Source organism: Mobula birostris, chromosome 2 (assembly GCF_030028105.1).
Source record: "Mobula birostris isolate sMobBir1 chromosome 2, sMobBir1.hap1, whole genome shotgun sequence".
NCBI lineage: Eukaryota > Metazoa > Chordata > Chondrichthyes > Myliobatiformes > Myliobatidae > Mobula > Mobula birostris.
In genome coordinates, this window is record NC_092371.1 from 120,640,642 (window position 1) to 120,784,820 (window position 144,179).

Consider the following 144,179-nt stretch of genomic DNA (forward strand, 5'->3'; position numbering starts at 1 on the left):
TACACTACACAATACAAAGACAATGCGCCCTCCTCCCTGACGTGTAGTTTGTCAAAAATGATGACCAAAGATTTGAATAAACGAGTCAGAGGAAGTCATTGTGCTATCTTTAGTTGAGTGCTTAAAGTCCTGAAAATCATGCATATGAGTTCCTGCAGAAAATACTTACAGATCTCCCAGCTTTTTATTCTTTACCAATTTTACTGCAAAATCTGATAAACCATACTTATCATAGAATCTTAGAAATCTACAGCACATTACAGGCCCTTTGGCCCAAAATGTTGTGCTGACCATGTAACCTACTCTAGAAAATGCCTAGATGTATCCTACTGCATAGCCCTCTATTTTTCTAAGCTCCTATTTTTCTATTGTATCCGCCTCTACCACTGTTGCTGGCAGTGCATTCCACGCACCCACCACTCTCTGTGTGTAAAAAAAAGCTTACCTCTGGCAACCCCCTCGTATCTACTTCCAAGCACCTTAAAACTGTGCCCCCTTGTGTTAGCCATTTCAGCCCTGGGAAAAAGCCTCTGACTATCCACATGTTCAATGCCTCTCATCATCTTACACTTCTCTGCTTTATGTTCTGTCTGCCACATGTCTACCTAGGGAATATATCTGGATCCCTTGCAGTCCCTTGCATCCTCCTCAAAGTTTGCTTTCCTGGACAACTTGCATATATTTCTTTTGGGTTGCTATCCACATCATCAATATTGATTACAAATAGCTAAGTCCTGACCTTTGTGGTTATCTTATTTACTTTATCCCATGATAAATTATATTGATAAGCAGAGTATTTGCTTTGGCACAATTGTTGTTTAAAAATACTTTTTGGTTAACACACAGACATTTCATTGCACAGCAAGCTTTTCAGGACTGAGTTTTCAAGTTAGCAAGGCATTTCTTAAATGTGGAGACATGCTATGAGAATTCAGTCTGTAGAACTGTAAGAGAGAGATATGGAGGGAATAAATCTGCTTTAATCGTCCCTGAATAACAGGAAAAACTTCAGAACTTCTGTAAGAACAAATTGCCATAACTCCCAGTGAATATGAGAATGACTATTTTAATTGTTTTTCTAATGTTTTAGCAAAGATTTTTATTGGCTATTTAATGTCTCCCCTAAATCTAATTGTTTCATGAATTAACTGTCTAGCCACTTTCACTGAAGTCACACGTTGCTCTTGGCACCTCTGAATAACTATGGTCATCGGGGAACTCCTGCTGCAGAGTCAGGATGAGTTTATGGATTTATAGTTATACCTGACGTTACATGGTCTCCATACGAGTGAACTTTATGCAACACTCACAAAACGCTGAAGGAACTCAGTAGGCCAGGTATCTATGGAAAAGAGTACTGATGAAGGGTCTCAGCCCGAAATGTTGACTGTTTACTCTTTTCCATAGATGCTTTCTGACCTGCTGAGTTCCTTCAGCATTTTGCGGGTGTTGCTTGGATTTTCAACATCTGCAGATTTTCTCTTGTTTGTAAGTGAACTTTATGATTCTTTACGCAGGATAAACGACAGGCAGCACAAAATAAATTCCTTAATGTAACATAACCAGCACACTGGGGACAGGGTAGATCTGAGCTAGGCAAAAATTAAATTAGAATTTAAATGCATTTGACGTCAATTGAGTTGACAGGTCGGATCAACTGTGCTTATTAGATTAGTTTGACTAAAATCTGAGTTTTGGTATAAAGAAGAAATGATGAAAAGTTTGGCAGGGTCAAATTGACAATGCTTATAGGATTAGACTGATAAAAATCTGAGCATTTGTATAAAATATTGAGAAATAAATCTAACTCATTGATTTATGTGCACATATGACTTTTTGGCTCCACCCCTAAACTGGCACAATGCTCCACGGTTTCTATGCAGACAAGTTGCATCGTGTATCACATGCTCTAACTTTTGGAGGAAGCTTGGGATCTAACTTGTAAAATGTGTAATTGAGATTTAATTTTGCCCCAAGTGTGACTATTGCAGGGCAAGGCAACTCTGAGGCTCATCATCTCACTATGATTGTGATTGGAAATTATACCATGACAAGATATGAACTACTCACTCAACACCTCATATGATAACGTTGTACGTGGGCACATCATAATTCACAATAATATCAATGGCAACCTTCAGGAGGTCCAATAGCATACAGTATGTGCTGAGAGAAATTTTTTTTTGAAGTTTTTAGAGATACAGCACAGTAACAGGCCCAATGAGCCCTCACCCCCCCCCCCATTACACCTGTGATGCTACTTAACTTACGAACCAGTACACCTTTGAAACGTGGGAGGAAACCACAGCACCTTAAGGAGACAACCAGATCATGGGGAAAACGTACAGACTTCTTACAGACAAGCGGTAGGAAATGAACCCGGGTCACTAATGCAGTAAAACGTTACATTAACTGCTACTCTACCATGCTGCCCAAACATTCATTAACATTTAAAAAGTTGCCCCCTCATTCAGACTAACTAAAGATTATAAATTGGGGGCACAAAAGGGAGAATGAAGAGAGCAGATGAGTTCATCTGTGATATGTTGGATAGCAAGAGATTAAATGATAACATGCGGAGATTATTCAAAGTGAGAATGCAATAATGTAGATTAAGAGAAAGGTCACTGATCTGGAATGTTACTTCCATTTCTCACCTCACAGTTGCTGCTTTACTTGAGCATTTCCAGCATTCCCTCTTCTGACTTTAGACATCAACCACTTTCATATGTTTCATGGTAATCAAAGGTTCAACGGACACTGTTTAGCATTACTTTCCCGGAGATTAAAATGTGGGTATCTTAACCAGTGCTGGATGAACTGAAATGTACTCTACATGCAGTTTGAGTTGCCCTTCAACAAAATAGTTCGCTATGAACATTAATTAGAACTGAATACTTTAAAATAGTTAAAGCCGACAACAGATTTTTTACTCTTTATGGCATTAGCAATATTTAGTCATAAGTGTAAAGCACTACTCCAGTGCCATTTTCACGTTTTCTGATGACACCTTTGTTGTAGGCCGATCAAAGTGGTGACGAATCAGCGTATAAGAGGGAGATTGAAAATCTGGCTGAGCGGTGCCACAACAACAACCACTCACTCAATGCCAGCAAGACCAAGGAGCTGATTATTGACTTCGGGAGGGGGAAACCAGAGGTCCATGAGGCAGTCCTTGTTGGAGGATTAGAGGTGAAGAGGGTCAGCAACTTTAAATTCTTCAGTGTTATCATTTTGGAGGACCTGGCCTAGTGCAATTATGAAGAAAGCACGGCAGTGGCTCTACTTCCTTAGGAGCTTGCAGCGAATTAGCATGACATCATAAACTTTGACAAACTTCTATAGATGTGTGGTGAAAAGAATATTGACTGGGTGCATCAAAATCTAGTATGGAAACACCAATGTCTTTGAATAGCAAATCTTACAAGTAGTAGTGGATACAGCCCAGTCTATCATGGGTAAAGCCCTCCCCACCATTGAAACGTTGTTGGAGAAAAGCAGCATATATCATCAGAGACCCCACCTCCACCTTGGCCACCCAGGCCATGCTCTCTTCTCACTGCTGCCGTCAGGACAAAGGTACAGAAGCATCAGGACTCACACCACTAGCTTCAAGAACAGTTACTACCCCTCAGCCATCAGACTCATGAACTAAGGGGAAAAACTTCACTCAGCTTAACTTGCTCCATCATTGAAATGTTCCCACAACCTATGGACTCCCTTTCAAAGACTCTTCATCTCATGTTCTCGATATTTATTGCCTATTTGTTATTATCATTTCTTTTTATTGTATTTGCACAATTTGTAGTCTTTTGCACATTGGTTGAGTACCCAATTTGGTGCGGACTTTCATTGATTCTGTTATGGTTATTATTCTATAGATTTATTGAGTATGCTGCAAGAAAGTAAAGATCCGGGTTGTATATGACAAATATGTACTTTGATAATAATTTTACTTTGAACTGAATATTAAGCAATAACTGGCTCCTTAGCAGTACATTGTTCATACTTCTAGAGAGAAGACATGTAAAAATATACTTTAGGCTTTTGTTTTGAGTTCCTAAGGATTCAAACAATGGAAGGAGAACACAATCCCAGCTTCGCCTGTTACCGCGAGCAAATCTGGTTTGAGCACAATGTGTTGTAGTGATAGCAATTACTTTAATCACTTGGCACACATGCAGGTCTGCATCACAAACCTATGTAACATAAGCAAAGGTTTTAGTTCTTGCTTAGCAACTCTACTGATATTTTGGCAACTAAAATTAATTTAAGGAGAAACCATGCTTGAAATGTTTGGATCAGTCAACCTCTGTGCAGAACGGAACTGTTAACTATTCATATCATTACTAGGAAGGGCGACAGGGAGAATCCAGGGAACTAAAAGCTGGTTAGCGGGGAAGTATCTGGAAGGGAATCTGAGGAACAATATTTACTTGTACTTAGAAGGGCAAGAACCTCTCCCTCAATGTCACAAAAATGCAGTAGCTGGTTGTGGATTATAGGAGGAATGACATCAGTGGATTTGGGTTTTGAGAGGGTAAACAGCTTTAAGTTCCTCGGCATCCACCTGGCCAAGGACCTCACGTGGTCTGTACACACCAGCTGTGTGGTGAGAAAGGCACAACAGCGCCTCTTTTACCTCAGACAGTTGAGGAATCTTGGTATGGGCCCCCAAATCCTAAGAAATTTCTACAGGGGCACAATTGAGAGCATCCTGACTGGCTGCATCGCTGCCTGGTACGGGAACTGTACCTCCCTTAATCGCAGGACTCTGCAGAGAGTGGTGCGGACAGCCCACTGAATCTGTAGATGTGAACTTCCCATGATTCAGGACATTTACAAGGACATGTGTGTAAAAAGGGCCTGTAGGATCATTGGGGACCCAAGCCATTCCAACCACAATCTATTTCAGCTGATACCATCCGGGAAACGGTACCGCAGCGTAAAAGCCAGGACCAACAGGCTCTGGGACAGCTCCTTCCACCAGGCCATCAGACTGATGAACTCACTCTGATTTGAGTGTACTCTATATTACATTGACTGTTCTATTTATTATAAATTACTATGATTGCACATTGCACATTTAGATGGAGATGCAACATAAAGATTTTTACTCCTCATGTATGTAAAGGATGTAAGAAATAAAGTCATTTCAAAAGAACAGATTTAGGATTGTCAGCGCGGCTTAACTTTTGGGAGATCATGGTTCACAAATATGAATTTTTTTCAAGATATGACCAAAGGGATTGATATGGGCCAGGTGGATGATGATGTCTGAGTCCTTGCTTTTGTAGACAAGATCCGCATGGTAGGCTGGTCTAGAAGGTTAAATATATATAGTGTCACAGTAACAGCAGTTAGCACAATGAAATTACAGTACCAGTGAGCAGCATTTGGAATGTGGTAAATGTCACGCCACTGTTGAAGAAAGTAGGGAATTATAGACAAGTTAACCAAGCATCAGTTGCGAGGAAAATATTGAAATCTGTTATCAAGGAAATAGTACAGGTCAAAATATATAAGGCTCTGATGAAATGGTATACGGAATATATTTTCCAGCATACTACAGAAAATAAGACTTGCAGCAGCTCGTAATTGAAGATGATCAGGAAGTATTTAGGAGGGACAGGGATCACTGCTGTTTAGCTCTGTATAGATTTTGTGCTATACCTGAGTTCATGATCTTCAGATGCTCTTTTTCAGAAAGCCATAGCTGTGCTTTAGCAACCTAGTAGCTATAGATTAGTAACTGAAAACCACTAATTACTAGGCTGAAGTATTGCTATCATTCTTGAAGTATTGGGTAACACTGTTGCTCTAAGGATATTGGAAATCAGAGGTTCCATCCTTTTTGATGCCATGGACCTCTGCCATTAACCGAGGGGTCAGTGGATCCAGGTTGGGAACTCCTGTTATAAATGGTTTGTTAGCCTTACATTGAAATTGGAATGGTAGTCCATGAATTGGAATTTAAAAGAAGGACTGATTTTGAGGCCCCAAACACACAAATGTTCTTAGATGCTTTGGACAAGGGAAAATCAGAGCATTAAATTTGTCTATTATTAAAATGCCTGATGAATGCAGGATAAAACTTCAAGCTAGTGAAGGGAAGAGGCTATAGGAATCGTAGAAAAAGACCAGGCATAAGTGGGAAATCAGGAGGGCATAAAGAGGGCACTGGATGTATTTGGCAGGCAGGGTTCTTCAGTTACATTAAGAGTAAAAGGGTACCTGGGTCCTTTTAAAGACCATCTGTGCTGCCTATGTGTGGAGCCACAGGAGATGGCTGAAATTTTAATGTCTACTTCTCCTCGGTGATTACTAAGGAAAGTATCATGGATGCCAAAGGAAATGATAGTAATAGGCAGTGAAGACTTGGATCATTTGTAAATTATGAGAAAGAAGGTATTTGCAGCCCTGAGATGCATTAAGATGCAAATCATCAGGGTCTGACTAAGTGCACCTCTGAATCTCTTGGGAGGCCAGAGAAGAAATTGCGGAGACCCTGGTAGAGATATTTGGGTATTACAGTAGTGTAGTGGTTAGCGCGTTGCTATTGCAGGTCAGAACATCGGAGTTCAGAGTTCAATTCTGATGTCATCTGTAATGAGTCTATACAGTATGTCCGCCCAGTGGATTCCTTGCGTTTCCTCCAAGGGCTCCAGTTTCCTCCCATAGTCCAAAGACGTACCAGTTAGTAGGTTAATTGGTCATTGTAAATTGTTCCAATATTAGGCCAGGGTTAAATCAGGTGGTTAACGGTCGATGTGGCTCTAAGAGCCGGAAGGGCCTATTTTGAGCTGTGTTTCAATAAATAAATATTTGCTTTGTCGTTAGCCCCTGGTAAAATTCCAGAAGACTGGAGAGTGGCTAATATTGCTCCATTGTTTAGGTGGGTAGCAAGTACAGGCCAGGGAACTACGGGCCAGTAAACCTGACTTCAGTTGCAGGTAAGTTATTGTAGGGAAACCTGAGGGACAAGATCTAACCATCATTTGGATAGTCAAGGCCTGATCAGGATTAGTCCACATGGTTTTGTGTATGGGAAGTCAAGTCTGGGGAACCTTTGTTGTTTTTTTTTAAAGAGGTCACTAAAGGAATAATGAAGATGGGGCAGTGGATGTTGTTTACATTGACTTTAATGAGGCCTTTGACAAGGTCCCACATGGCAAGCTGATCTGGAAGGTTAGGTCATATGGTATTCAGGGGAAGCTAATGAGATGGATTCAGAGCTATTACCTGATAGGAAGCAGAGGATGATAGTTAAAGTTTGATTCTTCGACTGGAGATCTGTTACGAATGGGGTACCCCATGAGTCAGTGCTGGGACCTCTGTTACTTATTATCTGTGTAAATGATTTGGATATGAACATACAGGGCATGATTAACAAGTTTGTTGATGATAGTAAATCATGACTTTTTGATTGTGAAGCAGGTTCCAATGAAATGTGAAGGGACCTTGAGCAGTTAGGGAGATGGGCCAAGGAAGGGCAAATGGTTTTTAACTTAGTTAAGTTTGAAGCCATGCATTTTGGACAATCAAATCAGGGTAGGACTTGTCTGCTGAATGGCAGGGCATTGATGAGAGTTGTGCAATGAGGGACCTTGGAATCCAGGTGACCGGCTCACTGAAAGCGGCTGCACAGGTAGACAACATGATGAAGAAGGCAGTTAGCATGCTTCCGTGGAATCGATGAGTTGACGTTTCGGGCGTCAGGACGAAGGGTTCCGGCCTGAAATATCGACTCATCGTTTCCACGGATGCTGCCCCACCTGCTGAGTTCCTCCAGTGTGTTGTGAGTGTTGCTTTGACCCCAGCATCTGCAGATTATTTTGTGTTTACACTGAGCTGAGGAGTAGAGGCATTATCTTGCAGTTTTGTAAATGAGGCCATGTTTGGAGTGCTGTGTACAGTTCTGGCTACACTGTTTTAGGAAGTACATTGTCAAGCTGCAGAAGAGATTCACAAGGATGCTGCCTGGACTACAAGGCCGCGTTAAAGGGAGAGGTTTATTCTTGGAGTGCAGGAGAATGAAGGATGACCTCATAGAAGTTTATAAAATTATGAGGGGTATATGGACAAGGTAGATGGTCATAGTCTGTTCCACTGAGTTGGGGAGTCCAAGACTAGAGGACACAGATAAGACGGGAAAGATTAAAAGAGATCTGAGAGGTAATTTGTTTACACCGAGTATCAAGGAAGGTATGATTGCAACATTTATGAAGGCATTTGTATAGGTACATGGAGGAGAGGGGCTTGCATGGTTATGAACTACACATTGACAACTGGGACTAGCAGTGAGGATGCTGTGGGTAGTATGGACCAGTTGGGCTGAAGGGTCTGTTTTCATGCTGTATGATGCCAATACCAGGCTGAAGGGAAACGAAAGAGGAAAACTGAACATATGAATGAATAATAAGGGAGGCAAGAACAGGAGCAAGTGTAGAGCAGCCGGAGTTTAAAAAGGTTTATCATACTGTCAGAAGATCTTACTAATTATTGGGTCAAAGTTAAACTGTCCATTCAGCTTGCACAATATACACTTAAAAGCTAGGATCATACTCAGTCATAAAAATCAGACAAAAGAGGGATTTGGTGAGATTTCAGAAAAAAACAGGGCAAAGAATAAAACATTTTACAGTATAATGTATCATAAAAAGTTACGAAGAGTAAACAAAGAGAGCTGTAGTAGTTATCAGTGATCATACTACAAAAAAGATGCAGTTTTAAGTAAGACCAAAAATAGAATCCAGATAGATAGAGGTAAAAAATAGTAACAAATCAAAGACACTAAAAGGTATAGTTTACAAGCTACTTGGTAAGTTTGAAGAATGAGGGATGACCTCATTGAAATTTTCCAAATTGTTATCAAGTTTGACAGGATGAAAGCAGTAAGGAATATTTGCTGTGAATATTAGGTCCCAGTGAGTGAGTAGTAGTAGTAAATGATATCCTGATAGTAATGTCTACAACTGGTATCATCTCAAAGGCACTACACAATAGCATTGAACAATTAGGGCTACACAGCAATATCTATGTAAATCTTCAGACTAAACACCACTAGAATAGCCCAAAAATTCTTAGCAATTGACAAATGAATGTTCTTGGCTATGCCCGCACCTCAGGTTTTACCAGCCTGAGCTGAGAAAAATTAAATTACAATAACAAGATTAATAGCAACAACTTATTTATAGAGGACTTTTCAAGGTACTTTACAATAAGATAAAGTGCAAACATGAAAATAAAAGATAAAAAGATGTTAGTTAAAAGCAAGGTTAAATAAATAGGTTTAGAGCTGGTGTTTAAAAGTGTCAGCCAAGTCTGCATCCCTTATAGTTTTAGGTATTGAGTTCCACAATTTAGGAGCACAGTTCAAAAACGCTGACCTGACAATTATCTTCTGAGGGAGATTGTTTTTAAATTTAAGAGACTGACTGAAGACAATCTAAGAGCTCGAACAGGATTATAAAACAAAAGTGATTCTGTGATGTACTCTGGTCTCAGACAATAAAGAGCTTTAAAAACAAGTATGAGAACTTTAAAATCAATTCTGAAAGATACAGAAGCCACTGCAGAGTAGTCTGGATGGGAGTGATATACTCTCTCATCCTGGTTTTAGTTAAGTCTGTCTGTCTGTCTAGGTACCATATCCGATGCGGACTTTGGTGACCATGGCTTTCCATATAGATCTATCCTTCGTTTTTTGGATGACTTCCATTTCTTCCATGTGTAGCCTCCTGGCTATGCTTTTGATGTACATAAGCCGAGGTCTTCCTCTAGGTTTGCTCCCCTCAATCTTTCCAGAGAGTATGAGTTGTTCTAGTTCATCTTCCCGCTTGATGTGTCCTAGGAATCTGAGTTGTCTTTCTCTTATTGTTGGTATGAGTGATCGAACTGCTTGGGCTCTTCTGAGAACTTCTTCATTTGATGTGTGTGTGGTCCATGATATTTTTAACATTCTCCTGTAGAACCATAATTCAGCTACTTCTAGTCTCTTTTCCATTGCTGGAGAAATGGTCCAGCATTCACTTCCATAAGTCAGAATAGAATAAATGTAGCACTGCAGTATTCTGTTTTTAGTGTATGTGCTCATCTTTCTGTCTGTTAATATGGTCTTCAATTTTTGGAAAGCTTCTTTCGCCATTGCTATTCTGTATTTGATATCTGTGTTGCACCTGCCATTACTTGTTATTAGGCTGCCAAGATATTTGAATTTGTTGACTTGTTTGATGTTTGTATTTCCGATCTTGATCTCACATTGTGGGATGTTTGTCTTTCTGGAGATGACCATGCTTTCTGTCTTCTTGGTGTTGATTGAAAGGCCTCTGCGATTACTTTCTGCTGCCACTATAGTGAGTAGTTCTTGAAGTTTTGTTTCTGAGTCAGCTATTAGTACGATATCACTAGCATATCTGATGTTATTTATATTATGGCCTCCAATTGTGAATCCTTTGATGTCTTTGATACTTCTCAAGATATTTTCACTATACAGGTTGAATAAGTCTGGCGAAAAGACACAACCTTGCCTGACTCCTCTCATGATATTCACATACTCACTCACTTCTCCTTCTATTCTAATAGATGCTGTCTGGTCCTAGTATAAGTTTCTTAAGAAACGTACATCTTTCCCATCTATGTCTAGCAGCAGTATTCTGAATGAGTTGAAGTTTGTCAGTAGATTGCTTTGGAAGGCCAGTAAAAAGTGTATTGCAGTAATCTAGGCTATTTGATATAAAGATGTGAATAGTTTCTCAGCATCAATACATGACGGAAATGAATACACCTTTGCAATATCTAGTCACCTTCTTTATTTGGGATTTGAAATCCAAATCTGATTCAAGGATAACAGCCAATCTTGTTCCTTCTGATTTTACAAGGGTAGCCAAGTTTTGAAGTTTATCTCTTTTGGCTTGGGGACAAGCTAAACTTATTTCAGTTTTATCTTCACTTAGTTTTAGGAAATTATTGCTCATCTATTTGTTTATTGCAGCCATTGAAGTTAGAGAAGATAGGGTGTTATCGTCATCAAGTTCAACCAAAATATACAATTGTGTTATCTACATAACTGTGGAAATCAAGTTTATATTCTCTAATGATGTCTCCTAAACAGAGATGAGTATAAGGAGAAGAGCAGGTGACCAAGACAGCTTCCCTGAGCAATACCAAAAGGTACACTGTACCTTTTAGAAATATTGATCTCCAAGACAGATAAAAAAATTCTCTCTAAGGTGCACTAAGGTGTGAAACAAAATAGGCACTACCAAAGAGGCCGCCCCAGTTCTCAAGGCGATCTAGAAGACCGTTGCAGTCAAATACATCAAAGGCGGCACTTAGATCTCAGAGAATTAGAACTGGGACCCTGTTGGCCTAAGATCGCTGACAATTTTGGTAAGGGCCAATTCCATTTTGTGGTTTGCTCTAACCTGACCGAAACTTTTCTAGAATATTGTCCTCATTCAGAAAGTTGGTTGGTTGAAAATGACTAACTCAAGAACCTTACCCAGGAAGGGAAAATGAGATAATAGATTAGATTAGATATTAAACCCCTGGTCTCTGAGTAAGTGGTAGGCTGTTTAAGTCTCGGATGAGGAGAAATTTCTTCAAAGGATGTGAATCTTTAGAATTATCTATCCTGAAGGGCTATGGAGACTTAAGTCAGGGACTTTATTTATAAACAGAGATCAATAGGTCTCTAGATATTCAAGGAATCAAGAAATGAGAGGATATTTCAGGAAAATGGCTTTCAGATGGATCATCTATAACATAAACAGTGAAAGCTGGAAAAAACAGCTAAATTGAGCAACATCTGCTGAAAGAGAAATAGTCATGGTTTTGGGAGTCTGACTTTTCAAAACTGAGCATCATTGTTTAAGAGTTGTGATCTTGATAAATGGGGGAGGAAGCTCTAAAAGGACAAATAGCATGCTCTGGCTCCTTATTTCATTTGTTCTTTTGTTAGAGAGTTGTAGGACAATTTGGTGAAATAGTAATAATAATACAAGATTTCAACTATCCTGATATTAATTGAACCAAAAAAGTTAAAAAGGAATAGAGGTATGAAGTACTAACATCAGATACAGAAACGCTTTCAGATAAGAGGTTAATAGGTAGGCAAATATAATACTTTTTATAATACAATACAGCTTTTCCAGACATTATGAAACATATCCCAGCAATTAATAAAAGTTAATGCCAGAAATCTTGCCAATAGCTGAAGTAATGTTTCTGTTTACAAAAGGGAATAGACTACGTCCAGAGAACTATGAACTGGTCAACTTAACCTGCTGATGGAAAATCTAAGGGAATTCTTAATAGAAAGTAACATCTAAAAATGAAAAGTATAATGGAAAATAATCAGCATGGATTTCAAAACAAAAATCTTACTTGGATAACCTTAATTTTTTGAGGAGGGTATAAATAAAACCACAATAATACTGAACCTTTAGCTGTTTGGTGTTGTCAGACAGGTCAACTTTCCAGACTATCGCATGTAACTCCTGCTAACACACAGACATACTTTTATCTCACTTAAAAAAAATTAACGGGTTAATTCTTTTTTTCAGTGAACTCAGTGGGTTTAAAGGGAACAGGGCATTGAATCTGATGAGTTTCAGCCTGTAAGCTTCAAATTGCCTTAAATTTTCCTCACTCTGGTTTTGGTTGCACAATTTCCTCTGTCGTGATCCTTCCTCACACTGTGGATCAATGCCTAACCACTGGAATTTCAGAACAATCACTTTTCCAAATTATCCATCAAAATGTAACTTGCTGAGATTTTCTAAAAGCATTTTTGTCTTGGGACCATTGCTAATCATAATCATTTGGGGAAAAAAGAACATAATTTCTAAAATTGAATTTGATATGAAATTGGGATGAAGTCACTGTGGGCGGAATAGTTAGCACTGCAACAACTTGTGTCCAACAACAGTGCCCAAGAAGAACGTGATAACCTACCCCAATGACTATCATCCAGTAGCACTTACAGCCACTGTGATGAAGTGCTTTGAGAGGTTGGTCATGAAGCACATTAACTCATGTATCAGGTGTGACTTGGATCTGCTCCAATTTGTCTACTGTCACAATAGCTCGAGCAGCAGATGCCAATTTATTGACCCTTCACGCCACTCGGGAACACCTGGACTCTGTGAAGATGTAAACATCAGGAAGTTCTTCATTTACTACAGCTCTGCATTCAACACCAACCTTCTCTCAAAACTAATCAATAAGCTCCAATAGCTAAGCCTCGGTAACTCCTTAGGCAACTGGATTCTCGATTTCCTCACTTACTGACTCAGTCAGTACAGACTGGCAACATCTAAGTTTGCAGATGATAAGGTGGTGACAAATCAGCATATAGGAGAGAGGTTGAAAATCTGGCTGAATGGTGCCACAGTAAGAAAACCACTCACTTAACGTCAGCAAAACCGAAGAGCTACAAGAGGAGGAAACCAGAGGTCCATGAGCCAGTTCTCATCAGGGGATTAGAGGTGGTGAGGTCAGTAACTTTAAATTCCTTGCTGTTATCATGGTAGAGGATTTATCCTAGGACCAGCTCGCAAGTGCCATTATAAAGAAGGCTTGGCAATGCCTCTACTTTTTTTTCCAGACACTGTGGAGTTTCGGCATGTCACCTAAAACTTTGACAAATTTTTATAGGTGCACAGTGGAGAGTATCCTGACTGGTTGCATCATAGCCTGGTATAGAAACACCAATGTCCAAGTATGGAAAAGCCTATAAAAAAAGTGGTGGATACAGCTCAGGAAAAACACCCCCCACCATTAAGCACATTGACGAGTATCGCTGCCACAAGAAAGCAGAATCAATCAAAAACTCCCCACTCCTCTTCTCACTGCCACCATTGGGAAGGAGTTACGGTAGCCTTGGGTGCCACACCACCAGGTTCAGGAACAGTTATTACTCTTCAACAATCAGGCTCCTGAACCAGTGTGGATAACTTCACTCACCTGAACACTGAACTGATCTCTGAACACAACCTATGAGTCTACAACTCATGTTCTTAGTTTTATTCATTTGTTTTTATTTGTTGTATTTGCAGTTTGACTTTGCACATTGTTCGTGTGTGATTTTTCATTGCTTCTATCGTATTTCTCTGTTCTACTGTGAATGCCTGCGAGAAAATGAATCTCAAGATAGGGTATGGTAACATACAACTACTTTGATAATACATTTACTTTGAACTTGTAAGGAGGACATAAATTTACAGAAAGGGCCAATGATAGCTAGATTTATCATAGATAATTGTGAAGTAATACATAAAGGTAGGAGGAACAGGAAGACCATATCACCCAAAAGATGAGAATCCAGGTGAGGTATAGGAACAAAGTGATTGTGTAGTCTAAATGTATCAGTCATAGGTATTAAACATAATCAAACCAAGCATTAGCTTTTAGTTCTAGATGGGTTGAATTAAGCAGATGTGACAATGCCAAAGATATATCAAGCTTTGGTTAGACCACATGGAGTAATACATATGGTTCTGAAAAGGGTGAATGTTAATGAAGAAGATGCAGGGAATATTTACAAGGATTGTATCATAAACATAGTTATACATATGTAAAAAATTATATACAGTCAAGGTGATATTCTCTTGGGAAAAGGCTGAAAGGTGAACAAATAGTAGAGCTTAAAACGTAAATGGTTTTGAGTGAGTGAATACGGAATGTTGTGTTGAGGAAAAGACATGACAAGAGGCCACACATCTACAATGATCATCAGAAGATCGTACTGAGTCTGGAATAAACTTGGCCCAGGGTGCTGAGTGTTGAGAATGTGGGTGAAACAAATGAGTATGATTGATCTTACAGAAAACTGCACAAGCAGAGAAGAGGGTTAAACATAAACATTTAGAGAAGGAGTGATGAGAAAAAGCTCTAACGAAGCAGAAATGTTGGCATAGTTTGAATGGGCAGAATGGATCATCTATGTGTTCTACACTTTACGTAATTCTGTGTAACTGCATTCTAATGTCATCGTGGTTAATATTTTCATTCAAATTCTAAAATATAAATGAAAGCCAAATACAAAAGATAAAGTTATCAACTTTCAAGGTGCTCAGCCTTAACAGGAAAATAATAAGGTAAGTTCTTTAGTGGGATATTGTATTACAAACCCCTCATAGCCAGAATCATAATTAATGTCACTGGCATACAGTATGTCTTGGAATTTGTTGTTTGCTGCAGTACAGTGCAAAAGATAAACAAAAACTATAAATCATAATAGGAAATATATGATTTTTATCCCGGGATTTCAACAAGACAGTTATTCTAAGAGCATGGTCACTTACAGCTTAGCTGCTAAAAAGTCAGCATTGTAAGTAAGAAATATTTTGATGTATTTTTTCTCTAAAAGGCTGGAGACAATAAAATTAGGATTATTTAGCTTTTATTTAACATGTATTCACTTTTGAAGCATGTATCAGAGAGGTACACAAAAAATTCAAAACCAAGTCAGTCACGGTGATGGGTGCACTCTCCTGAATTTGACTTCCCACAAACAATAAATTTTATCATTTCATAATTATTTTAAGCAGGAGATGTGAAAATTAACTTGTGATGATAAACTTGAATTTGAATTGTGTAGTAAAGAAACCTTCAAATTCTCTCTCTTGCACATAGTTTTATTGTTTATAACATGAAAAACAGAAACTTTGGAACCAGTGAAATCTTTATTAATTTTTGTAAAAATTGATTAAATATAATCAAAGTAATTCTTTTGAAATCAATTATATATGTTCATATTCGTGTTCCTTCAATTAAAATAAAAAAAGCAAGCTCACATTTAGACTTTTTCTTACTTTGGACCACTGGTAACATTTATAGTAAAAGGCAAGTAATGGCATCTGCAAATTATTAAAAAAATCTCACAGATGTTATAAAGATATTATAGATATATTAGAGTAATTATAGAAATTATACAGTAAATACAATTAAAATTGTTTTTAAATATAGTCCATAATTTTTTTGAATTTTTAACTGTTATACCATGGATACATTCACTTTTGTGCCTTAACAGATTAAGGTTAGGATCAACAAATTTAGCATAATTCAATAAATAAATCTATAAAGCAAAATTCAGTGCCAGTCAAAAGTAGTGATCCTCAGTGCTGGTTTTTGAATGTAACAATTATGTCCCTTCCCGCAAAGACAAATTATAGTGCAGTTATATCATTCAAACATTTAACCCATTTTCAGAACTGTATTCAAAGGAATAAAATTCATTGCTTGAGGACAGAGAGAAGGCTTTCGAATTCTTCTTGAAGTTCTTGTTCCTGTGGAGAAGGAAAGGAAAATACCCATAAGAATATTCTAGAAATGCCACTTCCTGTGAACTGGTACTTTTATACCTGCTTCTCCTAATATTAAATTCTGCCAATCACCCTATATATGTTAGGGATTTAAGGAGTGCAATTGAAGTAATATTGTGGGAAGTAAGAGAGGGAGCATGCTGAAAGGTCTTAAGGAATTATAATTAACAAGAAAATTGTCTGAAATAGAAGCTGAAAGTAGAGTTATTATCAAGAGTCTAGGGAACTGAGATTTTGTTGAGGTATGATATGGAAAGATAATAAAAAGCACTGAGCATCAAATTACATAAATCATTAACATAAAAAGTTCAAAAGCTTCCAAATTTCTGCAGAAGTTTTGGAAATATATATTGGAAGGAACACTGACTACCACACACTTGCTATGCATTGTGAAGGAGTAGGCAGGGGTTTTATTAAGGCCTTAGTAAACAATGTGAACTAAATACTTAGTTATACTGATTAATAAAAGTTATACTTTTAAATAATTAGAAGCTGCCACATTAAAACTGAACACTGCTTTCATCAACTATTTTTTGTTTTGATCACTAAGACAATGGGGAAATTTTCAAGGCATGAATCAGTCCTTGATTAGTAAGGATGTCAAGTTTACAGGGAGAAGGCAGGAGAATGGGGTTGAGAGGGATAATAAATCTTCCATAATGAAATGGCAGAGTAGTCATGATTGTCGATTGGCTTAATTCTGCTCCTATAATTAATGCTGATATGGCCTTAATTCTGGGATTTATCTAAAGAGCCAAATTATTTAATTAAAAGCAGAAATTTGACAAACTGAGGCTCTACATGCACCCTTAATCAGCATATAACTTGCTATTACTTCCTTCTTCCCTTTCTCCTGTGGTCCACTCTCTTCTCCTATCAGATTCTTTCTTCCCCAGCCCTTGACCTTTCCCACCCATCTGGCTTCACTTATCACCTTCTAGCTATCCTCTTTCCCCATCCCTCCTCTTTATTCTGACATCACCCCCCCCCATTCCTTCTCAGTCCTGAAGAAGAGTCTTGGCCTGAAAAGTCAACTATTTATTCACTTCCATAGACGATGTCCGATCTGCTGAGTTCCTCCAGTATTTTGCGTGTGTCGCTTTAGATTTCCAAGATCTGCAGACTTTCTCATGTTTTTGTGGTTAATATTAAAGGCATCTCAGCAGCACAATGCAGCTGCTGGCGTAGATCAGTTTCGGTCACAAACATATCTAGATTCCCTCTGAATCTGCCATCCACATTCACAGACATACATTGCCATTACGCACTGGGGATTTGGAAAAGCTTTCTCTCCCTAAAAGTTCTTTCAAAGGTCAATTACAATACCATTGTTGCCATGCAAGGGCACATGCGTGCGTACTTCCAGTCAAAGGAATTTGATTCTCATTAGGTCAATCTCCTACAGGTCATCAAAGTCAACAGTAATACTGATGCTTCGTCCTCAGGAGGTCAGACCCAGGTATTGATAAGATCATGTCACTGCATCACAAAGCACACCATAAGCAACCTCAGATCAAATTTGGCTTGCAAAATATAATTAGAGTCAGTTCATGTATTCTCACAATGCTTCATGTATATACAAGAAAAGGTTAAACTGCTTATTTTCATGGCATTAATTTCAATATCTAGTACCTCTACAGCATCAGGAAAGGAAGCAGCCATGTCGCACCATGTTTGTGCATTAGTGTTCTGTCCAAGTTCTTTGTAACACTGCAAGTAAAACACAGGGAGGATGTGCAATGTATCACAAACAGCATCAGGAATCAGTACGCACACATAGTTGGGAAATTTAAAATGGCTCTATAATTATACCTCGATGACATAAGGAAATTATAGTACCTACCTTTGTCAAATAAATACAGTTAGCTTTGGAATATCTTGGGTGTATTTCCTCTACCTAGAAAATTCAAGACCAAACACATTTGCATAAAATTTAAACTGAAAAGGGAATAGTTAATTTGAAGAATGAACAATGAGACTCCACTAGAGAGACTAGTAAGTTGACCAGCAGATCTCTCATACTGATGCCTACGGATCGGGAGATAGCTGGGTTGTATACAGTACAGACTTCTATTATCTCATTAATAGCAGCTATGCTTTCAGCTGCCTAGGCTTTATCTCTTTCAAAATCCCTGTCATTACCTCTCTTTCTTCTTTAAATCACCCCTTTTCCTTAATTACAGATGTCGTGGATTGTCTTAATGATACCTTATGTGGGTTAATTTTTTGATTGAAGACCCCTCTATGAACAGCTTTGTAATGTTGCTAGTGCTGAATGGTGGGGGGGAGAGCTGGGTAAGAGTTTAAACTAGAGTTGCAAGGGGATAGGAACCAGAGCACCAGACCAGACAGTAGAGTGGTTGTGGAGCAGGATGTTGTTAAGCCTACATACAAAGTCAGAAATCAAAAGATCCAACATGGTGGGACTAATATCCAGAGCTGCATATACTTCAATGCAAGCACTATTGTTGGAAAGGCGGTTGAGCTTAGGGCATGGATCTGCCAGTGGAATTATGACATTGTAGCACCACTGAGACTTGGTTGCAGGAGGGGCAGGACAGGCCTCTCAATGTTCTGGGGATCTGTGGTTTTAGACATGATAGGGGTTATTAAAAGGGGAGGGATGGCATTACTAGTCAGGAAAAATGTCATAGCAGTGCTCAGTCAGGACAGACTGAACAGCTCGTCTAGTGAGACTTTATGGGTAGAACTGAGGACGAAGAAAGGTATGGCCATGTTCATAGGATTATATTACAGACCACGCAATAGTCCACAGGATTTAGGGGAGCAAATTTGTAGCAAGATCGCAGACTATTGCAAGAAACATAAGGTTGTGATAGTAGGTGATTTTAACTTTCCACATATTAATTGGGACTCCTATATTGTAAAAGGACTGGATGGGAAAGATTTTGTCAAACGAGTTCAGGAAAGATCCTTAATCAGTACATAGAATCCCAACTAGAGGGAGTGTGATACCAGATCTCCTATTAGGGAATGAGGGCAGGTGACAGAAGTTTGCATGGGGGAACACTGCATCTCATGATCATAATGTCATTAGTTTCAAAATTCTAAGCTGGAGAAATTGGAGTTTGTATGTTCCTGTCACGATAAAAGGCAAGGATACAAGTTTTAGGGAACCTTGATTTTTGAGAGATATTGAGAACTTGGCTAAGGAAAAGGAGGTGATGCATAGCAGGTATAGGCAGGTAGTAATGAATGAGGTATTTGAGGAGTATAAGAAAGACATGGAAGGGAGTACTACAGAAGGAAATCAGGAGGGATAAAAGGAGAGATGTAAGGTTGCTCTAGCAGACAAGGTGAAGGAGAACCCCAAGGGTTTACGTGAAGAGCAAAATGAGAGCAATGGACCAAATTGGTCCTCTAGAAGATCAGAGTGGTAATCTATACGTGGAGCCTAAAGAGATGGGGGAGATCTTAAAAGGATTTTTGCATCTGTTTTTACTCCGGTGACGCACACAGAGTTTATAGACCTGAGGCAATGCAGCAGTGAGGTTATGGACCCCATTCAGCTTACTGTGGAGGACATGTTTACTGTCTTGAGGCAAATTAGGGTGGATAAATCCCCATGGCCTGACAATGTGTTCTCTTGGACCCTGTGGGAAGCTGGAGAAGAAATTGTAGGGGTCCTAGCAGAGATATTTAAAACATCCTTAGCAATAGTAAGGTGCCGGAGTATGGGAAGATAGCTAATGTTGTTCCGTTGTTTATGAAAAGCTCTAAGAATAAACTAGGAAATTAGAGACTATTGAGTCTGACATCAGCAGTGGGAAAGTTAATGGAAGGTACTGTAAGGGACTGGACTTAAATATTTGGAAAGACAAGGACTGATTAGGAATAGTCAACATGGCTTTGTGGAAAGTACATCACGTCTAAGCAATCTTATAGAGTTTTTCCTGAAATTACTTGGAATGTTGATGAAGGCAAGGCAGTGGATGTTGTTTACATGAATATTCACGAGGCCTTTGACAAGGTCCTGCGTGGGAAGTTGGTCAAGAAGGTTCAGTCGCTTGGCATTCAAGAAGAGTTTGTAAACTGGATTAGATATTGCCTTCTCAGAAAAGGCAGAGAGCGGTAGTAGATCACTGGCTCTCTGATTGGAGGCCTGTGACTAGTGCTGTGCTGCAGGGATTGGTGTTGGGTCCATTGTTGTTTGTCATCTATATTAACAATCTGGATGATAATGTGGTAAACTGCATCAGCAAAGATTGGGGGTGTAGTGGACAGCAAGGAAGACTATATCAAAACTTGCAGCAGGATCCCGACCAGCTGGAAAAATGGGCTGAAAAATAGCAAATGGAATTCAATGCAGGGAAGTGTGAGTTGTTGCACTTTGTAAGGACCAACCAGGGCGTATCTTATACTTTGAGTGGTAGGGCACTGAGGAGTGCAGTAGAACATAGGGATCTGGGAATACAGGTCCATAATTCATTGAAAGTGGCATCACAGGCAGATAGGGTCGTAAAGAAAGCATTTGGTACATTGTCCTTCATAAATCAATGTACTGAGAACAGGAGTTGGGATGTTATGTTGAAGTTGTATTAAGACATTGGTGAGGCCTAATTTGGAGTATTACGAGCAGCTTTGGTCACTTACCTACAAGAAAGATGTAAATAAGATTGAAAGAGTGCAGAGAAAATACAGAAGGATGTTGCCAGGACTTGAGGACCTGAGTTATAAGGAAAGGTTGGATAGGTTAGAACTTTAATCCCTAGAACGTAGAAAACTGAGATGGATTTTACAGAGGTTTGCTAAGTTATGAGGGGTATAGATAGGGTAATGCAAGCAGGTTTCTTATCCCCACTGAGGTTGAGTGGGACTATGCTACATCAATGACTGCATTGGTGCTGCTTTCTGCACACATGCCGAGTTCATCAACTTTGTCTCCAACGTCCACACTGCCCTCAAACTTACCTGGTCCATTTCCAATACCTCTCTCCCCTTTCTTGATTTTCCTGTCTCTATCTCTGGAGACAGTTTATTTACTGATATCTTTTATAAACTCACTGATTCTCACAGCTACCTGGACTAGACCTCTTCCACCCTGCCACTTGTAAAAGTGCTAACTATTTCTCTCAATTCCTCTGTCGTCGCCACATCTGCTCTCAGGATGAGGCTTTTCATTTCAGAATGAATGACATGTCCTCCTTCTTCAAAGACAGGGGCTTCCCTTCCTCCACCATCAATGCTGCCCTGACCCATGTTTCTTTCATTTCGTGCATGTCTGACCTTACACCATCCTTGAAATAAATGCATTTGCCTTCTTAACCTTTTGGGAGTCTTGCACTAGGACTCCTAAGTCCTTCTGCACCTCTGATGTTTGAACCTATTCCCCATTTAGATAATAGTCTGCTCTATTGTTCCTTTCACCAAGTTGCAATATCATACATTTCCCAACACTGTATTCTATCTGCCACTCTTTTGCCCATTCTTCCAATTTGTTAAAGTCCTGCTGTAGTCGCATTGCTTCTTCAGCACTACCTAACACTTCATCTATCTTCGTATCATCTACAAACTTTGCCACAAAGCCATCACTTCTATTATCTAAATCATTGATAAACAACGTGAAAAGTAGTGGTCCAAATACTGATACCTGAGGAACACCACTAGTCACTGGCAGCCAATCAGAACAGGTCCCCTTTATTCCCACTCGTTGCCTCCTGCCTGACAATCATTCCTCTATCCATGCCAGTGTCTTTCCTGTAATGCTATAGGATCTTATCTTGTTAAGTAGTCTCAAATGTGGTACCTTATCAAATGCCTTCTGAAAATCCAAGTAAATGACATCCACTGACTCTCCTTTGTCCACCCTGCTTGTTACCTCCTTGAAGAACTTTAACAGATTGGTCAGGCAAGATTTCCCTTCACAGAAACCATGCTGACTTTGACTTATTTTATCATTAGTCTGCAAGTACCCCAAAACCTCATCCTTAATAATAGACCCCAACACTTTCCCAACCACTGAGGTTAGGCTAACTGGCCGATAATTTCCTTTCTTTTGCCTTCCTCCCCTCTTAGAGTGAAATTTGCAATCTTTCAGTCCTCTGGAACCATGCCAGAATCAAGTGATTCTTGAAGGATCATGACCAACGCATCTGTTATCTCTTCAGCAACCTCTCTCAGGACTCTGGGATGTAGTCCATATGGTCCAGGTGACTTATCTGCCTTAAGACCTTCAAGTTTGCCTAGCACTTTTCCTTTGTAATAACAATGGCACTCAATCCTGCTCCCTGATACTTACAAACCTCTGCTATACTGCTAGTGTCTTCCACAGTGAAGAATGATGTAAAGTACCCGTTAAGTTCATCGGCTGTTTTGTTTGCCTGGCCTGCCGAGTTCCTCCAGCATTTTGTGTGTATTACTACAACTAGAGATCATGGATTTAGGGTAAAAGGCAAAATGTTTAAGGGAAATTTCTTCACTTAAGGGGGTGGTGAGAATGTAGAATGAGCTGCCGGTACAAATGGTGGATGTGAGGTCGATTTCAACATTTAAGAGAAATTTGGATAGGTACATGGATGAGAGGGGTATGGACGGCTGTGGTCTTGCTGCAGAAAGATCAGACTAGGCATTTTAATGGTTCAGTACATACTAGATAGACTGAAAGGTCTATTTCTGTACTGTAGTGTTCTATGACTTTATGTTCTATCTTCAGTATTTAAACACAGCATATTCTATTAGTTTTGAATATCTGCATATGATGTCAGCTTGAATTATATAGACCATTAACTGTAAAACTATGGTTTCAGAATAAGTGAAACCAATTTTCAAGTTCGTTTACTGTTGTCAAGGCATATATACAGAGGTATAGATGCCTAAAAATTAGCCTTTTGCAAAAGCAGCACGCAAGATGAGGACAGTCATAAATTAACATAAATTATATGTAATTTGCACAACAATGACACTACTGCCAGAAAGCATAGGTTTCAAGCGTATAATTAACTATATGAAGAACATAATTTCACTAATGACTGGAACCATCAGCCACACAGAATGTTAAAAATGAAACAATGAGCTAGCGACAAAAATCTTTTGTGAAATGCCCATTTTTTTGCCTTGTATTGTTACATTTGGAACAACTGAACAGAGTCCTGTAACTCTTGTTGGAATACGCATCTGGGGACTGGGTCATGGACTATAAAAGCTCAAAACTAAAATTGCAGATATCGATACACAAAGCATAGGCATTTCAATTTATCTTGCTGTCTCTATCAATTTATCCCAGTCTTCATAATTGACTAATACAAGTAATACACTCCCCAGTATAATTGAGCAACCTAAATTGCTCGTAGGATACTGAAAATTGAGTAACTGGTTGGTTTATTACCTTGAGAAAACATTGCAATGCATCTTGTATGGTTGAAGTTGGTGGCTCTCCAAACAAGGCTGTAGCTACTTTTCTTTCAATCCATGTCAACTGAGAAGCCTGCAAACCAAGCAACACAATTCTTATAAAGACAAGCACTGAAATCAAATATTAATATTAATTTTGGAATCAGCTTACAACAACTCTAACCCTTGACAGAGAAAACCTTTTAAATTCATTATACAGAAGTAAAACATGAAACCAAACCAATATCTAGGGAGATGTTACGGTGAGTGACAAAAAGCTTGGCCGAAGAGGCATTTTTCATGGTACGTCTTTGAGAAATGGAAGCCTATTGGCTAACAAAATTCGTGGGTAATTCTACAGCTTAATGTCTTGCCAACCAAACAAATGCTTGGCAAGAGTGTAGCAATAAATCAGATCTGTTGAGGGACAAGTGTGAGGTGTTGCACTTTGGGAGTTGCATGGTAGGTCTTGCACAGTGAACAGCAGGACACTGAGAACTGTGGTAGAACAAAGATCTGGGAATACAGATGCACACTTCCTTGAAACTGGCGTCACAGGTAGATAGCATTGTAAAGGAGCTTTTGGAACGTTGGCCTTCATGAATTGGAGTATTGAGTACAGGAGTTGGAATGTTCTGTTAAAGTTGCATAAGAGGTTGGTGAGGCTGAATTAGTTGGATTATCTTGCATGCAGTTCTGGTCACCTACCTACAGGAAAGATGTAAATAAGATTGAAAGAGTACTGAGAAAATTGACAAGAATGTTTTGGGACTTGAGGACCTGAGTTATAGGGAGAGATTAGGATTTATTCGTGGAAGCATAGGAGAATGAGGGGAGATTTGACAGAGGTATACAAAATTATGCGTATAGATATGATAAGGTGAATAGCCTTTTTCCCCTCAGGTTGGGTGAGACCAGAACTAGAGGTCCTTGGTTTAGGGTGAAAGGTAATTAAGAGGAACCTGAGGAAGAACTTCTTCACTCCAAGGGTGGCGTGAGTACGGAACGAACTGCCACGGAGTGGTGAATGCACGTTCAATTGCAACATTTAAGAAAAGTTTGGATAGATACATGGATGGAGGGGTATGGTGCGTGTCAATGGGACTAGGCATAATAGTTTAGCACTCTGTGATACTATTTGAATTGCAAGTCAAGGTATCTGACAGAGTTGTATTACTGAAGTTGTTAATGAATCTATTGAAAGATTTGAAAACAAAAAAAAACATTTATAAGTGAGCACAGGTAATGGTCCTGGTGCAAATAGTAACACAGGTAACAGTCTATTGGATGATCGCAGACTTATGGAGAGTAAAATGGGTGTGTGACCTACAGTGTGTTATAATTATGGGATATCTTTGCCACTTTCCAAACTGAAGGAACTGTTCCATAAACTACAGCACTTTGGAAGAATGTCAGCAAATTTATCCACTATTTCCAAGGCTATCTTTAGGGTGGAGATTATTAGGCCCCATGGATTTATTGGCTTTCTGCATCATTAGTTTTTCTAGGACTTTTTATGTTTGTACTAATTGCCTGTATTTCTTCATATAAAGACTCTTGGCTTTCTCACAACATCCATCATGAAGGACTCTCACACCCAGGCCATGCTCTCTTCTTGCTACAACCATCAGTCTGGAGGTACAGGAGCCTTGGGTCTCGCACAACCAGCAACAGTTAGTATCCTACCACTATCAGGTTCCTGAACTGTGGATAACTTCATTCACCTCAACTTTGAACTGATTCCACAACCTACAGAATCACTTTCAAGGACTCTACATCTCATGTTCTCATTATTATTTATTTGCGCAATTTGCCTTCATTTGTTTTGCCAGTCTTTATGTATGGGTTTCCACAAAATAACTTATATTTCTTCATTTTTCTGTAAATGTCTGTAAGAAAATTAATCTCAAAGCTGCCTCTGGTGACATATACACAGTTAGATAATAAATTTACTTTGACTTTTCCAACATTGTACACACTAATTTGCTACTTAGTACCAATAATAAAAAAAAGTTTAAATTGCTGATATGACATCCAGAGCATATCCATGATGTGGTCCGTTTAAGAGAATAATGAAAAGAAAACATTTCTGGGAAAAATAATTTATCTATAAAGGGCTTTGTGTGAGTCTGCCAAAGGAGGAGCTGATACAGCCAGTCTGATGAATGACTTCATTGTCAATTTCAAAGTTGTGCAAGGGACACAATTGTGTATAAGAATAAGTCAACAACTATAACTGATAGTTTACTATCATACCCTTAGAGCTGCTACTAGGATGGCCAGATACAGACTGCCTAATGTAGGGTCGTGCATTTCCATTACAATTTAGAGATACTCACTTTCAGTGCAACTTAAAATAAATTGTCACTAGACACCGCTTTGTGTTCCTCCATCAATATGAAACAGAACCAATAATTTTGTGTTTTTGGGCATTGGACAAGAACATACTGTCACATACCCCGTGATGGGTTAAAGAACCAGTAGAAATGGAAAACACCTTGGAGTCTGGTATTGCTGTTAACTAATGGTATTTATTAGTAACTATGCAATACAGCAATATAAATACAGATATATCAAACAGGTTAGCAATGGTTTTATATATATATATATATATATACATACACACACATATACATATATGTGGAAATATATAAAAACCAAGCTTCTTCTTCAAGCCTAGGGGATAAATGGATACAGTCTTACAATGATGAGTAAAGGGAATCAGTTCAGTTCGTAGTATTGAGTTGAGTAGTGATGGAGAGAGAGGTGTTGTGGTTGTCTGAGTAAGCCGATGCCGTCGATTCTTCCTGTTGTCCTCCGAAACTTCCAAGTTAGCCAAACTTGACCAACTTAAGAGCACCGTCTTCAAGTGATAGTCTACCAACCCAGGCAAAGGTTAGACACACTAGCAGACTCCACAGGGTCGCTCTTTCACGCATTAATAACCTCAGATCGATCCCTCACAATCGATCCTCAGTCCCACACTCGTGGGCACCTGAACAGGATAGTGGTAACTTCACCACACCTTAGTGCGTCTGCGTGTCCTGGGAAACAAGCAATTACGCTGGTTTAAATACTGCTGTGCTGAACACCAGCTGTCCAACGAGTAGCTCCTCCCTTCTCTCTCTGTAGGAACTCAGAAGCAGGCAGTGTCCTTGCAGAAATTCCAAACAAACTGTGAGCAGTCTTCGCCTCTCTCGCTCTCAATAACAAGTTGTTTGTGCTGTACAGCTCTCAGCAGTGCCTCCACCAGCTGCACACTCTCTCTCTCTTTTTAAAAGCACAGTTCATAAGGGATAATTCAGGATCCCATCACAATACGTAATTAGGAGTAGTATGTCACCAGGCACCTTAAGTCTGCCTCAATATTCTATAACATCATGGTTGATCTATGGTGGCCTCAACCCCTCTACCTTGTTGGTTCCCCAAAACCCTCAATTCCTTGACCACCTTAATTTCTATTTTAAATAATTCAAATGATGTGGTCTCCACTACCTTGGTGGGGGTGGGGGCAGAGAATTCCAGAGCATCTCAACACTCAGAGAAGAAATGTTTATGCACCTCAAACTGAGCAGCCACTTAGTTTGTAATTATGTCTCCTAGTTTATGACTTTCAACATCTACGTTACGTTGAAAACATTTCAACATCTACGCTATTGATCCCTTTTGGGATTTTATATATTTGAATAAGGTCATTGTTCATTCTTCTAAATTTACTTTGGACTGCCTCCAAATCCAAAGTCCTTCTTCAGGTAAGGGATCCAAAACTGTGTACAGTTTTCCATCCATGGCCAAAGTATCACTTTTACAACTGTAACAAGACCTCTCAGTTTTTAAATTCTAAAACCTTCCAGCAAAGGCCTTTTACCTTACAAAAGGAGATCGTGCCAACAATCAACACTACCAATGGTGGCGTCCTTTAGACAGTTCACAAAACTATTTCTTTTATATCTTCTTCTTCTTTCAAATATAATTCTGCTACTGTCTGAACCTGTGATTTACATTTTTGATGGTGCGTTTTTAGGCCAGTTGAGCAAATCTGGAGCTTTGCAGTCTCTGAGGGAGTTCAGTGAGGTTTGGAGCAGGGGTGTGATTACTGGAGACGGGGCGAGAGCTGCTGCTGGAGAAAGATGCCTGTGTTTGTCTGATCCTCCTCTCCCTCTTGCTTGCTGCTTCCACAGGAAGGTGCCTGTGTTTGATCAGTCTCTCCCTTCCTCTCACTCGATGCTGCCGGAATCTTGGGTCTTGGGGAAAGTTTAATCGATGTGGATTGGATTCTGTAGTTCATGTTTTGATGTGTTTCTGGTTATTCTTTTACTAAATTGCTATTTTGTGCAATTTTGATCAGGGTGGACTGCAGTCAATGAATGACACAATGCTAAATTGAACTGAACTGTTGTTTGATGTGTTTTCCATTCTGTGTTTATCACTCACTTTTTGCAATTTATGCAATATGTTTGCATGTAGGGTGCTTGACATTTTCTCTGAATGATTTCTATGGTGTTATTTGTTTTGTGGCTGTCTGTGGGAAGATAAATCTCAGGGTTGTATACTGCATACATACTTTAATAAATTTAGTTTCAATCTTTGGTCGTACAGTTCTCTTCCTGTTCACAGGGTAATTGAATATCTAAAAATATTTTTTAAATATTCTATGTTACTTTTTTCATGCTCTTTCTGCTTTCTTTTTAAAAAATTTCCCCTCGTCATTCCATAATGAAAGTGGTTCCCACTTCTGCTCCTGCTCAACAAGTTTCATCCCCACTGTTATCGGACGCCTGAACCTCTTTCAGATCTCCTTCCCAATGATGTGAAGCTGATGTGATCACAACGGCTAATGCTGACATTTCCTGCATATAAGAATGAATGAATTCAGCTTTGTGTTTGGGATTTAGCTGGCAGTACAATGCTAAAACAAACCTTTGTACTAGATCATTCACCCATGATTTCACCGTATCTAATTGACCATCACACCCTCTGCAGTTTGTCCTAGTGAGTTTTCTATGCAGTGCGTTTGGGCTAAGGGAATGGTATGGATTGTATACCTCTGTCCTGGATGGCCCACTCCTTTTGAAGTTAAGAATCTAGGTTCTGGGCACTCCATTTGGAGGAATTATCATCCTCATGGTTACTGCTATTCTGTGTGTTTCAATGGGATTGCCTCTCATTAAGCATCATAGACTTATACTTTTGCACCCCCTCCTCTTGTGTCCATGCTGACCATTGAGTATTCAATGCTAATCCCACTTACCTGCACTTAATTCCTATCCTTTCATGCCTTGGCAGTTCAAATGTTTGTCTAGATAGTTACCACTGACTCAAGTGCTAGATCCCCATAACCCTCAAAGGCTACAAGAGACAGCTAAGTGGGTGACTGTCAGGAGAGGGAAGGGAGAACTTCAGATAACGGAGAGCACCCCTGTGGCAGTCCCCCTAAACAGTAAGTACTCCATTTTGAGTACTGTTGTGGAGGGGATGACCTACCTGGGGGAAGCAACAGTGGCCGAGCCTCTGGCACTGAGTCTGGCCCCATGGCTCAGAAGGGTTGGGAACTGAAGAGGATGGCAGCAGTGATAGGGGATTCTATAGTCAGGGGGACAGACAGGTGATTCTATGGATGCGAAAAAGAAACACAAATGGTATTTTGCCTCCCAGGTGCCAGGGTCCGCGATGTTTCCGAATGCGTCCATAATATCCTGAAAAGGGAGGATGAGCAGCCAGAAGTCGTGGTAGATACTAGTACCAACGACTTGGTAGAAAAAGGGAGGAGGTCCTGCAAAAAGAATATAGGGGGTTAGGAAGGAAGCTGAGAAGCAGGACCTCAAAAGTAGTAATCTCTGGATTCCTGTCATGCCATGTGACAGTAAGGATAGGAATAGAATAAGGTGGCAGATAAATGTACGGCTGAAGAATTGGAGCAGGGGCAGGGATTTAGATTTCTGGCTAATTGGGACCTCTTCTGGGGCAGGTGGGATCTGTACAAAAGGGACAGGTTACACTGACCGATATTCTTGCAGGCAAATTTACTAGAGCTATTGGGAGTGGTTTAAACTAATATGGCAAGGGGATGGGAACCAGTATGATAGAGCCGAGGATAAGCCAGCAGGTTTATAAGTACATCATGATTGTAACATGAATGTAAGGAAGGACAAGCCAATGATTGCGTACAAATGCAAACAGAGCAAAGAGTTAAATTGTACCACAGAGGCAAAATTCAAAAGGGTGAAGAACGTAGGACTGAAGGTGCTGTATTTAAATGTATGTAGTATTCGGAACAGGGTGGACGAACTTGCGGTGCAATTAGAGACTGGTTGGTATGATGTTGTGGGCATCACTGAGTCATGGCTGAAAGGGGCCACAGTTGGGAGCATGATGTCACAGAATATACTTTGTATCAAGAGGACAGGCAGGGAGGCATAGGCTGTGGTGTGGCTCTGTTGCTAAGAGATGGAATTACATCTTTAGAAAGATGTGACGTAGGGTCAGAGCATATTGAATCTTTGTGGATGGAGTTAAGAAACTGAGAGGGTGAAAAAAACAAATGGGAATCGTATATAGGCCTCCAAATAGTAGTCAAGATATGGGGTTGAGATTGCAAAAAGCTGGAAAAGGCATGTAATAAGGGTAATGACACAATTGTAATGGGGACTTCAATATGCAAAGGGATTGGGAAAATCAAGTTGGTGTCGGATCACAAGAGAGGGAATTTGTTGAATGCCTGCGAGATGGGTTTTTAGAGCAGCTTGTGCTTGAGCCTACTCAGGGAAAGGCTATTTTAGATTGGGTGTTATGTAACATCCCAGTTCTCATTAGGCAGCTTAATGTAAAGGAGCCCTTAGAAGGCAGTGGTCATAACGATTGAATTCATACTACAATTTGAGAGGGAGAAGCATAAGTCACATGTATCAGTATCACAATGGAATAACTGGAACTACAGAGGCACGAGAGGGGAGCTTGCCCAGGTAGATCATAGGAGGATACTGGGAATAATGGGAATTACAGAGGCACAAGCGGGGAGCTTGACCAGGCGGTTTGGAGGAGGATACTGGGAATTACAGAGGCATGAGAGAGGAGCTTGCCCAGGTGGATTGGAGGAGGATACTGGGAATAACAGGAATTACAGACGCACAAGAGGGGAGCTTGCCCAGGCGGATTGGAGGAGGATACTGGGAATAATGGGAATTACAGAGGCACGAGAGGGGAGCTTGTCCGGGTGGATTGGAGGAGGATACTGGGAATAACGGGAATTACAGAGGCATGAGAGGGGAGCTTGCCCAGGTGGATCGGAGGAGGATACTAGGAATAACAGGAATTACAGAGGCACGAGAGAGGAGCTTGCCCAGGTGGATTGGAGAAGAATACTGGAGGACTTGACAGCAGAGCAGAGATGGTTGAAGTTTCTTGGAGTAGTTCACAAGGCGCAGGATAGATATGTCCCACAGAGGAGGTAGTTCTCAATGGCAATTGTGGCTGACAAGGGAAGTAAAGGACTGCATAAAAGCCAATGAAAGGGCATATAAGGTAATGGGAAGTTGGATAAATTGGGAAGATTTTAAAATCCAACAAAAGGCAACTAAGAAAACTATAAGAAGGGAAATGATGAAATATGAGGGCAGAGTAGCGAATAATATAAAGCAGGATACTAAAAGTTTTTTTCCAGTTATGTAATGAGTAAAAAGGAGGTGAGAGTTGATTTTGGACTACTGGAAAATGATTCTGGTGAGGTAGTAATGGGGGACAAAGAAATGGCAGATGAACTTAACAGACACTTTGCATCTGTCTTCACTGTGGAAGACCTAGCAGTATGCCAGAGGTCCGTGACTGTCAGGGAGCAGTAATGAGTGCCATTGCTATTACAAGAGAAAAAGTGCTAAGCAAACTCAAAAGTCTTAAGGTGGATAAGTCACCTGGACTAGATGGACTACATCCCAGAGTCCTGAGAGAGGTTGTTGAAGAGGTAACAGATGCATTGGTTGTGATCTTTCATGAACCACTTGACTCTGGCAATGGTCCCGGAGGATGGTAATATTGCAAATGTCACTCCAATCTTTAAGAAGGGAGGAAGGCAAAAGAAGGAGATTATAGGGCAGTTAGCCTAACCTCAGTGATTGGGGAAGTGTTGGAGCTTATTATTAAGGATGAGATTTTGGAATACTTGGAGTCTGATGATAAAAGTCAGCATGATTTCTGTGAAGGGAGATCTTGCCTGACAAATCTGTTAAACTTCGAGGAAGTAACAAGCGGGGTGGACAAAGGAGAGGCAATGCATGTCATTTACTTGGATTTTCAGAAGGCATTTGATAAAGTGCTACACATGAGGCTGCTTAAGAAAATAAAATTCTGTGGCGTTACAGGAAAGATACTGGCAAGGATAGAGGAATAGCTGACAGGCAGGAGGCAGCGCGTGGGAATAAAAGGGGCCTTTTCTGGTTGTCTGCCAATGACTAGTGGTGTTCCTCAGGGGTCAACATTGGGGCTGCTACTTTTCACATTGTTTATCAATGACTTGTCCTCACCTACCACCCCACCAGCCTCCGGGTCCAACATATCATTCTCCGTAACTTCTGTCATCTCCAACGGGACCCCACCACTAAGCACATCTTTCCTTCCCCCCCTCGCTTTGCCTTCCGCAGGGATCGCTCCCTATGCGACTCCCTTGTCCATTCGTTTCCCCCCATCACTCCCCACTGATCTCCCTCCCGGCACTTATCCTTGTAAGCGGAACAAGTGCTACACATGCCCTTACACTTCCTCCTTCACCACCATTCAGGGCCCCAGACAGTCCTTCCAGGTGAGGTGACACTTCACCTGTGAGTTGGCTGGGGTGATATACTGTGTCTGGTGCTCCTGATGAGGCCTTCTATACATTGGCGAGACCCGATGCGGGCTGGGAGACCGTTTCGCTGAACACCTATGCTCTGTCCACCAGAGAAAGCAGGATCTCCCAGTGGTCACACATTTTTGATATTCTGGTATTCTATCCACGGCCTCCTCTACTGTCAAGATGAAGCCACACTCAGGTTGGAGAACAACACCTTACATTCCGTCTGGGTAGCCTCCAACCTGATGGCATGAACATTGACTTCTCTAACTTCCGTTAATGCCCCACCTCCCCTTCGTACCCCATCAGTTATTTATTTATTATTAATTTTTTTTCTCTCTCTCTCTCTCTCTTTTTTCTCCCTCTGTCCCACTCACTATACTCCTTACCCATCCTCTGGGCTTCCCCGCTCCCCCCGTCTTTCTTCCCGGACCTCCTGTCCCATGATCCTCTCATATCCCTTTTGCCAATCACCTGTCCAGCTCTTGGCTCCATCCCTCCCCCTCCTGTCTTCTCCTATCATTTTGGATCTCCCTCTCTCCCTCCCACTTTCACATCTCTTACTATGTCTTCTTTCAGTTAGTCCTGATGAAGGGTCTTGGCCCGAAACGTCAACTGTACCCTCCCTATAGATTCTGCCTGGCCTGTTGCATTCACCAGCATTTTTTATGTGTGTTGCTGGATAATGAAAATGATGGCTTTGTGGCAAAGTTTGTGGATTATATGAAGATAGGTGGAGGGGTAGCTAGTGCTGAGGAAGCAAAGGGATTGCAGCAGGATTTAGACAAATTGTAAGAATGGGTAAAAAAAAGTGGCAGATGGAATACAGTGTTGGGAAATGTACGATGATACATTTTGTTAAAAGGAACAATAGAGCGCACTATTATCTAAATGAGGAAAAGGTTCAAACATCAGAGGTGCAGAGGGACTTTGGAATCCTTGTGCAAAACTCCGAGAAGGTTAATTTATGGGTTGAGTTTATGGTAAAGAAGACAAATGCAATGTTGACATTTATTTCAAGGGGAATAGGATATAAAAACAAGGAGATAATGCTGAGCCTTTAAAAGACACTAGTCAGGCTGCAACTGGAGTATTGTCAACAGTTTTGGGCCCCATATTTCAGAAAGGACGTGTTGTTATTGTAGTGAGTCCAGAGAAGGTTCACAAGGATGATTCCGAGAATGAAGGGGTTAACATATGAGTAGTGTTTGGTGGTTTTGGGTTTGTACTCACTGGAATTTAGAAGAATGTGTGGGGGATGTTGAAAGGACTAGATAGGGTGGATGTGGTGAAGATGTTTCCTATGGTGGGGGGTATCCAGATCTAGAGAGCACAGCCTCAAAATACAGGGGTAACCTTTTAGAACAGAGGTAAGGAGGACTTTTTTTTAGCCAGAAAGTAGTGAATCTGTGGAATGCTCTGCCACACACTGCGGTGGAGGCCAGATCTGTGGGTGTATTTAAGGCGGAAGTTGATTGGTTCCTGATTGGTCACGGCATCAGAGGATGTGTGAGAAGGCAGGGGAATGGGATTGAGCAGATCCGGGATCAGCCATGATGGAATGGCAGAGCAGACTCGATGGGCTGAATGGCCTAATTCTGCTCCTATGTCTTATGGTCTTATAGCATCTAAGCTAAATATATTCATCGTTAAATGAAGAGATCTAAACCGCTCACAGTACTTTACATGTAGTTTCTGAAGAGCCCTATATGTGAGTTCACAAGAAAAGTTCCTCCAAATAATAAAATATTATTGGTAAAGGAATGCAGAAAGTGAAAAGTACAAAGACAGAGTGAAAGACTATTGCACCTCTGCCTCACTGAGCTATATATTATCCCAAAGGTAGATTACAAAGTTTGCCAACTTACAGCATAGCACCATCTTCCTAGAAGATAGTGCAGATTGGGATCTTGTGGCCTCAGTTGAATTGCTTTATCGATATGTTCCTATTTTAAAACAAAAAGTGAGCAACTAGTTAGTGCAGAGTATCGATGTGCAAATATTGCCTTAAATATAAACCATTTCAAAATATTTAAAAAAAAACAAATCAAATAAAATAATTCCACATTCTCAATCAAAATTCTTTTCTGTAATTTTCTGGTCTACATTGCATAAAAAAGCTGGAGGATGCCATCTGGTTCTCTGAGTCTTTTCCACCATTTATTATTATGATTGATTTACCTTAGCACCATCTTCTAGACTTCCCATATTCTTTGATTAATGTCCTGAATGAGAGGGGATCTCATTGAAACATTTTGAATGTTGAAAGGCCTGGACAGAGTAGATGTGGAAAGGATGTTTCCCATGGTGGGAGAGTCTGGGACAAGAGGGCACAGCCTCAGGATAGAGGGGTGCCCTTTCAAAACAGAGATGTGGAGAAATTTCTTTAGCTAGAGGGTGTTGAATTTGTGGAATTTGTTGTCACATTCAGCTGTGGAGGCCAGGCCGTTGAGGCAGAGATTGATAGGTTCTTGATTGGACATGGCATCAAAGGTTACGGGGAGAAGGCTGGGAAGTGAGGTTGAGGAGGAGATTTGAAAAAAAGGATCAGCCATGATTGAATGGTGGAGCAGACCTGATGGGCCAGATGACCTAATTCTGCTCCTATGTCTTATGGTCTTATATTAGGCATCTATCAATCTGTTTTCAATGAACACAGCAGAGTCTTCACACTGCCACACAGTAAAAATTCCCAAGGTTCTCTACCCTTTGCATGAAGAAAGTTCTTGTCCTCCCAATCCCTAATGACTCACCCCTAATTCTGAAATTGAGCCCCTGATCCTAGACTTCTCATCAAGGGGAAAGATCTTTTCTGCATCCTGCCTGATAAGCTTGGAAGTATGACATGTAGTCTCTCAGTAAAACTATTCACATGGACCGTGAATAAGACCATAAAACACAGCAGCAGAATTAAGACATTTGGGCCCATTAAGTCTCCTCCCCATTTGATCATGGCTGATTTATTATCCCTCTCAACCCCCTTTTCCTGCCATCTCCCTGTAACTTTTGATACCCTTGCTAATCAAGAATTATCAGCCTTCACTTTAAATATACCCAGTGACTTGGCCTCCACAGCCATCTGTGACAATGAATTCCACAGATTCACCACCCTCTGCGTAAATCATCTCTGTCCTAAAGAGATGTCATTCTATTCTGATGGTGTGGCTGGTTGTTCCTGATTTTCTGCATGTGCCCGACTCTGACCTCACCCAGAACGAGTGCCGTCCCCAGGCACCTAGCAAAAGGCCTTGAAAGAGGCTGTTGCCCCCTTGATCATAGGCAGATTCTTCACCACAAGCCCCCACCTGGGAAAATGCTAAGGATGCTCAAGAGGCTTTCAAATCAGTTAAACTACAATAAAAAAAAATCAGACATTTCACTTTACATCCCATTCTGATTCATTTCCTGGCTGACGACAGGGTGAGCTTTACCATATCTAACCCATACTGTCCCTATATTAGGAGATTATATTTTATATATGTATCAATGTGAGCATGCGATGGAACAGTTTTGAGGGAGCTTCACTCTGTATCTAACCCTTACTGTCCCTGCCCTGGGAGTGTGTGATGGAACAGTGTAAAGGGCACTTCATTCTGTATCTATCCAATACTGTCCCTGCCCTGAGAGTGTGTAATGGGACAGTGTAGAGGGAGTTTCATTCTTTATCTAACCAGTGCTGTCCCTGCCCTGGGAGTGTGTAATGGGACAGTGTAAAGGGCACTTCACTCTGTATCTATCCAATACTGTCCCTGCCCTGGGAGTGTGTGATGAGACAGTGTAGAGTGAGTTTAACTCCGTATCTAACCCATGCTGTCACTGCCCTTGGAGTACGTGACAGTTCGATGTAGAAGGAGGTCCTCTCTGTATCTAGCCCACACTATACCTGACCTGGGACCGTTCAATGGGGCATGAGATGTTCTAGTTCAAATGGAGAACCAGTAATTCCTGTTACAGACTTTGAAAAGTACTGTAGGAAAATTCTTGAATGGAATGATGGAGAGTTGCTATCAGGGCTCAAGCACCAATGCCTATGATAACTAACTAGTCACTGACCACCAACTTGAGAATTAATTTATTCTTGATAGTGCATTCCATCATATTCCCTACCAATGAGAGATTAGTAGTCCCTTGTTTTCTCCCTCCCTTTTTGCATAAATAATTGCATCCCATCTGGTACCTTCTGATCAGGAGTGAAAATTCTGCAACCAATAGAATTCTAAAAGCTAATAACCAAAGAATCCATTACCTCTAAAACCATCTCATAATAGATCATTAGATTTTTGGGATTTCATGCAATATATATTAGTATATTTATCTCTCTTTCCATACTTATAACTAGAGCATAACTTTGAAATTGTGCCTTTATCCTACAGGATAGTAACGTTTCTAATTCTATAAAAAATGTGCAATATGACAAAAAAAAACTAGTCTAAAACGTATTGACGTAACATTTCAATTCTCAAACAAAACTTAAAAACTATCATTTCAAAAACTATTTCCAACTTTTCATTCTGAAGACATCCACTGCAATATTCATTTTTTAAAATAACCACAATTTAATTGTTGTAAAACCTCACACACAGTATCTTGGCAGAATGTCCACAGCTTAGTCAAACTCCTTGATCTGAAATTCAAACCATGCAGTATCTGAACTCTCATTGACAACTCCAGCAACAGCACCTAAATACCTCACTGTTAACAAAGCTCAAGAACTCATCTGCCCTGGCACTAATATCACCTCCCTGAAAGAAACACAGTAAGATGGACAGCTTATAGAAAAATATGGGGAGTACAACAATTTCTTCTGAAAGGACAAACAGGAAGAGGAACACCATCTTTAGGGAGTGAGTTTTACTGTCAAAAATAAAATTAATCTAGCCTCCCAATGATTCTATGATAGAAGAATTCACTCATGGTGCTTGGTTCAGTAAATGAAGAACCTTGGGAACAAAGCAGAGCAAGATTTTCATTGCAACCTTGAGAAAACTGATCCTCCAGGGCAATTCAATGCCAGGATTGGAAAGGAAGCAACGTCCCCTTCCAATCATGCCCTCTAGGTGTATGGAAAACTAACCAGTGAATTTCTCCTTCTGGAAAACTTCTTGGAACATGACGCTCTCTTAACTAATAACATTTTTGCTAGAGAGACAAGCTTAAGACCTCATGGCAATACCTTCCTTTAAGATAGCAGCACAGGGGCGCAGAGGCATCTCTGGGTCCAACCAAAGGCGTTACTGCCTTTTTAAAATTTGTGTATGTGATTCTTGAGTATAGTGTTCATCAAAGCTACAGTTCACTAGAAGGGAGTTAAAGCTACAGTTTTTATAAACTGTGTTGCAGCAGTACATGGTACTTTTTTATGTAAACTTAATATTATAGGAGCAGGTATTGACCACTGTTGGATGTTAAGAACTTCAAGTACTGCAGGTGTACTCCATCAAAGGAGGAGCTGGACTTGGTGTGGAACGTGTTGCTGCCTGCTACAGAAAGGCATCGGAGTCAGTGCATGAGGGCGGTGTGCAGTCTAACAGCGAGTGGTGGTCCTGGCTGTTTTTCTTGCGATCGCAAGACCCTGTTGGACATTGGTAATGTAGAATATTGCAAGACCGACGGTGGGGGAGCTGCACGGCCTTGGTGTAATGCAGACTAGGACTCACCGCAGGGTTGCCTGTTGCAGCCACCCAGGAGCGGAGATGCTGGAGGCAGAGTGGTGTGGTGTCCACACTGAATTGGGGACTGTCCCCTCCCACCAGTGTTCACTCAGTGGAAGACAAGCTAGACTGCATTTGTCTGTGGACTGCTGTGAGCTTGTTCTTGCCACCAACATCAATGCACCATCGGTCCATATTATACACTTGGGCTATATTATATTTTTATGTGATTGTATGTTTACTGATATGTGCTTTGTGCTGTGTATGACTATTGGTATTGTGTTTTGCAGAGGACCACCGTTTTGTTTTGCTGTATTCATGTATGGCTGAATAATATTCAACTCAAGCTTGAATCTTAATATAGGTACTAGCACATTTTAGACTACAGCATCATCCAAGCAAGAATCCACAAATATCTCATTATTTGATCTATGATTTACTGAGAACTGCTGTGCTGACCATTGCCTAATCTTTTGGATTATCTCCATCAATCTGGCCCCAAAATAATGTCAGAACAGAGAGCTCCACTGAGACAGCAGCCAAACGCCTCCCAACCAAAAGGAGCTGAGCCAGTCTTATAAAGCTGGCTGAGACTCACAGAGCACCACTATGTAAAACATTCTGAAAGTTTACTGAGAACTACAAATATTAGGACATGTTACAAAAACTACAAAAGAATGTTATAGGATGACATGATAGAAAATATTACAAACTCTATTTTCATAACCTTTGACTCCAATGATTTTACCCATCTTTGAATTCCTTATTGCAATGCAATCGTCTCTAATGCTGATTATGAACACAACTCATTCTGCAAATGAAACAAAGTAATTGTCCCCTTCGATACTGATTAATTTGACTGGTTCAAAGCTTTTTTTTAAAAAATCAATGTGGTCCAATAATTAAAACTATTCTCCTTACAACATGAAAGAACGATACCTGAATAACACAAATCCTTTCCTTGACAATTCTTGTTTGCTGCCCACTTTACTTCTTTCAAGTTCATCCATTTTAATCCAGTTAGTCCTTTGACATCAATTTTCACCAAAATGCTGTGATGGGGAAGAACTCTGAGCTTATCAATTCCTCGGAAAGTTGTTTTTACTGAAGGGGAAATTCTGCCGACAGACTGCAGTGTCAGTGAAAAGAGCTGATGATGTAAAGTGCCCTTGTGTTCGTATTCAGCTTCCACTCTGATTATTTTAAAGTGCTTTAAAATGTTCCATAATCTCTCATAATGGGTGGCAGGATGGAAATACAACTCTATCAAAGGAGGTGTCAGATGCTCCTTCCCTCTGCTAGCCTGCAGGACACCCTTGGGCAAAGTGTAGCACCTGCATCAGGGTCGTGTGAAGCCATGGGGGCAGGTAGTGGATGGCCGTATGAGCAGCTGGTGCATATCACAAGTTCTGGTTATGTGACCACTTCAGGAAGACAATCTCTGAAGAGTATTGATAATGGCTGGGGTCACCTGTCTTGCAAAGACTCTGCTTAGAAGAAGGTAATGGCAAAAGACTTTTGTGGAAAAATTTGCCAAGAACAATCATGGTCATAGACCATGATCACCCACATCATATGACACTGCACATAACGATAATGAATCTCTTTTGGCATAACTCATCAGGGGTGACTGATAAGTTCGTGGCCTAAGGTAGAAGGAGATGGGTTATTAACTTCAAACTTTCTGCATAATCACTCAGAGTTGACCTGCGTGTGCATGTAACCAGAGCTGTATAACTCATCCCTTTCTACCTTAGGCCACGAACTTATCAATCACCCCTCATCTATGACCTTTCATTATTCTGCAAAGGCATTTAACTTTGTTAAGCAAGTGTGGTTGAGAAATCACCTTAAATTTAGTTGAGGAATTCGTTATTATTCTATTATGCTACATTATGGTTTGCAATCCGTGATTCTAAGAAAATGGTCTGGCAAAGACCCAATATCAATGCAGACCGACACAGGTGTGTTTGACCTCAATCACTCCAACCTCTTACCCAATCTTTCTTGCCACAATATTGTACTCTCCTCCAACCAGTTCCTTGCTGGTGTGGAACTATTCCACAGAACATAACAGAGAAGAGAGCTTACAGTGAACATGCGTGGAGCAAAACTTCTCTACTGGCTGCCTCCATTGTTCCAACCATAAAGATTCAGACACGACCACAGGATATATGGATTATTTTCCATCTCTCAATATCCATGTCTCAGCAAAGGCAAATTTTGATGATGAAATTCACTCTACTTCCAGTGCACAAAGATAGCTTTTGGCTATTCAAAGAAGAGTGTTTGAAGTTCAAGACCTCAAACCCAATACAATGCTTATATAGTCTATCAAACAGCAGGGCACCATAGATTCTTCCCTGGGTCATGGGATAGAGATACGTCTCTACCAAAGGAGGTGTAAGGCGCTCCTTCCCTCCACTAGCCTGCAGGTCACTCTTGGGCAAGGAGTAGCACCTGCTTAGCCCCCCAGTCAGGGTCATGTGAAGCCATGAGAGCAGGTGGTGGATGGTCGTACGAGCAGCTGATGCATACCACAAGTCCTGGTTAGGCGAACACTGGCGCCAAGCAATGTCCGAAGAGTATTGATAATGACTGGGGTCACCTGTCTTGTAAAGGCACTGCCCAGAAGACAATGGCAAACCACTTCTATAGAAAAGTTTGCCAAGAATAATCATGGTCACGGGAAAAGGATCGCTTACGCTATACAACTCAGCACATAACGCTGATGATGGTGATTACCTTTTCCACATTCACCAGGAGAGTAAAAAAACCGAAGTAAATTTCTGCTCCCAAGATATTCCCAGTGTTAAGGCTCCAAGTACTCACAGCTAACTTTAATAAGCCATATTGTTCAATGCCCAACATTAGACTCCTATAACAGACACTCTATTCTGAGCCCATTACGCCAAAAGATGACATGAAGTTCAGAGGAAATACTTTAAAGGCGTCCTCAAAGTCTCTCTAACAAATAGTAACATTGACCCAATGGAATTCCTGCCGCATGATCAATCAAAATGAAGTAGCAGCGTTCAGAATGGCTCTGTAGTATCACCTGTTGCAGAAATAGCGGACAGATTGCACATCTCCTAAAACTATCCAATCACACTCTCCACTCGAGCACCTCATTTCCCAGCAGTGGCAGAGTCTGCCCATCTTACAATAGGTTTTGTTGTGGCTGCTGAGCCCAAAGAACAGCAGTAGACCCCAAAGGACTACCAAGGGTGATGCCTCAGAGATAGCGTAACTATCTTTACATATGATATATTGAAAACAGATCCTTTTTTTTTACACTACTTTAAAATTCAAATATTGTCTTCAGAATTCTGTTCCAAACAAACCGAGTATTCCATCAATACAGCTTACTAGCTATTTCAAGACATCACACTTTTGGCAAAATATTGGACCACTTTAAGGTTAACTACATGGCCAATCTTAAAAAACAATGCTAATTAACTGAATAGTTTTCCAATCTCTTTGACTCACTTACCTTGAATAAAAAACCATCCTTTATTTTTGTCTGCACACTTCCATACCCCGAAAGATGGCCACAAGTAATTGCAAGCCTGCAAATATTAAAAATCTCAATCATTCAACTGAAGCATAAAATGTATAAATATTTTGACAGTCTAACTGCAAGAAAAATAACAGGAAAAAAAACTATAAATACATAAATTAATACAAATTGCAAACAATAATATTTTAGTTATCAGAATGCAAGGAAAAAACTTCTCCAGCTGGTTCACTTAAGGCAACATAAATAATTTATAATTCTGTATAAAGGTAAAGCTATTTACAGCATGCACTTCTTCCCTTCCCTTTCAGTATTTCTAAGGAGCTGCTCTCACTCTGTTAGGACTTTCCCAAGCATCTGCAGAAGATTTACCCTTTCAGTTCTCCTTTCCTGCATTCTGGGGACCAAAAAAGTTCCTTCCAAGTGGAGCAGCAATTCCTCTGTACTTTTTTAAAAAAAAAATCTGATTCTGATTAAATGCTCACAAAGCCATCTCCTCTTAGAAAGACTGGAATGATTGACAAAAATATCTCCATTTCAGTTTGCAAAAATGACCCATTTGCCTGTTATTTTAATTCTTCATTCCATTTCCATTCTGACCTCAAGGTCTTTGGCCTCTCACACATTCTAACAAAGCTATATTTTGACTAGGCATTTTATAATTCAGGATTCATCATCTACTGTACTTCAATGATTTCAGATAGCCAGCTGGGATTGTAATGCCATGCCAAAGGTATGTACTGCCTTGTCCTAAATGGTGAAACCACTTTAAGTGTTGTTGGATCCCTTGTCCATTCGTCCCTCCCCACTAATCTCTCTCCTAGCACTTATCCCTGCAAGTTGCATGCCCATTCACCCCGTCCTTCACCTCCATTCAGGTCCCCAAACTGTCCTTCCAGGTGAGGCAACACTTCACCTGCGAATCTTCTGGGGTCAACGCTCATAATATGACCTCCTCTACATTGGTGAGACCCAGCATCAATTGGGGGACCATTTTGTCGAGCATCTCCGCTCCAACCACCTAAGGCAAAACTTCCCGATGGCCATTTTAAGTTCAAAGTTTATAGGACATTTATTATCAAAGTATGTATACATTATACAACCTTGAGATTCATCTCCTTACAGGCAGCTGTGAAACAAAGACACCCAAAGAAACAACTATATAGATAAAGATTATACATATATATTCTTAATGTCAAGAAGGTGCAGAGGATGAAAACCACATAATGCCCATAAAAAAGAACCCATAAAAATAAAAAGTAACCCATAAAAAAGACAGTTGAACACCCAATGTGCAATGAAAAACAAATCATGCAAACAGTAACCACAATCAAATAGTGTTTCTGAACTAAAGTTTGCAAAGAGGGTGCCATAATTCAGTACAGAGGTGAGTAAAGATCATAGAGCAGTGATCTGAGCCCACTCGGGCCCCAGTACCGTGACCTTTTCAGTCGGGCCCAGTGTTTAACTCTCCATCTCAACGTTAGGTTCTGCTGCTTTGAGCAGTGATCAGAACCTTAACTCTCTATCCAGACAATGGGTTCCGCCACTTGGATAAGCTAGACTTCAAAGCCTCGATTCGGTCTGTAGATCTCTGTCTGAACATAGTGATCAATCACATCGATATGATTCCCATGCTCATTCTGACATGTGGCCTCTTCTTGTCTCTTGAGGACACCCTCAGAGTGGAGGAGCAGCACCTTATTTAAAGTCTGTCTGGATAGCATCCAACCTGATGACATGAAATCAATTTCTCCTTCCCGCAATTTTTTTTCCTTCCCACTTTGGCCTCTTACTGCTTCTCACCTGCCTATCACCTCCCCCGGTGCCCCTCCTCCTTCCCTTTCTCTTACAGTCCACTCTCCTCTCCAATCAGATTCCTTCCTCTTCAGTCCTTTATCTTTCTCACCTGCCTGGCTTCACCCATCACCTTCTGGCCATCTTCCTTCCCCTTCCCCCACCTTTTTATTCTGATATTTTCCTCCTTCCTTTCCAGTCCTAAAGAAGAGTCCCATGCTGAAACATAGGCTTTTTGTTCATTTCCATGGATGCTACCTGACCCGCCTGCCTGGATGCTTCACTGGTGTCGTGGATTCTTGATTACCTGACTGGCAGACCACAGTACGTGTGCTTGCAACACTGTGTGTCCGACAGAGTGATCAGCAGCACTGGGGCTCCACAGGGGACTGTCTTGTCTCCCTTTCTCTTCACCATTTACACCTTGGACTTCAACTACTGCACAGAGTCTTGTCATCTTCAGAAGTTTTCTGATGTCTCTGCCATAGTTGGATGCCTCAGCAGGGGAGATAAGGCTGAGTACAGGGCTACGGTAGGAAACTTTGTCACATGGTGTGAGCAGAATTATCTGCAGCTTAATGTGAAAAAGACTAAGGAGCTGGTGGTAGACCTGAGGAGAGCTAAGGTACCGGTGACCCCTGTTTCCATCCAGGGGGTCAGTGTGGACATGGTGGAGGATTACAAATATCTGGGGATACGAATTGACAACAAACTGGACTGGTCAAAGAACACTGAGGCTGTCTACAAGAAGGATCAGAGCCGTCTCTATTTCCTGAGGAGACTGAGGTCCTTTAACATCTGCCGGACGATGCTGAGGATGTTCTACGAGTCTATGGTGGCCAGTGCTATCATGTTTGCTGTTGTGTGCTGGGGCAGCAGGCTGAGGGTAGTAGACACCAACAGAATCAACAAATTCATTCGTAAGGCCAGTGATGTTGTGGGGATGGAACTGGACTCTCTCATGGTGGTGTCTGAAAAGAGGATGCTGTCTAAGTTGCATGCCACCTTGGTCAATGTCTCCCATCCACTACATAATGTACTGGGTGGACACAGGAGTACATTCAGCCAGAGACTCATTCCACCGAGATGCAACACAGAGCGTCATAGGAAGTCATTCCTGCCTGTGGCCATCAAACTTTACAACTCCTCCCTTGGAGGGTCAGACACCCTGAGCCAATAGGCTGGTCCTGGACTTATTTCATAATTTACTGGCATAATTTACTTATTACTATTTAACTATTTATGGTTCTATTACTATTGATTATTTATGGTGCAACTGTAACGAAAACCAATTTCCCCCGGGACAAATAAAGTATGACTAACTAACTAACTAACTAACTAACTAACTAGAGTTCTTCCAGCATTTTGTGTGTTTTGCTTCAGATTTCCAACATCTGCAGAACTCGCTGTGTTAATATTACTCCTACCTTGGTCTATGGCTAGAACAGTGAGCACAAGCTTTTGATAGTATCCTTGGTAAAGTAACGGCATTACTTCTCAATGAGCAGAAGGGCTACATAATGGAGCTCTGTGAATATGCTCTCCTCCTTTTATGGTAGTTAATTCCCCACCCAAAAAAAGAGCAGCAGCAGTGAAAGAGCAGCAAAAACTTGTATGCAATCCAATTAGACTTAGTTAGACTGAGTGTGAAAAATATCCTCTTAGATGCCCTCAGTAACTACAAATTGTAAACCTGAAAGTAACCTGCAAATACAGAAAAATACTTTAAAATAACACAAGGAAGGAGACGTTTATTAACATCATATTTCAGTGAGGAAGTTCAGCACTTCACTGAATTGTAGGCGACGTCAAAAATGAAAATGGAACATAAACTACTTCTCAACATTCCCTGTACCGAACTCCTTAAAATTAATTTTCTTTCTCTTGAGAGAGCAGGCGTAGATGTCTCACATTTTCCGAAGTCAACATCTACTCCAATGACTCATGCATTATGTTGTGCAAGTGGAAGCTGTTCAGTTATAAGCTGGGCACTTTGTAATGGAGCCATATATGAAAAATCAAACATTAAGGGAGTAAAGTGGCCCATAATTCTTAGCTTTTATTGGGTCATTGTGTTACAGAGTTAGGGGTTCATCTGCGTACTCCTTTCCACTATGGTCAAAGGTGAGCAGATTACTTTTCAATTAAAGGACAGAATGACATACAGACATGGAACATGGGACAGTGCAGCACAGGAATAGACCCCATGGCCCACAATATTGTTCTCAACTAACTAAACTAGTGATGAAACACCCAACTAAAAGAGACATTTCTGCCTACATAAAGTCTACCCTCCATTATCTGCATAAGAACTAAGAGAAAAAGAGTTCAATTGTACCACACATTCCTTCTTCAATAATATTGGATATTCATGCCCTCTTACACCTTGCACATGACTACTTTAATGGGAAGAGCGCTCTTTTTCTGGATCTAAACAACAAACCATTAGATTAAATACTGTAATTGTTAGCTATTTGTCTGAGGCCAATGTGCAGCAGCCTTCAGGAGGGTGAACCCACGAAAAGCATCCAGCCAAGGACTAAAGACCTGTGCTGATCAACAGGCTGGAGTGTTCAATGAGATCTCTAACCTCTTACTTCGACTGTGTGTGGTACCCACATGCTTCAATTATACTGGTGCCCAGTAAGAGCGTGGTGACCTGCTTCAATGACTATCGCTCAGTAGCACTTACATCCACAGAGGTTGATGTTTATCATCTCCTGCCTGTGAAGTGACTTAGATCCACTCCAATTTGCCTACAAGAGCAATCGGTCCTCAGCAGATGCCATCTCACTGGCTCTTCACTCAACCCTGGAATAACTGGACATCAAAGATCATCAGGATGTTCTCTATTGACTACAGCTCAGCATTCAATACCATTAATCTCTCAAAACTAATCCATAAACTCCAAGACCTTGGCCTCAAAAATGCCTTGTGCAACTGGATCCTCGCCTCAGAGAGGCGGTGTCCATTATCAAGGATCCTTCTCCCCCCCCCCCACCCCCCACAATTACCCAGGACATGCCCTCTTCTCATGTATTGGAGGGGTCATGACCTATGTTCCCTCTAAGCTGTGCGCGTGTACGCACACACACACATTTTTCAACCAGCGCACAAAGGAAATTACTGTGCGCACAAAAGGTTAGTTACCTAAACTAATGTAGTAATTAATAATTATACTTATTGAAAATAATCTTTTAGCTAAATATTTCTGTTAACTAGTTAGTCGGTTTTTCAAATACCACAATGCACGTCACTAATTTACATCACCTCACCTATTCTGTTCCGGGATCTGGGAGACAATGTTTCGTGGAGTGACAAAGTTAAAGTTTTGCTAAGCCAACAACGTGAAGAATACGTCACAGTAGATACAAGTTCGCTGTTGACCTTTATAAATAGTCTGTGTTTATTTAGAAGAAAGGTTTCCTGAAGATGAGGTACAAAAATGGTCAGCTTTTGACTTCTCCGCAATTGCAGATTGTGACTTCACATTTGGCGATGAACAAGTTAATGCCTTATGTCTAAAATATCATGATTTTCTAGCTGAAAATACTGTAATAGTTAGAAAGTTTAATTATTTCAAATTTTCTGTGCAAGAAAAAATTAAATCCAAACTGATTTCAAACTTTGCTCAAATGGTGGCATTTGTACTTCAAAATGACCAGTTTTGCCACCTTGCACAGTTGATGGACATTGGGGGAACCTTTCTTGTGTCTAGTGTGGACTGTGAGCGAGGCTTTAGCCTCATGTATCAACTCAAAAACAAGCTGAGAAACCCTTTAGGTGAATGTCATTTGGATATGTTAATGAGAATCAAAAGCTATCATAGAACCATAGAACATTACAGCACAGAAACAGGCCTTTTGGTCCTTCTTGGCTGTGCCGAACCATTTTTCTGCCTAGTCCCACTGACCTGCACCTGGACCATATCCCTCCATACACCTCTCACCCATGTACCTGTTCAAGTTTTTCTTTTTCTTTTTTTTTTGTAATTTATTTTTTATTGAATTTCATCATCAAACATTTCCATAAGATGTATTTCAGATACTGTACATATATAATCATATGTCACAAATCTCCACATAATATTTATCTGATAGAAAGGAAAGGAAAGAAAGAACAATCGAAAGAAGAAAACTATGTACAGAGTAGGGAGTGATTTTTTTTAACAACATATTCATTGACTTATGAGAATAAAATCAGGCCTATGAGGTGTTATGTAGTTAAACTATTTTTTCCAGTATGAATAAAATTGTTCCAACTTATGATTGACAGATGCTGTTACCTTCATTTTGTAAATGTCCATTGTAATTTCAATCCATACATTTAGAGTTGGGCTTTCCTGTGATAACCATTTCTTGGTAAGGGTCTTTTTACCAGCCACCAGCAGTACATTCATTAAATATTTATCTCTTTTCAATCATTCTTGAGGTATATACCCAAAATATATAACCCTGCTGTTTGCTGGAGAAATAGTGGAAATCAAAATGCAAACCATTATTATATTTTCTGGGGATGCCCTGTTATCAAAGACTATTGGAATGGGATACATAATGCCCTAAAAGACATCTTTAAATGTGAAATACCCTTTGAGAGTAAGACCATATCAATTGGATGGAAGTTCTATTAGTCTAGATAGAGTTTACAAAGAATGGGTAAATGCCAAAGACAGGAGAGAGAAAAAATAATGAGTGACTTAAATATGTTATTTTGTTGTTATTCTGTGCAGTTTTATGTCAAATATTTTGTAAAGCTACATAAACTGTGCCAGGTGTGCATTCAGTGCACACATACTTTTGTCACAGGAAAAAAATTTGCACAACATAAGATTTTTGAGCACACTGTTTACTAAAAATTAGAGGGAACATTGGTCGTGACTGTCACGTGACAGCACTGCCTATTTACCTGGTCGAAAGACACACCACATGCCAGTCAAGGTTTGACCCCTCCTCGCCCATCAATGCACACCTAACCATTGGCCCCTTTAATTAGCCTTGCACTTGACCTCAGGCAATTGGCCCTTGTGATCAGCTTAACCTGCTGGCACCGAGCCATTGGCTTCCCTGTGAATCACCTGGGCTGGGCTCATCAGCCCTGCTGCACTGTGAAGGAAGCCATGTGTGCTTGACCCTTTCTCTTTTTTTGCTACCTCCAAGGGACCACCCTGCCGTTGGTGAGTCGTGCATTGAATAGGGTTAGGGGTGTGGGTATCGTCTCTACTATCATAAGAGCCGTGTCCGCACAGAGTCAAGGGTGTCGGGTATCTTATTGACTTTTCCCTTGGTTGTGTGTGTGTGTGTGTGTGCATGCACTTCGTTCCCACGCGATTTTATTAATTGTCTGCGTGTTTTATTGCTGATCTGACTACTGTAAATTGTGTGTGTGCGCATGTACTTTGTCCCCATGCGATTTTATTAATTATCCACGTGTTTTATTGCTGATCCGACTACTGTAAATTGTGTGTGTGCATTGCTTCTGTTGCCATTTTCCCACATTTGCCTTCTGTAAATAAAATCCTTTACTACCAAGACTGTGTCCAGAGTCCTTGCCTTTGAGACCTATCGAATCTGTTTCCTCACTTACATCTCACTGTTACCATCAGGAGGGAGGTACAGAAGCCCGAAGGCACACACTCAGAAACAGCTTCTTCCCCGCCGCCATGCGATTTCCAATAATTTTGTGTTCCTACTGTTTCAATGTAACTATTTAATATACATATATATACTTAATGTAATTGATTTAATTATTTTTTTCCATATTATCATGTATTACATTGTACTGCTGCCGCTAAGTTAACAAATTTCACAACATATGCCGGTGATATTAAACTGGATTCTGATTCTTATTTCATTTTCTCACTTGCAGACGCCAGTCAGTTTGGATTGGCAACATCTCCTCCATGATCTCCATCAGACAGGTGCTCCCATAAGGCTGCGTGCTTAGCACCTGCTCTACTTGCTTTACACTTACAACTGTGTGGTAATCTCCAATGCCATGGTCAGGTTTGCTGACGATACCACTGTCGTAGGCCAAATCAAAGGTGGTAATGAATCACCATGTAAGAAGGAGATTGGAAATCTGGCTGAGCAGTGCCATAACAACAATCTCTTTCTCAACGTCAGCAAGACCAAGGAGCTGATTATTGACTTCAGGAGGGGGAAACTAGAGACCCATGAGCCAGTCCTCATCAGAGAATCAGAGGTGGAAAGAATCAGCAACTTTAAATCTCTTGGTGTTATTAGTTCAGAGGATCTGTCCTCAACCCAGCATACAAGCGCATTATAAAGAAAGCACAGCAGCCCCTCTACTTCCTTATGAGTTAGCAGAGATTTGGAATGAAATCTAAAACTCTTGACAAATTTCTTTAAATGTGTAGTGGAGAGTATATTGACTGGCTGCTTCAGAGCCTGCTAGGGAAACACCAACGTCCTTGAATGGAAAATCCTACAGGAAGTAGTGTGTATCACAGGTAAAGCCCTCCCAACCAATGAGCACATCTACATGAAAAGCTTTCACAGGAAAGCAGTATCCATCATCAGGGATCCCCACCCTTCTCATTGCTGCTATCGGGGAGAAGGTACAGGAGCCTCAGGATTTACTGTACAAGAACAGTTACTACCCCTCAATCAACAGGCTCTTGAACCAACGGGGATAACTTGTCCAATCATTGAAATGTACCCGCCACCGATGGACTCACATTTAAGGACTCTTCATCTCACGTTCTCGATATTTATTGCTTATTTATTTATTATTATTTCTTTCATTTTGTATATGCACAGTTTGCTGTCTTCTGCACAGTGGATGAACACCCAAATTGGGTGGTCTTTCATTGATTCTGTTATGGCTATTATCCTATAGACTTATTCAGTATGCTCACAAGAAAATAAATCTCATGGTTGTATTTGGTGACATATATATATCTTGATAATAAATTTCCTTTGAATTTTGAAGCTCATTATCAGGAATTATTAATATTAATCAATATTAATTCTGCTGTGATTTTCTGCTAGGCTTTGATTTTGGTTAAAAATAGAAAATCCACCCACCTGCTTCCTGTAAATATATGCAATACTGCGTAAAAGATATTCATTGAGGTTACATTTCACTCTTGCTTTTCTGAGAATAGCAGACAAATAAAGCATTCAGCTTCATTAGCATTGAATATATCTGTCAACATGTCAGTGAGTGCATACAATATCATTCTGCAGGTGCTACGTGTCAACTCAGTCTTGTTCGTGAACTGAATTATTCTAGTCACTCAACATCCAGCTGATGTATGGTCATTGACAAGGAATCATGTTCAAGGTAAATTTATTATCAAAGTAAATTAACGTCACCACATACAACCCTGAGATTCACTTTCTCAGAGTTGATTATTGCCTGAATTTCAGATTGGCATCATGTTGCCTTATTTCTGTGAAAGTCACCATGCTTGCATTCAGTTTTCAGATCTCCCATCCCCAAAGATGTGGAGCTTAAGAAGCTAATTGGTTAACATAAAATATCTTCAGTGGGGGGCAGGAGAATCAGGGAAGGGGATGTGTTGATGGGCAGTGAGAGAGTATACATGTCTGGCTTTCTATCCATTAACAGTCTTTATCTGCAAAAGAAAGTATGTAAACAATTCCAATTCCATACTGGAGTTGGGTCAAGCATGACTGTGCCATCAGACCATTCCGTCCCTCAATATTCCTTGCTGCAAAAATATATCAGGACTCCAGTAAAGCTTCTACTTGAAAGGTGATTATCGAGAGAACGACATCCTAAACATCGAACAAGTCAGGATTCTTTCCAAGCTCAATGTCCCTGGCATCAACACTCCCACCACATTCAGCCAGCACGATGGAGCATGAGATATCAAGGAATTCACAGAAAATGCACCAAGGAATTCCTTGAATAGAATCTTCACCAATTCATGGGAAATCCTGGTTTGTGACTGGTCAAAATAAAGGACCATCCATAAAGTACAAGCATCTCAAGTCTCTACAACAGCAGCAATGGAAGCCACAAACACGCCACGGAGGAAAAATTAAATATTTTGCTTGTTCTATCTACATGAAGAACAGCATCCCAGCTGTGCTAGAGTTTGCAGATCTTGCACGGAACCCTCAGACAACAGAAGTTTGATCTGATGCCTGTGCCAATCTCTTGTTAAAAATTCGGACGAGACAATTCCTGTTGTGATTCAATCCATCTTTGGTTTTCATTTGCTAATCATGTTTCTCTTGCATGGCTTGTTTTAATGACAAATTAGTTTTAAAAATTTTTTACTGGGGGCCTTCAAGATTTAGTTACAATAAAATAAGGAATTTGTGATACTAAAGCACATTTATCCTGCTTGATTTAAAAATACAACTAGAATATCAGAGTCAAAGAAAAGAACAGCACAGAAGCAGGCCCTTTGGCCCATCTAGACCCTACTGAACCATTTAAGCAAACAGCCTACTCCCATCACTATTACATTTAAAAAAATATCTGAATGTGTCATCCCTCTTGACGCAGAGAAAGTGTTTGATCGTGTGGAGTGGAATCATCTTTTTACGGTTTTAGAAAAATTTGATTTTGGACAAAATTTTATTACATGGATTAAATTGCTATATTCATGTCCCATTGCTTCTGTTTTGACCAAATCAGCAATCCCAACCTTTAACCTTAAACGTGGCACCCGGCAAGGGTGCCCTTTAAGTCCCTTACTTTTTGATCCGGCCATACAGCCATTGGCGATTGCGTTTTGTAGCTGTGTTGAATAGACGGGGATTCGGATGCGGGGTGTTGAGCATAAAGTTTCTCTTTATGCTGATGATCTTTTACTTTTTATATCAAATCCGACTACCTCCTTACCCCCAATGTTTTCACTTCTTAATATATTTAGCCAGCTTTCCGGATACAAATTTAATTTACATAACAGCGAACTTTTCCCAATTAACAGAGAAGCACAAATATTAGAATTTCATAACCACCCTTTTAAAGTAGTAAATAATCAATTTACTTACCTCGGTATTACAGTAACAAGGAACTTCAAGCGCCTTTTTCGAGAAAATTTCACTAATCTTTTAAATCATACAAAACAGAGTTTGGCACACTGGTCACCTTTGTCTATGTCTCTGGTAGGTCGAATTAATGTTGTTAAAATGTATATCCTTCCTAAATTTTTATACTTATTTCAATCTTTACTAATTTTTATTTCTAAAGATTTTTTTGATTCGTTAGATTCTATTATTTCATCCTTTAGGGCAAACATTCCAGACTTACCTTCAAAAACCTAAAAGAGAAGGTGGTATGGCCTTGCCTAATTTTCACTTATATTACTGGGCAGCCAATATACGTTGTCTTACTTTTTGCTCTTTCTTTTACAATCAGTCTGACTGCCCAAAATGGGTGGCAAAGGAGTTGAACTCTTACAAGGATTTCTCCATTTCCGCACTTCTTGGATCTGCATTTCCTTGTCATTTGCCCAAACTAATTGTTAATCCTCTCATTAGACATACTTTGAGAATATGGGCTCAGTTCAGAAGATATTATTGGTCTTCACGGTTTCTCTCTCTCTAGTCCTATTTTATATAACCATCTTTTCTGACCTTCTATGCAAGACTTAACATTTCATGTCTGGTCAGGCGTTTTGAAGATCTTTTCATAGATAATCGTTTTACAATTTTTGAACAACTGTCTGCAAAGTTTAACCTACCTAATACTCATTTTTTTTTAGATATCTTCAAATTAGACATTTTATTAATCCTTTAATACCAAACTTTCCTGAGATGCCGAAAAAAAAACGTTGTGGACTTGTTTCTTTGTATAAATCCATTGGGTAAAGGTTTAATATCTACTATTCGCGATAACAGACAATAGACAATAGGTGCAGGAGTAGGCCATTCAGCCCTTCAAGCCAGCACCACCATTCACTGTGATCATAGCTGATCATTCACAATCAGTACCCTTTTCCTGCCTTCTCCCCATATCCCTTCACTCCGCTATCTTTAAGAGCTCTATCTAACTCTTTCTTGAAAGAATCCAGAGAATTGGCCTCCACTGCCTTCTGAGGCAGAGCATTCCACAGAACCACAACCCTCTGTGTGAAAAAGTTTTTCCTCAACTCTGTTCTAAATGGTCTATCCCTTATTCTTAAACTGTGGCCTCTGGTTCTGGATTCCCCCAACATCGGGAACATGTTTCCTGCCTCTCGCGTGTCCAATTCCTTAATAATCTTATATGTTTCAATCAGATCCCCTCTCATCCTTCTAAATTCCAGTGTACACAAGCCCAGTCGCTCCAATCTTCCAACATATGACAGTCCCACCATCCCGGGAATTAGCCTCCTGAACCTACGCTGCACTCCCTCAGTAGCTAGAATGTCCTTCATCAATGAGGTTTGGGATTCAATTCTTAAGTCAGTTAATTCAACCTCTTTATGTGCTCGCCATTGTCTTTTGCAGTTCAAGGTTGTACATAGGGCTCATATGTCTAAAATTAAATTATCGCGGTTCTATCCTGATATTAGTCCCTTTTGTGACAAGTGTAAAGGGGGTGAGGCTTCTCTTATTCAGATGTACTGGGCTTGTCCTAGTTTGGAGAAATTTTGGAGAGAAGTCTTTTTAACTTTACCCCATATTCTTAATTGTCACTTAGAACCTAACCCTTTGATTGCTCTTTTTGGCACCTCGGGTGAAGTTGACATGCATTTGAGTCCGGCTAAACGTCGAACATCATCTTTTGCCTCTCTTTTGGCTAGACGTTTAGTTCTTCTTAGGTGGAGAGATGTTGCCCCACCCACTCATGCTCAATGGCTTAGAGACATTATGTCCTGCTTAGACCTTGAAAAAGATTCATTATTCACTTCTTAATTCGGACATAAACTTCCATAAGGTGTGGAGACCTTTTCTTGAGTATTTTCATAATTCCTCTTTAGATTAAAAGTTTATCCTTCTTTTTTGTATTTTATTCCCTTGCTTTCAATTGTTTTTTTCTGGTTAAGTTTTACGGTTTTTTTCATGTGAAATATATTACAGTTTAGGTAGTAGGCAATATACTTTTTTTATATTTACAGATCTGTGGTGACAAAAGCTCTGTTTAACTTTTCTTTACATGGAAATGGTTGGCTTGGAGTTGCGTAGTGGGAGGGTGGGGAGGATACTAACTATATATAATTTTATTTTGGGTGCTTTTTCTTTCATCATCATCATCATCAGGTGCCATGCCCAGTTTGAGCTTTGACTGCCATGGCCCACACACTCCTGTTTCGGGTCAAGTGGATCAATTCATTGGTATTCATTTCCAATTCTCTGGCTGCTGTCTCCGTCATCATTTGTCTTTGTCTTCCTTTTGCTTTCTTCCCTTCAATCTTTCCCATAATTACCGTGCATTCTAACTCCTCTTTCCTAATCACATGTCCAATGAAGTTATGTTGCCTTTTCATGATCTCATACATTATTTCTCTTTTTGTGTTTGCTCTGTTCATGACATCCTCGTTAGATATTCATTTCATCCATGATATTCTTTGCATCCTCCTCAAAAACCACATTTCTGCTGCTACAATTCATTTCCTCATGTTACTTGATATTGTCCAACATTCTGAGCCATATAACATAACTGGATAAATGTAACATTTCAGTATTCTGGGGCGGGTTGTCATGCCTAGTTTAGTATTGGTCAGTATACTCTTCATTCTTGTAAAAGTGTCTTTTGCCATCCCTATTGATGTCCAAGTCGCACCTGCCATCTGATGTCACCGAGCTTCCTAAGTAGCAAAAATTCTGTACTTGTTTTATGTCTTCCCCATTTATTCTCAGCCTGCAGATAGGATTCTCCTTCTTTTTGGATATCACCGTACATTCTGTCTTTTTGCAATTGATAGATAGACCCATTTTTGCACTTTCTTCAACAATTATATCAATTAAGTTTTGTAGTTCTTCCTCCGTACTTGCAATTAACACAGTGTCATCTGCATATCTGAAATTACTGATGTTTTCACTGCCAACTTTGATTCCCATGATGTCTCTTATTTTTTGTAATATTGTTTCACTGTACACATTAAATAAATTAGGGGAGAAAACACACCCTTGTCTAACACCTCTCTTGATTTTCGTAAACTGACTCACTTCTCCATCTATTCTTAAAGCGGCAGTTTGTTCCCAGTACAGATTTCTGATTAGACGGAGGACTTCCGAATCTAGATCTAGAGTTTTCTGTAATATTTCAAATAACTTATTGTGTTTCACTTTATCAAATGCTTTTATGTAGTCGATAAAACAAACAAATCTTTTTGCACTTGAATAGCTCGTTCTAATAGTATCCTTAACATCAACATTGCGTTTCTTGTATCTTTGTCTTTCACAAAACCACATTGTTCTTTGCCTATTTCAGCTTGTATCTTACTTTCAGATCTTGTCATTAAAGTTCTTAGAAGTATCTTGGTGATATGACTCATTAAACTTGTGGTTCTATGTAATTCACATTCTATTGCTCCAGCTTTCTTAGGAAGAGTGATAAATACTGATTTTTTCATCTCTTCTGGTATTATTCCAGTCTCATAAATGTCATTGATTAAATCAGTTAGTTTTTCAATTCCATAATCTTCAAGGGCAATAATTTGTTCTATTACTAATTCATCAGGACCTGCTGCCTTTCCTTTCTTCATCTTATTTATTGCATTATGAACTTCAGATTTTAAAATACTTGGACCTTCAATGTTTTACTTAATTTCTGGTTTTTCACCTCAATCGTCTTCTTTTTCTTTACTGTTATGAACTGTGTATTAGACATGTTTGTTTTGCACTGTATAGATCTCTTTTTTGCTGGTGGTTTTTTTTGTTGTATTGTAAGCGGGGTATATGGGGTGTCAGGGAGGGGTAGTACCTCTGGTGGGCGAACATGTCGCGTCCTTTTCAAGGCGGTTAGTCCACCTTTGGTCCCCACCTGGCACTCAGCTCTCACCTGTGGCTCCCCGTAGCTGTTTGCATGCGACAGCGGCCACACCCCGGGCAACAGCTTCGACAAGCCGGCTAAACCAGGTGAGGGTAGGCGACGGGTCTCAAACCCTCGGTGAGATAGGGAGTTGTCTATCCCAGCATATGAAGACAGACTCCGGAGGATTGAGCAGATGAGACCAATGGAAGGTGCAACAGTCAAGAAGGCAGTCTCTGCAAACATCGTGGAACGTGTAGAGCAGGACAAGACACAGAAGACGTCCTGGTCATCCACTGCGCCTAGTCCCATCTCCAGCCATCTTGACTCTGTCTTGCCACTGGATCCAGATGGGAATTGGGAAGAGAGAGTGAGGGTGACGCTGCGCAACTCTCCCTCACTTAAATCCAAATCACGCGCTAGTCTCGACACCATAATGGTGTCGAGGTTCTCATCGATATTGACGATGGACGAACACACATATTGTAGGAACTCATAAAAAATTAATAAAAAAAAATAAAATGCTCACCGATTTTCTACATATTGTAAACAACAGGAATGCTGCAGATGCTGGAAATTCAAGCAACACACATAAAAATTGCTGGTGAACGCAGCAGGCCAAGCAGCATCTGTAGGAAGAGGTGCAGTCGACCTGGCCTGGCCTGCTGCGTTCACCAGCAACTTTTATGTGTGTTGCTTCTACATATTGTGTTATATTAAGAATTCTGTCATGAGTGAAAAACCCATTCAGAAGAACCATTATTGAAACATGTTCCATGCGTGCCAATGATGGTTACTTCTTGGGAAATGGTGTAATAACTTCCCCGGCAACATTCCAATGATTATCAACCTGACAGCAAATGAACTGGAAATCACATCATCTGCACTGGAATGAGTAACAATTGAAATTTCTCAATTAATTATCTGGACTGGTACAGTTTAACATAGATGTGGGAAAGAATGAATTTTCAGCTGCATGGCTCTTGGGGGAGGTGGGGAAGCAGCAAAATTCAATTTCTTGGCCAATATATTTATAACGCCGCCAAGTAAATGTCAAAGAAACCTCAGACATAAAAGTGCAGTGTTTCAGTTGGATCGTAAATGAAATATTTCCACCATTAATGCTCAGTATGTTCTTACAAATACATTAGTAATAAATTTAGTTTGTAGCACTGAACATTATTAAATATATTTAACTTTTTCTGGAAGTTACTCATCACTTTAGTAGACTTTGAATACATATTGCATGTATGAACAAGACAAGGCTGTACCTAAAGCCAACAGCAGAAAAATCTGATGAAACAGTTTAGCAGATTTAAGTCATGTGGTACTCAAATTATAATTTATGATCAACAAAGGTTTCTGTTGAGGTCTCACCCATCACCTGCTGTTGGGTTCATGTTCTACAAAGCCCTTAACTCAGGAGATTTTAAGGCCTCATCTGGTATCTGCAGGTACCCTCACTACAGGGAGGTTTTACTATTACCATCCTCTTTAAAGACCAGCTTTCAGGGGTAGGAGCACAAACTGGCAGGTGATAGGCGAGATCAGGTGAAGGAGAAGGTGGGTGGCTGGGGAAGGGGTGATGACGCAAAAAGCTGGGAGGTGATAGGTGGAAGAGATAACGGACTGAGTTGGAATCTAATAGGAGAGGACAGTGGACCATGGAATAAAGGGAAGGAGGAGGGGAACCAGATGGAGGCGATAAGGGAACAGAAGGGGTGAGAGGGTAACTAGAATGGGCAGTAGAAAAAGAGAGAAGGCTGGGAGGGAGGGGAGATATAATTACCGGTAGTTAAAGAAATCGATGTCCTTAACAACAGGATGGGGACTACCTAGACAGAGTATGAGGTGCTGCTTTTCCAACCTGAATGTGGCTCGTGAAAGCAGACGAGGTCATGGACAGACCTGATGGTATGGAAATGGTAAGTCTAAATGAAATGGATGGCTACCAGGAGATCCTGCTTTTTGTGGCAGAGCGAAAGCTCTCTGCCACCCAACCACCTTACCCCTCACCTGGTCTCTCCAATCATCTGTCAGCTTGGGCTCCTCCCTCTCACCCCATCTTCTTATTCTGGCTTGTGCCCACTTACTTTCCAGTCCCAGTCAAAGGTCTCAACCTGAAACGTCAACTGTTTACTCCCCTCCATAGATGCTGCCTGACTTGCTGAGTTCCTCCAGCAATTAGTGCGTGTCTGAGATTCCATAGCTTTCGAGTAGAGAATTCTAAAGGTTCATCACCCTCCAAGTGACAAAATTTTCCTCATTTTACTCCTAAATGCCTGACCTCTTTTCTTGACTACATCCCTTAGACTCTTCAAAATTAAGGGAAATATCCTTGCTGTCAAAACCTATTCTGTATGTCCCAATGAGGTCAGCTCTCAATATTCTAAACTATCCTCTAAACTCTCCACATATCTCGGTTGTAACATCCCAGTCCAAAGAAGCAGCTGGATTAGTCACGTAAATATTATGGCTACAGAAGCAGGTCGGGGGCTGGGTATCCTGCCACAAATTGTTCATTTCCTGAGACCACCCCCCGAGGCCTTCCGCATCTAAAACAGCCCGATGGAAGACTCTTTACATGTATGGATGAGTACAGTGCCAGCAATCCTCAAGAAGATCAACACCAAACAGGGCAAATCAGATTACTTGATTGGCTCCTAATGAATCACGCCAATTTTTTTTTGATTTTCATCCTAAACATTCCCGCCAACTCAAAACACAGTGGGTGTAGCATGCACCATCTACAAGGTGCACTGCGGTTACACATCCAGGTTACTCCAGTAGCACCTTTGAAACCCCTGAACTGCAACACTGAGATGGAAAAGGGCGGTAGATAAATGGGAACAGACCCTGAAAGGCTTCCCTCCAACTCTCACACCATTCTGACTTGGAAATATATCACAATCACAAGAAGCAATAATAGGCTACCAGATCTTTCAACCTTGCCTGCCATTCATTATAATGATGGCTGATCTATTCTGGTCTCTTCTCTACCGGTCCTATTACCCTAAATTCCTCGATCTTTTAAATATTTATCTACTTCCACCTTAAATCTATCTAAAGATCTGATCTCCAGCACACCCGGGGGCAGAGAATTCCAGAGATTCACTTGTCTTCTGAGAAAAGATATTTTTATGCACCTTAGTGTTAAATGCTGGCTTTTATTTCATAGCCATTTCCCCTTGTTTATGGTTCTCCCTCTGGTTGAACTACCTCAACATCTATCTTGCCACATCCTCTTAGGATCCTTATGTTTTAATAAGATCACTCCTCTTTCTTCTAAACTCCAAGGAACAGAGGCTCATACTGTCTAATCTCTCTTGACAGGACCATTCTCTCATCATAGGAAATAGCCTGGTGAATTTTCTTTGGACTGGCTCCAATACTGCTGTGTCCTTTTATGGGCAAGCAACCCAAAACTTCGCACATATTCCAGATATGACCTTACCAATACCCTGTACAACTGTAACAAAACTTCTCATTCTTAACTCCAAACTCTCCGCAATAAAAGGCAACATGCTAATTGCCTTCTTAACAAACTAATATTTTGTGATTCATAAACTGGAACATCTGGATCCCTCTGAACTGCACTCATTTGTAATCTATCTCTATTTAGATAAAAATCAGTTTGTATATTCCTCCTATTGAAGTGTTTGACTGCGCGCTTAACCACATTTAAGCACCTTTTGCCCAGTCACTCTATCCTGTTGCTGAAACGCCATGCCCTCATCACAGCACGTTTATTTTCATATCGTCAGCAAATTTGCAAACCTTGCATACTGTCCATTCCTTCAACGTCGAAAAGTCAAAGTCCTGTTTATTGTCACATGGACAAGTGCAATGAATGGTTTAAGAGAAGAAGCCATTCTTGAGCCTGATGATGTGGTGATGTCCTTGAACCTGAACCTCAGGCTTCTGTACCTCCTACCTGATGGTAGCTATGAAAGGATGATATTGATGATAGATGTTACCTCTTGAGGCAATCCCTGGCGTACTCTGCAAGTTTCATCCTTCCAGCCTGAAAAATCACATTAGTCCAACTTTGTTTTCTGTGACACTAGTTTTAAATCAGTGCTGACACACTTTCTCAAACAGTCTGGGTCTTTAATTTATGCACCATCCTCTTATGTGGCATCTTCTCAGATACCTTTTGCAAGTCTAAATATGTTACATATACAGATTCCCCTCTGCCAACTCACCCTGCTAAAATTACAGAAGAATCATTCTACAAATCATCAAAGAAAATGAAAGCAGAACCTAGTAACCATGGTATTTAAAAGGTGCTCTATTATTACATACTTTTACGTGGAGGCACATTTAAATGTCTAAACATTTTCTAAGAAGATTTCAAGGATATATCTTTGGGAGTGAAACCTATGTGATGGATGATTCACGGATGTAATGTCAGTAAAACATCATGTACAATGCAAGGGGGCTCTGCAAATGAGCTGTGTGATACATTTTCAAGCTTTACTTCAACTTGCTTCTAAAGATTTAATGACTAAGACTCCATTAATATAACCATGGGCAATTGGTGCCTCTGAGTGATTACAGCATTGACATAAAAATAGCATGTGTAAAGTGTATAATGCCCACCTTAGCAAGTCTGGAGGGATCACGATAAGGCACTGTTCCATGCTACAGGATACCTACATAAAGGCACTCTCCTTTTGTGGATTTCCTTCATGGAAATACCAAAGTCTCCAGCAATGGTGTGGGGAGCTCTTCCCTTTGGCCTTCATGCACTGCCATTTTTCAACTAATTCAGCAGAGGTCAGTGTTGTTTAGATCCTCTAAAGGGTTGCAATTCCAACACTGTAACCATAACCTCACTATCTCACTTTTTTACAAAAATATACAGTATTTCTGTTTTTGCACTTTTAAAAAATCTATTCAATATAAGTAATTGATTTACCTGTTTAATTATTATTTTTTTTCTCTTCTATACTTAGTTTAGTCAGTTTAGTTTAGTCATACTTTATTGATCCTGAGGGAAATTGGTTTTCGTTACAGTTGCACTATCAATAATTAAATAGTAATAAAACCATAAATAATTAAATAGTAATATGTAAATTATGCCAGGAAATAAGTCCAGGACCAGCCTATTGGCCCAGGGTGTCTGACCCTCCAAGGGAGGAGTTGTAAAGTTTGATGGCCACAGGCAGGAATGACTTCCTATGGCGCTCTGTGTTGCATCTCGGTGGAATGAGTCTCTGGCTGAATGTACTCCTGTGCCCAACCAGTCCATTATGTAGTGGATGGAAGATATTGTCCAAGATGGCATGCAACTTGGACAGCATCCTCTTTTCAGACACCACTGTCAGAGAGTCCAGTTCCATCCCCACAACATCACTGGCCTTACGAATGAGTTTGTTGATTCTTTTGGTGTCTGCCACCCTCAGCCTGCTGCCCCAGCACACAACAGCAAACATGATCGCACTGGGCACCACAGACTCGTAGAACATCCTCAGCATATTCCGACAGATGATAAAGGACCTCGGTCTCCTCAGGAAATAGAGACGGCTCTGACCCTTCTTGTAGACAGCCTCAGTGTTCTTTGACCAGTCCAGTTTATTGTCAATTCATATCCCCAGGTATTTGTAATCTTCCACCATGTCCACACTGACTCCCAGGATGGAAACAGGGGTCACCGGTGCCTTAGCCCTCCTCAGATCTACCACCAGCTCCTTAGTCTTTTTCACATTAAGCTGCAGATAATTCTGCTCACACCATGTGACAAAGTTTCCTACTGTAACCCTGTACTCAGCCTCATCCCCCTTGCTGATGCATCCAACTATGGCAGAGTCATCAGAAAACTTTGAAGATGACAAGACCTGTGCAGTAGTTGAAGTCCGAGGTGTAAATGGTGAAGAGAAAGGGAGACAAGACAGTCCCCTGTGGAGCCCCAGTGCTGCTGATCACTCTGTTGGACACGCAGTGTTGCAAGCCCACGTACAGTGGTCTGCCAGTCAGGTAATCAAGAATCCATGATACCAGGGAAGCATCCACCTGCATCACTGTCAGCTTCTCCCCCAGCAGAGCAGGGCGGATGGTGTTGAACGCACTGGAGAAGTCAAAAAACATGACCCTCACAGTGCTCGCTGGCTTGTCCAGGTGGGCGTAGACACAGTTCAGCAGGTAGACGATGGCATCCTCAACTCCTAGTCGGGGCTGGCAGGCGAACTGGAGGGGATCTAAGTGTGGCCTAACCATAGGCCGGAGCAGCTCCAGAACAAGTCTCTCCAGGTCTTCATGATGTGGGAGGTCAATGCCACCGGTCTGTAGTCATTGAGGCCGCTGGGGCGTGGCGTCTTTGGCACAGGGACGAGGTAGGACGTCTTCCACAGCACAGGTACCCTCTGGAGACTCAGGCTCAGGTTGAAGACATGGCGAAGTACTCCACATAGCTGAGGGGCACAGGCTTTGAGCACCCTGGTGCTGACACTATCCGGGCCTGCAGCTTTGCTTGGGTTGAGATGTTTCAGCTGTCTTCTCACCTGTTCAGCTGTGAAGCCCACCGTGGTGGTTTCGTGTGGGGGAGGGGTATAGTCATGAGAGCAGGGTGGGGGACTGTGAAGAGGGGTAGGAGGGGAGAGTGGAATATGTGTTGGTTGGGGGCCAACAACAGATGACTTGTGGGGGATGGGCAGGGGCCACAATGTCAAATCTGTTAAAGAACAGGTTAAGTTCATTGGCCCTGTCCACACTACCTTCAGCTCCTCTGTTGCTAGTTTGCCGGAACCCAGTGATGGTCCTCATCCCACTCCAGACCTCTCTCATGTTGTTCTGCTGGAGTTTCCACTCAAGCTTCCTCCTATACCTGTCTTTAGCCTCCCTGATCCTGGCTTTCAGGTCCCTCTGTATTGCCCTCAGCTCCTCCCTATTTCCATCTCTAAATGCCCTCTTTTTAGCGTTCAGGATGTCCTTAACGTCCTTTGTTACCCATGGCTTGTTATTTGAATAACAAAGGACAGTTCTTGTCGTAACATTGCAGTCCACACAGATGTTGATGTAATCAGTAATGCATTCTGTGAGCCCATCGATATCCCCTCCATGTGGCTCACAGAGTGCCTGCCAGTCTGTCACCTCAAAACAACCCTGGAGCGCCTCATAAGCCTCCTTCGACCATTTCCTCACTGTCCTTGAGGTTACAGGTTTACGTAGCAGGGTTTTAGATGCACCAGGTTGTGATCTGACCTTCCCAGTGGGGGGAGGGGAGAGGAGCTGTATGCATCCTTAACGTTAGCATACATCAAATCCAGAGTCCTCTCCCCTCTGGTTGTACAGCTCACATACTGCGTGAAGTTGGGCAATGTTCTAGCCATGGTAACGCGGTTGAAGTCACCCGAGATGGTAATGAGGGCACTCGGGTGCTGCGTTTGTAATCTGGCTATGATGGAGTAAATGCTGTTACACGCCGACATCAGGTTGGCAGAGGGAGGGATGTACACAACAACCACAATTGCATGTGAGATTTCCCTTGGCAAATAATATGGCCGGAGTCCAACAGCAAAAGTTCAATATCCGGGCTACAAACACGTTCCTTGATCGTAATATGACCAAGATTGCACCATCTGTTGTTTACCAGAACAGCAAACCCCTCTCCTTTACGTTTATCGCTCTCAGTGCAATTCCGGTCAGCCCGAATGGCCTGGAAGCTCCCTATGGAAACGTTTTGATCGGGTATGTCCTCGTGCAGCCACGTTTCAGTAAAACATACGACACAGCTCTCCCGAAATATTCTCTGACTCCTGACAAGTGCCGTCAGTTCATCCATTTTATTACCCAGCGATCTCACATTGCCCATAATGAGAGAGGGGAGACACGGCTTATAACTTCTCTTCTCCATAAGCCTCTGTTGTCTCAACCTGGTCCTCTTCCCTCGCCTTTTTGATCCCCCTCTGCATCCTCTGTGTGTTTTCCTCCAGATTTCAGCCGGGGTGTCTGCCGTTCTGTTCGCTAAACCGGCTGGCATAAGCGCAATCGGCTGGTCCCTGGAATAAACAATGCAACCATCCTGCTGCCACGCTAATGAGACGTGTCCAAATGTAACTATTTCCAGCGCTAAAAACCCAAATAAAACTCTCTCCACCAGCATGTTAGAGAGGGTGCAGCTTCAACGTGTTACCGTGAGAAAAAAAATACAACAAATAACGTAAGTTAAAAAGTTTAAAAAGTAAGAAAAGTAAGAAAACTAGACGGAGCGACTGTAATAGGTTGCATGCACGACCAGCGCATGCGCACTTACCATATTATGTATTGCATTGATCAATATGCATTATCAATGCATATTATGTATTGCATTGATCTGCCGCCGCTAAGTTAATAAATTTCATGTCAGATGCGGGTGATAATAAACCTGATTCTGAACCATAGCTTTCTATTCAGTCTTCCCTCATTTGATAACTTAGCCTCTGCAGAGCTCATTATTCTATTTGCCTCCTTGAAAACCCGTGATTTCGACCAAAGTTTCCCTTCAGGTTGCACCCAATCCTGAGTTGGAATTATATTACGGTTCCTTCATCTTTGCTAGCTGAAAATCCTAGAACTCTCTTCCCAGCATCAGTGTGCAAGTACTTTCCCCAGAATGACTGCACTAGTTCAAATGGCAGCTTTGAACAATTTGGGATAAGAAATAAATGTTGACCTTGGAAGTGACACCACATCCTGAAAGATAACTGGAAAATTATATGTTCTTACAACTGTTTGTATAAAGAGTTTCTTCTGAACTCTCAACTTCCACTAGTTTCAGAAGTTCTCATGTGGAAGTGCTTCTTCAAATCTCATGCAAAAAATATTCACTATTTTAAAGATCAATATCAGGATAATCCTCAGACTTGTTCTTAAAGAAGACAGCCCTATCCTCTGCAACCTTTTCTGACTTATTTACGTCATTTTAGATCTTATGTCATACCAATAATCAGCAATTAAAGTGCAAGAATACAAAGTGTAAAATTTGCAAATTGCAGAGCTCTAACTAGCAGGTCAAGCTGTGCTAATGGGGACAGAATAATGCAGCCAACATCGTAGATCATGACCTAGAGTAGAAATGGTCATTTCTGATGCACACAGACAAAGTGAAGCATCTGAAATTATAGAATTTAATATTATGTGCAGATATAATATCTGAAATCATTGCAACTTTGTTTTTACAAAGAAATTAGTCAAAGTGCATAAAGGAATTTAGAATTACATTTTCAGCATGATTTTCAAAGCAACGTTGATATCTAAATGACACTAATTTGCACAAAGCCTGTAAATGGGATCAGTGTAAATAGATATAATGGCAACATTGACATGGGAGAGAGTGTGAAGGGATTATTTGTATGATGTCTGTGTCTGACTCTTTCTGAAGCATATTATTACAGATATTCATTACGGGTACATGATTATATTAGTATTTGGAGTTCTGGTGGTGTAGTGATAAAATTCACCTGCAGAGTATGATAATGAGATGGACAGACCCACATGTCATTCATTTGTTTTAGTGTTCCAAATTCCATTAATTAATGAATTATTTGGGATTCTACAGCATAAATACACATGCTAACATGAAAAACTAAAATGCAATATTTTGAAAATACTCCTGCTAATATATGTTTCAGCAATAATTAAGTGTTCAAAAGTGTTTAGGAGTACACACTAATATAAAATAAACCTGGTTAATGAAAGTAACCAGGATTAATACCTAATGAACATTTTAAATTCTATGAGTATTATTATTAAAATACTAGTATCTTTGCTTAAAGGAACCAAAGATCTCCCTAAATCTAAGTAAGCAAATATGTTAACCACCAAATATTTAATTAAAATGAAATTCAGTTTTAATTAAATTAAAAATTAGAAAATATAGGTTTTAAAATGAGTTTTAGGAAATTACATAACAGTTACGGGACAGAAACTCCTCATTCACAAGATGCAAGAAAATAGGTGCAGACATATGCCATGAGCCCCTTAAGTTTACCCCACCATTCAACGTGATAATGGCCTTGGCTCTGTTTTTGTGCCTTTAATTTCTCAGTCTTCAAAATATTTATCCATCCAGTGATCTGTCCTCCACCACCTTAAGGACAGTGAATTCCAAACTTAAGGGCAATGATTTTCAAAGATTCACTATCATTGATGAGTAGAAATGTCTACGGAACCTCAGAGCTCTTAGTCTGGTATTCATGCTCCACAAGCATCAAAAACCCTTAGTTCAACTCGTTCTAAAATTTCCATCTGTTACTCCTTTCTCTCTGTTAATATCTGCTGAAATGTATATTCATTACAGTATATAACTCAACATTGTGGCACTCCCATCCATATAAATGGCTGTTCAATGTACTAGAATGCAGCAGCGCTCCAATGCTCCTATTTCAGTTCCTTAGATAAGCTTATTCCAAAGTCTTAAAAGCATTCTCTTGAGTTTTCAATTTAAAGTAAAAACATTTATATGATAAGTGCTTGAAATATTCAACAGGTCAGGCCACAAACATGAGGAGAGAAACAGTCAACATTTCAGTTTAGAGAACCTTCTTCAGAACCTGATATTTGTATTACAATTACTGACAGAATTCTCTAGCAATGCTCCCAATAATGTTGATCTTGCTAGAAAGGAGGCAAGAAGTATAAAGTACGAATTAAAATGAAAATTTGATACAAGTAGTTTCTTCAGTTCAGATCAGTTTCGGATGAGTTTATTGTCATGTACCTATATACTAGGGTGTCTTGCTTGTGTGAAGCGCACAGTGTTATAACACAATTTTGAATTTCCCATGCTCAAAAACTGTCCATAACTTTAGAGTTTTACATTAATTTTGGTATTTATATCATTCTCATCCAGTAATGACAATGGAGTGAATCAGACTTACCACATGTGGCTATCAGCACACTCTGGGCTGAGATTAACAGCATTCAAAGCAAACTCTTTACCTGAAGAGAATATTATGAAAACATAAATTACACTATGTACAGAATTTACCACAGATGTAACTTTTAGGATTTATGTTAACAGAAATGAAACAAAACCAGAATAAGCAATAGATGTGTTTTTAGTTACTCGAACACAATATATTTCAAACTGTGATACAGAAAGACTTCCAGTTGGGCACAAATGTCATGTTTTGCTCAATTTAATCTAACTTAATTTAAGGTAATCGGCATGGCATCTAAAACTTTGAAATACTTCTTAAAGATATGTAGTAGAGAGTATATTGATTGGCTGCATCCCAGCCTAGTATGGAAACACCAAAGTTCTTGAATGGAAAATCCTACAAAAAGTAATGGACATGGCCCAGTCCATCCCAGGTAAAGCCCTCCCCACCACCGAGCACATTGACATGAAACAGTGACGCTGGAAAGCAGCATCCATCATCAGGAACCCCCACCACCCAGGACATGGTCTCTTTTCGCTGCTGCCATTAGGAAGAAGGTACAGGAGCCTCGGGACTCACACCATCAGGCTTAGGGACAGTTATTATCCCCCAACCATCAGGCTCTTGAACCAAAGAGCTTCATTTGCCCCATCATTAAAATGTTCCCTTGAATCTCATTCAAGGACTCTTCTTCTCATGTTCTCGATACTTATTGCTTATTTAATTTTTATTATTATTTCTTTTGTATTTGCAGTTTGTCTTTTGCACACTGGTTGAACACCCAAGTTGGTGCAGTATTTAATTGATCCTATTATGGTTATTATTCTAATATGGATTTATTGAGTATGCCCACAAAAAGTAAATCTCATTTTGTAGATATAATCTCATATATGTACTTTGATAATAAATTTACTTTGAACTTTATAATGAATGCACTTAAAATTAGATAGCAATTAGGGGCTAAAAGGTTCGAGTAAACAGAGCATAACAGGATAAAAATCATAAAATGTAGAGAAAGGAAAATTATAAATCAAGATTTTGTATCTGTATGTTTGAAAGAGTAATGAAAGAATTGACTGCAATCACATATACCAGCCACAAAAGTGATATATAGTAGATAAGAAAGGGGGGAAAAGATCAGGCGAATACACTATGAGAGAAAATGAGAATGTTCATTTTTAATTTAGTAATGGATAATTTATCCGAATGGTGAAAGTTGCGGAGCTCTGATACACAGAGGATCTGGTTATCCACTGCATGCTTTATAAAAACTATAATTCATTGCAGGTTCAGCAAGTAATTAGAAAAGTAACAGAATGTCACTCTGCATTTTTTAGTGCACGTGAGACTTTGGTGAAATGACATTTCAAGCAGTATGTCTGGTACTGCTTTCCCCTTTCAAAGTCAAAGAGTGACAGAGCAACACAGCACCGCACCAAGCCCTTCTGTCCACTTTGACCATCAAACACCCAGTTTTACACTAATCCCACTTTCCCCACCTTCCAATTAGCATCTCCACCCCAGGTTCCATTACGCAGCCACACAGTATTGCCTAATGGACCCACTAATCTGCACATTTCTGGGATGTACGTAGGAGGAAACTAGATCACTCAGAGGACCCTTATGCAGCCACAGAGAGAAAGTGAAAACTCCACACCAGAGGTCAGTATTGAACCTAGGTCGCGGGAGCTATGAAAAGGCAGTCCTTGCTTGCTGTTTAAGGCAGACTACCTGCCATTTCAGGTAGGAAGTAGGTCAAAGATGGTTTACTAGATTAATACCTGAAATGGCAGATTTCCTTAAAAGGGAAGTCTGAGCTGGCTAGTCTTATATTCACTGGAGTCAAAAATGAATTGATTAAATGATAGAAGATTCAAAGGGAAATTGACAGCTGAATGTGGAGAGGGTATTTCATGTGGGAGAGCCCAGAATTATAAGGCCATTGTTCAAAAATAAGGGTTGTCCCACTTAAGATTGAGACAAGGCAGATTCCCCCCCCCCCTTTCAATTGTTAAGTTTTTGTTTGGAAACTTCCTTTATCAAAGAACAGTGGAAGCAGAGACAATCGGTATTCCAGACCGATTCTTCATAAGCAAAAGAGTAAAAGGCTACCAGACACAGAAATGAATGTGGAGTTAAGGGTGCAGTTAGACCACACTTGATACTAAATGACAAAACAGACTCATGGGATAAAGTGGTCTATTCCTACATCTAATTAAATCTTTGTAGATTTAGATGTTGATGCAGGAATACCCATAAATCAGAAGTACCGTACTCATTCAATATTGTAATTAAATCCATCTCTTTCCTGAATGAAATCAGCTCAGAGAACCTCTGTTGTCTCTAAAGGAGAAATTCTTTTTTGATCTGCAAATCAACTCCTTGCTGTATCACAAACCCGAGAAGATCTGCAGAATGCTGGAAATCCAAGGCAAAGCACACAAAATGCTGGAGGAACTCAGCAGGTCAAGCAGCATCTATGGTGGCTTGGACTGAGACCCTTCTTCAGAACTCATGAAGGGTTCTGATGAAGGATTTGGCCCGAAACATCGGCTGTTTATTCATTTCCACAAATGCTGCCTGACCTGCTGAGTTCGTCCAGCATTTTGTGTGCTTTGCCTTGCTGTATCAATATTGTACCGCAAGGTGAAAAATAGACTAAAGTGTGTCACTCAATGACTTTATAACCCTGTTAAAAGGAAATTAATAAAAAGGAGCATGGATCTTCCTGAACGGGCAGCAATACAAGCTTTGAGATAAGAGGTGATAGATAAAGTGAAAGCATTCTCCCAAATCCATAAAAGATGGGGGGAAAAAATCTAGATTTTATTTCAGAATCAGGTTTAATATCACTGGCATAGGTTGTGAAATTTATTAACTATTTCTATTGGGGAAGTATTTGGGAGTACTGTAACCGTTTTTGTATGTTAGCCTTCCACCCATCTGGTAATCACAAGCAAATTATTTCTGGATGCATTGTCAAGGGATATAGGCAAAACAATTGTCAGCCTTGCTTGCGATATTTGATAAGCATAAATGCTAGCAAGGTTAATTTGAAAATGTAAGACTCTGCTCTGGGCATTCTACTTTATAACTGCATCTTAAAAGCTGTGATGATATTATTCAAGCTCAAAGACACACTTGTTCAACTAAAAAACTTAACAAATAACAAAATTCAACAAGCTCTAATTTTTCAAATTAAAGAACACAAAGAAAAATTTTGTTTACATGCCTTACCAATCATAGCATAGTTTTTTTTCTCTTCTACATCCGACGCAATGTCATGCATATCGCTGTATGCCCTTGCTAATCGCCACAGAAATTCCACTTTGTCCCAGAACTTGAAAAACAAATATTTATTTATCATAAATAAAATCTAAAAATGCAGGAAATGTTTAGCAGCATTTCTGGGGAAAGATACTTAAATGATCCTGATTGATGACCTGTCTTCAGAAATGGGAAAAGTTAGAGTGTAAATTCATCTAAAAGCTGCAGAGAAGGAAGGAAGGACAAACAGAACAAAAGAAGGGTGTATGTTAGGGGGTAGAGGAGGTCAGACTGAGAGAGTACTTTGCATCACCAAGGAGAAGGATGTGGTTGATGGTGAGATTAGGAAGGGTCTGTTTATATTCTAGGACATGTCAATATTAAGGAGAAGGTGACATTGGCTGTCTTGAAAAACATTTTGGTGGATAGGCCTTCAGGACTTGATGGGGTCTTTCTCAGGATACTAAGGGAAGCAATAACAGGAGCAAACCGGGAAATTATAGGCCAGTTAGCCTTACATCAATGAAAGGGAAATTACTTCAGAAAGTTCTTAGGGCAGGATTTACTCTAATTTGGAAAAGCATGCACGTATTAGTGATAGTCAGTATCCAGTCAGTGTGGGAAAGGTCCCGTCTCATAAATTTGATTGATGTTTATCGAGGAAATGACAAAGATTATTAATGAGGATAGAGCAGTAGATGGGGACTTTAGTAAACCATTTGTCAATGTTCCTCATGATAGGCTGATCACATTAAAACTAAGGCACAAAGTAGTGATACAGGAGAGATTTTCTGATGGAAAATGGTGACAATTGGTGTTTCTCAAGGATTAACGGTGGACCACTGTTATTTATAACATATACATTAATGATCTGGATGAATGTGCAAGTGGTCTGACATTTGCAGATGACACAAAATGATGGAATATATTATTAGATAGAAATTGATGTCTAACACAATTTGGAATTTTAATGTTGCTGATGTTTACCTTGAAACATTAAACATCTTTCTGGTTTTAGTCATTTGTTTCATTTTTTAAAATGTTGAAATGTTTGTAATTTTCATAAGAAATAAATGAAGTTCTTTAATTGTTATGTATGTAAAATACTCCAAATATTCAGAAAACCATGGACAGATTTGGAGAAGTGGACAGACTGGATTGCTTTTGCAGGATGTGAGTATGGGCTTGAGGAGATGATTGGCCTTCATGTGCAACAATTTTATGAATCTGGATTCCTGCTTTCAGTGCACAATTGAACTACATTGCTGTAAGCAAAGCTTACCAGCAATGTTTGTATTTGATAATTTTGTATTTGAGGATAATGAGCACATTTTCCTTGACCAAGTGCTAGTCAGGTTTTATCATTTAACACAAGATATAACAGAGTATACAGTCGTTTGCACCTACCTGGTCTTTTTTCTCAAGCAGTAACTGGAATCCTTCTCTTTTCTCTTCCATGAGGCTGCCATGCAGCTGATCTGCTTTCTGCATCAGAGCATCAAATTCACCGGTCTCATTGTCCTCACTAGCATCTTTCGGTGAAGCTCCAAATACAGAGTTCTCAGTGCAATGTTTCAATCTGTCCTCTTCAGATTCATCTTCTGTATCTGTGTGTGCGGTGATGTAACTGCAAATTAAAAGTTTATAAGTTTATTCTACCGAGTGTGTTATTGACACCAAAGCAAGCATCATTACAAGAACATGGTGAAATTAATTGAAATGACCCTGACTAGTTAAACCACTGCTGTGCCCAGTATGAGTCAAGGGTGAGATGTCTAAGTGACCTTGTTCGATAAGTAGCCACAACTCTTTAAATGTTTTTTTATGCTTTATTTGTTGCTTTTGCATTCACTTTTAAGTCACTGCTAAATTCTATGGCAACCATCAGCAAGTTATTCTTTAAAAGCAAAACAAAACTCTATTATGTACTACACAACAGCTGTAGCTGGGGTAATTAAAGTGCTAGAAAAATAAGCCAGTTAGGCAGCACTTTGCACAGAGAAAACCAGAGATAATGTTTCAGGTCAATAGTTCTTTGTCAGAACCACAGAAGTGAGGAAATAAGTTTGTTTAAAGCTGCAGAGAAGTAGAGAATAGGTCAAAGACATAACAATGAAATGTTGGAAAGACTGAGAAACAGTAAATGTGAACGAGAAACAAGATAATGTTTCAGATCAAAGATCCTTCACCAGAACTAAAGGATTGTCTATGATAACATGGAAACTAAGGTTGTCCTGGTGGCATAAAGTTTTTGGAGCCATGTAGTCATGAGGACAATTGGAGAGGGAGAAAAGCAAAAGGACATGCTGCAATTTGGCAGAACATTGCAGGCCTGCTTAGTATTTCCAGCACTTTGTTTTTTTTTACTTCACATTTCCAGCATCTGTGTATTTTATGCTTTTTCGCAATAGCTTTTGTTGGATTAACCAAAACTCAAATAGCACTACATATACTGACCAACTGCAGGAGGAGTGCTTTAATAATTTGTCAGGCAAAGGCATTGTAGAATCACTTATTTTCTGTAATGCACCTTCCCGCATCCATGATACCTCTTGTTACACATCTTTCCTCAAAGCCCACTACAGGTAGTTCATCTAAAATCTAGAAATGAAGCAGCTAAGGAGATTATCAGTACATCTGTGGTCATGACTATCAAAAATAGAGGAACACAACTCCAAAACTGGATGGTGACAAGAATTCATAACAGAAACTAGATTGACTTACGCTTACTTGACCATAGGATCAAAGGAAATTATAATCATATTAATGCTGCTAAATAGCAACCTTTCTGAACACATCATTAGCTCTTAATCATCTGATATCACCACACAGAGAGCAGATTGCAAGGCTCATAATTTCTCTGAGGGCCTAATACTTTCTCAGAATAGATATATGGCAACCAAATATTAGGCAGATACAAAAACCTCTGGGCCTCATTATGACTAAATGTGTTCCCCTGTTAACACACAGGTTATAAGTTAGCTTGAGTGGTGAGTGGTGGAAGATGCAGTTGTGAAGAGTCCACGTCAAAGAACATGTTCTTCTTTAAGTTTGCTTAGCTGGACATAGATGCTGGATTCTGGAGGCTTTAGATGAAAAAAAACACCATAAGTGGACAGCAGATAATACACAAGTCCTCCAATGTGGGTTGTATGGGGTGTCCAGGGAGGGGTAGCATCTCTGGTGAAGGGGCTTGTCACGTCCATTCCGGGGCAGATCACTCACCTTTGGTCCCCACTGGACACTCAGCTCTCACCCGTGGCTCCAAATAGCAGTTTGCATGTGACAGCAGTCACACTCCGGTACAATGCTTTGACAGGTGGGCTAAACCAGGTGAGGGAAGCTGGTGGCCTCCTGCCCCGGTGAGGTAGGGACATCCCTGACCTGACGTGTGAAGTCAGCTCCAGCAGTTTGGATGAAGGAGATCTGCAGTGAGATCCAGCGGCTAGGAAGGCGGTTCCACAATGCTTCACAGAGAGCAAAAGGCATGGCAAGGCACAGAGGATGTCATGGTCATCCACTGCAACCAAGAAAGACCCCACAGTTTGTGAGGCTCGTTTGTACCACTGGCTACTTCTGAGGTCGAGGGATTGGGACTGCCCCAGTGCAACGACTTTTCCACTTTAAAAACCTCTCCTGCGCAGGTTTCCCGTCATCATCGGACACGATGGACAACCACCACCTCCAATGCACACCTTCCATAACAACCAAGAGAACAGTCCGGTAAAAAAACTTCATGAATTGCTGCAACACAATTTCACAAGGATATTGCCCAGGGATACGTTGCCAGTTCGGGAGAAGTGCGATCATAGCAATCTAATTCATTTATGTAGGTAGCAATCAATAAATGCTAGTACCCGCATATTAAAAATGGTGGCAGAAACCACAGTTGTGACATTACAATGTGACGATATCTACGTGCGACTGCTCCTTTGCAGATTTGAATGGCGATGCATTGAAAGGGGAATTTTGACAGAGAAGCATGAAAGTAAGTAGGTCCACTTACTGTTCCTATGTCTCATCCCACATTAACCCATTAAACCAATAACAAATAAGTTGCATCTTCATTTAATAGAGACTACCTCTTTACAGAGGCTGATAGAGCAGCTCGCATATTACAATTCCTCAGAAGTATCTCATTCGGAACAGGGATCAATGCAGAACCTTTAGAATTTATACCCGTTTTAAATTGGGCCAATTTGTGAACCACTGGCTCAGAACTGTATAACTGAAATACAAAGTTCAGGGTTGCGAATCCAACACTGTGTTCACTTTGTTTTGCTGCCTCCATCAAGGGAATGCGGTGCCAAGCAGCAATGGGCCCAGCACATTGCTGGATCACAAATGCTGTAGAAATTCCAAACCTGTGTAGCATGTCGGTTTTCATGGCTTATTTCTATAATCACCCAAATAGTCAGGCACCAGCTGAGAGGACAAATTGATTTCAGGAAAAGTTTATTAAAAAACAATAATTATGGAATTAAGTAAATTTGCGGTTTGGAAGGATCTATCAAATCGCTTAAGATGATAAATGTATATAAAGCTGATTTTAATTGTAGTCATGATCAGAAAGAAGAAGATCCACAAGAGGAGAGATAAGGCATTATACTCACTGGCAATTTTTGTAGCTTATCCATTTTGAAGATGATATTGAGGAGGTCACTTGATAACTGGTGAAAATCTAAAAGCTATTAAACTAGTGCATTTTTTTGCATTGCAAAGCAAAAGCCTACATTTATTGGGGTACTCCAGTTTTACTAAAATGTCCTAAGTCTTTTCAAAACCTGCCTTTACTTTTCTAATCCAATTCCAAGGCATGGTTTTTCATTTCTTGCCCTTCACACATTATTGCAAAATTGCTGTAGGTACAGTGGGCATGCACCAACAAATAGTGTTGGACCACAGAAAGGAAAATTCTCAGGCTGTGCCGGAAGCATTTTTAAGAGCATATTAGAATACAGAAACTTTTTTGTCTAGAACATACACACAGTGGTCCCTTTATTAGGCATTTCCTGTACCTAATAAAGTGGCTACTAAGGGTATGTTCGTGGTGTTCTGCTCCTGTAACCCATCCACTTCAAGGCTCGATGTGCTGTGCACACAGGGATGCTCTTCTGCACGCCACTGTTGTAATGTGCAGTTGCTTCAGTTACTGTCGCTTTTCTGTCAGCTTGAACCAGCCTGGCCATTCTCCTCTAACTTCCCTCATTAACAAGGCATTTTTGCCCTTAGAACCACTGCTCACTAGAATCTTTTTTTGTTCTTTCCACCATTCTCTATAAACTCTAGAGGCTGTTGTGCATGAAAATCCCAGGTGATCAGCAATTTCTTGGATACTCAAACTACTGTGTCTAACACCAACAATCATTCTACGGTGAAAGTCACTTGGATTATATTTCTTCCCCGTTCTGATGTTTGATTTGCACAACAACTGAACCTCTTGACCATGCCTGCATGCTTTTATGCACTGGGTTGCTGCCACATGATTGGCTGATTAGCAATAATAGCAATAATGAGGTGTAAAGGTGTACCTAATAAAGTGGCTACTGATACATCTTAAAACAGGAAGTAATATTGCAAGAATAATATTTAAATAAATTAGAGAAAAAGGAAAAAGTTAACAGCAATATTTGTTAACAATAATATATTAGCAGTTAAAAGAAAAGAAAGCTGGCCGATGGTGTAGTGGCATCCACATTGGACGTCAAGGTGAGCGGTCCCAGGTTTGAATCCAGCCAGCTCCGTGCACGCTTTCCATCCGTGCTGGATTGAGTGTCGAGCTAGCAACTCGGCCTCGTCAATAACAGGGAATTGCTAACGAAACAGCAAAGTTGCCGCCCGATGTGCCACAAGATGCGGAGTGGAACAACAGTAAAAGAAGAAAACATGCGGTTATAAGGAAGGCAAATACAGAATTCACAAATGCAAACACGAGGAAATCTGCAGATGCTGGAACTTCAAGCAACACTGCCTGGCCTGCTGCGTTCACCAGCAATTTTTATGTGAAATACAGAATTCATATAGTTTGGCATAAAAGGTAATTAAGGATTATTCACACTAAAAGACATAGTCTATAGACCATCTAATGGTGGAAGGAGGTGGAAATGAGTCAACAATCAGCATGAGGGTTTTCTACTAGCTGGGTATTATTTGGATAAAAAAAAGGTAGGGACAGGGTGTGGGAATGAGGTTCCTACCAGGGCTCTGATCTCACTGATGTAAAAATCTCAGCAAGACTCATCTGATGTATTAATGGGGAATGAATCACAGCAGAGAAGAGACAGAGGGGAAAATTGAAGAATAGTGATCATAAAATAATATACTTTAACACGATACTCAAAAAAGCAAGTGTAACATAAATTTGGTTTCTAAGATGGTGAAAAGTTAACTTTTAGGAGATTGAAGATAACATTTTGAAAGATAAAATTAGTAAAATATTGGGAGACAATAAATACAAACAAGAATAGGAATGTCTGAAACTATATCCAAAATGCAGGACAGGCATGTTCAACTCTGTGGAAAGAGCCACCAAACACACAATACTGCATGATAACTAAGGATGCATAAGTAACAGTTAAGTGTAATCAAAAAGAAATATAGAAAAGTCATAAGTAAATAATTAAAGAGAATATTAGGACAATAGAAAAGGGAAAAATACATATAAAGGCAAGAAAAGAACTGTGAAGGTAATTTTTCAATAAACAAAATTAAATATTTGACAGAAACATCAATTAAAAAGGTACAGGCTATTAAGGGAAAGGCAAAACAATATCACAGGTATAATACCAATGAGATATTAAAGAAATAATAAACCAATTTTGTTTTAACATTTACCAATTTAAGAAACAGTAGGCATAGCACGGATGCTACATGAGTAAATAAGTGCATTTAAAATTATATTATGAATTACCTCAATCTCAAGAAGGACAAATCCACAGGTAGGATAGACAGCAGCAATACATTTTAAAGGAATCTATGGAAGAGACAGCAAAGGCATTGACACACACATTTTTTATGCCAGAGTCCTGGTGGATAGCTAACCTATCTTTATTTAAGAAGGGGGCTAGAACATTCAGGAAATGATAGAATAGTTAGTTTAACCAGGGGGTGTGGGGAAAAAATATAAGGAATTCCTGGCAGGAAGCTAAAAACATGGGAAACACACAGTAATGAAATGTCAGCAGAAAAAAATTTGAAGAGAAATCTTGCTTGACCAACATTATTAAATTATTTAACGCAGTATTTTCTTATGTGTGTTGTGTCAATTTCATCAAGAAATTCAAATCAGGTATCTCTTCGTAGAGTAAAGCATGTCAAAAAAGGCAGAGCCAGGGTAAGTATTGGAATAGATTTCTAGTCAGCTTCAAGGCAGAATAAAGGGTACCTATTCATAGAGACAGAGGTAGACAGGGATGTTGCAAAAGAATCAGTGCACAGACTGCTGCTGTTCACAATTTAGCCTTTGGAATCAAAAGCACTTTTAAATTAATGGCTGATATACTAAGTCAACTGGGAGATGTGAAAAGAGGCAATATTGAGGACCAGAAGAAATTATAGGAGATCCTTTAAAAAGCAGTAGATAGGTTGGCAAAGACCACAGTGGACAAAAGGCAAGTGCTTTATCAGATACAATACCTGATTCTGAGCTAACCAGAAGATACTCTTACTGTGGGATACAACGCCACCCACCTCAAACATTTGAGGAGAAGCCTGAAAGAACTGCAGCTCCATGTAACTCATGTATGAAGAATCAGCCAAATGTATGACAAACTGTTTCAGAGATTTGTATTTGAAGCGATAAAAACAATTTACAAAAAGAAACGGTGTTAAGAGACAACGGTGCAAAAAAAAAAGCACATAAATGAATTTGGTTCAGTATATTTAGCAGAGGCATAAGTTCTTAGGATCAGCTCCAAAAAGAAGTTCATTGTTGTTCTTTTCCTGGCCCAATCTAGCTACAATTCAAATGTCATAAAAGTTTGTGAGAAGCTTTAGTTAAACCCTCCTATGCCCCACCATCCAGGTCATACTCTCTTCTCACTGCTGCCATCCAGAAGGAGGTACAGCAGCCTTGGGTCCCACACTGCCAGGTTCAGGAACAATTATTCCCCTTCAACCATCAGGATCCTGAACCAGTGTGCATAACTTCACTCAACTCAACACCAGACTGATTCCACAACTTATGGACTATCTTTCATGGATTCTACAACTCATGTTCTCAGTATTATTTATTTACTATTTATTTATTTACATATTACTTTTTATTTTGTATTTGCTCAGTTTTGTCTTCTTTTGGATATTGTTTGTCAGTCTTGTTTGTATGTAGTTTTTTTTTCATTGATTCTATTGTATTTCTTTGTTCTACTGTGAATGCCCACAAGAAAATGAATCTCAGGGTAGCATATGGTGGCATACATTCAGAGGCCAGTTTATTAGGTATCTCACTAATTAGCCAATCATGTGGCAACGACTCAATGCATAAAGGCATGCAGACATGACGTTCACAAACCAGAGAAAATCTGCAGATGCTGGAAATCCAAGCAACACGCATAAAATGCTGAGGGAACCAGCAGGCCAGGCTGCATCTATGGAAAAAAGTACAGTGAACGTTTCAGGCCAAGACCCTTCTGCAGGACTTGGGGAGGGGGTGGAAGAGTAGATTTAAAACGTGGGGTAGGGGAGAGAGAGACACAGAAGATAATAGAAGGGGGAGGGATGAAGTAAAGAGCTGGGAAGTTGATTGGTGAAAGAGATACAGTACAGGGCTGGAGAAGGGGGAGTCCAATAGGAGAGAACAGAAGGCCATGGAAGAAAGAAAAAAGGCAGGGGGGAGAGCACCAGAGGGAGGTGGTGGGCAGGCAAGGAGATAAGGTGAGAGAGGGAAAGGGGGATGGGGAATGGTGAAGGGGGAGGGACATTACCAGAAGTTGGCGAAATTGATATTCATGCCATCAGATTGGAAGCTACCCAGACAGAATACAAAGTGTTGTTCTTCCAAGCTGAGTTGTTCAGACCAAACATCGGAATGGGGAAGAAATGTGATATAAGTGACTTTTATGGAGTGATTGTTGGTACCAGACAGGGTGGTTTGAGTATCTCAGAAACTGCTGATCTCTTGGGATTTTCAAACTCGACAGTCTCTAGAGCAGGGGTCGGCAACCTTTTTGCCTCTGTGGGCCGGATCGCGTAATAATGAGCGGACGGTGGGCCAGATAAGTGCCGTAAAAACTTGAAATATGGGAATTATCCATTTAAATACATCTAGTTATGTTTTGCCTCAAATTAATGAATAACGCATGCCAGGAAGTCATTTGTGCATAAGGTTGCCTATCCCTGCTCTAGAGCTTACAGAGAATGGTACAAAAACCACAAAACACCCAGTAAGCGGCAGTTTTGTGGGCAAAAACACCTTGTTAATGAGAGAGGTCAGAGGAGAATGTTCAGACTAGTTCAAGTTGACTCAAATAACCACACATTAAAACAGTAGTGTGCAGAGGAGCATTTCTAAACGCACAACACATCGAACCTTGAAGTGGATGAGCTGCAGCAGACTACGTGGCATAGTTTATTATGGTGCAGGAGGCTACCTAATAAAGTGGCCATTGAGTGTATCGGTACTTTGATAATAAATTTACTTTGAACTTCCATTGTAGTTAAGTCCAACATTGTAATTTATAATGGGATTAAAACTGTATATGCAGGTATCAATTACTGTAGAGATTTTTCTCACCAATAAGCACTCAGAAAAGGAAATGAAATGAAATGAATCACAGCTGAAGATTTGCAAACTTGGTAAGTTGGGCTGTAAAGCACCTGCCGTGCACCATACCTGTGCTCAAAAATAGTTCACAGACTAATAAGGAACTGTTACAATGATATGCAGAGGACACCATCTTAGTTACGGCAGCTTGAAGAGCAGGAACCATCTATCAAAAAATGTGTGTGCAATGCCAATCAGATAACAATGTTGCCAATTTTGAATTCTATTTCCATGCTAATACAAACCACCCACAGCTGAAGATTAACTGCAAAGTAATAAAGGACCACTTTTGCTCTGCCACAGGCAACACATTTCCCTTACCCCACGCATACTTGTTATAGGAATCACAATTTATTCAAAAGAGTATAGTCAACGTTTCGGGCCGAGACCCTTCATAAGGTCTGGAGAAAAAAGATGAGGAGTCAGAGTTAGAAAGTGGGGGGAGGGTCAAGATGGCACTGAGCTGCAATGTCTGTTGATGTTGGAGTTGTTTCTTTTAAGGTTTGTAGCAGTGGGGTTAGCATGGAAGTTAGGGGTCAGGGACAGTGATTAGGGAGAGTCAGAGGTCGGGGGCCCATACTGTAAAAGGGCTGGATGGTTTGGAGTTTGTAAAATGTGTGCAGGATAGATTTTTGCAGCAATACATAGAGGTACCAACTAGAGAAGGGGCAGTGTTGGATCTACTGTTGGGGAATGAGATAGGTCAGGTGACGGAGGTTTGTGTTGGGGAGCACTTCAGGCCCAGTGATCACAATGCTATTAGTTTCAATATAATTATGGAGAAGGATAGGTCTGGACCCAGGGTTGAGATTTTTGATTGGAGAAAGGCTAACTTTGAGGAGATGCGAAAGGATTTAGAAGGAGTGGATTGGGACAATTTGTTTTATGGGAAGAATGTAATAGAGAAATGGAAGTCATTTAAAGGTGAAATTCTGAGGGTACAGAATCTTTATGTTCCTGTTAGGTTGAAAGGAAAGGTTAAAAGTTTGAGAGAGCCATGGTTTTCAAGGGATATTGGAAACTTGGTTCGAAAAAAGAGAGCTATCTACAATACATATAGGCAGCATGGAGTAAATGAGGTGCTCGAGGAATATAAAGAATCTTAAGAAAGAAATTAGAAAAGCTAAAAGAAGATTATGAGGTTGCTTTGGCAAGTAAGGTGAAAATAAATCCCAAGGGTTTCTACAGTTATATTAATAGCAAAAGGATAGTGAGAGATAAAATTGGTCCCTTAGAGAATCAGAGTGGACAGCTTTGTGTGGAGCCAAAAGAGATGGGGGAGATTCTGAACAATTTCTTTTCTTCGGTATTCTTTACTGCTAGATAGTGGAGTCACTAACAAGAAGGATATTGAATTGTGAAAGGGAAACAGGTAGGGAAGTTATGGAAACTATGATGATTAAAGAAGAGGAAGGAAGGAGAGAGTGTAGCACCTCACATTTATCAGCATTAAACTCCATCTGCCATCTTTCAGCCCACTCTTCTAACTGGCCTAAATCTCTCTGCAAGCTTTGAAAACCTACTTCATTATCCACAACTCCGCCTATCTTAGTATCATCTGCATACTTACTAATCCAATTTACCACCCCATCATCCAGATCATTAATGTATATAACAAACAACATTAGACCCAGTACAGATCCCTGAGGCACACCACTAGTCACCGGCCTCCAATCTGACAAACAGATATCCACCACTACTCTCTGTCGTCTCCCATCCAGCCACTGCTGAATCCATTTTACTACTTCAATATTAATACCTAACGATTGAACCTTCTGTGTGGAACCTTGTCAAAGGCCTTACTGAAGTCCATATGGACAACATCCACCGCTTTTCCCTCGTCAACCTTCTGAGTAACCTCTTCAAAAAATTCAGTAAGATTTGTCAAACATGACCTTCCATGCACAAATCCATGCTGATTGCAAGTTAGCATGCAAGTGCAACAAATGGTTAGGAAGGCAAAAGATCTATTACCTTTATTACAAGACCTGTTACCAAACAAGGAATTGTTATTACAATTGCACAGGGTACTGCTGAGGCTACACCTGGAGTACCATGGGATAGACCCTGTCTATCCAGATAATTATATATACCATCTCTAAGAATACTTTCTATCAATTTACCCACCACTGATGTCAAACTCACAGGCCGATAATTGCTAGGTTTACTCTCAGAACCCTTTTTAAACAATGGAACAACATAAGCAATACGCCAATCCTCTGGCACCATTCCCGTTTCTAATGACATTTGAAATATTGCTGTCAGAGTCCCTGCTATTTCCACACTAACTTCCCTCAAGGTCCTAGGGAATATCCTGTTAGGACCCGGAGACATAGCCACTTTTATATTCCTTAAAAGCGAGGTTTAAATTGGAGCGAAATTCCAAAATCGTCCACTAAGACATCTTTAAAAACATGCTCGCAGCAAGCAAATTCTTCGAGTTTTTTTTCCTGAAACATTTCCACTTACAGGTACATCGAAGCCCGCGATGGGCTGGGTTTAAGCGCAGCCGTTTTCAGAAGAAAAAACGATTTTAATAAATATCCGGCCCCCACCGAGGTCTTGTCATTAGGACAGTGAACTGTTTACCTGTGCTGTGCACTTTATATGCATTTTGAATTACGCTTTATTAAATAATATGGTAATATATTGTTTTATGTGGTGTGTGTGATATATGTATTGTGGCTACACCATGGTTTGGACAGAGGTTGTTTCATTTGTGGACAATCAGCCAGACGACAATCAACTTGAACTTGAAGATACAGAACTTCTAAATCACTCATTTAAAATCACCCATTTCGATGTAAGAAAGTAAGTTCTGATCCCGACTACTGCAAGGTGTGTGTGTGTGTGTGTGTGTGTGTGTGTGTGTGTGTGTGAGTGAGTGAGTGAGTGAGTGAGAGAGTGAGTGAGTGAGTGAGTGAGAGAGAGAGAGAGAGAGAGAGTGAGAGTGAGTGTAACTATGGATGTATATGCGATCGGACGTTGTCTGAATGGACGTAAAGCGGCGCACACCTGTAATAAGGATACACCTTATGCTTTTATTTCTTTTAGGGACCACAACATATCAGGGAGGCTAAGCGCAGGGAAAGCTGCTCAAGTATTTCACAGTTCTTTTCAGCAAAAAACCGAAGTCTGACAGAGAAGGTCACTAGAGCTGAGGTGCACTTTACATCTTTCATCGTTGAGCATAACCTGCCATTCCAGGTGTGTAAGCACACAGGCAAGCTATTCAGGAAAATGTTTCCTGATTCAGAAACAGCAAAAAAAACTCTGCCTGCTCATCAACCAAGACAGCAGCTTTTGTGAACATGGCGCATGAAGACAGAATTCAGAAGTCAGCTGTCTCAAAAATACTTGTGAATCTGATGTCTTGCAAAATTAACAAATTCATTGAGACTTCCGGTTGAGACCTCCCTGAAATGAGGTTGAGAACTCCCTGAAATGAGTTTTTGCAGGGTGGGATGTCTGCTGTAAACAGACTAGCCAGTTCATTAGCACAGGTCTTTACTATTTGACAGGAATGCTGTCTGGGTCAGATACTCTCTGTGCATTCACCCTCATAAGATGCTCTTATGTCGGCCTCAGAGACTGAGATCACAGGGTCACTGGGGACTGTGGGGGTTTGTGAAGGTGCCTCCATGTTCTGTCAGTCACAGTGACCATAAAAGCCATTGAGCTCATCTGGGGAAGTGAAACCTTATTGCCTTTTATGTCACTTAGCTTTACCTTGTAGGAGGCGATGGCATTCAAGCTCTTGTATAACTGTCAAGCATATGCTTGTGATTCAAGTTTAGTCCAGAATTGCCACTTTGCATGCGAGATGGCCTTTCAGAGGTTATATCTGGACCTTTTGTTTCCCAGATCACCAGTCCTACACAACACCAATCTAACCCATAGCAGATTGCCAATCCCTAGATTCTTTCAGGACTTCTTGTTGGGGAAGAATCTGTTTTGATAAAGTACATAACAACATGATGAGTTCTTAGAGATGGCCCAGCCCACCAACTCGAAGCAGTTCCATAGTTATTCCTCTACTTCCTGTGACCACCCCTTTGTTTGTCTTTCTTCTGGCGCCTCTCTCTTTAATCTCTGCCATATGCAGGTAGGAGGAGGTCTGCCAGATGGTCAGATTTCCTGAAATGCAGTTGAGGGATGGAACAGTAGGCATTTATGATGGTAGTGTAACAGTGGTCAGATGTGTTGGGTCCTCTGGTCCTGCAGGTGACGTGCTAGTGGTAGTTGGGTAGAGATTTCTTCAAGCTAGCCTGCTTGAAGACACCAGCATGGATGTGAAAGGCATCAGCGCAGGCAGTTTCTTGTCTGTTAATCATGTCACTTGATATAACAAGTGCTATTGTGATATCTGCCTCCGTCAGGATCATAGTGGAAAACTCTCTTGGTGAGTAGAATGGTTGGGAGATGAGACTTCTGAGCACCACAATGAGTTTATCATGAATCAGGTGCTACCACCTTTGCCCTTTCCTGATGCCACTGCCCACTGGCATGGAAAGTGGGGGGTGAGCCACGACTCAGTGAACCAGAGGATGCAGCAATCCCTCATTTCCATCTGATACAGCTATCTTTCCATCAATATTCACCAAAGAAGAAGATATGGATGAAGATGAGACTAGAGAGGGGCATGTCCCTATGTGTTAGCCAAATACTGCAAGTATAGTATTGAGTACAATGCATCTTGGGTTTTCATCTTCCCTCAGTTCTGGGTAGCTAAATGTAAAATGGGACGAAGTCTATGTGAAGAAAGAACAGGAATTGGCTATTTGCAGCTCATCCCATCAGAGACTTGGCTATTCCGACATACCTCCATCCCTTTCCTTCCCTTTTCCCATAATGCATTTCTCTACCAACAACAAATGCTGGAGGAATTCAGTGGATCAGGTAGCATCTATGGAGCGAAACGGATCGTCAACATTTGGGTTGAGCCCTTCAATCTAGAAGATACACGTTTGACTTTGTAAGCATCCTGAGTCACAAGCCATTCGGGTGAGGGCTTTTGTCACCCTTCAGTCAAGTCAAAATTCTTCAATGATGTCAATGGCACCCTAGCATTATTCATTATTAATGGGATAAACCTGGCACTTTCTGTGGAAAAATTATGATAAATCTCAATATTCATGATTATTTATCACATGTACATTGAAAAATAGCATGAAATGTTTCATCTGCATTAACCACTGACATATTGAGGACATCTGGGAGTAGACCACAAATGCTGCCACACATCCCAGCACCAACATAGCCTGCCCACAGTGCCTGGCAGAAAGACACAGACTACAACAAGCAACAAAACAACAGCAAAACAAGTCCATTCCTCCTTCCTGCCCATGCACATACACAGTCCTCAACACAGGCAGTCTTCTCCAGCCTCCAACCTCCAGCGGACGCAGATTTGGACTCAGACGTGCAGATATTGGGCCATCGACCATCTTGGCAGACATGCAGAGATTTGTAGGCCCAGGACAAATCAATGGGCCTTGACTTCTGGACTTTCAAATTGACCCTCGGTTGGCTTCCACACTGAGCCCAGGACGTGCCAATCAGCAAACACAAAGCCTTGAACTCCAGCATCACCAATGACGGGACCCTGAACACTGGCCTTTGAACTCCAGTCTCACCCGTTCTCGAAATCAGGGGTCCTCCTGCCAGCACAGGTTTCTGACCTGGACATCGTGGGTGGGGGGAGGCACCAAACTTCACCCATGTTGATCTGCTGGCCTGACACCCAGCTTGAGATCGCGGCTCTTTCTGTGGAAGTCCTATGTCTGTGTGGGTCGCTTTCAAAAGTGAAGCAAGACTCCGACCTGTACTCTTAACTCCCCCACATCACTGTCCCTAAACCCTCATTTGACCCTCTCTGTCCCCAAATCCATCCCCACAAACTAAAGAAAACACTAAAAAATAATTAATGCCAAGCTGCAACCTCAACGGTGGTCATAGCTTAATTGAGGGTCATATTCTGTTTAACTCCTCTACCATTTCCTTGTTCCTCACAGGTACCATTGCCAGATTCACTCTCTATAAGGCCAATGTTCCAGGTCAGTTCTGTGAGAAATTAGGTCTGTAGAACTTCATTGATTTTGCCAAAAATCTCGATATCAATTACACTCTTTCCCACAACAGATATCTCAACTTTCTCCATGCACAGTTAAATAAGCAAGCACTATTATCCTTCTCTTGTTATCTGAAACAGGAAAATGTATCAGCAAGTATCAAGCATCGTGCTTAAATAATGGGATGTGATGATTGAAAAGTTGTTGGTTTATGCAAACTATGAGTCATGGTTGCAAAGCTTGCTGTGGGGCTAAGTGCTTGAGGGTGTCTTCAAGCATATAAAAAAAATGAAAAGCTGAATACTGGTAAATAACTTTTCCGAATTCTGATACAAGTTTATTTAACGTAAAAGGTTTACTCTATTTCTTCCTCCAATTAACATTAGAAAATGCAGAAAACAGTTATTTAAGTATCCACAACACTTCAGCATTGAATTAAATTGCAGTGCATAATGGAGGTTATACAGCATACATGGGGTTGCCAACTGCCCCATATTAGCCGGGACATCCCGTATATTGGGCTAAATTGGTTTGTCCCATATGAGACTGCCCTTGTTCCGTATTTCCCCCGCTAAGGTACAGCGTTCCTATGAAACCTTTTGTGCCAAAATGGCGTAAAGCAAAGAAGCAATTACCATTAATTTATATGGGAAAAATTTTTGAGCGTTCCCAGACCCAAAAAATAACCTACCATATCATACCAAATTACACATAACACCTAAAATAACACTAATATATAGTAAAAGCAGGAATGATATGATAAATACACAGCCTATATAAAGTAGAAATAATGTATGTACAGTGTAGTTGGGAAGATTAAGCCAAAACCGATCTGTGGGAAAAAAAATCGGCACGTCCGCGCATTCGCACACAGGTGCCCGCGCAAGGCTTCATGATCATGGTAGCCTTTCTCGGGGTAACCCACTCTTCATATCAGCTCAGTGCCCAGAGTGATCCAACCTCGCACTCGGGCCAGTTGAACGAGCTCTGGAACTCTAATTGCAATGCCTGTGCAACTCATCAGCTCGGCTCATCCCCTGAACTTGCCTCGCAGTGCTCACCCCTTCACTGTTTGCAGCGATAATTTAACACAATTTACCACAGAGAAGGTATTTTTAAAGATGTTTTTAGTCAGATATCTTATCTTTTTGACTACCTGAAGCTGTCGCACACGTTCGGTTGCGCCATCTTAACCATATGTTTATGTCGATGTTCCAAGTGAAAATCCTGCAAGAGGACCCCAGTAAATCTCTTGTCTCTTACCTTAAGTCTACAGTAGCTCCTTTAGTTTTAGACTCTCCTAAAACAACAGTGACCACCTGTCTCATCTACCCCTCATGATTCTACAAGGTCACTCTCAGGGAAAAAACTTCTAGCCTCTCCAGTCTCTCCTTATAACTCAATCCCATTGACATCCCCATGCATCTTTTCTGTATCCTTTGAAGCATAACGATATCCTAGAAGACCACAAATGAGTACAATTCTCCAAGCATGGTCTCACCAACGTCTGGTCCAGTTATACTTAAGGCCCTGTCTGATACAGGCAGGCATGCCAGGCTCCTCATTCGCCACCCTGTCTATCTGTGACACCAATTTCAGGGAAACAAAATGCCTGTATCCTGAGGTCTCTTTCTTCTACAATATTCTTCACAGCTCTATCACTTACAGTGCAAGTCCTACCTTGATTTAACTTACCAAAATGCAACTATTTGCACTTGTCTGAGTTAAATTCTATCTGTCATTTCTTGGCTGACTTTCCCAGGTCATCTAGATCGTGTTGTAATCTTAGATAACTGTTACTGTCCACTACACAACCAATTTTGGTGTCATCTGCAAACTACAGGCTGATTTATACTTCTGTGTCAAATGGACGCCGCAAGCTACGTAAGTGGCCTACACGTGTTGTGAGCATTTATACTTGTGCGTTGGTGTGCCTGCCTCGCTCCGCAATTCGGGCACGTCGCGCATGCGCACACACCGACCTGTGCAAGGCTTATAGTCATGGTAGTCTTTCTCAGGGTAAACAAGTTTAAAGCGAGCGTCTTTCCTTGTAAAAGCGAAATGTGTCCATAATTTCAGAGGTCTGTAAAGCTTTATGGAAAGCACTGCAGCCAGAGTTCCTTCCCTGCCCTTCAGTCCCCCAATGGGAAGCTATTGCAGCGTAGGAGGAAATGCGATGCTACCAAGCGGACCAATCACAGGTGTTGCGGTCTGCATTGCCACAATGCGTAGTTACATTTTGGGAGAGGTGCGTGTCAGGCTACCGCGTAGGGATCCGTGTAAGCTCTGAGTAGGGTTTGCGGCGACGCCATACCTACGGCGTTGATTTGACGCAGAAGTATAAATCAGCCTTTACTAACCACTGTCATCGGTGGCACGGTAGCATAATGGTTAGCACAATGCTTTGCAGTACAGACAACCCGGGTTCAATCCCCATCACTGCCTGTAAGGAGCTTGCACATTCTCCCCATGGCTGTGAGTTCCTCCAGGAGCTCTGGTTTCCTCTCACAGTTCAATGATTTACCAGTTGATAGGTTAATTGGTCATTGTAATTTGTCTAATGACTAGGTGAGGATTAAATCAGGAGACTGCTGGGCAGCGTTCCATGGTGTATCTCAATAAATAAATCATTAATATAACTGATAAACAACAGTGGACCTAGAAGTAATCCCTGTAGCACCCCACTGATCATAGGCCTCCAATCTGAATAATGACCCTCCACGACTACTCTCTGACTCCTTCCGCCAATCCAAATTTGTATTCAGTCGGCTAGCTCACCCTGGATCCCATGTGATCTACTTTTACATGCCAACCTAGCCCTTACACTCATCCAACTACGCATCTTAACTTGCTGTGCTCTAATAGTACTATTCAGAAATTGTAAGGCACTGTTGTTATTTATTGATATTTCCATTAATCCATGCCCTTCCTCCCACCAACAACCTCAGAGCATATTTCTTTTAACCAGCAGCCTTATTAGTTCATGACACATTTGGGTTTGTGTCATACCACAGATGCCCTTTTTTTCCCAGTATGCTTAAAATCAAGAAGCAGGTGTGTTTCATCCCCCAGCCTTCAAAGGATTGGTCTGTTTTGTTAATGTTCAGAGGGAGATGCCGGTATGTACCTGCAAGGGATTTCAATCTAACTTGGCTAGAAGTGGCACTAGCTTGTTTTGATAAGTTTACTGTCAGGCAGTTTTCCAAGTCATTCTGTCAAACTAAAATAAATGCAATCAATGGTCTCTTTAAAACTTCTGTGTACAAAACAGGAAAAGGCTGTGAACAAGCTTGCATAATACTAATTGCACAAATATAACTTACATCCATTTGCAGTTTTTTTGCCTTAATTTTAACAGTATCAAAATTAATTGGTGGCTAATTCTGGCAACATTTGCCTTTTCATATTCTATCCAGAGAATAATTTTTCCAGTTTAATATTCATAATACTATTGTAATACATCAACTATATCCTATCATTATCCTTTCTCAAGTCTAAACCTACTTCTACACGAAGCAAAATTTCTTCTAGACACCATTAACAGGTCAAAGTAACTTTTACGTATTAAAATTTAACTGCACATCAAACAGCTGTAATGTGATAGATTATTTTCATCTTTTTTGTGGTAAGTTGCTGATAGTGCCATTGACACTATGAAGAGATACTGCTCTGTCTACATGGATTAATCCACATTGCACAACAGTTTGGGCACTACCTCTGGCCTCTTGATTTGTACTCTGTGTGTTAAATTCAGTGATGTTCTTGAGCTATTAAGTGAGATGGACTTGTAATGGTCAAACCTGTATTTGAGGAAAGCACAACACCTACAAGGATTGTGGGTGGAGTGAGTTAAATACAGAATATAAATTAAAACTAGTGAAAAAAATTTATTAAGTACAAAATGTGTCATTAAATTCAGTGACAAACAAAACAATGTTCAAATAACAAACATCTACACCAACAGTACTTTTCCAGACAACCATCAATAAATTAACTTGACCCACTTCTGACAGCTCTTTCCTGATGTAGGCGACGGAAGAAGAGTTCAGCGTCATGGCGGGTCCTGACCCTCTCCAGACCAGGACCACTCTTACTGCCACTGGGTCCTATCGCTCATCTTATTCCTCCACTACCCTCTTTCCTCCCTGCGACTCCCAACCTTCCCCCTACCCCTCATTGCCCCTCCATTCCTCTGATCCCTCATCCTCCCCAAACCCCACTCTCCCTGAATATCCCAACACCTTGCTCCCTCCTGAGACCTCCTACTCTTCACCCTCCTCTGACCCTAGCCCCAACCCTTGCCGTGTCTTCACCATCCCGTCTGACCATCCCCTCTCTGAGGCAGAACATTCTGCCCTTAGCAAGGGCCTCACTTTTGTCCCCCTCCGTCCACACCTCAGTGAGTTCCGTGCCCGCCATGGCGCTGAACTCTTCTTCCGTCGCCTACGTCTCTGAGCCTACTTCTTTGGCAAGGATTCCCCTCCCCTATTGATAACCCCTTCTCCTGTCTTCAACCCTCCTCCTCATCCTGGACACCCCGCCCGGGCCTTCCACCTGCACTCAATCTTTTCATCTCCAACTGTCGCCGAGACATCAACCCTCTCAACTTCACCACTCCTCTCTCCTGTTCCAACCTCACTCCCTCTGAATGCACTGCCCTTCACTCTCTCAGCATTAATCCCAACCTCACTATCAAACCCACAGACAAAGGTGGTGCCGTAGTAGTCTGGCGGACGGACCTCTACCTCACTGAAGCCAAACGGCAGCTCTCTGACACCTCCTCTTACTTACCCCTGGAACAGGACCCCCCAAAATACATCAAACCATTGTCTCCTGTATCATCACTGCCCTTATCAACTCCGGAGACCTTCCATCCTCAGCCACTAAACTCATAATTCCCACACCCCGTACCGCTCGGTTTTATCTCCTCTCCAAAATCCACAAGCCTGACTGTCCTGGTAGACCCATAGTTTCTGCCTGCTCCTGCCCCACCGAACTTGTAACTGCCTACCTGGACTCCATTTTGTCACCCATGGTTCAGTCCCTCCCTACCTAAATCCAGGATACATCCCATGCCCTCCACCTCTTCAATAACTTCCAGTTCTCCGGTCCCGACCGCTTCAATTTCACTATGGATATCCAATCCTTATACACTTCCATTCCCTATCAAGAAGGCCTCAAAGCCCTCCGCTACTTTCTTGACAATAGACCTCACCAGTTCCCCACCACCACCACCCTCCTCCGGTTGGCGGAACTGGTACTCATACCTAATAACTTCTCTTTTGGCTCTTCCCACTTTCTTCAGACCAAGGGTGTAGCTATGAGCACTCACATGGGTCCCAGCTATGCCTGCCTCTTTGTTGGTTATGTGGAACAGTCTGTGCTCCAAACTGGTACTGCTCCCCAACTTCTCCTTCACTACAATGACGACTACATTGGTGCTGCTTCTGCACCCATGCTGAGCTCATCAATTTCATCGACTTTACTTCAAACTTCCACCGAGCCCTCAAATTCACTTGGTCTATCTCGGATACTTCTCTCCCCTGTCTCGATCTCTCGGTTTCCATCTCTGGAGACAGACTATCCACTGACATCTTCTACAAACCCACAGACTCTCATAACTACCTCAGCTATACCTCTTCCCACTCTGCCACATGCAAAAATGCAATTCCCTAGTCCCAGTTCTTCCGTCTCCACTGCATCTGCTCTCAGGATGAGGCCTTCCATTCCAGGACATCTCAAATGTCCTCTTTCTTTAAGGATCGTGGTTTCCCTTCTGCCGTCATCAATGATGCCCTCACCCGCATCTCCTCCATTTCCCGCACTTTGGCCCTCACCCCATCCTTCCGCCACCACAACAGGGACAGAGCTCCCCTTGTCCTCACCTACCACCCCTCCAGCCCCCGGATCCAGCACATTATCCTCCGCAACTTCCGCCACCTTCAACAGGACCTCACCACTAAGCAGATCTTTCCCTCTCCACCCCTCTCGGCTTTCCGCAGGAATCTCCGTGACTCCCTTATCCACACATCCCTCCCCACGGATCTCCCACTTGGCACTTATCCCTGTAAGCATAAGTGCCTCATCTGTGCCTACACCTCCTCTCTTGCCACCATTCAGGGCCCCAAACAGTCCTTCCAGGTGAGGCAACGCTTCACTTGTGAGTCTGTTGGGGTCATCTATTGCATCCGGTGCTCCCGGTGCAGCCTCCTCTACATTGGTGAAACCCGACGCAGATTGGGGGACCGCTTCGTCGAGCACCTCCGCTTCATCCGCCACAACAGACAGGATCTCCCGGTTGCCACCCACTTCAAATCTGCTTTACATTCCCATTCGGATATGTCCATACATGGCCTCCTCTACTGCCATGATGAGGCTAACCTCAGGTTGGAGGAGCAACACCTCATATGCAGTCGGCCCTCCTTATCCGCGAGGGATTGGTTCCGAGACCCCTCGCGGATACCAAAAAACGTGGATGCTCAAGTCCCTTATTCTACCTGTCTAAATGAAGTGGATCTTAGGACCCAGCGGAACCCTGGACCTTATTTAACCTGTCTCAGAGCGGTGGACATTAGGACCTGGCGGCGGACCTCCGAATCCGCAGTGTTTCTGTTCACGAAAATAATCACGATCGCGATTTAAAATAAAGTGGACATAATAAAGCGATCGGAAAGAGGTGAAATGCCATCGGTCATTGGAAAAGCGTTCGGCTACAGTCGGTCAACGATCGGAACAATTTTAAAGGATAAAGTGAGAAAAGCCCTGCCCCGATTAAAGCTACAGTTATTACTAAGCAATGCAGTGCTTTAATTATTGGGTTTTGGGGTTTTGGGTTTTTGATCTTTGATCCTCCACATCAACCCAGCAGGGATGGAGAGCGCTCGGGGGCAGTCTGTCACTGGATCGAACTCGGGAATTTCCGTTCCCAAGCCTGGCGCTGAAACATATGTTTCTTAAGTGTTTTACATGCATAGAAAGGTAAAATATATACTGTATACTAAGACAAACGTTTGACTAACTGATGCTAAATAATACCGGATGTACCTGTTCCGATTTACTTAGTAAGGGAACTTCCGTTTTTTTTTTCAATCCCGATCCACGATAACCTATGCACATCCTTCCGTATACTTTAAGTCATCTGTAGATTACTTATTATACCTAATACAATGTAAATCCTATGTAAAATAGTTGTTATACTGCATTGTTTAGGGAATAATGACAAGAAAAAAAAGTCTGTACATGTTCGAACAACAAGTGCTGGAAGAGCACTTCCAGGTTTTCTCGATTCGCGGTTGGTTGATTTCGCGTATGCGAACTTGTGGATAAGGAGGGCCGACTGTACTGGCAGGGTAGTCTCCAGCCCCTTGGCATGAACATTGAATTCTCCAACTTCCGGTAATTTCCTCCCCCTCCCTTCCCCTATCCCAGTTTCACTCTGCCCCCTCCCCCAGCTGCCTACCACCTCCCTCTTGGTTCCGCCTCCTTCTACTACCCTTTGCGCTTTCCCCTATTCCTTCTTCACCTTTCCTGCCTATCACCTCCTGCTTCCCCTCCCCCACCCCTTTATCTTTCCCCTTACTGGTTTTTCACCTGGAACCTACCAGCCTTCTCCTTCCCACCCTCCCGCTACCTTCTTTATAGGGCCTCTGCCCCTTCCCTCTTCAGTCCTGATGAAGGGTTCTGTCCCGAAACATTGACTGATCGTTTCCACGGACGCTGCCCGACCTGCTGAGTTCCTCCAGCGTGTTGTGAGTGCTACTGTGTCCCATGCATCTTCCTCTACATTGATTAGACCTGATGTGGATTGGGAGACCGCCTTGTCCAGCATCTCCGCTCCATCGGCAAAAAGTGGTACTTCCCGGTGGCCAACCATTTCAATAGCTGTCCCCATTCACATTCCGTCATGTTGGTCTGTGCAATTCTCTTCTGTCATGATACGGCCACTCTCAGGGTGGGGGAACAACACCTCACATTTCATCTGGGTAGCCCCCAACTTGACGGCATGAACATCAATTATTCCAACTTCTGGCAATTTTTTCTCCTCCCTCTTTCCTCTTCACTATTTCCCCACTTTGGCCTCTTCTCTCTTCTCCTCACCTGCCTATCGCCTCCCTCGATGGCCATCCTCTTCCCCTTTCTCCCATGATCCACTCTCCTCTCCTGGAAGATTCTTTCTTCCCCAGCCCTTAGCCTTTTTCATTTATCACCCCCCAACTTCTTACTTCATTCCCCTACCCCATCCAGCTAGCTTCACCTATTACCTTCTAGCTGTTCCTCCTTCCTCTCCCTTCACCTTCTTATTCTGGCATCATCCCCCTTCCTTTCCAGTCTTGACGAAGGGTCTCGGCCTGAAACATTAACTGTTTAATCATCTCCATAGATGCTGCCTGACCTGCTGAGTTCCTCTAGCATTTCGTGTGTGTGTTGCTCTGAGTTTCCAGCATCTGCAGAATCTCTTGTGTAAATAATTAACCTTGCTTTTATCTTTGAAGTCATTATTAGTGTACTTACAATGTTGTTAATATTTATCTAGAATGATTTCCCACAAATGCATGGATAATTCAGAAAGATAATGTAATGAGAAGGTAAAAATTGTTCTTTTTTAATACTGTACATCTTTCAACCCTTCTGACAAGTTGCAAGATCTGAAATATTCTCCTTTGCATGTTTACATTAACCAATCCGGAATTGTTAACCCTCTGTTGTACTCCAAACTGCAAAACTGGACAAAGAGTCTCTGTTTTTGAAAAGACAAAAGAAAAAGTACATGAATCAAAATCAGAACCAGGTTTAATATCAATAGCATGTCATGAAATACATGATAAATTAATATAGAGGAAAAAAACTGAATTACATTATGTATATTAAATAGTTAAGTTAAATAAGCCGCAAAAAAAAACAAATTTAAAAAAATAATGGGGTAGTGTTCATGGGTTCAACGTCCATTTAGAAATTGGATGGCAGAGGGGAAGAAGCTGTTCCTGAATTGCTGTGTGTGTGCTTTCAGGCTTCTGTATCTCCTACCTGATGGTAACAGTGAGAAGAGGACATGTCCTGGGTGGTGAGGGTCCTTAATGATGGATGCTGCCTTCCTAAAGCTTTCTCTATAAACTTAATTGACTCGAATTTATATGTAGGAGATGGCACTATATTTTTAAGATTTACAGCATTGGGCTAAAAAGTTTTAAAGTGTAGCCCTTGTTTATACTTCTGATAATTTTGTTGAACTAGTAGAATTGATGTTTTCCTTTGTTGTACTTTATTGCTGAAATGTCATTGTTTTTATTTTTTTTATTATCCCTAAACCTTTTCATTTTTTAAAATTCTTTGGTTTACAAGTTATTTCACTACAAAGCAAAGGATGGAATATTGTTATCTGACTAATAATTACGATAATCGGGAGAGGGGCAAATCATGATCATGTTAGCAGTCTTCTCCCAACAGTCAGATGACTGAATACTATATAATCAAAGACCAGATCACCCACTCAATGGAGACCCTATATAATATCCATATAATACACTGCAATTACTCACTTCGTCTGCTACAAAGCACAGCCCAAATGCAGTCCTGTCGGGACAGCAGGGAAATGGGAACATAACTCAACTTGGAAATAGACCACTGTTCCTAAATCCTATTCAGCAGCTTTATGCAAGTACCTTCCTTGGAAGAAAATGGCAGGTGGCTTGCATAAAACACTGGCCTTGGCAGTGTTGTCCATATCCCCCAAAAAGTTAAAAATGAAATGAACTTCCAAGGATGCCCTCCTTGAAGAACTTCAAGTTTATGCAACACAGCTTTGTTTGTTTCCAATACCATTCATTTCTACCCTATCACTAAGTTAAAAGATCTATTGGCCTTTTTCCCTTTCGATAAAAAACCTCTGCTAGTTCTTTTTTCCATTTCTGATTTTATTTTGAATTGCTCCCTTCTGCTTAAAGCATGACTAACTAGTATTTGTTTTATGTACATCTTACTATGTGATAGTACTCACATCAATCTGATTTATTGAGGTACAGCGCGGAATAGGCCCTTCTGGCCCTTTGAGCCACACCGCCCAGCAATACCACCCAATAATCCTAACCCAAACACAGGACAATTTACAACGACCAATTAACCTACCAACTGACATGTCTTTGGATTGTGAGAGGAAACCGCAGTACCAGGAGGAAACCTGCACGGTCAGGGATCAAAACATGTAGAATCATATAAATTTATAGCACAGAAACTGGGCATTTGGAAGAAGCTGAAGCAGGAGGAGTTGGTAATTGTGGACAAGATTAAGGAAATTGATAAGAAATATGTTACAGCTCCCTCTGAGGAGTTATATAAACAAAGAACTGAACTTCAAATGGAACACAGTTTATTACTTTCGTCCTCGATTGTAAACCAATTAAAGAAAACAAGAAGTGAATTTTAGGTACACAGTGACAAAATTGGCAAACTGCTGGCTAACCAATTGAAGTCTAATTATGCTAAATCTCAAATTAATCAGATTTATAATCAAAATGACCAACTGATACTTCATTATGCAGGGATTAATCAAACCTTCTGTGATTTTTATTCTTCCTTATATCAATCAGAGTCTCCTCGAGACTCTAAGTATATGAATGATTTTTTAGATAACCTAGACTTCCCTGAGATTTCACAGGATATGTCTTCTATGTTAGATACTCCCATTACCACTGATGAGATTAAGAATGTTATTTCCTCTATGAATTTGGGGAAAGCTCCTGGCCCTGATGGGTTTACCGTAGAATTTTATACATGTTTTGTACCTTCATTAATCCCTTGGCTCTGTAGGGTTTTCGAGGCTTCATTAAAACTTGGTAAACTTCCTGAATCTTTCAATAGAGCGTCAATCTCTCTAATATTAAAGAAAGATAAAGATCCTGATCAATGTGCATCTTATAGACCAATATCTTTATTAAATGTTGATTCTAAAGTTTTTTCTAAATTATGAGCAAACAGATTAGAAAAAGTACTTCCTTTTATTATTTCGGAAGACCAAACGGGTTTTATTAAGGGTCGTTATTCTTTCTATAACATTCGCACACTGTTAAATATTGTTTATACCCCCTCACAAAATGTTCCTGAGTGCGTTATCTCTTTAGATGCTGAGAAAGCTTTTGATAGAGTAGAATGGCCTTACTAATTTAAGGTGCTTGAAATGTTTAATTTTAGTTCGAAATTTATATCCTGGATTAAACTGTTATATCATTCTCCTATGGCCTCGGTCCGTACTAACTCTTTAAGCTCACCTTTTTTCCTTCTTTTTCGAGGTACTCGACAAGGTTGTCCTCTTAGTCCTTTATTATTTGATATTGCATTAGAACCTCTTGCAATTGCCATTCGAGAATCTCCAAATATTACTGGGATAAGTCGGGGCTTAAAGTTCCATAAAATATCACTCTATACTGATGACTTACTTTTATATATTTCTAATCCTCAAAAATCCATCCCGGCTGTTTTAGAGTTATTAGCACAATTTAGTCCCTTTTCAGGTTATAAATTAAATCTTAGTAAGAGTGAACGTTTCCCGATTAATAAACAACTTCCCTTATATCATAACTTTCCATTTAAATTGATTAATAATTATTTTTCATATCTTGGGATTAAAATTACTTGTAAATACAAAGATTTATTTAAGATTAACTTTTTACCCTTAATTGACCATATTACTCAACTTTCATCTAAATGGTTTCCTTTATATTTAACTTTGATTGGTCGTATTAATGCAGTTAAGATTTTTTTTTTGCCAAAATTTCTATATATATTTCAGGCATTACCAATCTTTGTTCCAAAATCTTTTTTTGATAAAGTTGACTTAAAAATTTCTTCATTTATTTGGCAAAATAAAAACCCGAGACTGGGTAAAATACATTTACAGAAAGCTAAGAGAGATGGAGGTTTAGCATTACCCAACTTTAGATTTTATTATTGGGCAATTAATATTCGACATATGAAATTTTGGTTACTTGACCAGGATATACTATCCATTCCTAAATGGGTAGCATTGGAATTACAATCTGTTCAGGGCTATACACTTGGCTCTATTTTAGGTTCCTCTCTTCCTTTTGATTTGAAACGCCTCAAACAGGTGTCTAACCCGATAGTTAAATATACCTTACGTATTTGGTTTCAATTCAGAAAAGTTTTTGATCTTAACCAATTTGGGCTAGCGATTCCTATTTTAGGTAACATATTTTTTCCTTCCTCTTTTATGGATCGTGCTTTTCAAATTTGGAAGACTAAGGGTATCTCACGGTTTTTGGATTTATTTTTAGGTGGTTTCCTTATGCCTTTTGAACAATTATCTAATAAATATAATTTATCAAGAATACATTTTTTTAGATATCTACAAGTTAGGAATTTCCTAAGTACTATACTTTCTTCTTTTCCAATGCTTCCTCCTACATACATTTTAGATACTATAATTAACCTTAATCCATGTCAGAAAGGTGCATCGGCTATGATTTATAATATTATTATGAAACTTAGGAAAGCTCCATTTGATAAGATTAGGGTAGATTGGGAACAGGAATTGGGGTCTATCATTTCCGTGGATGACTGGGGGCAGATTTTACAATTAGTCAATACTTCCTCTATTTGTGCTAAACATTCCCTAATTCAATTTAAAGTTGTTCATAGAGCACATATGTCCAAAGATAAATTAGCTCGCTTTTATTCTCATATTAATCCTTTTTGTGATAGATGTCCAGGGCAGATAGCCTCTTTAACTCATATGTTTTGATCTTGTCCTACTCTGGAAACTTTTTGGAGAGACATTTTTAATATTATCAACAAGGTATTGAATATAGATATCTCTCCTCACCCTATTACTGCTATCTTTGGACTACCTAAAATTTCCAGTAATCTTTCTCCTTCAGCCCGTAGAATGATTGCATTTCTTACTTTAATGGCCAAAAGATGTATCTTACAACATTGGAAAGAGCTTAATGCTCCAACTACCTTATTTTGGTTTTCTCAGACGATATTATGCTTGAATTTGGAGAAAATTAGAAGCAATCTTTATGATTCCTCACTTAAATTTGAACAGACCTGGAGATCTTTTATTCAATATTTTCATTTAATGTAATTTTTTTTCTCCTCTTTTTTTGCTCCATATTTATATACCCTTCTTGTTTTTTTTTACTGTTTTTAATGGAGGTCGGGATTGAGGACGTGATTTTAAGTTTTTTAACTCTGTTTGGTTTCAAGTTAGCCCATTGCTTTGCTTTGCTCTTAGTTAGTTGCACGGTGGTTTTTTTGGGGTTTTTTTTTCCTTTTCTCTATTGGTATATATATAAAAATTAGTATACTATTATGTTACCTTAGTATGTTATGTTTAAATTAAATTGTTTGTATCATTTTTTTTTGTATTAATATCTCCTGTAATTTTATTATATTCTAACAGTGTATTAGTGCCTATATGGCTTACCTTTTTGTATACTTATTCAATAAAAAGATTTAAAAAGAAAGAAAGAAGCTGGGCATTTGACCCGCTGCAAATAAGCAGTAATGAAAGTGAACAAAAAATCCATGTAGAAAAATTAAATGATAAAATTCTTAAATGTTTATGGTTCACACCAATTGGATATAGTCACTAATATATATCAGTTCCCAGTTGAACAATCTTATCAGTCTGATTTTCCCACTATGTATTTCACCGCAGCCCCGCAACACAGTCTCTCAGTCACATACTCTCAGTTTCACTTCAATTCTTTTGCTTACACTGGGGGTTACTTACAGCAGCCAACTGATCTGCCAGTACTTTCTGTGGAAACCAGAACACCAATGGGAAACCCATGTAGTCACAGGAAGAGTTTGCAAATACCACAGAAAGCATAAAGCCAGGATGGAACTAAGTCACTAGAGCTGTAAGGTAGCAGTATTTAATGCTGCACCACCATGCCTCCCTGGACACTGCCTATTCAGCTAATGTAAAAATCTATTTATGAATGTAATCAGGGATTTTTTTCTGCCACTCCTGCGTAGAAGTAATGCTAGTGAAGGAATAGTTGAGGAACTTCATAATCCAAAGGGTATTCACTGGGGTTATTAGTAAAAAACCACAAAGAAAAATATCCAGAACTCAATATCTTGCAAGAACGTCAATCACTCTAATAGAGGCTGCAATGCCTTTCATTGGAACAAATCTTTCCTTTGAATTGATGACCCCAAATCAATTTGTATTAACATTTGAGATAATAGAAGTATTACATTTCCACATTTTTACAAAAGCTCTTTCATGTTTTACTTAAATTAATATATTAAATTTTATCCACTACATTGACAGGCATGATCAGATCCTCAACTGGATCATGAATTCTCTGAACTGCACCTTGAAACCATGCTGGTGGTAGACCTGAAGAGAGCTAAGGTACTGGTGACCCCTGTTTCCATCCAGGGGGTCAGTGTGGACATGGTGGAGGATTACAAATACCTGGGGATACGAATTGACAATAAACTGGACTGGTCTAAGAACACTGAGGCTGTCTACAAGAAGGGTCAGAGCTGTCTCTATTTCCTGAGGAGACTGAGGTCCTTTAACATCTGCCGGACGATGCTGAGGATGTTCTACGAGTCTGCGGTGGCCAGTGCTATCATGTTTGCGGTTGCGTGCTGGGGCAGCAGGCTGAGGGTAGCAGGCTGAGGGTAGCAGACACCAACAGAATCAACAAACTCATTCGTAAGGCCAGTGATGTTGTGGGGATGGAACTGGACTCTCTCACGGTGGTGTCTGAAAAGAGGATGCTGTCTAAGTTGCATGCTATCTTGGTCAATGCCTCCCATCCACTACATAATGTACTGGGTGGGCACAGGAGCACATTTAGCCAGAGACTCATTCCACCGAGATGCAGCACAGAACATCACAGGAAGTCATTCCTGCCTGTAGCCATCAAACTTTACAACTCCTCCCTTGGAGGGTCAGACACCCTGAGCCAATAGGCTGGTCCTGGACATTTCATAATTTACTGGCATAATTTACATATTACTATTTAATTATTTATGGTTTTATTACTATTTATTATTTATGGCGCAACTGTAACAAAAACCAATTTCCCCGGGTTCAATAAAGTATGACTATGACTGTGACTATAAGCAACATGTTAATGAATATTGTGCACTCTTAATGAATGATGACATCATCCCCAAATCCAGTATGGAGCTTTACCAAATATTACTGGTAAACATTAAACTAACAGAACATATACTCCATGTAGTCATTAATGAATACCATGAAACTTTTTACAATTATTACCAGCTCAAAAATACTTGAAGAATTCTGTCATACATTCTCTGATCAGAAATGGAACTACTGAACAATTGAAAATGTATGGGAGAATTTGAGAAAAGTTGTACCTTCATAAGGCAAATCATTCGCAAATGAGAAAGCTTAATAGTTGCATGTAGTACTAATCAGAATTCACCTCTAGGTGGTATATTCTACATTGACAGCAGTTTCCTAAATTAAATCATGAGTGATTAAATATGTTGAATTATGCAAACAGGTAATGGAGCCAACTGGGAATTACCGAAAGAAAGATGGTTAAAACTATTTAGTCTGAATATGTGATAATATAATAGGACCACAAGTTCAAAGTGCAACAACATACTTATTCTGGATATCATACAAAGCCCTTGCATTCGGAAAGGAATTAATTAACTGAAATTTGTGATAAAGCATTTCCTATAAGTTTCAATTTAAAAATTCAGATCGCATTCTAGAGCTCAAGAATTTTAGTCAAAATATGTACATAACTGTATACAATAGTACAATCAAATCTTAAACCAGGATAAAAATTATATATAATATTGTAACAAATTTACCTTTCCATCTAGACACCAAGTGAAATATACAAGACATCTCTCTCTCTTTCTTTTTCACTTGCACACACACTTTGTCTCTTACCCTCTCCATCTATCCTAGTTCCAGCTGCCTTTTTTCTCTCTATCCCTAGTCTTGCTATATCTTCCATCAATCTTGCCCTTTCCCACAACCACCACTCAACTCCACTCACTTAGGCAGATGTCCAGTCAGCTAGGACTTCAATTGCCATTTATTGCCAACATTAGGCGTGGTTTGTTATGGGGGAAAATACATAAATCAAGGAAGAATATCTAAGGAGTCAACTGGATTATAAACTTGCAATTAGCCTTCAGTATTCTTTGCAAATTGCAAGTGGTAAATTTAAATTAAAAACACAGGCTGCTCCACAGACTAAGAGATTGCATATGCATGAGCCAAACATTAAAACAATGGGAGTTGTATTAATTAGATTGCATCAAACCAGGCAACATGGCTAAATTATTTACACCATTGTGATTTCAGTGAAAGTATTTGCACCATTGTGACTAGCATCCAGACAGGTGTTGTCACTTAGCAAATCAAATGTGATCACAGGTATTGGCAATCAATAGTTTTTGTGTACTTACCAAATTTGTGTATTCAGAGACAACATTAATTTTGGGTGCACAGCTCTCTGTTGTCAAAAGTGTTTAAATATATGTGTTAATTAGTTAATCTCAAAGGTGTTTGGACCTTCAGAGGCATTTTACCCATTACAATGTACTTCCGCTATGTATATCAAAAGAACCATTTGTCAACCCAAAGTATAGAAGTTCACAATGTCATTGTAAGTATTGAAATCCCCTACTATTACCTTTGATCTTAAGGGTATAAAAATGTGAAGTGCCTTTGGAATCCTCCTTGTTGTGCCAGATAAAGACTTGTATATCACCAGCTTCAGTGTCTCTCCAGTGACTTTGATCACAGTCACAACGTTGGAGAGTTCATCTGGGAGATGTTCATGACCAACTGAGCCTTTAACAACACCACCCCACTGTGTCCATCGTGTCCTTCTCCCGCAGGGTCTGCAGGACATTCCGTGTTGACCTCTGCCTGATGGCATTGTGGTCAAATGTGTTGTCCTGGAATAACTTTTCCACAAAGGACAGGCAGTGCGGCAACGTCCAGCTAACTGGGGTATTGTATGGGAACATGGCTAGACCCATCCTTCGCAATAAGGGTGACAGATAGAACCTGGGCATGTAGTGGCACTTGGTGCCCACATATTTGGGTTCCATACACAACCTGATGCAGCCACACATGAAGCTGGTCATCAGGATGAGGGCGACATTGGGAACATTTTTGCCACCATTGTCCAGGGACTTGTGCATGGTGACCCGTCTGACCTGCTCCATCTTAGATCCCCAGATGAACCTGTATGTACTGCGGGTACACATAGATTAGTTACTGGGGAAGAGATCTGAAGTGAAAGGTGTTTTTTGCTGCCCTACTTAATCAGATCCTCCTTAAAGTTTGGCCTTTTTGAGACAAATTTTTGTCTGGGGCCAAGAGGAGAATGTTAGGGAGTGTTTTGGAGTCATGTAAATATAGCAGATATTAATTCGAACAAGAACCAGGCTCATTTACATTTACATTTCTTACTGTAAATGTCGACAAGTTCCAGAAGCTTGCAAACAGCCCTCAGTTTTTCTTTTGCAAATTGCAAGCAGTAAACTGGAGTTAAAAGCACAGGCTGCTCCAACAACAACCTTGCACCCAACATCAGCAAACCCAAGCAATTGATTGTGGACTTCAGGAAGGGGAAAAAAAATCAGGAGAACACACACCAATCCTCATTGAGGGGTCAGCAGTGGAAAGGGTGAGCAGCTTCAAGTTGCTGGACATCGACATCTCAGTGGATCTATCCTGGGTGTAACCCACTGATGCAATTGTGAAGAAGGGATACCGGCAGCTCTTCCTCATTGGTAGTTTGAAGAGTATGTCACCAAAGACTCCACAAATTTCGACAGATTCACGATGGAGAGTCATTCTAACTGGCTGTTATGGAGGCTCCAATATACAGAGTCAGCCAGCTCCATCATAAGCACAACCTTTCCCACCATCAAGGACAGCTTCAGACATATTTTGAACAAGGTGGGACCCATCCATCGTGAAGCACCCTCACCATCCAGGACATGCCCTCTTCTCATTACTTCCATCAGGGAGGGGTTATAGAAGCCTGGAGACTACTATTCAGTGTCTTAGGATCGGCTTTTTCCCCTCCACCACTAGATTTGAACAATTCATGAACTCATGAACACTTCCTCACTAATGCTCCTTTGCACTATTCAATTTTTGCAATTTACAGCTTTTTTTAACGTCTAGCATGTAATGCTGTCACAAAAACAGCAAATTTTCACAACACAAGTCAGTGATGATAAACCTCATTCTAATTTTTAAACCGTCTCATGTTAACTCAATCTAAAATCTGTGGATTAAAATCCAGTTGTTATCTAGCTAAATTAAATTTACAATCAAATAAACGTCATCAATATATATCAGCAGGACCAAGAAATCGATTGTGGACTTTAGGATGGGGAAGTCGGGAAAGAACACATCAGTCCTCATGGGGGGGGCGCGGGGGTCAGCAGTGGAAAGAGTGAGCAGCTTCAAGTTCCTGGATGTCAACATATCAGAGTGCCTATACTGGGCCCAATACAAAGAGAACACACCAGTGGCTCTGCTTCATTTGAGGTGTGAGGAGATTCCGTCTGTCACTAAACACTTTTACAAATTGCCCTGAAGGAGGCAATGGCAAACCATTTCTATACAAAAATTTGCCAAGAACAATCACGGTCATGGTAAGACCATGATCGCCCATGTCACACAACACGAGACATAACAAACAAATCAATGAAAGGTATTTAATTTGTCACTGACAGCCTTTAAAACTTTGTTCCTAAACACAAAGGAATTTGACATTCTTGTGGAAGTTAAATTACATCAATACGTAATTGGCACTTCAGCTACTCCATTTTGCCAAAAGTTATCACTTATATCTTCATTTCTAAATTTCACACTAAGTAAACCTTTAGTAATTATACAAGAGAAGCCTGTCACAGAGAAGCACAATTTCTCCAATTAATTATAGTCTCTAACAGGAGTATTTTCATTTTCAAAAAAAAAATTACTTGGATAAATATTTGTGTATCCATACTTGTTAATTCTTTAATCAGACAGACACATTATTTCTACCTTCTCACTCATAATTGGATAAAAGAAATATATGCACAGTATATGATAAGACTGATATTTCACATGACAATGTTCTATTGGCATATTAATTCTTCTCATTTCTCCTTAATCCTCATTCAGGTTGTCTACATTGCAGGATGGCCCCTGGACATTTCTAGTTGTGTCTATCTTTCATACAAATACAGCCGGCTGGTGGCGTAGTGGCATCAGCAGTGGACTTCGGGGTGAGAGGTCCCGAGTTCAAATCCAGCCAGCTCCCGTTAAGAGCTGGTGATCTCCTAAAAAAAATTCACCCAGCAGAAGGCAATGGCAAACCACTGTTGTAACTTGCCTAGTACGCAATTTCCCAATACGTCAGAGCGGCGTGGAAGGAAGTCGTCTGCTACCTGGAAATAATTCCGGATGCGACCCACCTTACCTTGCTTGCTTAAATCATGATAAATGTTTAAAATAATACTTTTGTTTCCTAATGTAGCAAATTGGCACTACAAGTAGTGCAACTGTCTCATAGGTCTAGTGAGTGAGGTTCAATTTTGACCTCCAGTACTGTCTGGATAAAGTTACACCTTCTCCCTGTGACCTATGTATTTCCCTGGATTCTCCAGCATTGTGAGTGCTTGCTGACTGGTAAATCCCCAAATGCAGGTGGTTGATCAGAGAATTTGCTCATTTCATATAAAGTAAGTTTCTGCATTTTTTATCTTCTTAAGCAATTGTTCATTTAAAAATAATTCATGGTCCAAAGATCAATTTGCAACAGCCCAAGTCTAAATTGTACAAATGGCACTCGGTATTCCTCATGTTTAAAACTGCCATTATGACTAACCTGGAAATAGGCTTCTCCTATTATGCTTTCTCAAACAGCCTAGATTTAAATCATTCCTGACATTCCCCAACATGCCTTCAGCAGCTTTAACCTAACTTTTGAGGAGTTCTGATCCTAAACTGCTCTAACTCTTCACATTTCCAACGTTATCCTCAAAACCCAACTGTTCAAGCTTACAATCTGCTACAAAGTTGACGTCATGTGTTTAATGTGGAACTACTCCATTGAAGATCCTCAGGATGCTTTACTCTCTTATTTGTGCAAATTATTGTTAATAGGTAGATATAGACAGAATGTTGAAACTCGTTATCTAAAAACATGATCCATAACAAGTCACTAATAAAAACTTATTGATTTAGATAGTGGCTTACTACCATCAAGACTGGTTTAAGTCTACAACACAAAAATACCCAAGGGACAGCTACGTAATCTGCAAGGAAAAAGGGAAAAATATTATGTTGATAGGGATCAAAGTAGAACATGAGAATGTTAGTGTATAAGTTACACCATAGACCAGTTGAGTCAAAGTACTAAATTTTACACTGTATATTTCATATAATTATAGCTCATAATATTTGTGATATTCTCCAGTTCTGTCCCTAAAATAGACAAAGAATGACAGGAGTAGGAGACGTACAAGATAGGAGCAGTTGACTTCAAAGGGCATCCCCTTATTCTGAAGGGAAACATCCTCTCAACCTTTAGAGCCATTTGTCTTTTAACAGATATCCTTCTTCTAAATTCCGAACAGTACTGGCCCAGCCTGTTAATCCTCACATGGCAACAACCTAAGCTGTAATCAACCAGTGAATATTCCTTGACCTGTTTCAAATAGAAATATAGTTCTCCTTAAGGAGATGAAACCGACCACCACTTCCTGAATAATGACTAGATCTGACAAAAGATCGACAGCTCAAACATAATAATATTCCTCTCTTTGCGGATGTTACCAGACCTGGTAAATAAACCCAGAAAGCACTGGAAAAACCCAGAAGGTCAGGCAGCATCAGTGGAAAGGGAAAGTCAAAATTACAAGTCTGCAACCAAAATTGTATTCCAGCCTATGTGCAGTTGTGCAGGGTTGTATACCGCGATAATGCATGATTTCTGCATTATCTAAGTTCAAAGTAAATGTTATTATCAAAGTACATATATGTCACCATATACAACCCTGAGATTTATTTCCTCATGGGCATATTCAGCAAATCTATACAATAGTAACTATGACAGGATCAATGAAAGATCAACCAGAGTGCCGAGGACAACAAACTGTTATGCCGCGTCCTCTATGCCACTTAGGTTATTAATGGAAAATATATCTCTCTATACTCTATTCATTCTCCCATCTGTGCATCCTTTATTCTTTCATTCTCCCAGACAAATGCCTAGCATCACTTTATGGGCATACAATCAATGTATATAAGCTACTTTTTGTGATTACAACTATTGTGTTATTAATAATGTCTTTTTTTATCATTGCGTTTTTGTGCGGATCCAGAGTATCTATTATTTCATTCTCCTTTACACGTGTGTACAGGAAATAACTTGAAACAATCTTCAAACTTGAGTATCATATGAATGAAATATGGAAAAGCAGAGAACCATGACATTAGCCCGAGAAATTCTAATTAGCACATCACCAACACCGTCTCTCTTCCGCCACTCCACTCCCTAACGGACCCTATAAAACACATCCTTTTCTAAATGGGTTCATCTACCTTTCCCTTAAACAAATTTGCATCAATTGCTTCAGCACTTTAAGCAACCTTTAATACTAGAGGGAACACACAGGTCTCGTTAACACTTAGTGCAGTTGTGTTTGTCCCAGTATAATCATATTGCAAGACAAACCTAGTTTGAAAGTCACTGGAAATTCACCAGATAATGCATCCCGACAAGGAAAACTCCACTGTATGTGTAAAATAACAGCAAGCAGGTGTCTCACCCCTTTTCACTCTCCACTTCCTCGGAGCTGAGGGAACCTTGTCCAGCCGCTCCGACATCTGCGCCGCCTTCGTCCGAGCTCCGTGCGCTCTTCTTCCTCTTCCTGGACACTGTGTGTGCGGGGCTGTTTCTCTTTTGGGGACTTCGGGCTGGCCCGGCCTGACCGAGTTCTCTGCATACTCGCTTCTCCAGGCGTGGCACGGTCTCCTTCAGGCTCTTTACCTCTCTCTTCAGCTCCTCCAGGCCGCGGATCAGCCCGTCCAACTTGTCCGCGATGTCCGCCTGCCGCAGCCCCCTCGAGCAGCTGACCGCCTCGGCGGACACCCAGGCCCAGCTTCTGCCGCCTTCCCTTTCCCTCCTTCGGCGGTACCACGCCACCGCGGCCAGCGTCAAACCGGCCGCCCCGATCCCGGCCAGCAGGCCCAGAACCACGGCCTTACCCTCGGCCGTCGGCGCCATTACGTTGAGCGGATCGGCGCTCGAATGCGAACGGCTGCCGCGAATTCAAGGCTAATGGACGGCCGTAGCGGCCGCCTCTCGGCTCCGTCACTCCTCGCAACCTGATCGCTTACTTTTTACTCCGCTGTCATGTCGGGAGCGGGATCCTCCCGCCTCAGATTCGCCCCGGGTGCGGATAACACACTCTCTTCTGATCCAGGACCTCAATCGAAGATTATTTGTTTAACCGCACGGAGGCAGACCATTCGGCCCAACTCATCCATGTTGATCGTAATGCCTTCCCGAGCTGGCCTGTGTTGGTCAGTATCTCTGTATCTAAATCTTTCCTATCCATCTGTCTATCTGCCTTTTAACCATTGTAATTGTACCCACCTGTAACCTACTCTGACAGCTGGTTCCACATACCCACCCCCCTTATGTGGAAAAACTATCACATTTAAACCTGTGTCCTTTAGTTTTAGATAACTATACTATAGGGAAAAAAAGACTATGACCAACCACCTATCAATACCCTTTATAATTTTATAAGCCCTATAAGATCACCACACAGCCTTATATGCTCCAAAAAGTTTCCAGTCTGTCCTTAGAATTCAAGCCCTCCTGTTCGAATCCTTATGAATCTTTTCTGCACTCTTTCTAGTTTAATTGCATCCTTCCCATAGCTGTATGACCAGAACTGTAGACAATGCTGCAAGTGTCATTTCACCAATGCCTTGTATACAGTATATGCAGCATGACGTCCTAACTCCTAAACTCCATGCTCTGACTGATGAAGGCAAGTGTCTCAAATGCCTTCTTCACCACCTTGTCTCCAGGTGATTCCACTTTCAGAGAACTATGTACAGTACTTCTACTCCTAGTTCTCTCTGTTATACAATACTCCACTGTGGAAGTTTACTGCCACAATATTGTATTTCCTTACGATATGGATAAAAAGAGACAAGCTGTGTTATGTAATTTTGAGCATTTTGATTAATGCACAAACCGTGATTATGCCTCATGTGTCGCTGCACCCCTGCGGCCGACTCTATATGAATGCTGCGCTTACACCAAACAGACGGTGGTCATGATTGCTCACAATTTTGTTGATGATGACTCATCTGACAGTGTCTAGTTCAGTGGTCCCTCCAGTGATGATTTATGGAGGATCAGTGCACTGCTAAACATGTGTTTCTGTTGCATCTCTGTTCTTCCCGTGGCTGCAATGCCATTCTGAGTGACTTAGTCCAAGCTATGCCCATGATTGATGATGTATGCTAGCCACAAACTTCAGTGAATAGCCAGACCCATCTGTCCACAAATAGCAACCCAACAGTTCTTTTCGTTCTTTCATGATTTGGGGTGACCTTCCTGCATTTGTGCCCAACTATTTACTCTCAAGATCAGGGTCTTGAACCAGAGGAGAAGGGATAACTTCACTCATTATCACTCACCCCTTCATCACTGAATGTTTCCCATAACTTACGGGCTCACTTTCAAGGACTCTTCAGCTCATTTTTCAGTATTTATTGCTTAATTATTTACTATTATTATTAAATATTTATTTTTGTATTTGTACAGTTTGTCTTTATTTTGCACATTGGTTGGTTGCCTGTCCTATTGGAGGACAGTCTTTCATTGATCTGATTGTGTTTCTTGTACTTACTGTGAATGCCTGCATAAAAATTAATCTCAAGGTTGTATATGGTGCCATATATGTATTTTGATAATAAATTTACTTTGAATGTTGCACTTTGAACATAATTTTGCTGTACCTTAAAATAAAGAAGTGGACTTATTTCAAATGCACATCCTGGCCTGCAACAAATTGACAGTGGTGTCAATACGCATGCTTATTTTTGCTCTCTTAAGCAATAAAGATCCCTCAACAGTCCATGTCATCCACTTTTGGTGAGTGGTAAATGTTATTCAAAATCCCTATTTCTATTCCATTAACTGATTCCACCATGTCTATTGCACCTCACCTAGATTGTTTCATACCTGTGCTCCTTTGCATCCTAAGCAAATAGGAGAACCACCTTTGCTAACAGATATTTTCTTCAAGAATGTGCACCCAGTTCCAGCTTTGGATTAGGGTACTCATGTGGTCCCCATAACATCCAATGCCAAGCCTCCTGTCTTTTCCACTTTTGCAACTTACAGCCTTCCAGTTGTTCTCCTGTTGAATCATCTAACTGTGCCCACATGATCTGGCCATGAGGAAGACAACACAACCATTCCTATCCCTGAATTACTCCCTGCTCCGCCTTTGAATAGTGTCATGAATGAAACTGCATCATGTTTTTAAGCGTCATCTCCACATTAATTGGTATTCTGCCAACTCTATTAAGTGTCAGGTTCATTACCTCAAAAACTTTTGTCTTAATCCTATCATTGCCAGCCTAGATACTGTATTAAATTTCACCACAGTGTCTCATATAAAATATTTCGAAAATGTACTGCTTGCCAATGCCTTTAACCTGACTGCAGCGGCCAAACCAAACCAAAACAATTGCTGCTGCCGGCCACCCTACAGATTATTGCTCCAAAAGTCAAGAATATGTATTCGATCCTTTATTAGCAATTAGCAAACATACAATCTTGAAGCAATGAAACTTAAGCATACCCAAGTGTAAGCTAAGTGTAATTGGGTGGTTAGCAAAAGATATACCATCCACCACCGCCAAGCTACTACAAACTGTGACTTATTCCCTTTGCTTTTATCATACCCACGTGACTGATTACCATAATAAACACGTGGTACAGAATACAATGCAGCTGGAAAACAGATGCTTGGCTCCTAAACTGACCACATATTTGTCATAATAAGACCTAAGAACTCTGAAAATACTCTTCATGCTGGAAAGCATCTGTGCAGAAAGAGTTAACTGTTGATCCGTTTTGCCTACTGCCTCTACTGATTTCACATGCCAAAACTGCGACTATCAGACACACCAACGCCCACCAGACACACTCATTCACTCTTTGATGGCTGCTCTTCCTGCGACCCCTCAATCTCCCATCACCACTGTTCCTGTGGTCCTCTCCCACGCACTGTTAAAGCAGGATATTGTTCCATTTTTATCCTTCTTTCCCTGGTTTCCTATGAACCCTGGAGAATAAAGTCTATACCCTTCCTATAGGCCCCATTTATTGTTCTTGGTGAACAACCCAAAGGTGTTTGAGGAGAGAGAGCTTTTTGACTGTTTGCATCACCATCTGGAATGGAAGCTCCAGTGCCCAAGATCTAAAAGATCCTGCAGAGAGTTGCAGATCAGCCAGCTCCATCACAGGCACAAGCCTCTCCATAATCAAGGACATCTTCAAAAGGTGGCGCCTCTGGAAGGCAACATTACTCACATGGCCCCTTCTCATTACTGGCATCAGGGAGCTGCTACACTCAAGGTGCACACGCAACATTTTGGGAACATCTTCTTCCCCTCTGCCATCAGATTTCGGTCACACTATTTATTTCATTGCAACTTATAATAACTCTTTTGTTGTAACTTGTAGTAATTATTTATGTCTTGCTCTGTACTGCTGTCACAAAACAACAAATTTCATGGCAGTTGTCAGTAACAGTACACTTGATTTTTCCTCCAAACTAAAGGTGTAGCTATGGGCACCCGTATGAGTCCTAGCTATGCCTGCCTTTTTGTTGGCTTTGTGAAACAATCTATGTTCCAAACCTATTCTGGTATCTGTCCTCCACTTTTCCTTCGCTATATCGTGCTTCCTGCACGCATGCTGAGCTCGTTGACTTCATTAACTTTGCCTCCAACTTTCACCTTGCCCTCAAGTTTATCTGGTCCATTTCTGACACCTCCCTCCCCTTTCTAGATCTTTCTGTCTCTATCTCTGGAGACAGCTTGTCTATTGATGTCTACCATAAGCCTACTGACTCTCACAGCTATCTGGACTATTCCTCTTCTCACCCTGTCTCTTGCAAAAATGCCATCCCCTTCTCGCAATTCCCCGTCTCCACATCTGCTCTCAGGATGAGGCTTTTCATTCCAGGATGAGGGAGATGTCCTCCTTTTTTAAAGAAAGGGGCTTCCCTTCCTCCACTATCAACTCTGCTCTTAAACGCATCTCCCCCATTTCACGTACATCTGCTCTCACTCCATCCTCCCGCCACCCCACTAGGAATAGGGTTCCCCTCATCCTCATCTACCACCCCACCAGCCTCCGGGTCCAACTTATTATTCTCCGTAACTTTCGCCACCTCCAACGGGATCCCACCACTCAGCACATCTTTCTCTCCCCCGACTCTGCTTTCCGCAGGGATCGCTCCCGACACGACTCCCTTGTCCATTCGTCCCCCCCATCCCTCCCCACCGATCTCCCTCCTGGCACTTATCCTTGTAAGCGGAACAAGTGCTACACATGCCCTTACACTTCCTCCCTTACCACCATTCAGGGCCCCAGACAATCCTTCCAGGTGAGGCGACACTTCACCTGTGAGTCGGCTGGGGTGATATACTGCATCCGGTGCTCCCGATGTGGCCTTTTATATATTGGCGAGACCCGACGCAGATTGGGAGATCATTTTGCTGAACACCTACGCTCTGTCCGCCAGAGAAAGCAGGATCTCCCAGTGGCCACACATTTTAATTCCACATCCCATTCTCATTCTGATATGTCTATCCACGACCACCTCTACTGTAAAGATGAAGCCACACTCAGGTTGGAGGAACAACACCTTATATTCCATCTGGTTAGCCTCCAGTCTGATGGCATGAACATTGACTTCTCAAACTTCCGCTGATGCCCCATCTCCCCCTCGTACCCCATCTGTTATTTATTTATATACACACATTCTTTCCCTCAATCTCCTTTTTCTCCCTCTGTCCCTCTGACTATACCCCTTGCCCATCCCCTGGGTTTTTTCCCCCTCTCCCCCTTTTCCTTCTCCCTGGGCCTCCTGTCCCATGACCCTCTCATATCCCCTTTGCCAATCACCTGTCCAGCTCTTGGCTCCATCCCTCCCCCTCCTGTCTTCTCCTATCATTTTGGATCTCCCCCTCCCCTTCCCACTTTCAAATCTCTTACTAGCTCTTCCTTCAGTTAGTCCTGACGAAGGGTCTCGGCCAGAAACGTCGACTGTACCTCTTCCTAGAGATGCTGCCTGGCCTGCTGCGTTCGCCAGCAACTTTGATGTGTGTTGCTTGAATTTCCAGCATCTGCAGAATTCCTGGTGTTAAGGTCTTACATTGATTGGTGATCAAGAGACTGAAGTGGGAAAGTATTTGTCTTAGGGAAAATTAGAAGTAAAATGTTTATTCTAGGATTGAGTATTTAAATTGGAGTTCCATCCAAATACAGTACTGTGCAAAAGTCTTAGGCATACATATATAGTCAGAGTACCTAAGACGTTTGCATGGTACTGTAGTAATTTTATATATTTTACTGTATTTCCGCTGCGAAAAAAAAACAAGTATCATGGCATATATGAATGATGATAAACCTGATTCTGATATGGGTCTCTATCGTGGACTGAGAGTGAGAAGGGGGCAGGGAGAGGGGAGGGCATGGGAAGCACCAAGTAGACATTCTGTAGTGATCAAGAGGTCAATTATTTGTAATCAAATGACCTTTCCTGGTGACTCATATATAAGTTCTACACACACACACCCACACACATATATATCTATATATATCTATATCTATCTATATATATAGGCCAAAGACTTTTGCACTGTACTGTAGATACGCAGATTTAGGGTTGCCAGTTGTTATTTATGTGTGTCCTTGTTTAATTCATTGTTTAATGTACGTGTCCTTGTTTAATTCATTGTTTAGTGTCCTCTGTTCTCCAGTCCTGAAATTCAGTTCCATTAAAACTAAATGTTAAAGACACAGATCAAGGATGAATTTCTATTCCTTCATATTTCAGCTCACGGACACTGTGAACAACTGACTAAGAACTACTTGAAAATTTCCATTAGAATGTCTAGAGAGAAAAAAGAGCTGAACCACTTAATTTTGTAATTAATAAAAAATGCCAAGAATGCATAGTACTTAAAAGAAAGGCATAAAAGATCAAGAAATCCTTTTAATTTGCCTCCTCACGCACAAGAAAGCACCAGCATACCTGTCAATGATTCACTAACCCAAAACATTAATTTGAATCCTCACTTGGCAGATGGTTTGTTATTGCCACATGTACCACAGTGACAAGCTTGTCTTGCATACTGTTTATACAGATCAGATCATTACACATTGCAATGAGGTAGAACAAGGTAAAGCAACATCAATGCAGAAAAAAGTTTAAAACCTACCGAAAAAATGCAAGATCATAATGAGATAAAATGTGAGGTCAAGAGTCTATTTTATCGCACAAGAGGTCTGTTCAAGAGTCTGATTACAGTGGGATAGAAGCTCTCCTTGAGCCTGGTGGTACGTGCTTTCAGGCTTTTGTATCTTCTCCCTGATAGGAGAGAGGAGAAGAGAGAACATCCAGGGTGGGTAGGGTTTTTGATTATGCTGGTTGCTTCTCCGAGGCAGCAAAAAGTATAGATGGAGTCCACAGAGGGGAGGCTGATTCCTGTGAAGTGCTGAGCTGTGTCCACAACTCTCTGCAGTTTCTTGCTGTCATGCGCAGAACAATTGCCATATGATGCATTGGGATAAGATGCTTTCTATGGTGCATTGATAAAAATTTGTAAGTATTGACTGGGGCATGCCAAGTTTCTTTAGGCTCCTGAAGAATTAGAGGCATTGGTGAGTTTTCTTGGCCATGACATCAATGTCGTTAGACCAGGCCAGGGTACTGGTGATATTCACACCTGGGAACTTGAAGCTCTCAACCGTCTCAACCTCAAACCCACTGATATAGTCAAGAAAATATGTGCTTCACCCGCACCCACCTTCTGAAGTCAATGACCAGCTCTTTTGTTGATATTGAGGGTAGGTTGTTATCATGACACCACGTCACTAAGTTTCCTGTCATCTCTGACTCATCATTGTAGGAACAATGAAATTCAAGTAATTAAATACAGTATATCTAGAATTGAGAAAAATGTGGTATCAGTAATGGTAAACTTAGAATTGCTGGAGAGTTGTAATATTCCATCTAGTTAGCAAATGTCATTCATGGATTGAAGTTTGTCATCCTTTGAACAGTCTAGTCTACATGTGGTGTCAAATGCGCCAAGCCGGTTGACTTTTCATCTCCTCCCTTCAGGAGCAATGAGGGGTAGACAGTAAGTGTTGAAGTGGCCAGCAGTGTCCACATTCTGTGAATGAATAAATACAAAAAAATCATGTTGGCATTAATAGTAGTCAGTGTGTTATGCCATTGCACACATGCAAAGGAGATACTTTAGTCCTTACTGTCTTTGTCAAGCTGATTTTCTCTTTCACTTGCTATTCTACTTCAAAGCATTAACTATGCTTTGATTTTTCTCTTTTTCCTCCATTCTCTCACGTTAAGCAGATGACAAAGTATTGAGGATTAGTGTTTTAGTGACAAAAGCAAACAAATGCTGAAGGTTGAGTTTGGTATGCACTGTGAAAATCCTATTCTCTACCCCATCTGCCTCAAAGGTTGCTTATCCCTTATCTTCCGTCACATCTACTTTTTTCCCCTTCCCACTTACAAACCCATAATTTATCCTCCTGTACAAGTAGTTAAATGGAGAAATGAAAATTATCAGCAAGAAGGATAATTAATAGGCAGAGAACCTTGGAATTTTTTCCTATGTTATAACCCAGGACTGGTGAAGGACAGATTATGACACACAAGGGAACAGTAAACTGATAAACAACGCTCCGTAAAAATACAAACCTTTGCACAGGGTTAACAGACTGGGCCCGTGCAGAAATCAGACAAGGAGAATACCAATAGTAAAATGGCCAGCTGTCAACAGTCATGGACACCGAGGACAATTCTCTTGCAGTGGGCAGTACTACTGTAATCAGTAGCAGGCGAGCTGCAGTTGGGACTGTTGACTTCAGAGACTATGTTTGGCCTCAAAGTGACTATCATAAGAACTCTTATACACAGCAATGTTTATCAAAGTTATGAATCTCACGAGTTGAAAAAGCAGGATGGGGGTGTATAATAGTGGTAAAATGTGATCATATTTACAGGAGGTATAACACACATTATTGGTAAATTAATAAGTGGTCCTAATTGTCCGTGCTGCAAATCATGAAGTTGAACTCTTGTAAGAGTAAGAAAGGGAAAGAAAAGGGTAAGAAAACTCACTTCATTGCTTTATTGTTCACTTCCTCTTTTATTAGTAGTCATATTAGCGTTAAGGCGGCATGGTGGCATAACAGTTAGTGCAATCACTCAATAGCGCCAGCGATCACCTGTCAGGGTTCAATCCTTGCTGTTGTCTGTAAGGGGTTCATTTCTCTTCGTGACCACATGGGCTTCCTCTGGGTGTTCCACATTCCAAAGACATACAATTAGGGTCAAAGTTAGTCAGCTGTGGGCATGCTAAGCGTGGTGACATTTGCTGGCTGGCCCCAGCACAACCTTCACTGATTTGCTCTGATGACGACATATTTCACTGCATGTTTTGATTTTTCGATTTACATGTGACAAATATAACTAATCTTTAATCTATTGCAGTTGATATGGTCTTGCACGTTCTTGGCACCAAAAGCACACTGCCTGGTTCTCTTTCTGGGAGCTGTGTTCTGGATGACTGGTAGCCAAAGGGCTGATAAGGCCTGTGCTGTAGCCGGCTGGAGGGGGTTATGAAGCATCTGAACTCTGCAATTTAGACATTGGGGAGTGGAGGAGAGTGCATATCAGGGAAAGATTATAACTGGACATTTGGTGTAGGAGTACGGAATAGCAGGTGAGGTACTGGATTGGGACCAACAATTTATAAAAGGATGGATCAAAGCCAGAAATTTCAATGTGCTGGGCAACAGAGTAACAGGGGATGACAGACCACAGACATGGATGCAGGATAGCAGTGATACCAGGGAGGTGCTGATTAGGCAGGGGGTTATCATGAAGCATGAATGGGTGATAAGCTTATAGCAGGTTCCTGGCCAAATCTACACAAAGAACCAATGACATATTATTCCAGAACTGCCAAAGTTGTTGGTTTAATTGGTTTATTATTGTCACTTGTGCCGAAGTACAATGAAAAACTTTATTTTGAATCACATTTCATCTGATCACTTCACCACATCAGTACACTGAAGTAAGCAATAATGAAGTGCAGAATATAGTGTTATAGTTCAGTGCAGAGAGACCGTGCATTAGAGAACACTCTGAAAAAAAATGGCTCCTGGGATGAGTTATTAATAGAGAGGCTGGGATTGTTTCATTTTAAAGGGAAGGCTGAGGAAAAATCCACTAGACACAAAATCATGAATTGAATTGAATTGAATTGACTTTATTTCTTACATCCTTCATATACATGAGGAATAAAAATCTTTACATTACATCTCTGTCTAAATGTGCAATGTGCAATTTATAATAAATAGTATGTACAACAGGACAGTTAATATAATGTAGAAACACAATTCTGTCAGCATATATTAAGCAGTCTGATGGCCTGCTGGAAGAAGCTGTCCCTGAGCCTGTTGGTCCTGACTTTTATTCTGCGGTACCGTTTTCCGGATGGTAGCAGCTGGAATAGTTTGTGGTTGGGGTGACTCGGGTCCCTAATGATCCTTTAGGCCCTTTTTACACACCTGTCTTTGTAAATGTCCTGAATCATGGGAAGTTCACAACTACAGATGCGCTGGGCTGTCCGCCCACTTTCTGCAGAATCCTGTGATTAAGGGAGGTACAGTTCCCGTACCAGGCAGTGATGCAGCCAGTCAGAATGCTCTCAATTGTGCCCCTGTAGAAAGTTCTTAGGATTTGGGGGCCCATACCAAACTAGCCAAAGTGGTTCATGGGAGCCTCTTTCCTTTGATGGAAGAGTCAAGGATTAGAGGTAATTGTATAAAATGAAGGAGATAATATTTAATACTGGAATAAAGAAAAACACTTTTGTAGTATGTGTTTGAAATCTGGCATGCACTGCATGCAGAAAGTGAAGGAGGCACGTTACGCTGTAACGTCAAAAGGGAATTTAATACATTTACAATGCGGAGATATTTGTAAGGGGGCAGTGGTGAAACATGTGATTTGCTCTGATACCGAGCTTGCATGGAAATGATGGGCTGAATGGTCTTTCACACTGTGGGGTGGAGATATGGCTCTACCAAAGGAGATGTAAGGCGTTCTTTCCCTCCGCTAGCCTGCAGGTCACCCTTGGGGAAAGGGTAGCACCTGCTTAGTCCTTCAATTGGGGTCACATGAAGCCATGGGAGCAGGTGGGGGATGGCCGTATGTGCTGCTGGTGCATATCACAAATCCTGGTCATGTGACCACTGACGCCAGGCGGACAATCTCTGAAAAGTATTGATAATGGCTGGGGTCACCTGTCTTGTAAAGACACTGCCCAGAAGAAGGCAATGGCAAACCACTTCTGTAGAAAAATTTGCCAAGAACAATCATAGTCATGGTAAGACCATGATTGCCCATGTCATATGACACAGCACATAATGATAAAGAATGGTGGCTATCTATTATTTTTGCATTGCGGCTAAGGGGTTGATATGATGGTCTATACCAGATGGAATTTGTGTGATCAAATGGGGACTTGACTTAGGGTTTGAGGCATCACACTTGCATCAGTTTCCATGTCCAAACTGGGCAGGACAAAGTTTGTAACCCAGATCTTTTACTCCCGCTTGTTCTCTCTCCAAGTGTTACTGTTTCTCCTGGTCATTAGCCTTTCACCTGATCGATGGGGTTACGCTCCATTCCATCATTAATTAACTGTAAATTATTAAAACTTTCTGTAATGAGCAACCTTCAGCTAAGTACAGCTACTAATCAATTTATTGCACAATTTGGCGGTTTTTATGTTTTTATTACAAATATTTAGACCATAAGTTTAGTGGCAAAGGCAGAATGTTTCAATATAACTGATACTATAATTGAATACAAGAATGTAGAAATCACAGTATAAAATTGCCTAACAGTGAGGCTGCTAAAGACACTTACATATTGAAGAAATTCAAAATGTTATTTGGATGTAACCATTTTAGAGGAAGCTATTTCATAATAATGCTGAGATTATTATAATGTTAGTATACATTCCCTCTTGGCAAAGTTACTTCAAACCATCCCTGCAAACTAAATTAACTACTACCAGAAGCAGGTAATTGTAAGAGTTAATACTATATGAATGAAGGGATACATAACTTATGTGCGTGCAATTTTGCATATCACTGATATTTTCACACTTCGTTGCTGGAACGTGTGTATAAGAAGGGTTATTTTTAAGACCCACATCCACTATTCATCAACTTTAAATGGGACATATATTTATGAACCTCAGCAACCTTGATGTTGTTTGGCACTAGATAACAGGAGATAATATGAAGACATTCACCCATGAACAACCACACAGTAGGACTCGGTGAAAGACGCTCTTTGGTCAGCCCGAAACTTGATGATCCACCAGCACATGGAGATGTCCGTGAGAGAATGCTGCCGACTGGCACATTCTCGGCTGCAGGAGTACGTGCTGAAGGACGCACTGAAACTTGGTGCAGCCACCGCAGGGGCCCGGTGGGGAAGGACCACAGTATAGGTTTCTCCACCCGTGGGAGTGGGAGGGGTCGGTGGGCGGGGAGTATACCCCTCAACAATGATATGCTAAGCTGAACTACTGGAGTGCCACGTGGGTGGCTATAAATATGGATATTTACTGAGTATAATGGAAACGTATGTAAAGGATGAAAAGTTATTGAATGGTTTATTGTATATATTTATTTTTGAATAAAGTATATTTTGAAATTTAAAAAAATGATGCTTTGTGCACACTTTATCTTACACAACATCTGGGTGAGCCTCCTTGAAGTACTTCACTTCTAAGAACATAACAGTGATATGGATGAACTCTGAACGATAGCATCATTTAGTAAGTTTTGACTTGTTTAATTGTGCAGGTGAAGGATGGTGGTCCAATATGCCTGTCAATCATTATAAAAATGCAAGTGTTAGTGGTTCTTAGTTCCAGAGGTTTAACATTAGACTTGAAGCATTAAGATAGTTGTGAAACAAGATCTATTTGATCTTCCCCAGCATTAATGTGGCACTTTCACCGTACAAACATGTTAGCACATGGGGTTATATTGCAGGCAGAGCAAAAGCTACATGCCTATCCTCCAGTTTGTTCACCTTAAAATTTTACTCTGCATTCTCACATCATCATATAGGGCCTCAAAATTGTGCTATAATGATAAAATACACATTGATCCCAACAAACTTACTCACAACCCCGAAATGTCTGGAGGAAATTCTTTTCAGACAATTGACTGTAAGAAATATTAAATGTAATTTTGATTCCTTTTGAATATGAATTAAAAGTCATTTCTGTACTCATTTGTTTCCTATCCAATTCTGATGAATTATTGCAGATTTTTTTTTCAATTCATACTTTAATAGCAGAACTTAATTTGAAAGTCATGATTTACTATCAAAATTCTGTTCAAACACAGCTGTTGTAGAATTACTCACTTCCGAGAAGTGTATCATTTTGCCTTTTCCAACTCTGTCACCAACCAGATGAGAGAAAACGCCTGCAAATGATTTGCATTTGAAATAAAATTAGTGTAGGATGGTAATTTCACTAGCAGCATATTAACAGCACTTAAATGACATGATTGAGTTGAATTAGACCACCAGGAGGCAGAGCGGAGTAATGATGGTGCTAAACGGCAACTCCTTCGCTTGCATCTTTGGAAACAGCTCTATTTCCATCTTTAATATCTTTATTTTTCCCATTCAAGGTTCTTTTGAAGACCCTGAATTTGAGTTACATGCTGACTTTGGTTCTTTGTGGGAATGGGACCCACTCTCAGGGTTTCATAACTGGCTGTTGTTTAGCACGCCAAGGGCTTGACCTAAGAGTCTGGCTCAGATTTGGAAGCCTAGGATCTCGGGGCTCTAGAGGAAGGCAGATCAAGGGTCGTTGTCACAGCAGGAAACCCGTATGTGATGGGGGAGTTGAAATATCTACGGCCGTGTGCCCCGAGACCCAAGATATTTGAGATCTTCAGGCACAGAGCTTGAAAAAAGCAATGTAACCAGTGACTTATTTGTTATATCTCCTCACTCACTGGGAAAATGGAGACACCTCCTTCTCCTTTATTAGGGGGGGAGAGAGAGAGAGGGAGGGAGCCTGTGGTATGTTGTATACTGGGTGAAACATGAAGTCTTCGGGGTAATTGCAAGTCTGTGTCTTTGCTGTTGCTTTGCTCATGTTTGAGTGCTTGGTGGTGGATGCCCATGCTTTTTTTTGCCAGTGGGGGGGTGGGGGGAGGATTGTTGCTTGCTTCTGCTTACGCATGGGAGGGAAGGGATTGGGGAGAACTTTGGGGTTATAACATTTAACTGTTCATTTTTTGGGGCACTCCTCTGTTTTCATAGATGGTTGCAAAGAAAAAACATTTCAGGATGTATATTGTGTACACTTCTCTGACATTAAATTGGACCATTGAACATTTGACCTTTGATATAGCAGCAGAAGTAGGCCATCTGGTGGAAGAAGCTGTCCTGGAGCCTGTTGTCCTGACTTTTATGCTGCAGTACCATTTCCTGGATGGTAGCAGCTGGAACAGTTTGTGGTTAGGGTGTCTCGGGTCCCCAATGATCCTTTAGGCCCTTTTCACACACCTGTCTTTGTAAGTGTCCCAAAAAGGCATGAAATTCTGCCTGTATTACTCGTGTAAACTGTGCTGGTCATATGCACCTATGCCATCCAAGATCTGTAAGGAATTTCATCTCCTAATGTCATCGTTCAATGTGTTAACATTGTTTGCAGTGCAAAAACTTCACCGGCTACTAAAGTTGCAGAAAATGCATATATCCATCCCTGCAAAATCGTAATTACCAATATTGCACCTATTAGTATTGACAAAATCTTCGCAGATGCAAAAGCTTTCTGCAAATTTTCCACAAATTTAGCATTAAACATGTGTTCATCGTTGGTCTGATAGAGCAGATAAAGATAAACTACCTTGTGTGTGTCTTCAGAACAACACCTCAAAATTAAAAACAGAGCTTTCTAAGCACTTCATCAAAGTTCAAAGTAAATTTATTATCAGGACATACAGTATGTTTCCATATACAACCATGAAATTCATTTTCTTGCATGCATACGTAGTAAATACAAGAACCATAATAGAATCAATGAAAGACCGTACCCAACAGGATGGACAAACAACCAATGTGCAAAAGCAATAAGTATCAAGAACATGAGATGAAGAGTCCTTGAAAGTGAGTCCATAGGTTGTGGGAACGGTTCAGTGATAGGGAAAGTGAGGTTGAGTGAAGTTCTCCCCATTGGTTCAAGATCCTGATGGTTGAAGAGTAGTAACTGTTCTTGATCATGATAAAGTGTGTCCTGAAGCTCCTGTACCTTCTTCCTGGTGGCAGCAGTGAGAAGAGAGTATGGCCTGGGTGCTGGGATTCCCTAACACAGATAGGCATCACCGCTGGCATGGATGTAATTGGTGGAAAAGCCTGTTCTAAGCTGTTTGGTTCTATGATTCAGACCATCAGGAGAAGGCAGTTGTAGATTCTTCAGAGGTTTTCTGGGAGGGGTGCAGAAAGTTTGGGCATGACCAAAGGCTTCAAGCAAGTTGGTTGTTGGAATGGGAAAGAGGGTGACCCGACCAACCAACCAATCTTTGGCTAAAAACTCTTTTATAGATTGGAAAAACATATATTAGTAATTATTATTGTCTTGAGAGAACATCTTGGACACATTTGTATCCATTGGAGTTTGGAAAAACTGAGAGAGGAAATTTTGAAACACAAGTTTACAAAGGGTTTTAACAAAGTGTCTTTAGAGAAGATACTTCTTAAGGGAGTATGTAGAACTAGGAGTCACTGTTTAAAAGTTTAAAGTAAACCTATTGTCAAAGTACATGTATGTCGTCATGTACAACCCTGAGATTCATTTTCTTGTAGGCATACTCAATAAATTGGGCATTGAACCAGTGTGCAAAAGATGACAAGGTGTGCAAATAAAAAAAAGAACTAGTAATAATAAATAAATAAGCAATAGATATTGAGAACACGAGACGAAGAGTCCTTGAAAGTGAGTCCATAGGTTGTGAGAACATTTCAATGACAGGGTAAGTGAAGTTATTCCTTTTGGTTCAAGAGCCTGATGGTTGAGGGGGGAATAACTGTACGTGAACCTAATGGTGTGAGTCCTGAGGCTCCTGTACCACCTTCTTGATGGCAGCAGTGACCTGGGTTGTGGGGGGTCCCTGAAGACTGATGCTGCTTTCCTGTGACAGTGCTCCGTGTAGATGTGTTCAATGAATTGAACTGAATTGGATTGACTTTATTTCTTACATCCTTCATATACATGAGGAGTAAAAATCTTTACGTTATGTCTCTGTCTAAATGTTCAATGTGCAATCATAGTAATTTATAATAAATAGAACAGTCAGTGTAACATAGAAATACACTCAAATCAGCATCAGTCTGATGGCCTGGTGGAAGAAGCTGTCCGGAGCATGTTGGTCCTGGTTTTTATGCTGTGGTACTGTTTCCTGGATGGTAGCAGCTGGAATAGATTGTGACCCCAATGATCCTTTGGACCCTTTTTACATACCTGTCTTTGTAAATGTCCTGAATCATGGAAAGTTGACGACTACAGATGTGCTGGGCTGTCTGCACCACTCTCTGCAGAGTCTTGCGATTAAGGGAGGTACAGTTCCTGTACCAGAAAGTGATGCAGCCAGTCAGGATACTTCAATTGTGCCCCAGTAGAAAGTTCCTAGGATTTGGGGACCCATACCAAACTTCCTCAACTGTCTGAGGTGAAAGAGGTGCTATTGTGCCTTTTTCACCACACAGCTGGTGTGTACAGACCATGTGAGGTCCTCTGTGATGTGGATGCCAAGGAACTTGAAGCTGTTTACCCTTCCAACCCCAGATCCATTGATGTCAATAGGGGTTAGCCCGTCTGCATTCCTCCTGTAATCCACAACCAGCTCCTTTGTTTTTGTGACATTGAGGGAGAGGTTGTTTTCTTGACGCCACTCTGTCAGAGATGCCTTCTTCCCTGTAGGCCACCTCGTTATTGTTTGAGATAAGGCCAATCAATGTAGTGTCATCAGTAAATTTAATTAGCAGATTAGAGCTGTGGGTGGTGACACAGTCATGGGTGTACAGGGAGTAAGGGAGGGGACTTAGTACACAGCCCTGAGGGGCTCCTGTGTTGAGAGTCAGAGGGTTGGACTTTTTGTATGATTTTCCTTTCAATGGCATTGGTGTTTCCATACCAAATTGTGATGCAGCTAGTCAATATACTCTCCATTACACATCTATAGAAGTCTGTCAAAGTTTTAAATGTCATGCTGATTCTTTGCAACTCCACAGGAAGTAAAGGTGCTGCCGGGTTTTTCTCGTAATTGCACTTACATGTTGAGCCTGGGGCAGTTCCTCCAAAATAATAATAGCGAGAAAATTAAAGTTCCTGCCCCGCTTCACTGCTGATCCCCTGATGATGATTATCAGTTATCAGTTACACATTTAAGACGAGAGGAGGTAAATATGAGATGAAATTTTCTTTCTGGGTGGGAGTGTGAATCTTTGGTGAACAAGGGTACAAAAATATACTGTGGATAAATGCAAATGGAGATGTGAGATCATTTATGATCATGCGGTGGAGCCGTCGGAGAGGTTAGGTTGCTTACTTGGGCTTCTGATTAGTAAACTGGTACTAATAATCACTATTTTGCAGTTTCTTTACAATATACAGTAACCTCTTCAGTTTCTAACAATTCTTTCTGAAGTAGGTTTTCACTATCTTTTAAAATTACACATTCCCAATCATAACAACTTACTTACCAGAAATTTGGATTCAGAATGATGAGAATGTGAAACTTACCACTGAGGCTGAGGAAATTAGTGTGTACATGCTTCCACAAGACCATAAGACACAGGAGCAGAATTAGGCCATTCAGCCCATCATGTCCGTTCCACCATTTCATCATGGCCGATCCTAGATCCCATTCAACCCCATACACCTGCTCTCTCATCATATCCCTTGATGCCCTGACCAATCAGGAATCTATCAACTGCCACTTTAAATATACCCATGGACTTGGCCTCAACCACAGTCTGTGGCAGAGCATTCCAGATTCACCACTTTTGGTTAAAAAGAAGTCCACTTTACTTCTGTTTTAAAAGTTTGTCCCTCAATTTTGAGACTGTGCTCTCTAGTTCCGGATACCCCCACCACAGGATACATCCTCTCCACATCCTCACTATCTAGTCCTTTCGACTTCAGTGAGATCCCCATGCATTCTTCTAAGTTCCAGTGAGTACAGGCCCAAAGCTGCCGAAAATGCTCCTCATATGTTAACCCCTGCATTCCTGGAATCATCCTTGTGAACACCCTTTGGACCCCTCTGACAATACATCCTTTCTGAGATAATGGGCCCAAAGCTGTTGACAATACTCCAAGTGTGGCCTGGCTAGTGTCTTATCAAGCTTCAACATTATCTCCTTGTTTTTATATTCTATTCCCCTTGAAATAAATGCCAACATTGCATTTGCCTTCTTTACCACAGACTCAACCTGTGAATTAACCTTCTGGGAGTCTTGCACGAGGACTCCTATGCCCCTTAGCACCTCTCCCCATTTAGATAATATTCTACTCTGTTGTCCCTTTTACCAAACTGCGTTCTCATACATTTCCCAACATTGCATTCCACCTGCCACTTTTTTGCCCATTCTTCCAATTTGTCTAAGTCCTGCTGCAATCACATTGCTTCCTCAGCCCTACCTACCCCCCACCTATCTTTGTACCATTCGCAAACTTTGGCGCAAAGCCATCAATTCCACTATCTAAATCATTGACAAACAGTGTGAAAAGTAACGGTCCCAGTATTGACCCCTGAGGAACACCTCAGGTAGATATGAAGAAGAGGGAGTAGAAAGTTTTGCTGATAGAATTAGTTGAGGAAGTATGGGAGGAGCTCTTATTGGAGCATAAATGCCTTCACAGATGAGCTGGTTGGGACCATGTTTTTGCCTTGCAGATTCAGATTAGTTTGTTTTATAAACCAGTGCACAGTGAAAGCCATTGCTCCCAGCGTAAACAGTATACACCATAATAATAAGCACAAAGATAAATACAACTACGAGCACAAAACAGCAGAAAGTTACAATGGTTATAGTGCAATCTAAAGTAGCCTAAAATGAACTGTTAAAGTGACAGAATGGAATTAATATTGGTGGTGAAATTAGGAGTCCAAGAATGTGGCAGCACTACTGCAAAGGGGGTGTGAAAAAGAATATTGTTTTCACAAGTCTGATAGCAGTGTGGAAGAAGCTTATTCTTAGGTCTGGTCGTCCAGGTTTTCAGGCTCCTGTATCTTATCTTAGAAGATAGAAGAGAGAAAAGGGAATGGCCAGTCATGTTTGACATACCTGTATAGTTCCATATACAATAAACCTGTTAAGTGTTAGCTCGGTTATCAAACCCACACTTATGCTTGTGTTATTGCAACTAAGTATTAATAATACAACTAACTAATACCAAAGTTCATTTATAATGACTTTTCATATTTTAGTTTTAAACCTTACTAAAAATTAAACTAGACAGTTGTGGATTTTATCATTAGGAAAACATACTTCCAGCCATTTCACCATGTATGGGTCAAACCAGAGAAAATACAGATCTAGGTCTGAAGCAAAAAATCATACCCTGTCATTTTTTAAATATATTTGACTAACATGGCTCACTTGGTCACATGCTAATCCCCATCGCAGGCCACCTGCCAGCACTGAGTCATCAAAGTGTCAGATAAATCGAAGAGTCTTCAGGAGATTAATGCTTTGAAGGACTATTTTGTCATGGTACATGGTGTGATGAGGTCACAATCGCTGTCTAAACTTGATCTATGGAGCTCAAAAGACGGATGCTGTTTTTTTAAAGTCCCATGAAGTTGACACCTTTTGATGTTGGTACTGGGCAGAGTACGTGCAGTACATCCTAAAGCAACAAACTCAATCTTAATTATATCATAGGGCCCCTATTTATATTGACTCCTAAAATCTAATTTTGCCTATGTCCATTGTAATTTCCTCATGAATATTTCAGATATATGGGATGATTTTAATATTTTGTGATATATTAGCTTTTATTTGAAACACTTTTATTTATCTTAATCTTTATTTAACACATTGCAGATCATTTTGTTGCATGAGTACATCAGGGCAGTACAAGAGAAAAACAAATACAGAATGCAGAATAAGTGTGGCAAGGACTGAGATTTTACTAAAGTAAAATGGAAAACTTGTTTCATGAACAAAAGAAAATCTGGTAATGCTAGAAATCCGAGCAACACACACAAAATGCTGGAGGAACTCAGCAGACCAGGTAGCAGCTATGGAAAAAAGTGCAGTCGACGTTTCAGGCCGAGACCCTTTAGCAGGACTGAAGAAAAAAGGCTTTTTATCTCCAGTCCTGCCAAAGAGTTTTGGCCTGAAATGTCGACTACACTTTTTTCTATAGATGCTGCCTGGCCTGCTGAGTTCCTCCAGCATTTTGTGTGTGTTGCTTGGAAAACTTGTTTGGCTACTTTTGTTAATTTCATGATCTAAAAATGTTTTGTATTGGAATAATGATATGATGTTTTTGTTATAGTTGTTGTTCATTCATGTACTTTTCTTCAAGTTCAAAGTACATTTATTATCAAAGTATATACAACCTTGAGATTTGTCTCCTAACAGGCAGCTACAAGTCAAAGAAACCCCAAAAAAACCCATAAAAAATGAAGACCATCAAACATCCAATATGCAGAGAAAAAAACACAAATCATGCAAACAATATACGTAAGCTAATAGTGTTCTGAACTAAAGTCCACAAAGACAGTCCTGTCCGTAGACCCTTAGTTCAGCACAGAGCAGAGCAGCGAATTGAACAGGCCCCTCCTTCCTCTTTGGGCCCTGTGTGGCCTGCGCCAGTCATGGTCAACCATGGGTACTGTGCCTCTGGTAGTCACTGGGAGTGGCCCCTCCAGGGTGCAAGCCAGGGCAGAGTTGATATGGAAATCTGTCTGTTGCCCATGCAGTGGGACCCCGCTTCTCCATGCTGATGACAGGTCCAAAGGAACGATGGAAGTCGGTACGGCTTGGTGCCAGAAACATCGCAGGAGTTGCCGAACCGGTGCTGGGTACAGCAGTCAGCTGCCTTCGGGACTCCGACCCTGGATTTTTCCTCAGGGTTTACTCCCAAAGCCTTTCCCGTGAGCGGGTATAGCCACAAGGCAGCGGAGGTCTGAAATTGGAGTTTTCCCTCTCCTAGATGAGCTACCATCCGTGGTTAACGAACCCCATCTGCCCGGAGCAATTGGTTTTAGGGCACCAGTGGCCTGCCTTTGTCCCTCTCCTGTCAGTGAGAACAGCTCCATTGGGCATAAGAACTATGCCACACGTGAAGGCCAGGAGTTGGACAGAGGCTGTTTGAGATGCACGCCATGAAGAGCTTTTGTTTAGCAGTGGGAGCTCGTCCCACTACCACCCTTCGGCTATGACTACCTTTGGAGCCTGACACCCTGACATTTTCAATTTAGTCTGGTGCTTAAGTTGTCTAAACATTGGATTCAGTCTCTTCGATACGCTCTGGGGTATGGACCATGCCGCCTCGATTTGCCCTATACCTGACCTTTCCGATTTGGCCCAGTACTTAAATTGATGAAACCTTGATTCTCTCTTGGTCTTGGCGATGGGCCAGCTGCCTCACCTCACCTCAGTTCTGTCACGTCGAATTGCCTCCAAGTCCATAGGGAAGTTACAGGCTATTGTTTGTGATGATTGTTTACCAGAAAAAGAATATTTAACAAAATATTTAATTGTTTTCTTTGTTTCATTGTCCACGAGGCAGAAGTCACTGAGATTCACCAGCGCCATTTTAAGCCATCTTTATTACACGGTATCATTTTTTTGGAAGAAAAAGTTGTGGTCGATGGTGCATGATGTTCATGAGTTACATCAAAGGACGGACAAGCAAAAGTTTTGACGAGCTTATTAGAATTTCTCAGATTAAAAACAGATGGAAGACCATGATTGTCCACATCATACGGCATGGCACATAATGATAATGATATTTTATGCATCAAAGCGGAGTTTGCAAATGTCTTTGTTAATCCTATATGGTAATTACCTATGTTCTACAGTAGCTGTACACATTGTGCAGGCCTGCATCTGTTTGCTCCGCATCACTATTGCACAGCAGATTTGCACCTTTGTGTGCCTATTGACCAGCTGATTTGCTGCATAGCTGCTAAGGGGCAGTTGCTTTGTGAAGCTGCGGTCCAATATTGATGCTTTATTTTTCTGAATGCCATTTCGGCTCAGATTAAGGTGTTTTTGCCTCAGATCCATGTAGGTTCAAGATCCGTTATTTACTTAGTGTGTGAGAGAGAAAATACCATGTTCCCTACTATTGTCGCAGATGGCCTTGTCACCCTTGTTCTTAAAAATGACAACGATGTTTGCATTTCTCCATTGCTGTGGGATGTTCTCATCAGTCCAGGCCTTGGTGATGTATTGGTGGAGGGTGCGTTACACATGTACCCTCCGTTCTTCAGTAACTCAGCAGGGATATTGTCAGTACCAGGGGACTTGTTGTTCTTAAGGGAATGGACAGCTGATAGAACCTCCTGGAAGGTTGGTGGTAGACTGAGGTTGTGGATAGGAGGAAGTTCAGGCAGTTTGTCCAGGATGGTGGGGTCTGCATCAGAGTCCTGATTAAGCAGGGTATTTAAATGCTCAGCCCACCTCAGCAGAATGGTATTCTGATTCTTCAGAAGTTAGACCATCTGCTGTTTTCAGGGGAGTAACGTATCGATTTATTGGGCCGTAGATGGTTTTGACAGCTTTGTAAAAATTATGCATGTCACTATTATTGGCAAAGGACTGGATTTCATGTGCCTTTTCAGTTAACCACTCATTTTGTATGGCCCGTATTTCCTTTTGCTCATTCCTCCGAGCTGCCTGTCAATGCTGCCTGATACTGATGGATGAAGGGTTATCTAAAGTTTCCCGGTGTGCTTTGTGCATGTCCTTAAGCAAGTTGTGGATGGTGTCCGAGTTATCGTCAAACCAGTCTTGGTGGTTCCAGCTCTTATGGCCGATGGATTGGGCTGCTGCCTGATAGAGTGCAGAGCTGATATAGGTCCACTGTTGTTCCATAGTATTTTCTGAGCTTAGACAAAGGTCACTGTATACTAAGCGGTCTGTGTCACCACCCTCCTTTATAGCTGTGGAGCTTGGGTAACCTACAGCCGTCACATCAAGTCCTTGGAGCGCTTCCACATAAGCTGCCTCCAGCGCATCCTGGGAATTACCTGGCGTGAGCGGATGCCTCACACTGAAATACTTGTAAAGACCAACTGCAGGAGTATTGAGGCCATGATCACCCAGCGTCAGCTGCAGTGGCTGGGGCACGTGATAAGGATGCCCCCATGTTGTCTATCCCGCAGAGTGTTACATGGCCAGCTACATCATGGTCGACGCTCAGCTGGAGGGCCGAAGAAGCGCTATAAGGATCAGATGAAGAATGCTTTAAGGAAGTGCAAGATCAGACCCGAGGACCTAGAGGATATTGCTGCTGACTGTACCACTTGGCGACAGCTGTGTAGGGATGGGGTTCGTATTCTGGAGATGGAAAGAACAACCAGAAGACAGCAGGACAGACCCGGGAGAAATGCAGCCATGGTTGCCACCACTACCACATATACATGTCCCACCTGCAATAGGGATTGTGGGTCCAAGACAGGACTGTACAGTAATCAAAGATCTCACCGTTAAAAGGAGTGGATGTCGTCATTGGATTTCGATGGACAACCGAAGAAGAATCATGTTCCACAGATGCTGAGAGGTTTTGAAGCAGAGAATTTTTCTGTATGCTGTGAGGCATGTTGAATGTCTGACCCTGCTGTTGAAGAAAAGCAGTACACTTTACAATTCTATCACTTGAAAACTGTTTGGGATTAAATGGAAAATTTGGAGGTGAATTCCCCCAGAGCTTTTCAATCTCTCTTCTTTGACCATAAGACCAAAAGCCATGGGAGCAGAATTAGGCCATCTGGCCCATCGAGTCTGTTCCACCATTCAATCATGGCTGATCCTTTTTTCTTCTCCTCCTGAATGCCAGTTCCTGGCCTTCTCCCTGTAACCTTTGATGCCATGTCCAATCAAGAACTTATCAATCGCTGCCTTAAAAACACCCAATGACCTGGCCTCCACAGCTGCATGTGGCAACAAAATCCACAAATTCACCACCCTTTGGCAGAAGAAATTTCTCTGCATCTCTGTTTTGAAAGGTTACCTCTCTATCCTGAGGCTGTGCTCTCTTGTCCTAGACTCTCCCATCATGGGAAACATCCTTTCCACATTCACTCTGTTAAGGCCTTTCAACATTCGAAACATTTCAATGAGATTCCCCCCTCATCCTTCTGAGTTCCAGCCAGTACAGACGCAGAGCCATCAAATGTTCCTCGTATGATAACCCTTTCATTCCTAGAAACATCCTTGTGAACCTTCTCTGGTTCCTCTCCAATGCCAGCACATCCTTTCTAAGAAGAGGAGCCCAAAACTGTTCACAACACTCAAAGTGAGGCCTCACCAGTGCCTTTTAAAGCCTACACATCACATCCTTGCTTTTGTATTCTGGACCTCTTGAAATCAATGCTAATGTGGCATTTGCCTTCCTCACCACCGACTCAACCTGCAAGTTAACCTTCAGGGTGTTCTGCACAAGGACTCCCAAGTCCCACTGCATCTTAGATTCCTAGATTTTCTCCCTGGTTAGAAAGTAGTCGACACATTTATTTCCAATACCAAAGTGCGTGACCATACATTTTCCAACATTGGACTTCATTTACCACTTTCTTGGCCATTCTCCTAATCTGTCTAAGTCCTTGTGCATCCTACCTGTTTTCTCAACACTACCTGCCCCTCCACCAATCTTTGTATCATCTGCAAACTTGGTACCAAAGCCATCTGTTCCGTCATCTAAATCATTTACAGTATATACAGCATAAAAAGAAGTGGTCCCAACACCAGTTTGGTAGTAAACCCCACTTATGCATCCATTGAATAACCCTCAGTATGCAGTGCTGTGGGAAAAGGCCAAGCAAATTCACTCACTTTATTTTTTTCTTTTTCCCTTCATAGAAGAATTTAGATATGATTGAGAATTGAAATGATCCAGTTTTCATAGCAGAAAAATGCATTAAAAGAACATTTTGAAAGAGGCAAAAATGTTTCATTTTTAAAATATAATCATTCAAAGGATGTAGACTTTGCAGGCTGGACCAGCCTTTAATTGTCCATTCCCAGATGCCCCTGAGGAGGTAGTGGGGAGCTGTCTCCATGAACCCCTGCAGCTCGTATGCACACCATGTTGATAAGGAGGGAGTCCTGGGATTTTGACAACAATGACAGTAAAGGAATGGCGATATATTTCCAAGTCAGGATGGTGTGTGGCTTAGAGGGAATTTCGAGATGGAGGTGTTCTTGTGACTTTGCATTTCTTATCTTCTAGCTGGTAGATGTCGTGGGTTGGAAGAAGTCTAGATGAGTTGCTGCAATGCATCGAGTCGATGGTACAGCCTGCTGCCACTATGTGTCAGCGATGGAGTGAGTGATTGGTTGTGGATGGAGTGTCAATCAAGTGGCTGCTAGGTCCTATTAAGCTTCTTGATTATTGTTGGAGCTGCACTTGGCCCAAGCAAGTAGGGAATCTTCTATCACAATCTTGACTTGAATGTTGTAGAGGGTGGACAGGCATTGAGGAGGTTAGGAGGTGAGTTACCCACCACAGGAACCCTAGCCTTTGATCTTCTCTTGTAGCCACTTTCTGTATGATATTCATCTTTACTATAAAACTAGTATGGAGAGCATTGTTACCAATACTAATCTGAGGGAGCAACACCCCCTCCAATCCCCCAATCTGAAAAACAATAGTCTATCTGCTGACTGCTTTTAAGTTAACTCACTATTCGGGCTACTAATTATGATTTAATTCCATTGGCCTAAATTTTACTCACCACCTGTTTGAGAACATGAAAATAACACAGGAGTACAAAAGTGCAGATGCTGAAAACCTGAGATTAAAAACAGACAATGCTGGAAACACTCCACAGAATCTGAGGAAGGAGAAACAGAATTAATGTTTCAGCTTGCAGACCCTTCATTGACCTTGATGTCTCTTTAACCTGAAATGCTAACCCTATTTCTTTTTCTATATGTACTGCTATTTGGCTTCTCAGTTCCAACCAAATTAATTCGATACATGATTTCTCACATATTCTTTCTGTAGCTTTCTAAGACCTTCCTTCATTACTATTGACATCCATCTTTCTTTCTCTTCCCTACGTTTTCTGAATGTTTTGTGTTCTGGGCTGTCAAGTGCTTTGTTCAGTCCGTTTTTGATTTATGATTCAAATTATAACTTTATCATAGTCCCACATGACTGGCTATACTTGCAGCTCACTGACCATAATGGACACACTTAAGCATTTATGTGCATTACAAACCAGCAGACGTATTTCTTGTAGCCTTTCTTGGATGGCTCCTCTCCATTACTCTACTACATCTCTCCAGATACAGTCGTCCCTCGGTATCCGTGGGGGATTGGTTCCAGGACCCCCCGCGGATACCAAGATCCGCAGATGCTCAAGTCCCTTATATAAAATGGTGTAGTATTTGCATATAACCTACGCACATCCTCCTGTATACTTTAAATCATCTCTAGATTACTTAATACCTAATACAATGTAAATGCTATGTAAATAGTTGTTATACTGTATTGTTTAGGGAATAATGACTAGAAAAAAAAGTCTGTACATGTTCAGTACAGACGCAACCATCGTAGCTCTTCTGGGAACGCTGATGCTGCCTTGGCACTAGCCGATGCCGATCCTCCCGTGATCTTTAAGTTCTTGAGGCTGTAGCGCTTTACATAGCGAGCCAGCCATCCCTTACTAGACTTAAACCCCTTCCTTTCGCTCACAACACAAGTAGCAAACGAACGAGATGCGAGGCGAACAATGCTCAAACAACGAGTGCTGGAGAGAGACTGAGGATCTGTGAAATTGGCGGGAGGCTACAGCAGGGTATGCCTACACATCACTTCATTTGCGTGGATTCAGCTCGGCATGTGGCAAATTCAAGTTTTGCTTTATGGAACTTTCTGGAATTTTTTTTTCCCGAATATTTTCGATCCACGGTTGGTTGAATCCGCGGATACAGAGGGCTGACTGTATGTACAGTATCTAGCGTGGTCACCTCACTGCACTTCCCTTTCACTAGATCTTCCTGTCATTCTTCTGAGCTCCTGGGAATACAAACCCAATCTGTTCACTTATTAACCTGTAGAGGCAACTCAAACAAATCGATGCTGCTGTTGGCGACCACACGGATTATCTTGTGTGACGTGCCCTCTGCTCAATAATGTTCCAAGAGTCGAAGAAATGTATTTGGTCCTTTATTAGCAACGAGTAAAACACACAATCTTGAAGTGATGAAACTTAAGGAACTGAAACTGGCAATGTTAAATGTACCTAAGTGGACTTAAGCAAAGTTAAGCGCAGTTAAGTGATTTCAAATGTAATTAAGTGAAGTTAAGCAGTCAACAAAACATATTACACCCGACGACCCCCAGCTCTAAACTGCCAGAACGTAGCATAAATACGTAACTTAACCCTTCGCTTTTGCCACACCCCCCCACCCACAGGGCTAGTTACCATAATAACCATAATAAATGCTCAACACAGAATACAATGCAGATAGAAACAGATACATGGCTCCTTCATTGAACTAAAAGAGAAAATGTTAGAAACAGCATTGCAAGTATAAAGAGAAAAATAGAGGTAGCACCTCAGATGCTTAACCACACATTGCTCTGCGACGACACTGGTGCCAAGCTGTATGGGTCCTAATGCCCTTCCCTTGGACAATATTGGTGTCATGGAGAGGGGAGACTTGCAGCATGGGCAACTGCTGGTCCTCCATTCAACTTTGCCCAGGCCTGCACCCTGGAGAGTTGAAGACTTTCCAGGCACAGATCCATGGTCTCGCAAGACTAACGGATGCCTTTTTTTTAACCTCAGATGGAAAAGAGGTCAAGATCAATGAAGGATCTACAGTCTGAAATATTAACTCAGTTTCTCTTTCCACAGATCCTGCCTGACTTGCTGAGTGTTTCCAGTATTGCTGTTTTCATTTCAGACTTTTAGTTTCTGCGGCTTTTGGACTTTTTTATTACTCTCTTCTTAAATTCTTGTTTTTATTAACTTATATTTTCAAATAACCGATGGAAATTTGAAAGATCATCTCTTATGAGGCAAGTAATGAACTTTTGTTCGGTGAAAGGCACCAAAGTGTGTGTTGTTGCAGTCACTGAGCTGTGATATATCTTTCCTCTGTCATCTTTGTTATGCTTTGTTGCTCCAAACACAAGCTGAAAGAAAAGTACAGGGAGCCCAAGGATAAACGTGTATACTTCATTTTTACTTTGAGCAAGGCTCGCACAAATAACGTGGTAGCATTATGACTTATTGCATTAACTTACTTTTACATATAACCGGTAATGAATTATGTAAACAAACAAGGAATGCTAATCAAACAATATGTTTGCAATATTTCTCAAATATTACTGATATACTAAATATACCACAATCTTCAAACTCTCTACAGGTCTCCATAATCACATGGTTGAATTATCAAGTCGTCTGTGTGGACTTGATAATTCAACCACTCCCTTGCTGGCTTTTAACTCCACTCCTTTACCTATCACGTTGTCCCATGACTTGTAGATTTTCCAAGCATGCCAGCTACAGTCTCAATATTTCAATAATTCCAAGGAATTCAAGATTATTTCTAATAAATTTGCTTGTCCTCTCAATTCCAAGCCCTGCTTTTATGCCTATTGATCCTGAAAGATGCCCTACACCGATACACAGGCATATCAGGAAAGTTTTACCAACTTCTAGCTAAGAGTCAGGAATAAACATAAATGAGACATGCCATATTCTCAAAATGTGATTGTGTTTGCAGAAAGTTAAAATCCTTAATATTTCATTTTTCAGCACAGCTTCTAGGTATCTTTCTGCAGTCTTGCTTGCACTTTTAAAAAAATTACTAAAAATGCACTTTGACGGTACAAGAATTGCCACATGCAAAGGCAGTTCTTCAAAGTTCAAATGCAGTGCTAGAAACCACTTTGAGGTCTGTAATAACTAAAGGGCATTAATGGGGAAGCTCATTAGTTTTAAGTATAATCTTATATTTCCCATTGCAACTTCTTCTTTGTGTTCTTTTCCCCTCCTCTTAACCAATAGCAAATTCTGGTTCACAGGGCAGACAGACCTTGTAATCAGTTCTGACCCGGGCCTTCTCAAGTGTCTTTCTCCCAAAAGTCACTAGGGGGTGCCTGAGAGCCACCAAAATCAGTTCATCACTCACGCCTTGCTTTCTGCTGGGGGATTAAATTTGCCTCCCCTCTGCCTTCATTTACAGTCAGAGTGGTTTATGTTATGGATTAGCAATCCAGCAGACTCCCACAATGATCAGAAGACACAAGTTCTAATTTCACCAAAAAACCCCAAGGAAGTTAAATCCAGATAATTAAATAAAGAAACATGGATAAAAATTACTTGTAACAGTGAATCATGGATTATCAGTAAAATAAGAATGGCTTTCTAATTGAAATTAGGAATTAGAAACAGGAATAGTCCCACAAGCCTGCACCACCATTTAATAAGATGATCTGATTTTAACTCCAGCTCTCCATTCTTGCATACTCCCTGTAACCATTCATCTCAAAAATATCAAAGTTCATCTCTCTCAGTCTTAAAGGATTTCTCCCATTTGAAGAAGAAAGTTCCTAATATTTATGGCTCCCAAAGAGGAACAATTTTATCTTGTCTTTGTCTTAAATAGGTGACCACATATCTTTAAAAATACCATACAAGGGAAGTCAATCGACCATTCCTAACTGTCTAGCCAACATCCAACCTGATCAAACCTCAAACCCAGATATCTAGTCAACATCCAACTTGATCAAACCTCAGACCCAGATACCTATCCAACATCCAGCCTGATCAAACCCCAGACCCAGATATCTATCCAACATCCAGCCTGATCAAACCCCAGACCCAGATATCTAGCCAACATCTAGCCTGATCAAACCCCAGACCCAAATATCTAGCCAACATCCAGCCTGATCAAGCCCCAGACCCAGATATCTAGCCAACATCCAGCCTGATCAAACCTCAAACCCAGATATCTAGTCAATATCCAACTTGATCAAACCTCAGACCCAGATACCTATCCAGCATCCAGCCTGATCAAACCCCAGACCCAGATATCTAGCCAACATCCAGCCTGATCAAACCCCAGACCCAGATATCTAGCCAACATCCAACCTGATCAAACCCCAGACCCAGATATCTAGCCAACATCTAGCCTGATCAAACCCCAGACCCAGATATCTAGCCAACATCCAGCCTGATCAAACCCCAGACCCAGATATCTATCCAACATCCAGCCTGATCAAACCCCAGACCCAGATCCACTGCAATGGGACACTTAACTGCCCTTTGAAATGATACTCAGCTCTGGGCCTATCAGGAAGAAGCAGTTGATACCCACATTATTAGAATGAATGTAAGAACCTTTGTCATTGACCCAGCTGACATCAGGAGCCACCTTTGTGGGGAACTGCTGATACACATTGCACCAACAATACCTGCCCTTTTTGGCAATAAATGTTAAAAAATGAAGCACATGAACATCTGAAAACCAAGAGACTGAAAGTGACAGAAGAATGAAAAGAAAGCAGGTGGAGGAGGAAAGAAATTCCACACTTTTTGAGATCCTAAGAGGAACAATCTCCCTTCCATTTCCCAACACCAGGCCTTGCACTCACTGCCTTTCAGATGCTGCAATAGTTCACCCTCCCTAATTCCGAACTTCCAACCACTATAGCTCTTCCAAACTTCCTTCCCTCTGACTAAGGGAACAGTTTCAACAAACCTTTCCCTCCAAACTCAAATTGCATTATCTTCAGGTTATACCTCTCCCCTGCATGTACAAGAGGTGTCTCCCTCCTCCTGCTAATACAGTATAACCCTGACAATTTGCTGTTCAACTATTCAAAAATCTCCGAAGCACAGATGACAATTCCTCCACTCCCCTAAAGTTAACCAGGGACCTAGTCCCTGTGCTGTTCTAAAACCCACTAGGGCCCTAATTCCCAAACTCCCTTGAAAGTCTCCAAGGACTGCAGTTCCTGCAACCTCCAGAAATTCAAAGCTTCGATCCTCACCCTCCTTCGAAACTCACTGGCCTTGGTTCCTGCACTCCCCTTAAACTAGCCAGGGCACATTTTCTGTGTTTTGAATTTAATGAGATGACTGAAAATGTTATTGTAATACTGTGCATTTATAAAAAAAAAAGGGATTAAAGTGTGTTGAAGTATAAATGTGAATAATATCCAGTTGTTTGGAAAATTTGCCTGTACAGATATCAAAGTCTCAAGCATGCTGGATTATTGGAATTTTATAAGGAGGCAATGCTAGAATGCTATTAAGCTCCCAGTGCCGCAGCCTGGCCATGTTTAATTGGGCCTCTGACTGACCTCCTGTGCTAACTTTCAGAGAGGAAGATGGGCAGCACATTTTCAACCAATCCCCTCTAACCTGTGACTGAGGCCTGACAGTAACCCATACGCTTGCAGTTCCCCTCACCTTAATGCCTTTTCGGCCACTCCTTTTAGGGCACACTGCATTTTCTGCACAGGTACGCCATAAAATGGAGACTGATAGAGAGGGAGTTGCAGCAATGAAAGAGTTAAGATAATGTCCAGGCAAGGATAGGTTATTGATCATGTGCAGACAGCCCAGGCAGGTGAGGCCTTTGAAGAGAGGTCTTGGAGGAACATAGTTTCCCTTTGCACAGCAGGGACTGGAACCACTTGGCATACCAAGGCAAGATAAGGACGCAAACAGAAGATGACACTTACTATTAAGCAACACACATCAAAGTTGCTGGTGAACGCAGCAGGCCAGGCAGCATCTCTAGGAAGAGGTACAGTCGACGTTTCGGGCCAAGACCCTTTGTCAGGACTAACTGAAAGAAGAGCTAGTAAGAGATTTGAAAGTGGGAAGGGGAGGGGGAGATCTGAGGTGATAGGAGAAGATAGGAGAGATAAATTGACTGGTTTTAATAATACTTGTATTTAGTGGTGTAATAATCAATCTGAGCACCCACAAGATTACCAGTTGGTCAGTATCTGTATCCAACCAGTCAATTCTGTACAAAAATGGCATTTCTTGGTTCAGTCTCCACAGTGTGTGCAGACAGGGACAATGCTGTTCTCCTTGTGCACAGGTGAATAAATAGTGATTGGGGAGTGAGTGTGAATTTTCAGGGACCAGTTAATCAGTGATGACAATAGAAACTGGTTTCAAAGAGGCCTCAGGACTTCCCAGTGGGTATCATTGAACATGGAGGGGTTTGTCATCTGTGTTAAGAAGGTGGTGGTTGGGGGTGGTTGTGGGGAATGACTGCTTAAGAACTACTGGAATAGTATACACTTTTAACAAGGTGAATCTCCTTCAGTACACATTGTCAGTGCACCAGTAAGGCTGCAGAGTCGCCAGTCAATGTCCAAAGATGCTTGTCTGGAAATTATTTATTTATTAGATTAGATTATGAGGACATGCAGTCCTCTTTTATTGTCATTTAGTAATGCATACATTAAGAAATGATACAATATCCTCTGGTGTGATATCACAAAAACACAGGACAGACCAAGACTGAAAAACTAACATACCACATAATTATAGCATATAGTTACAACAGTGCAACAATACCGTAACTTGATGAAGAACAGTCCATGGCACAGTAAAAAAGTTCGAAGTTTCTTGAAAGTCTCACATCTCATGCAGACGGGAGAAGGAAGAAAACTCTCCCTGCCATGCCCGACCACAGTCCGACTCTGAGTCGTCCGAAAACTTCGAGCTCTGATCAGTCCTCCGACACTGAGTACCGAGCACCATCTCTATCCAAACACTTCGACCTCAGCCTCGGTCGCCAGCAGCAGGCAAAGCCGGGGATTTTGGGGCCTTCACTCTGGAGATTCTCCATCTCACAGTAACAACAGCAGTGAACCAGGCATTTCAGAAATTTCTCCAGATGTTCCTCTGCTTCTCACGTCTGTCTCCATCAAATCAGAATTGTCCACGGCCCCTATTTAACAGATACAATATCATTTCACCGGAGATCTGCGCGCACTGCGTCGCGCTGCCATCTTCTCCTCCTGCCTCTATTGCATTATCTTTTTCACTTCCAAGTAATTAAATGGTTGTTTTCATGAATGAAATACAGTAGTGACCTCGTCAGGTTATTTTTACAGCACTCAGAAAATTCGATCAGTCACTTTCTGTTTTCACTCTTTTTTTAAGAGGTACCACACAGTAACAGACCCTTCCAGCCCAACGAACTCATGCCGTAAAATTAAACTCGTATGATCAATTAACCTACTAACTCTTTGGAATGTGGGAGCACCAAAGGAAACCCACACAATCATGGGGAGATAACTTCTTATGGACCCCAGTTGGAATCTTGTCTTCTTTGCATTCATAAGTTAATTTGTCTATCTGGTACTTAGAAATTACATAACTCTTTCCCAAAAGTTTTTGGTTTTGGAGTTTTGCAGGGGAACTTGGACCGTGCTGAACTGGAGAGGTGCCTGTTGTCTTGCACCTTCAGGACAATATGGTCTTGGTTGCTTTACAGTCAATGGTGAGACAATTAGCTCAAATCAGAATTAAAGGAGGTCAGATCTTAGGAGTTGCAGGGCTGCCGGAAATTGCTGAGAGAGGTCATGAAAAGGCTTGAAAACAAGGCTGAGAATCTTATAATAAAAGCAGAAACTGCTAGGGAAGCTCAGCAGGTCAGGCAGCATCTGTGGAGAGAAGAACAAAGTTGATCTTTTATATTTGATGACTTTTTGTTAGAAATAACATTCTGGATTTCCAGCCTTTGCATTATTTTATTCAAGAATTTTAAATATCAAGGCTTTGGCTAACCAGGAGCCTTCTAGATAACCAGACACAGATGAGAGAGTGAAAGGGACTTGGTGCAGGACAAGTCATGAGCACCTGTCACTTAGGTGGCCGTGGGTTTATGGAAGGCAGTATGGAAAGCATGATGTCATGGGCTGGAGCCCAAGAATGTTCTATCAGGGACATACCTCTCCCAGTCCACAAGATACTGGACCCTGCCCTGCACCCAGTGAGAAGCCAGGAGACACCCCACAGAATAGATCAGGGGCACATCCACCAAGCAGGGAGGAGTTGGGGGCGGGGTGACTGGCTCCACAGGTGAGGAAATCACTGGCTTGAGCTGGAAAACATGGAACCTTCATTGAAGATGGTAGGTGCAATCTATATGAGACCTTGCTGATAGCTTTTTCCACTACAAATGGTTCCATGTAGCATGGGGCCAACTTTTGGCTCTCGACTTTCAAGGGAAGATCCCTTGATGCCAGCCAGACCTTCTCTCCTGGCCTGAGAGGCCTCAACTGTCGGCAGAGCAGATCAGCCTGCCGGGCATGTTGTTCTGAGCACTCAACAGAGAGGCTGTGGCCTGTTTCCATGTACAAACTGGAATTCGCACGTCAATCTCTGGGTCAGGGAAGAGTGGTGGTTGGAATCCATTTTGGCACTCAAAGGGGGACATGCCAATGGAAGATGATGGAAGGTTATTTCAGGCAGTCTCTGATCTGTAGTCCTCAATGAGACACTATGTCCTGTGGTAAGCTGTGTACTGACCCATGCGGGTGGCAATCTCACGAGCTGACATGAGCTTAGGGAGAGCAATGAAGATGGCTACCTTGGAGACTTGATCCACAACTGGCAGAATGGTAGTGTTTCCATCAGACGGGGGCAGACCAGTGATGAAATCCACCGAGAGGAGCGACTGGGGTAGTGAGGCACAGGCAGTGGACAGAGCAGACCCACAGGGCACCGATATGATGTCGTGTTCTGGGCACAAGTGGGACCGGCAGGGACAAAGTCATGGATGTCCTGAAACATAGGTGGCCACAAACTTCGGCTCTTGATAAATTCCAGGCTCTGTTGAATTCCAAATAGGAGGTGTGACTCCACACCAACACTCTGAGGTACACCATGGCAGGAACAAAGTACTGGTTGGGAGGTCCCCACCTGAATCTTACCATTAGGTGGCCCTCACCTCTACCTTTATTCCCCAAATCACTAGAGCAGCAATACACGAGAAAGGAATGAAGGGCTCTGGACTGGCATTGTCCTCAGACATGTCGAGCTGCTGGAAGACAGCATCGGCCTTGGTATTTTGCTGACAGTAGGTCAGGGTGAATTTAAACTGGATCAGGAAGGGGGCCCAACAAATTTGATGGTTGAAACACACACAAAATGCTGGAGGAACTCAGCAGGCCAGGCAACATCAATGAAAAAGAGTAAACAGCTGATGTTTCAGGCCAAGATCAGGGCATGAGTCCTGATGAAGGGTCTTGGTCCGAAACGCCGACTGTTTACTCTTTTCCATAGATGCTGTCTGGCCTGATGATTTTTTTCCAGCATTTTGTGTGTGTTGTTTTGGATTTTCAGCATCTGCAGATTTTTGCATGTTGGTGGGATTTGACAGTTGAGTGTCCTGGCATCCTGAATTCAGGAGAGGTTCTTGCACCACCATGCTTCTACGGTTTCTTTGACAGCCAGAAGTTCTCAGTTCCCGACATCGTAGTTATATTTGGAAGGAGTCAAGCAGTGGGAAGAAAAGGCACAGGGGTGCAGCTGGTTATCTGCAAAAGAGCACCGGGAGAGTACAGCTCCAAAATCTGACGCATCCATCTTGATGATGAATGGATGGAATGGGTCTGTGTGTTGTGACAGCGGGGCAGTGGTGACGCATCACTTTAGTTCTGAGAAAGCTTGATCTGTTTCACTTGTCCAAAAGAATCTTGCAGTGATCTTCTTGGTGAGTGCATTTATGGGGGCCGCGATGAACTGAAGTTTCTGAGGAAACGGCGATAAATGTTTGCAAAACTCATGAAGTGCTGCTCCTGTTTGACTGTAGATAATCTAGACCACTCTGAGACTGCTTGAACATTTGTCCATTTGAACAGTAGAAAGTGTGACGATATAGCTCAAAAACGACACATTCCTTGTGGGACTCACACTTCCCTGGCTTGACATAAAGGTTATTCTCAAGGAGCCATATGAGAACCCTATATGACTCCTGGTAAGAGCAGGAATAGATCAGAATGTCATTCAAATACACAAAAACAAACTGATTCAACATGTCCCTGAGCGCATCATTAACCAGGACCCGTAAAACTGCAGCGGAGTTGGCCAGACCAAAGGGAATCACAAGGTTCTCATAGTGACCAATGCAGGTGTCGAAGGCTGTCCTCCACTCATCCCCTTCCTGGATATGAAACAGGTTTTAAGCATTGTACGGGTCTGTCTTGGAAAA

The 144,179-nt window shown here is 41.1% G+C and overlaps 1 protein-coding gene across 1 annotated transcript; it reads right to left on the reverse strand.

Annotated features, from left to right (window-relative positions):
- Nucleotides 1-15,641: 15,641 nt before the first annotated feature.
- Nucleotides 15,642-108,634, reverse strand: LOC140190492 (regulator of microtubule dynamics protein 2). The gene is made up of 10 exons (XM_072247120.1): nucleotides 108,144-108,634; nucleotides 71,901-72,120; nucleotides 70,464-70,566; nucleotides 67,224-67,284; nucleotides 41,644-41,719; nucleotides 34,368-34,445; nucleotides 23,674-23,772; nucleotides 18,172-18,225; nucleotides 17,961-18,038; nucleotides 15,642-16,292 (listed from the first exon to the last, which is right to left on the reverse strand). Exons 1-10 carry the CDS (start codon nucleotides 108,599-108,601, stop codon nucleotides 16,239-16,241), a joined length of 1,281 nt encoding a protein of 426 aa, XP_072103221.1. The 5' UTR covers nucleotides 108,602-108,634; the 3' UTR covers nucleotides 15,642-16,238.
- Nucleotides 108,635-144,179: the final 35,545 nt, after the last annotated feature.

Bases quoted from the DNA above. Each gene is read 5' to 3' on its own strand.
- LOC140190492 (XM_072247120.1), bottom strand. From the start codon at position 108,601: ATGGCGCCGACGGCCGAGGGTAAGGCCGTGGTTCTGGGCCTGCTGGCC. The intron at 23,773-34,367 runs GTAAGTTGGCAA...CTTGGTTTGCAG, and splicing joins TAGGAAGATGGTGCTATGCT to GCTTCTCAGTTGACATGGAT. The intron at 16,293-17,960 runs GTACTAGATATT...CCTTCTCCACAG, and splicing joins CCTTTCCTGATGCTGTAGAG to GAACAAGAACTTCAAGAAGA.